The 144,179-nt window shown below is 43.6% G+C and overlaps 1 protein-coding gene and 1 long non-coding RNA gene across 3 annotated transcripts; both read left to right on the top strand.

Moving 5' to 3' along the window:
• Positions 1-4,149: 4,149 nt before the first annotated feature.
• Positions 4,150-17,466, top strand: LOC144231690 (uncharacterized). 2 transcript variants are annotated; one of them, XR_013335145.1, is made up of 6 exons: positions 4,150-4,256; positions 5,180-5,308; positions 7,906-8,008; positions 11,444-11,557; positions 13,914-14,097; positions 15,924-17,466. It is a non-coding gene; the product is annotated as an uncharacterized LOC144231690 (long non-coding RNA). The 2 variants fall into 2 exon arrangements; XR_013335146.1 differs by lacking the exon at positions 7,906-8,008.
• A 21,366-nt stretch (positions 17,467-38,832) lies between these two features.
• VIT (vitrin) lies at positions 38,833-139,164 on the top strand. The gene is made up of 15 exons (XM_077764287.1): positions 38,833-38,999; positions 62,018-62,087; positions 68,942-69,007; positions 82,198-82,354; positions 87,243-87,376; positions 92,414-92,491; positions 98,498-98,686; positions 103,434-103,490; positions 109,657-109,701; positions 111,149-111,211; positions 115,442-115,589; positions 128,645-128,748; positions 131,007-131,233; positions 133,728-134,241; positions 137,830-139,164. The coding sequence occupies exons 2-15, from the start codon at positions 62,036-62,038 to the stop codon at positions 138,006-138,008; spliced, it is 2,013 nt and encodes a 670-aa protein (XP_077620413.1). The 5' UTR covers positions 38,833-38,999; positions 62,018-62,035; the 3' UTR covers positions 138,009-139,164.
• Positions 139,165-144,179: the final 5,015 nt, after the last annotated feature.

Genomic DNA, 144,179 nt, shown 5'->3' with positions numbered 1-144,179 from the left:
CTCAGAGCCTGGAGCCTGCTTCAGATTCTGTATCCCTCTCTCTCAGCTCCTCATCTGCTCGTGCTCTGTCTCTCTCTCTTTCTTGAAAATAAACATTACAAAAAGACTTTTTAGGCTAACACAATAAAGCATTTAGAACACAGCCTAAGAAAACATCCCAGTAACTTCGGGTAGACAAAAGCTTCTTAGGTTGCTGAAAGCAATTAACTATAACATTTTTGAAATGAAAAATTACATGTATCAAACCAGAAGATGGGTCCTTATCAAAAGACACTGTTATGAACATGAATAAGCCACAGACTAGCAGAAAATATTCACAAAATATATATCTGACAGATAACTGGTATCTAGCATATGGCACAAATAAGCCTACAACTCAATAACAAAGAGACAAACAACCCCACTGTAAGATGGACAGAATATTTTAATACACACTTGATACATATGTAAGTGGCCTGTAAGCAAATGAAGAGTGCTCGATGTCATTAGTCATCAGGGAAATGCAAATTAAAACCATAATAAGATACCAGTACACATCCGCCAGAACGGCTAAAATTTAAAAAGATTAACAACAGCAAATGTTGGCAAGGAGGCGGGGCAAACAGTCCTCCTATACTCTGTTGGTGTGAATACAAACTGGCTGGGAAATAGTCCCAAAGTTTCTCATGATCTAAACCTACACCTATGTCATACCATTGACCCAGTAATTCTACCTGTAGGTGTTAGCCAAAGAGAAATTTGAAAGCTGGTGAAAACCACTTGTACAAAAATGTTCATACAAGAGTTACTCATAGTCACCTCAAATGGAAACAAAGCATGCATTAATAAGAGAATATACAATAAAACACCATATGTTCTTACAATAAAACACCACTGAGCCACAAATAGGACTAAATCACCTCAACACACCTCAAAGGCATGATGCCGAGTGAAGGAAACCTTACCCAAAAGAGTACATACTGTCTGATTCTATTTCTGTGAAGTTCTAAAACAGGTAAAATGAATTTATGGTGGCAAAAAATCAGAAGTTTACCTCTAGTTGTTGTGTGGGGATTAACATGAAATGAACACAGGGAATGTTCTGGGGACAACGGTGATGTTCTATGTCTTGAGGGGGGGGTCAAGTTACACAGATGTGTGCAATTTTCAAAACTAGCAAAGATGTACATAAGATTGGGGTGCTTTACAACATGTACATTTTACACCAAAAGGAAAATACCTTTAAAAATATTCAAACTCTAGTTAGTGATATGTACACTCAGGTATTTAAGGGTAAATGTACTAATGTCTGCAATTTATTTTGAAGTGCGTAAAAGAATGACATGAATTGACAGATGGACAGAGGATGGATGGATGGACACATACTGATAAAACAAATATAGTAAAATGTTAATGATAGCATCTAACCAGTGGGGGTATGGGTGCCCAATGGGAAAATCTTTCAGCTTTGCTGTCGGTTTGGAAATTTTCATAATAAAATATTGGAGGAAAAAAGAGGGGAGAGAATGCGGTAACTAGAATATTAATTGCATCATGAGCAGTTGGAGGAAGTCATAGGAGATCATTTAATGCTGACAAGCTGAATTGTAGAAGCCTAAGTCTATAAAGGTAAACACTAAGAAAGATAATATTATTGACTAAAATTGGAAAGCGGATGAGAGATGAGTGAAGAAAGAGATGGATGCCAGCTAATTTTAGTTTGCTCACAGCATGAAGCCAGGACACATTAACTAAAAAGAGATGGCATTACTAGCATTTACAATATGTACAAAAAATGAAAGACATGAGATCAAACATAGAGGTTATATCAATACATGCAAACGGCCTTACCCTAAGATAAAAAGCAAGATTCAACTCTGTGCTCTGTACAAGAGACTTGCCTAAAACCAAGTAACCCAGAAAGGTTAAAAATAAAATGTTAGCCAAATTGTGCCAGTTAAAAGCAAACACAAGGAAAACAGGGGTCAAGGCTTTGATAACAGGCAAGATAGAATTCCACCTAATAAGAAGTAAGCAAGACAAAGAAGACACTGTATAACCAGGCTGTCCAATTCTGCAGCAGCTAGCAATAACAGCGACTAAGCATTTGAAATGTGGGTAATGTGACTGAAGACCTGATTTTTTAAAATTTTATTTAATGAATCAATTTAAACAGTGCAGACACCATGTCCATTGTCACAAAAGTTCTATCGGATGCCACAGAAAGTGAGTGGACATCACAGAATATTCTGGGTACTGCTGCTTTATTGTGTAAAAGACTCCAGGTCACAATGAAGATGTGATCATCATGAATATTTACACACCAAATAATATAGCATCTACCTTCCCAAGGCAGAAATGGTGGAAAGATGCAAACCTCCTATAACAGACTTTAGAATCAAATTTCTCCATACAAGATAAAACAAGTGAAAATAGCCAGTGCTCAAACATTGAAATTGAAAAAAAGAAGCTGTAGGAAGACTTGATGGGCTGATTATTCCTCAGACCCTCCAAATATCTCCAAACTCCTCTCCCAGCATACGGTTTGAATTTGCAGTCCTTGATGATATTTGGTGACGGTACTCAATAAATTTTCAGTTTTTCTAATGAGTATACAATCCCATACAAGGAGGTGTGCCTTGAGCATCCAACTTCGGCTCAGGGCATGATTTTGTGGTTTGTGAGTTTGAGCCCCACATTGGGCTGTCTGCTGTCAACACAGATCTCACTTCATAAGCTCTGTTATTCTCTCTCTCTGCTTCTCCCCTGCTCTCTCTCTCTCTCTCTCTCTCTCTCAAAAACAAACATTAAAAAAAGGAAAAAAAAACAAACCCACAATGCCATGTAAGGAGTTACGGGCATATATGTAACTTCCCAGAAAACCTATTTGATCATCAGTCTACTAACCTTCAGAGTTGAGCTGAGAATACAATTAATGGGCATTTCTGAAGTGTTCCAAATTTTTAGGAAGAAAGTCATTGTGTAAGCATTTCTATTTTGGCCCTTTTATAGAGTACACAGGTCCCCAAGGAAAAACCATCTTTGTCTTGCTCAACCATTCACCCCAATTAAATCCCTCAACACCCAGGTCCGTTGGAAGAATAATGCTCCTGGCTCAGCTGACATTTCCTCTGATAATAAGCTATTTGCAAAAACAATTCATGAGACTTCCTGTCTTAAGCTTACAGCCTGATGACCTGTAGAATAATCTGAACTCTTGCCACATTCGGGGAGGCCAGGCAGAAGAAGGGACAGTCGTACTGGTCTTCTCTTTAGAGACTCACTGGAGAGCCACACACTTTGGCTTCCCAACAAGTGTAGGAACCAGTGTACAGTGGAATGGGTCACCAGGGACACAGCTATAGAATGAAATGGAACCTCACCAAAGCCACAAAAGCCACTTCTACTTCCTTTCTTTTTTAACTTTCTTTTTTGATAATGGCCATATCCCTCACAAATATTGTCCCCATACTCTAAGGCCACAAAACGGTTTTCTTCAGTCAATAGGTATTATTATAATTCAGTGCTATCCACACATATTCCAGCTGTCTTTAGAGCTGCATAGGGTCCAGGATTGCTTACAAGAGAAGGTTCCTCCCAACCTTATGATTATCTTGTGTTGGGTCATAAATTAAGGCCTTTTCCCCCCAAGGATCCGACAAGGTATTTTGATGGGTCTGCTGGTTAGGTATTACCAGTGGCCTGTGCAGCAACAGAGTCTGTCAGGAGACCTGGTCACGTATGTGCATGGAGTCATTGTATTGTAGATGCTCTTTTTTGTTTTTTTCTCTTTTCAGCCTACTTAACAGCATCTTTCCTTCGAACCCTTGTGTATTATTGTTGATCACATGACAGCATAAAAATTGGAGCCAAGAAGGCTGAAGCAGAGGACACTGAAAACACCCCCAAGGCTTAGAAGTGCTTGTCCATCTTGAAGATCCATTGGATGGCTCATCTATCCTTTTCTCCAAAACAGACCCTGTTGGGAAATCTTATAAGATCCTGTAGACAACATCTGGTGGTCAGGAGAAGTGCAAAAAGGCAGTGCATGTGGAGAGTTCTCTGTTTACACTGGAGGTCATTGATAGAGGACTGTTTCACCACAGAAAGTGAAACTGTTTTGCTTAAAGAAACAAAGCAAAAGCCTAAAGCTGTTTTGCTGCCCGGCTCTCTGACAGCTGTGACTGAGCAGTCTGCTTATGCTGGTGAGGCATGCTTCAGATGAAAATCAAGTACAATTCTAAGCTAAAGGAAACCTTGTACACCCAGTCTGAAAGGTGAGTTAACCTTGATAATGGTAGTTGACTGATTCCACCGGAGGGAGGCCCTGTTTGGCTTCACTGGGTTTATGTACATGGTGTTTGGTTTTATTCCTTTTCCCAGAGGGGTGGCTTCACTGACTTCACTGACGAAGTGTCAGCAAAGCTCTCACCATGCACAAGGTTTGGAGGATTCTCTTTTATACCTCTTAAGTCCAGTCTTCTAGAATATACCTGTTCTAATCTTCTTTCCTGTCAGTCTTGAATGGAACACAGAAAGTGCTGTGTTGTGTCCCGTAATCCAGGGTATGATCCAAGCGTAGGCGCCTTTGACCCATGGTTGCAGAACACGGGATTGGACAGTAGATAGGAGAGGTCTAAAAATAAGAGCCGACACATATGGCCCAAAATTCATCTGTCAATTCAAGTGTCTTGGCTTCTATCAAATTTTTGTTCATTCATTCAAGCAATGGCATGGCTTCCATTGATAATTAAATATATGCTGGGCACTGTTCAGGAAGTTGGAGATTTATCTATGAACAACAGAAAAAATAGTCCTTTGGCAATCTTACATTTGGCAGAAAGGAGACAATGACAAAGGACTATAAACACAGGCAGTAGAAAGCAAGGTGTAAGATGTCTCAGCATCAGGGGCAGGTACCTCTAGCAGGTTAACATGCTAGCATTTGTGGGCATGATGGGTATACTTATGGTACCTGAGGCAGGGCTACAAAGCCAGTCAACCAAGAGCCTATCTCTGTTTCTATTTTTCCATTTAGAACACAGGTATAATAAGATCACTTCAGAATGCTTTGAATTCCATGTGCAAAAAATGATCCCTGATGTCAAGGCAAAGTTGTTCTCACTCCAGCATGAATGTTGTTTGGGTTTGTTTCTTCTTTTTAATCTTGTCACCATTCTAAAGCTGTGTGCTCCGGTAGGATATGCCCCTGGACTCCAATCAGGGGACTGACCCATGTTCTGGCCTGGCTCTGCCATGAGGAGATGTGCAACCTCTGACAACCCCAGTCTCTTCCCCTATGAAATCACCGAGTTGGACCAGAAGACCTGTAAGCTCAATGTTATTTTCATCTCCAATATAATTCAAAGAAATATCATCCTCTAAACCAGTATTAACAATATAAATGCTGATTATTTTAAGAAAATTCTCAGGGTGCCTAGGTGGCTCAGGCAGTTAAGAGCCCAACTTCGCCTCAGGTCATGATCTCAAACCGCTTGGGAGTTCAAGCCCCATGTGGGGCTCTGTTCTGACAGCTCAGAGCCTGGAGCCTGCTTCAGATTCTGTGTCTCCCTCTCTGTCTTTCCCCCAGTGCATGCTGTCTCTCCCCCTCTCTCAAAAATAAGTAAACATTTAAAAAAAGAAAGAAAGAAAATTTTCTTGGTTAGCTTATGGCCTGAACTAATTTTTGTGCATTTAATGCAACAATTTTATTGTTATTTCATTGACTAAAAGCATATGTTTTCCTAATTTTCTCTTATTTCTGTGTATCTAATTTGCAGAGTTTCAAGATCTCTATCAACAGTTTGGCCATCAATTTAGCTTTTTGACTGCTCTTATGAGATTTCTATTTTTGTTTTCTTACTCCAGATCAGTGTTCCTGATGTTGTATATACTCTATGGTCAGATTGATATTATTTGTAGTTACATAGTATGTATACTATTTGGTATATATTAATAATATATAGTGGCTACCATTTACCAAGCAAGGCACAAAATGTCTCATGCGATCATTACAGTAACCCTAAAGGATCTACTATTATCATCTTTATCTTATAAGAGGAGAAACAGATGGCTAGAGGGGTAAGATTCACACTGCTAGGGAAATCCCTGTTGGGATTCTGGAGCTCACATTCTATTCCACACTGACTCAATTGGTCTCTAAAAAATATGGGAGGGAAAGACAGAGATAGAGACAGAGACAGAGAGGAAGGAAGGGGAAAGGAAAAAGATAAATTCATGGGAAAAAATGTAAAATGCTTATGATATTTTAAAAATTCTAATAATTTTATTTAGTTCCCTGGAAAAATGTACAATATTGCAGTTCTACAGTTTAGGTTATCTGCCTTATAGAAAATTACAGGACCAGTGAGAGAAATAATGCTGCCTATTTTAGCCATTACAATGTTATTCTCTGGATCTATTTAGGAAGTAGTAAAATGGAGGCAGCATTCCAATCTCTCAGTCTGAAATTAGATCTGGGCCCTACGGCCAGGGTAAGGCAGGCAGCAAGCGGCCCAAGGCCAAAGCGTGCACCAGGACTAACCCAAAGGCTCATGCTCCGATAGAGAGAAGAACAAATCCACAAATTCCATGATAATAAATGGTTACTTCTTCTGAGCGTCCGAACAGTCTATTCGATTTTCAAGTAAGGTCAAGTCAGAAAGCTGAATTTAGGACAATAATATTCTGATTGGAAAGCATGCAACTTGTCAAAAAGCGCATGCCTAGCATATTCTCTGGCTTATCTAAATTCATGACCCTTTTTGGAAAGCTATGATGTCTTGCTGAAGCCTCAGCTTTGCTGTAAAGCTCTGGTGCCCACCAGGAGGCAGCGTCTGTCTGTCCTTCCCCGGGTGGGCCTTGAGCACCTTTACACTTCATCACTGACAACCTGCAACTGGCTGAGTCAAGGACTGAGTGCTTCACTAAGGTTATTAATGAGTCGCTGTAACTTCAGAGTTTTTTGTTTCCTGCAAAGATCACAAGTACAAAAACAGATTCATTTAATCAGAGAGAACTAGAAAATAACTATCTTGTACTCGTAAATTATTAATCTCTATAAATCAGCAATAACTCCTCACTGCCTTCTAAAAAATTACTTTTATAATTTTATTCAATATCAAGGACCTTATTTCCTCCTGAACTATCCACGTAGCAGCAGGGGAGCAGAGAAGCCTATGTGAGCAAATACATTTATGTTCTACAACAGCTTATGAACATCTCATTTCTTGATGACATGTTTGTCTGAAAGCAGAGAGGGATATTTTTCGACCAAAGCTATAAGGTTGTTATAACATCTATCTTTTTTGTTCACCATGAGAAATGTTTTGAAATGTCCAGTGCAGTTATGTGAACTGTATGCACAATGTTCAACAGGTCTCTAGAAGTTTTTCACCTTGTAAAACTGAAACCCTATATGCCCTGAGAAACAGCTCATTTGCTCTCTTCTCCTCAGCCCCCAGCAACTACTGTTCTACTTTCTCTGTCTGTGATTTTGACTATTCACAGCTACCTCATAGCAGCAGAATTGTGCTTTATTTGTGTTTCTGTAACTGTCTTATTTCACTTAATATCCACAAGACTTATCCATGTTGTAGGATTCTTTCTTTTTAAAGGCTGAGTAATATTCCATTGTGTGTATATGTGTGTGCATGCCACATTTTTTTAATGTTTATTATTTATTTTTGAGAGAGACAGGGTGTGTATTATTTGTAAAAAGTTCAAAAAAAGGCAAAACTATGGAGCCAGAGGTCAGAATATGATTTCCATTGGTGGAGTATTAACTGGTAGGAAATGCAAGGGTTATCTGGAATGCTATAAATATGTTACAGGTAGATCTGGGTAGTAGTTACATGAATGTATACATATATATGAAAATCAATTAAGCTGTATAGTATATTTCAATCTGTACACTTTCCTTTATAGAAGCTGCAACTACCCAAAAAGTAAAAGAAAGATCAGTCAAGGACCCATTTGCATTATAAGATACTCTGTCTTTGAAGAAAAGCTACCACCCCAAAATCAACTAGTAAGTGAGTCTGGGAAATGCTGGACAGAAAAAAAAAAATCCAAACTCAGCACTGAAGTGGTCTTCAAAAAATGGCAGAGAATGAAAGGCTTCATTTACTCTGCACCTACTTCCTGGCAGTAAATAAGAAAAATATGTTGACTTAGAAGGTATTTATAGTCCTCTCATTTATTATAATGTCCTCAGCACATCATAGTGTGCTAATTTTTAAATGCTACAATGCATCACTCAGTTGTCATTCACAACAATTAACTGGGGATCCACTGTGAGCTTAGCTTTGTTTATATGAACTTGTTGCCTTGCATTGTTAGGCATAGAGTTACATTTGTTTGTGTTCATTCCTTATTGCAGCAAAGCAATGCAGTGATGTAAATAGAGGACTGAAAATCAAGCCATCGCTGAAAGATTAGTGTTCTACATAACTCAGCTCTAAATAGAGCTGAGTTCCATCATCTCTTTCGATATGAAAGGAAGCACTACCTCATGAAATCATCCTAATTTATAGCCAGGACTCTTTATTAGTAATCATAATATAGCACTGTCTAGATTTTGAGATATAAGTAAACCATAATAAATCCTCATTTAATTAGCCTGTTTTCCACTGAAAGAGACTTTGACTACCAACGTCTATCCCGGGATAGACAATTAGGTGGTACTGGATTCCTCCAGGATTAGAAATACAATTAAAGTGAGACCTACTTCGTGTGTGCTGAGCCACATGAAAACAAATGCATTTCTTACCTTCAGCCAGTTCAATCACTGTCATCTCTCACCTGTACAGTTATAATAACCTTGCACCTGGTGTCCCTGCTTCTACTCTTGCCCTTTGTTCTCTACACAGCAGCTGGAGTGGTCCTTTTAAAACCTCAGTCTGATCAAAAGCCGCCTTTGCTCAAAACCCTCCAAAGTCTTCCCATCTCACTCAGAATAAAATCCATATTACAGGGTCCTATGCTATCTGGCTTCAATAACTCTCTGACCTTCTTTGTAACACCCTCCCTTCCACTCTTTCCAGACAGCTGGCCCCTTCCTGGTCCTGAGCAGTCCTGAGTACTTTTGTACTTGGTCCCTCAGAACCTGTATAACTTGCTCCCCGACTGCGTTCTTGAATCAGTTCAACTCTCACCTCATTTTAGTGATTCCTGACCACTCTAAGATAGATCCTTCCAACAGTATCTATATCCGTACCTCCATACTTTCTTTCTCTTCATAGTCCTTGTCAGTATCCTACATGTTTAAGAAGTGTGCGTTTGTTGTCTGTCTCTAGAACGTGAGCTCCCCCTACTGGAGATAGGGACTTCATTTGTTCACTGTTGCACTCCCAGAGTCTAGTACAGCGCCTGCTACATGACAGCTGTTTGATAAATACTTGTTGATTAATTATATAGTGAATGGTTTAATGTATATTCAGAGAGAATGTAATCTGTAATTATCTTAAGTTAGGAATTAGAAAATCATTTCTAAGCTATATATTGTCAGCTGTTAGGGTATCATCAGCATCTTTCTATCAAAGATATTTTTAAATGGGTTGACATTTCTAACATTTATAAAGGCACTGAGATATGTATGACGAACTGTAACTTTCATTCTTGTGATATGACATAAATAGAGCATAAAGCTTTATGATACTGACAATATCATAATTTCTGGCCAGTGTTTATTTAGCAGTGTTTATTTAGCAGAAGACCTACCTACATCAGAGTTATAGTCATTGCTCAGACACAGCAAGGTGTTCCTTGTAGTTTTTTGATATATATCATCTAGTACAGAACACTAACTGCCTTTCCCTCACTGTTCAAGAGAGACATACAGACACCCATTGCCATTCATTACTCTACAAGTGGGGTCAGCAAACTACAGCATGTGCACCAAAAGCAGCCCAACCACCTGTTTTTGTGCAGTCTGAAAGCTAACAATAATTGTACATTTTGAACAGTTACAAAACAAATAATTATGCACCAGAGACTATATGTCACCCACACAGCCTAAAACATTTGTTATCTGGTCCTTTACAGGAATGTTTGCTGACTCTTGCCCCTCAAAATCAGGGTAATGGCCATGACCTGGGGAGAGGGGAAAGGATCTTGAAAACAAAGAGCTGAACATAAATGTGCTGAAACATCTGGTGTGGCTTGCTGAATCAGTCCATATTTCAAGGGCAATGGGTTTCTTAACAGAAGATGGAGAGGAAAACTTTGGCAATGACTGGAGGAGATGATAACGGCCGGAAGAGCATAACCCTCTCTGTAAACTTCAAATCTGCAGTTTCAGAAAGGGGAAAGCCAGATAAAACTAATTATAAAAATGAATATAAGGCAAAACACGAGAAGGAAAAAATAAGCTTCATGGTATTGTAGGTCAAGTGCCTCCTTGTGGCAAGAACTCTTAGATATCCATCAATGATCATTCTCCCTGTCTTTTAGTAATAAACTTCTTAATCCAAGATTGGAAGAGGGCCGTCCAACTAAAGACTGCATTTTCCAGCCTCCATTGAGGCTACCCATGGCTAGGTTCTAAGTGGGATATGAACCCAAAAGATACACTTCATGTCCATGTAACTAACTTCTAGGTTGACCACAGAACAAAATAACCTGCGCTTCCCTTTACCCTTTCTTCTTCCCATTGGCTGGGAGATGAAGATGCAGGTCAAGGCTATACAGTCACACCCCCGTCCCCCAATCTTGAACTGCTTATCTCGATAACTTCTTTAAAGGCCAAAATAAGCTCCTATCTTGATTAAGCCATTGCCTTTGGGGTGGTCTCTGTTACAACAACTTAAACTAAAAGACAAGGGACAGTGATGTTGCTTCTAGGTGTATATACATGAATGCAAAATATATGTTAACATAAGATAGAGTAATGTTAAAATTTTAATGTAAGATAAAAGCTTGTCATTTTAAAAAAATTTAATGTTCATTTTTTTATTTTTGAGAGAGAGAAAGAGAGACATAGTGTGAGTAAGGGAGCAGCAGAGAGAGAGGGAGAGAGAATCTGAAACAGGCTCCAGGCTCCAAGCTGTCAGCACAGAGCCTGATACAGGGCTTGACCTCACAAACGTGAGATCACGACCTGAGCCAAAGTCCAGCGCTTAACCAACTTAGCCACCCAGGCCCCCCAAAAGCAATTTCTTAAACATCATCAGGATATCTCCCACTCATGTATTCACCAAGAATCATACTTATGTATTAGCACACAAAATACAGGAAAACACGCAGTGATGGTTTCCTTACAACATGTTATGGTTTTGCAATTTAAATTTTAAACTTTGATTAACCTTAAATTGATTTTCGTGTAAGAAAATAAAGAATGCGTGCTATTTTTTTGTTTTGTTTTGAAGGGCTATTTTGTTGCCCCAACTTCGTTTCTTCAATAATCCATCGATTTGGAGATCTACTTTTATTACTCATTTCTGCATGCATTCCTTTTCTCACTCAGCAAATACCAGTTGAAAGCCTACTGTGCTAGATGCTGGAACCACAGTCCAGGCCACGCACTGTCACATCGTGCAGCGCAGGATGGTGGAGGACACCATAACAAGCAGGCCAATGAGTAAGTACAACCTGCAAGGTGCTGAGAAGGAAGCAAATCCAGTGCAGAGAGAGAATGATGGGGTGGAGATGCAGGACACCTTCCTCTTACAGACTGCTGGAAGGAAGTTCCGTTGAATTTAAGCCAGAGCTCAAAGCATGAGCCCCGCAAAGAGCCAGGGAATAAGCACCTCCCCACCCCCCACCCCCATGGAAGGAGCAGCACGTGCATGGGCTCTAAGGAAAAAGATCCTGTTCTTTAAAGGCAAGAAACAGCTGGTGTGGCTGAGACATGCTGAGCATGGAGATGTGTGCTACAAGATTAGGTTAGCAGGCCTATTGGATTGAGAGAGTCAGGGTAGGAATATGGATTCCAACTGCATGGAAACCCACTGAAAGCTTTTAAGTCAAGGCCTACCTAACTCTATTATGTTCTTAGGTAATGACTCTGGATGTTTTGAGGAGAAAGGATAGGAGGAAGCTAATAAAAGAAGTAGGAGAACCACAATAAAGAAAATTGGGAAATGACTGCAATACATTCAGGGAAACAAAACTCCCATATACCATGGACTCTATTTCAGATCTCCATTCCACTGCATTGATCTGACTTTTTATTCCCTCATCAGGAGCATGATTAAAACATTTCTGACCACTCCATGATACATTTTAATTTGAGGTGGAGCATGTTTTCTCATCTCTCCCAACTCAGAATTTCTCAGATATTCCTGCATGTTTGTTCTTCCATTTGATCTTTGGGATCATGTTGTCAAATAACATGATCCACAAATAACCCTAGCCGGATTTTGATGGGGAATCCATGAACTTTATAAATTAATTTTGGGAGAATTAACGTTCTTGTAATCTTAAGTGTCTTTACCCAAAACAAAATGTCCCTATATTTACTCCTGTCTTCTTTCCTGACCCTCAGTAATTAATTTTTTTTAATGTTTTTGTTTTTGTTTTTGTTTTTAATTTCTAGGAGAGAGAGAGACAGCGTGAGCAGGGGAGGGTCAGAGAGAGAGAGGGAGTCACAGACTGAAACAGGCTCCAGGCTCTGAGCTGGCAGTCAGCACAGAGCCCGACGCGGGGCTCGAACCCACGAACCGCCAGATCATGACCTAAGCGAAAGTCGGCGCTTAACCGACTAAGCCACCCAGGCGCCCCTCAGTAATTATTTTTTAATTTTAGAAAGAGAGAGAAAGAGAGAGTGCACTTGAGTAGGGGAGGGGCGGAAAGAGAGGGAGAGAGAGAATCCCAAACAGATTCCACACTCAGCACAGAGCCCGATATGGGGCTCGATCCAATGACCCTAGGATCATGACCTGAGTTAAAACCAATTGGACACTCAACCAACTGAGCCACCAAGGCACCTCTCAGTAGTTATTTTTATAATAATTTTCTCTATGTTAGTCCTGTACATTTCTTTTCAAGTTAATTTTTTTACAATTTTTGTTACTTTTACAGTTGTGTTAATACCTTTCCTTTGTTATACTTCCTGACATAACTTTTATCTTATTCCTTATATTTGTAGTAGAGAGGAAAATGTATCCAGGAGAGTTGAGTTGATCACATATTTTTTTTTCCTGATCCATTGGTCTCACACCTGGATTATGGTTCTTGAAATTAAAAATCAAGAATTATTGCCTTTGTTATCTGGTTCCACCATGACAGCTTCCCTTAAAGAGGCTTCCTGTCGCCTGACCCACCTGAGGAAAAGTGATAGGGGAAGCAGGAAGTATGGGGAGAAAAAAATAAATCCACTATTGTTTCAAATTATCATTCCATTATATTAAGTATAGATTATAACATATGTATATGAAAACAGAACATTAAGTGGGACTTTTTATGTTGTCTCACATTCTGTGACCCCCTCCCCTCGAAGAAAGACAAAGGTTCACACATCCAAGAAGAGGTGCAAGGCATATTCTCAGGATTTACACACACACACACACACACACACACACACTTCTACACAAGTGTATATACACATACATGCAAAATGGAATCCCCTGAGGGATACGAATACAGATTGTTTCATTTTGTTCTCCGTACTCTTCTATGTTTTACAAACATTTGCCAATGAACCAACTTTACTTTACGATCAGGAAAAAAAATTACATAGCAAACATAAGATTTCTGACTCTCTTTCTACCCACTAAATTAGCTTTAGTTGGTATACAGACGTGGTAGTCTTTAAGGACAGGTTCCATTATGCTCAGGCAAGAAGAGTAATAACACAATGGTGGAGTGGCTGGAGTCACGAGCCATTCCAGTCCCCAGAAACAGTAATGCAGCAATCAACATTTCTTCAATGGCTATAATTTGCAGGCATTGTGATAAGGGCCTGACAATGACTATGGTGCTGTCTTCTTTTACAGGAGGTCACATAACACAAAAGAGATCGATGGTATGGGCTCTTGCAACTATGAGAGCCCTCAGAGGCCAGCAAATCTGAAATAACAAAAATACAACTTTTCAAAGCCACAGGAACAAGACCTTTACAAATTCATCATTTGAAGAGATTGCCCTGGCAGGCAGAGTGCTGTCTTTCCCTGGATGTGGGTAAGTAAGCAAAAGCCGAATGTCTTTCTTTCTGGGATACTTAAGATCCCATTGGATGCAAATATGGATTGAATGGCCTCTGAAACTTCTCCCGTCTTTAAATACCATCCCTCTGTAAGATCTGCAATGCCTGGGAGGGTCAGAAGAGGTATATGAGAGGAAGTGAGACATATTATCTCTCCGTACAGGTTTCCATTCATTCTCTCCTCCTCCTCAATGTACCATGTATTTCTCCAGTGAGTTCATCCCTGGATAAATGATTTTAGCAATAGGTTTAGGTAAGTAGAGCAAGACGCCACCAGAGTTCATGTCTCCTCTCTCTAAGTAATATGTAGGTATGAAAACTTGATTTACATACAGATTCATTTTCCCCTTTCTTTTCAAAATTGTTATTTTATACAAGAGCTATTTTATCCAAAAGGAAACAAAAACATGAGCTAGAAAAATACGTACCTACCTATATTCATTCATGATGGCAAAAGAAACATTTTTAAAGAACAATAGAACCAATAAATTAATCATTTGGTCTATGTATACAATGTCAAATAACCAGTTTGCTATTTCACTGAAATACCCACAGTGTAAATGAACTCACAGGTTATTTATATATTATACCACCTCAACCTAATATTGATACACAGCATTATTTTTGAAATGACCAAAAGTTAATGGGACTTTAGGGCCTTTGGAATACCTAAAAATAGCCTAATGACTGAAATAATTTTTCCATATTCACAAATGCAAAGCCTAGAAGAAAAAGTTTAGTCTAGCACATCACTTGTAAATTTAAAAATATCTGTATACTTGTTCACATCTCCAAAGAATTCAGACCCAACTGATACTACTCAACAGGAGATGGTGGCACTTTTGAAGGGAAATTATACAAATATATACTCAGTTCTCTGGTGAGGACTTGTCATCCTCACTTAAGTAAAATACGCATTACACAACTCATTATAGGAAACCAAAGCATTACCTAGTAAGTGATCATTTGTAACACGGTTCCCTTCCTGTCTATTAAAAGGTCAACTTGCAAACCTCAAGAGTGCCCCATTGTGGAACAGTGGAACAACTGACTTCTACTCAGGGTTTTCCTAGTTTTCTTTCTGCTTTATTTTGTTTTCTTGTAAGGATTTCTCTTTATAAGAGAACCTTTCGCTAGTTTAGAACTTATAACTAAATTTCCTTAGGAGCTGAAAAAAGTAAAGAGCCAATTATATCCACGAGTACATTCATCCATGTAGTTTAGGTGACTTTATATTTCTTAGGAACAAAAGATCCTTCATATTTCTTAACTTGTATACTTTAATGACTATTCCAAAAAGAAAATAAAAGCTACCTGTCCAAAGTGCTGTCTTATTTTAATACATGATGCCCCAAGGGGAAGGACATTTAAATCATAAAAAGAATATTAGAGACATCACAAAATTCTCTTCCCCTAAAGGTAAGAGACAAAAAGGGGTATAAAATATAATGACACCCTATTTCCAAGCTTCATCTCATAATTAAATCAATTAAATTTTAAGAGAATTGTGTATATAATTCACACAATTATTTTTTCTTCCTACTATGGAATGTGTATTGTGTAAATCTAAAAGGGAGTGAAGCCCTGGGTCTGGGCTTGAGGCTTATGTCTGATCCTTCAAACCCCACTAACAAAAAACACTCATCTGCAATGTCATCTATCTAGTTGTTGCACAGTTTTGGTTAACAGTTTCCTCAGCGCAGTGAAGCTCCAATGCCCTCCTGAATTATTCTTCCCTCTACCCCATTACCCCAATATCTGGGGACAGCCCTTATGACTTTCCTGGGTGTTCTATTTTCAGGTGAATTAGCTCTGTAACCTCAAGCGGCTCCTCACAAGATGCCATTTCCCTGCTTCTCCCAGTCCTCATTATAATCTACAGGGCCACTTGTGTGGAGGACACCGCCTCCAAGCTTAAACTAAAACTTGAAATCCTCGGAAAGAACAAAAACAAGGATATCCAGCCAGATGTGTCTCTAAAGCAATGAACAAGGCTTCAAAAAATTGAGTTTCCATTCAAATATGTTATACCATCACTGAAGAAGTACAAGTCAGCAGAAACCTAGAGTGGAATGTTCCAAAGTGGTGGTGGTATTGTAACAATAATAATAATATCTTGCACAAGTTATGAAGTAAACAGCATCAACTCCTGTAAAAGAATACTGATGGTTGAAGCACAATGTTCACTGATACCTGAAGAATGTGAACCAGTTGTGAATAGCAAGGAGAAACTGAAAGCAGAGAGAAAGCCAGGACAAAGTTGAGTGGATGTTGCAAAGCAAAGCATTGCAGATACACTGGTGGGCATTTATGATACAAAACCGAACTGCAGTGCAATGAATCAAATGGATGACAACAGTTCAAAGAAGCAGAAACAAAATACGCGTACCTACAACTGCAAACAATGGCATAATCACAAAATGCCAACCACAAAGAAAGCATAAGCAAGGACATTTAAAAAGCCAAACAGAAAACTGTTTCCTGCTCTGATGGATAGTTTTGGCAGGCTATGATTCAGCAAATTAAAAGAGCCCATTCAGTTCCACTCAGAAATCATCCTCACTGACACTGGCTTGTCATGATTTTATGTTTTAACCAAGGCAGGATGACCAGGCTGCCAGAAAGAAACGAGAAGGAATATTTAAAGATGATAGTGATAAGAATGAGTGTGGACCTTCTTTTCAGACTTTTGAAAAATGAAGAATCTTGTAGGGGAAAAAAAACATCTATGAAGTAGAAGAAACTGACTTTGAATTGTGGATTATGTGCTTTTTCTTCCTTGAACTTGATCTGCTGGTGACCTGTGCAGTCTACATTGCTGACATGTGTCCTCAGATATGTGTCCTCAGACATGTGTCCAGACGTGTATTTCTCTTGTCTTCTGACAGGCCCCCTGGGGCCTCTGCGCAGAAGGCATTTTTTTTTTTTTTTAATTTCCTACGTTGGGATCCTCTTGAAGTTAGGCAGTAAAATTTGGGTTCCAATCCCACATGAGTTACAGTTCATGATTACAAAATTTCAAAATATATTCATTTTTTCTACCGAGACACTAGGCAAGCCAGACAGAATTCCATGTGACCTCTACTGCAGAGGAGAATTTTCCTAAATCCACGCCTTCTCTGGTGGTAGTCCTTCAAGGAGTCTGGCCGTATGCTGTATAGCCAAGTACCCTAGCTCTTGCCTCCTGTCCCCATGTGAATGTCAAGATCCAAATCCTAGGAAATGGAATCTAATAGCCCTTCCCCAACCTCTTCTCTCCAAGCCAGTTGGAGCACTAGCTTTCCCATTTATTGCTCTGGTTTTCATTTCTGCCTTTTTTTCCTGACGCTGGAAATTTCCCATATATTCTACATGGTATATAACAAATATATTTGTAAATCATTTTAAATAAATGAGTAATCAGTGTGTGGATATGTCATAATCTATTTACCTACCTATCAAACTGTTGGATTTTGTACCATGAAAAATAACACTCAAGCAAACATCACTATACCTAAACATTTGTGGAAATAAGCAATCATTTCCCTAGGATAGATTTCTAGTAATGAATGGTTGAGTCAAAGGGTAAGTATATTTTGAAGGTTTTCATATCAGTCATAGATAGCACACTTTGGCAGTTTTCTTATGATATTTACTTAATTCTTCCTTATTTTATACTTATTGATGGACTTATATTTCTAGTAACTTTCAAGCCTATGGTCAATAAATGCATGATATTCCAGTACTTTGAACATAAATACCACCAAAGCATTTAATAAAAGTCTACTGGCTTGAATTAAACCAAATTTGGTGATTTCAATTGTCCAGAATCAATAGTAATGAACTTGTCCTTGAGTTTCCTTGGAAGATAGCTTCAGCACAGAAAATACAGGTCCTGTGTATCCAGGTTTTTTGCCATATCTCCAGGGAAAGGAGATGATGGAAGATTGAGGAATAATGAATGAACATGTAGTAGCAAGAAAGACAGGAAAAATGGCTTAAGACTGCATTAATAAGTGCACAGTTTCGTTAGTCATTACAGAAAGGCCAGTCATAAGCACAATAAGGAACCATTTCATACTCACTGAGATGGCTAACATCAAAAGACAGACAATAACAAGTGATAAGAAAGATGTGGAAGAATTGAAACTTTCATCCATCGCTGGTGGAAATGTAAACAGAGCATCACTTTGGAAAATAGTTTGGCAATTCACCAAAATGTTAAACATAGAGTTACCAATGACCCAGCAATTTCATTCCTGGGTATCTACCCAGGAGGAATGAAGAAATATGTACACACAAAAACTTGTACATGATTGTTCATAGCAGCATTATTCATAAGAGGCAAAAAGTGGAAATAACCCAAATGTCCATCAAATGATGATATTATAAACAAGATGTGGTATGTCTGCCCATACAATGGAATATTATTTGTCCATGAAAGAAATGAAGAACTTACATATGTTACAATATGAATGAACCTTGGAAATGTGATGCCTAGAGAAAGAAGCCAGTCACAAAAGACCATATATTGTATGATTCCATTCATATGAAATTCCAGAACAGGCAAATCCATGGAGACAGGGACTGGGAGGAAGAGAAAACACAAATGACTGCTAATGGGTACTGGGGTTTCTTTGGAGGATGATAAAAATCTTCGCAAGTTAGATTATGGTATTGATTGCACATTAACCATTAAATTCTACATGTTAAACAAGTGAACTTTCTGATATGTAAATCATATCTCAATAAAGCTGTTCAAAAAAAAAAAAGAAAGAAAGAAAAAAGAGATCTTAACTTCAACTTACATGCTTCATCCTTCTTACCAGATTCCACCTTCCAGTCATTACCATCCTTAGGCATGGCCAAATTTCTCTCTGGCTCGATAATAGTTTGACACTTTCCCCCCAAATTCCCACAGCTTATAAAGAATTCAGTGCCTGCTAACTTTCCCCCAACCACTTTTTTCCTTCCTGCTGTTGATTTCAGCACTGGTTTGCCCAGTTTCAATCTTATTCATTACCCTATTTTCTGATCGTGCACTATTTGCTCTGCAGAAAAATTTACAACGTGCCCCTTAGACTTTCACTGTTTAACAACATCTTTCTTTGTGCTGCCTGCCTCTTTGCAGAAGCCTTTGAAAGCAGGGAGAGGGAGGTTTGTATCTTTCCATAATGTGTTCTTGTGCCTTTGCATATAGCTCAAAGGTTATAACCTCACAGATTATGGCTGTAAAATACAAAACTTGAACAATAAACTTATAGGACCAGTGGTTTCAGAGACAATGAAATGCATATTGTATGATCTTACTTAAGAAGCACACTTTCTTTCACTTCTTCACCCCCAAACTCCCCTCTGCAACTGAGAACAAGGCATAATGGAGACATTTTCCAAAAGACAGCATAAAAACAGCCCTCTGTCTCCAATATTAATTTCCACAGCAATATTCTTCCTTACTTCTCCTTTCTAAGCCTACTAGTAACCCCACGTTGATTCATAATTACAGTTCTTCTAAAGTTTATAGTTTCTATGTATGGTCACTTCTGTAGGAATTACCAGAATATTGACTAGGCATTTGGATAGATGGGGGGTCAGGGGTATGGAGAGAGGATCTCCTTTGCTTCAGGGCATGTGGGGAGGGGGGTGGTGCTGAATGGCGATCATACAGTGGTGAATAAACAGAAATTTTGTTGAAGGAATAAGTTCCCTAGAGAGGAGGACTGAATTAGGGGCTAAACCAATTGTCCAAAAAGGTGGAGAGTAAATAGCAACCTGAATTCAGCAGAGACTGGGAAACTTGATGAAGAAAGCCCATTTTTTTATTCATACCAACCTATTCTTAGAGATGTTAAAAATTCAGCTGGCATGAGCGTTAAATAGATCAGTTTTTTTTTTTAAGTAAGCTCTCACACAGCCATCTCTTCTATTTTTATGATTTTATGCATGTGCTTTGCTACTTTTCTATTTCTTTTCCCCATTTTCTCTCAAGAGCCTACTCCTGACCAAGAAGTGTAATGATGGGAAATATACATTTCTTCAAGATAGTGTAAGATGCGGTTTACATTTTTGCTTCACTTTGCCCAAAGGGGAGTTATTTTCCCTTTTAAGGTGTTTCCAACTACAAAATTAGGGGAAGAGGGAAGGCAGGCCACACATGGAAAATGTGCACCCTAGCTGACTTTAGTTCACTTTTATATTTAGAGCCAGGAAGCCTAAAACTGAAACAAAACACAATGTGTTTGGCTATTGTGGTAAGAAATAAGCTTTCTTATGCTGAAATAATAAGATAATTTACCATAAGAAATCTTCTATAATGATAAGTAATAGTCTTTCCAAATCATAAATTTTATTTTATTTTATTTTTTTGTCTCCAGACATATCTTAATTTGCTAACCAGGCAGGATAGCCATTGCTGTGGTCAAAGAGATGAGACGCTCCATGCCTACCACCTGTCTCATGTTGCTATCAGACGTGTAGAGCTTGGAGTCAGAGACCCTCACATGCAGAAAAGAGGTTATTGGCATATGGGAGAAGAGAAAAACATGGGAATCAATGGTTCACCTAGGAGGGGAGTAAAATAGAGAAAAGGGCCCAGGACTGAGCGCTGAGGACATCAACAAATATGGGGAAAGCTAAGAAGGAAATGCCAGTGAAGGAGATGGAGACGGTGTAGTCAGGTGGGACAGTGGTGAGGTGTAACAGTGAAGTGGGACAAAACCAGAAAGGATGCCATGATGCAATCAGGGAAGAGGAATATTTTCTGAAGGAAGTCATGTCAAATACAGAAGTAAGAGGTGGACAAGAAAGTGGTCATTGCAGTTGACCTTGTGGAGGTAATAGTTGACCTTGGGAGGAGCAGTTTCAGAAGATAGTGAGGACCAAAGCCCCCATTAGAAAGGGTGGGGGAGAGAATAAGAAAGTGGGTGTCACAGGGGCCACCTGGGTGGCTCAGTCGGTTAAGCATCTGACTCTTGGTTTCAGATCAGGTCATGATCTCAGTTTTGTGAATTCAAGCCCTGCATCAGGCTCTGCGCTGGCAGCACCAAGCCTGCTTGGGATTCTCGTTCTCTTCCTCTCTCTTTGCCTCTCCCTCATTCACACTCAGTCTCTCTCAAAATAATAACCTTTAAAAAAATAAAGTGGATACTGTAAATATGGACAACTTTCAAGAAGTTTGCCTGTGAAGGGGAGCAAAGCTTTGAGGCAGCAGTTGGTGGGAACATTGAGTCATGGGAGAAAGATTTCTTTTTTGGTTGTTTTTCCAGATGGAAGATTTTAGAGCATTTAGTATGCTGATGAGAATGTCTCAGGAAAAGAGAAATTGATGTAGTGAGACAAAGAGTATCATACAGAATAGTTTCACTGTTCTCCAAGTCTTCTGTACTCCACCTGTCCCTCTTTCTTCCCTAATTCCTGACAACACTGATCATTTTACTGTCTCCATAACTTTGTCTTTTCCAGAATGTCAGATGTCAGATTGTTGGAATTATACAGTATGTGGACTTTCTCATTTCTTTTTAGCGCTGAATAATATTCCATTGTCTGGATGTACCACAGTTTATTTATCCATTTACCTACTATAGGACATCTTGGTTGCTTTCAAGTTTTGGCATTTATAAATAAATCTTCCATAAGTCTCTATGTGCAGATTTTTGTGTGGAGGTAACTTTTCAACCCAGCTGAGCAAATATCAAAGAATACAACTGCTGAATCATTTGTAAGAGTATTTTTGATTTTGTGAGAAACTATCAAACTGTTTACTGACTATACCAATTTTCATTCCTACTGTCAATGTGTAAGAGGCCCTGTCACTCCACATCCTCACCAGCATTCGTTGTTGTCAGTGTATTGGATTTTAGCCACTCTAATAGGTATGCAATAGTATCTCATTGTTGCTGTAATGTGCTCTTATGACATATGATGGGGAGCATCTTTTCATATGCCAATACGATATCCATATATCTTATTTGGTGAAATGTCTGTTCAAGCCTTTGCCCATTTTTTAAATCAGGTTGTCCATTTTCTTGTTGTTAAGTTTTAAGTGTTCTTTGTATATTTAGCATAATAGTCCTTTATCAAGTACGTCTTCTGCAAATATACTCTCTCAGTATGTGGCTAATCTCATGTTCCTGACGGTGTCTTTTGAGAGTAGATGTTTTTAGTTTTAATGAAGTTCAGCTTATCGAGTCTTTCTTCCATGAGTCATGTCTTGGGTTCCATTTCAAGGTCACTGCCTTACCCAAGGACATTCAGATTTTTTCCTGTGTTATCTCCTAGTTTTACAGTTTTTCATTTTACATTTAGATCTATGATTCCCTTTGAGTTATTTTTGTGAAAAGTGTAAAGTCTGTGCTTAGATTCATTTTTTTTTTTGCATGTGGATGTCTAATTGTAGCACCATCTGTTGAAAAGCCTTTTCTCCATTGTATTGCCCTTACTCTTTCATCTAAGATCAAAGTTAGATCTCTATGTGGGTCTATTTCTGGGCTTTTTATTCTGTTCCATTGATCTATTTGTCTATTCTTTTGCTATTGGCACACTGACTTGATTACTATAGCTTTATACTAAATCTTGAAGTCAGGTAGTTGATCCTCCAACTTTGTTCTTCTCTTTCAATATTGTGTTGACTATTCTGGGTCTTCTCCATATAAGCTTTGAACCACTTTGTCAATACCCACAAAAATAGTTTGCTGGGATTTTGACTGAGACAAAGATTAGTTTTTGACAATATTTGAGTGTATAATTTTTTAATCAGTAGGAATTAACATTCAAAACAAGTATCATTCTTGCCCAGTACTTCTGAATTTGCCAGACTACTGGAAAATGAAAAAATTAAATCCCAGATTGCTTTCAGTATTCCTTTTTTTAAAATTAAATATACTCTTTTTGTAATGTTTTTAATTTATTTTATTTATTTATTTATTTTGAGAGAGAGAGAGAGCATGCATGCACAAGCAGGGGAGGGGCAGAGAGAGAGGGTGACACAGAATCCAAAGCCAGCTCCATGCTCTGAGCTGTCAGCACAGAGCCCGACACAGGGTTCAAACTCATGAGCTGTGAGATCATGACCTGAGCCAAAGTCGGATGCTTAACCAAAACTGAGCCACCCAGGTACCCCTAAGTAGTCTTAAAATCCAATTGGAAAGAAAAGATTCACTTTTTTTTTTTTCTGAGACAGAGAGAGAGAGAGAGTGTGTGAGCAGGGAAGGGTCAGAGAGAGAGAGAGGGAGTCACAGAATCCGAAGCAAGCTCCAGGCTCTGAGCTGTCAGCACAGAGCCCGACACAGGGTTCAAACTCATGAGCTGTGAGATCATGACCTGAGCTGAGGTCAGACGCTTAACTGACTGAGCCACCCAAGTGCCCCAAAGATTCACTCTTGAAACAACTATAAAACAAAAAGGCAATGTATGACTTAATTACATCTGGGTAATAAAATCAACCCATGCTTTAACAGTTCAGAGAAGAAAAAAATTTAATAAAATGTATTTTTATACGTGAACATTAAGGTTGTGTGCCATACCAAACCCTTTCCTTGAAAATTCTGGTTAGTGTAGAGTATGTACAAGGTCAGGTTTTTCAGAAGCTGAGTGCCATTGTTATTACCCAGGTGCCAGAGGACTAGGATTTTGAGATGGACTAAATCAAAGTACGTCGTCAGGCCATAATCATCCCAAAAATGTATGTGAAGTTTTGCTGATGGCTAGGACACTAAAACCAAAGTCCTTTGTAGAAATTCATTATCCTACTTGCTGCCTCTAAGCCTTCAAACTTCACCAATTTACCCAGGAAAGCATTTAGGAGAATTGAGGATTGCCCTAGGGAGTGGAGGTGAGGGAAATCTGTAGTGTTTTACTAATTACTGTATTTTCTAAGACTACAACTGGCTAATTCAAGTCTTTTTCCACTAAGAGAAGGAGAAAAACACAGGGGAAAGGAGACAAACTATTCGGGTCGCTTACCTATCTTAATTTTTACGTATTTGATGTTTGAGAACACTGCTTCACTTAGACTTCTTGTGTTCTGGCACACAAAGGCTATAATCTGCCTTTGAATGTTACATACCTGTGACTCTGTTTGCCAAGTCAATTAACTTTTTACAATTTCATCATCAACCGAGAATTCCAAAAGTATGTTCTCATACTGCTGCTATGAATTAAAGAGAGCAAGAACTCTACAAAACTGAAATCTTTTTCAACCCTCAAAAATACCAAACACAAATCATGGGATTAACTTCAGTAGCAGAACAACATGTAGACTGCTGGTCAATTCAGTGAGTCTATCACTCGCTTCACAAAATAGAAGTAATTCTAGTTTGGCTTCTTAGATTTCGCGTGTAGAAACAAATACCTACACTTAGGGATCACACCTTCAGTTACTACAAGAATTTCACAGTTGAAATCCATGTCTTATGGGTGAAAGGCCCTTTGCAGATTCAAATTCAAAAACCATTTCTTTCTACAGACTGGTTATTTACTGAGATCCTCGAACTATTTGTGTCAGAGTAGAAGAGGGGGGTCAGCAGTTGTCTAGTGAATCTTTGATAAAGTAAGCCAATCTCAGATAATAAAATTTCTATTCTGTTTAATGGTATCTTTGCTGGTTTGTGTTTTTTTGGCAGAACAATCTGGTGTTTAGTAACCCCCAGTTATTATACATGTACTCAGACAAAAATATTCACGTTGTTTATTATTTGGTAAGCTACAAACAGGAATATTAAAATAGTATATCTCTATCTCCAAGCATTTCTTTATTTCACAAACATTTATCAGTTTCTGTCTGTATTTCATGCTCTGTACCAGGCCCTGAGCATAGAGAAAAGAGCCAAATGTAGCCCCCAGATTCAGGTTTATGATATGCACAAATAATTATAGCAAGCGACACATACCCTAATAGAATTGCCATCTAGAACCTATGGAAACTCCAACAGGAAATGATGTAGAAACAGAGTAGGATGAGCAGGAGTGTGCTGGGCAGAGTCTGGGAGGAAGGACATTCCTGACAGAAGAGCTACTCCTACAAACACAGGAAGGGGTCAGCTCACCCAGAACAAATGAAGCAGGTAGTCCTTTGTAGCTGCACCCAGGGCACAGGAGGAGAGGGTGCGAAAGAAGCTAGGTAGGTCAGTGGAAGCATCCTAGAACTCGTGTGCCCTTCCCAGCAGTTCGGGCCTCCTCAAAGAGTGGGGAGCCACCAAAAGATTTTAAGCAGGACATAGTCAAATTTATGCTTACAGATTCCTCTGCAAGCAATGCAGGGGATAGTCGGAGGAGATGAATAAGACTGGAAGCAAAGGAACAAGTTAGGAATTTATACAATGGTCCAGACAAGAAATAATGAGCACAATGGAATAGTCTTTAGTCCATAAAAAGAAACAGAGTACTGGGATTTGCCGCAACGTGGATGAACTGCAAAAACATTATGGTAAATGACAGGAGCCAATCACAACAGACCACGTACTCCATAACTCCATTTGTGGGAAATGTCCAGAATTGGGAAATATATAGAAGTAGAAAGTAGGTTAGGTGTTGGGAGGTGGAGGGACGGGGAGAATGGCTAAGGGGGTGCTCTTTGTGAGGTGGGATGACAAAAATGTTCTAGAATTGATTCTGGTAAGGGATGAACAACTTTGCGAATCTATTAAAAGCCATTGGATTGTACACTTTAAAGGGCAAATTTATGATATGTGAATTACACCTCAATAAAAAATATATATTTCTTTATGGAAAAGAATGAGGCTGAAATGAGAGTGGTAACAATTCCCCGATTCTGTCCTGTGGAGCCGGGTAGATGGGGCCGCCACACATCAGGACCAGGGATTCAGAAGGATGACAAGCCTCTGTCTTGTCACGTTTTCGTTTGTGATTCCTGTGAAGTATCAAGATGGTGATGAACCATAACCAGCACAAGTCATGAGAGAGTCTAGAGATAAGGATTTGAAAGAATTCAGCATATATTTTGTACTTATTTTATTAAAAAATTTTAAATGTTTTATTTATTTCTGAGAGAGAGAGAGACAGCATGAGCAGGGGAGGGTCAGAGAGAGAGGGAGACACAGAATCTGAAACAGGCTCCAGGCTCTGAGCTGGCTGTCAGCACAGAGCCCAACGCGGGACTCAAACCCACGAACTGTGAGATCATGACCTAAGCCGAAGTTGGACACTTAACTGACTGAGTCACCCAGGCGCCCCATATTTTGTACTTTGATCTATGGAAGTGGACACAACAAACTATTATGGGCACATGGGCCAAGAGAGCAGAGGTTGAGGGTGGGCCTTTGAAGGAAAGTTGTGTTGAAGGAACCAACAGAAGAGGTGCCCTCCAAGGAGGGTGAGAAGGTGGCAGAAAGAAAAAGGTAAATAAATACCCTAACGCCCACCCAGTCCAGTCACAGCACCAGCTCCAGTGTTTCAAAATACCTGGAAGCATCTCAAAATACTCGACTTTGCTAAATCAGGGAATGTGGTGGTCAGGTGCATCCACCCTGGACTCTGGAAGACTGCAGTGGCCCCGGGGCTCAGCCCCTGAGCTGGACATGCCCCTCCCCCACTTCTGCGGGTTGCTCCCCCTTCACCTGGTTGGGAACATCATCATCTCTTCACCTCTGTCTGCATTTTCCCTGTTCTGCTAATGAAGTGGTAATGTTCAGCTTTCATCATAATTAGAATCCATTTAGTTCAAGTGCTTTGTAATTAATCTTTTATGCGAATTAATTTTTTCCTACATTGGTATCTCACAAAACATGGGAAAACAAAACATTTCTCTTACAAGTCCATTGAATTACGCTTCTTTAACCTAAAAGGAGGGGGGAAATAGAGCCAGACAAATCAGGCCACAGAAAACCTCCCTTTGCTGAAAAACAGACTCTCAAGGCTGCATTAAATTTTGCATTCAGAAAACTGGAAAAGAAAGTTCCTCCAAACCATCCCTCCCCCCTCAGTTAGCAAGGGATTCCTTCTCAAATAGCTTATGGTCTAAGAAAACAAAAAGATTTTTCAATACTCATTTTTATATCTAGTCGGAATTTCTTCATTTGAATTTTAAATGTGGACTTATCAGCAAATGCTGCCAAGGAAAGTGCTCCAGATTATATCCTTTATTATTACCTTTCAGGCAATAAATAGGCTTTACATGTAAGTCCTGCTTTATGATTTTGAACAATCTCTTTTACATATTTTTCTGTCCTGATCCTCGCAGCAATGTAGGTAGAAACAGCACAGTCAGGGAAGAGGCTACTGACCCTATTTTCTTATATACATGGCCTTGGGCATGTCACTCTCTCTACCTGGGTTTTCTCATTTCTAGAATGATTGCTACTCACTGGGTGGCTTGAAGATTAACCGAATTTGTATATGCAAAGTGCTTAGAAGTCTACCTGGTATAGAGTAAATGTTCACTAAATACTATTAATATTGTAGTTACCATCGTTATCAATGTTTTCCAAGACCAGAGGCACAGAAAGGTAAAGCTTCTCAAATAATGCATAATACTAGGATGGAGTTTGGATGCTTTCCACTGGGCAGCTGAGCCAACACCAAACAAGGTTTTGGGACACAACCCAGGACCTTAGTGAACATTGGGGAGATTGCTGGGTGGTACCCAACCAAGAATGTGCCCTTTGCCAATAGTGCTGGCAAAGCCCTGCCCATCCCCCAGTTCCAATGAGAGCCAAGTTCTTTGCAGGGTAACCTTCAGCTCAGGGAAGCAGCATAAATTATGCTGTTTATTTGCCTTGCTCTTAGATACAACCAACACATCTCTAGTTCTCCTTTAGCATATACTCGTAGTTGGGGAATTCTTGAGTCAAAGATTACAAAGTTTTTCATCTCATGAAACAGACTGCCAAATTGCTTTCTGAAATTAGTACAACAAATTTGGTTGTACCGATTTCTTTCTACTGCTTGCTCTGAGTAGTCGTGAGAATACTGGTCTTCACCCATACTAATGTTGAACAAATCGTGCCAAGTTGACAGGCTGAAAATGACATTTCGGTATCAGTGTAATTTGTATTTATTGAATGTCCAGATAGGTTAAATGGGGTTTTTGCATGTGTTTATTGTCCATTTACAGTGTGTGTGTGAGTGTGTGTGTGTGTGTGATTGGCATCTCTTTCCATTTGGTGTTTCTTTTGAGGTTTATTTATTGATTTTAAGTATTAAAAACAATTTTTAAACATCTATTTAGTCTTGAGAGACAGAGACAGACAGAGCATGGGCATGGGAGAGGCAGAGAAAGGGGAAGACACAGAATCTGAAGCAGGCTCCAGGCTCTGAGCTGTCAGCACAGAGCCCAATGCAGGGCTCAAACTCACAAACTGTGATATCATGATCTGAGCTGAAGTCAGATGCTTAACCCACTGAGCCACCCAGCACCCTTGATTTTAAGTATTTTTATAGTTTATAAATATTAGCCATTTGTCATATTTCTTACAAATATGTTCTCCCACCCATTTGGTCATTGGTCTTTTAATTCCTTCTTAGTGTATGTGTGGATTTTTAAAAACAATACCATAGTCTTATCAGTAATGCTGTTAAATTTATCAATCTTTTCTTTTGCAAAATCTTCCATGGCTTTCATGCCATTTCAGTCCCATCCTGTCACATCTCAGACTTGGCTCTTTCAAATAGAAGCTCTATTCATTGTACTGCTGATGGAAATTTCCAGGGCCACCTTCCTACAGCCTAACTACCACCACTTGAGCCACTTCCATTCACATGCAGATCACCAGTAGACGCTTTCCAAGTGATAATCTGCCATTTTTTGCTTTTCTTTTCTTTTTTTCTTTTTCTTTTTTCTTTTTTAAAAATAGTTTACTGTCAAGTTGGTTTCCATATAACACCCAGTGCTCATCTCCACAAGTGCCCTCCTCTATGCATATCACCTCCCTTCCCCTCTCCCCAACCCCCATCAGCCCTCAGTTTGTTCTCCACATTCAGGAGTCTCTCATGGTTTGCCTCCCTCCCTCTCCCCCACTATTTTTCCCCTTCTTCTCCCCCATGGTCCTCCGTTAAGTTCTCCTATACATGGAAACATATGGTATCTGTCCTTCTCTGCCTGACTTATTTCACTAAGCGTAACACCCTCAAGTTCCATTCATGATGCTACACATGGCCAGATTTCATTGTTTCTCATTGCCATTAGTATTCCATTGCATAGATAAACCACATCTTCTTGATCCATTCGTCAGTTGATGGACACTTAGGCTCTTTCCATGTTTTGGCTATTGTGGAGAGTGCTGCTATGAGCATTGGGGTCCATGTGCCCCTATGCATCAGCACTCCTATATCCCTTGGGTAAATTCCTAGCAGTGCTATTGCTGGGTCATAGGGGAGTTCTATTGTTAATTTTTTGAGGAACCCCCATGCTGTTTTCCAGAGGGGTTGCACCAGTTTACATTCCCACCAACAGTGTAGGAGGGTGCCCATTTCTCCACATCCTCCAGCATCCCCTGATTTGTTCATTTTAGCCACTCTGGCCAGCGTGAGGTGGTATCTCAGTGTGGTTTTGTTTTGTATTTCCCTGATGGGGAGGGATGCTGAGCATCGTTTCATGTGTCTGTTGGCCATCTGGATGTCCTCTTTGAAGAAGTGTCTGTTCATGTCTTCTGCCCATTTCTTTACTGGATTGTTTGTTTTTCGGGTGTGGAGCTTGGTGAGCTCCTTATAGATTTTGGATACTAGCCCTTTATCTGATATGTCATTTGCAACTATCTTTTCCCATTTCATCAGTTGCTTATGAGTTTTATCTGCCATCTTTTTCTACATTAAGACCCAAACACTGTAATAAATATGTTTTTAAATATTTATTTATTTGTTAGAGAGAGAGCACAAGCAGGGGAGGGACAGAAAGAGAGGAAGACACAGAATCTGCAGCAGGCTCCAGGCTCCAAGCTGTCAGCACAGAGCCTAACACAGGGATTGAACACACAAACCATGAGATCATGACCTAGGCTGAAGTCAGTGCTTTACCAACCGAGCCACCCAAATGCCCCATGACAAACATATTGATCTGTGGGACCTGGGCTTTGTGCAGGCGTTCTTGGAATTCCTTCCACAAAGAGACCCAGGCCCTTTTGCTGTTCTGTTATAAGCCACTCTGAGCCTTTTCTTGATGTACGTAGCAGGAGTTTTGTTCATCTCCAGGTACAGCCCCTTGTGTGGCTCCCCATCGAGGCCTGGCTTCCATCTGCTTCGCGTTCACATTGATTTACAAGCTGGCACAATTGGGTGTCATTGGAAAACCTTAATGTTTGCTACACATTTTTTCTCCAGAGCAGTTATAAATATTACTGAAAGGATCTGATTCCCAAATACTGTCTCTGATCTTATCCAGAACAAGGCCATATCATTATTATTAATAACAACAATTTGTGTAGCAATTTACAGATTACAGGGTGTTTTCTCAATCAATCAACTTTACCCCATTGATACTCACAGTGATCAAGCAAATTATCTTCCTCATTTTACAAAATGAAGAATCTAACTGTCCAAGTAACTCATTTGAGGATAAGGAGTCAAAAGATATGAATACGGGTCTCCTGGCACAAATCTGATGTTATTTCTACTAAAACTTGTTATCTCTTTCTAATCCAATTTTCCGTTCATACAGTACCTTTTTTCCTTTTAAAAAACTTATCTCTTCATATTAATTCCAGATTTATAAAAATGTTATAAAAATAGTACAAAGAATTTCTGTATAGTCTTTACCCAGCTTCCCCAAATACTAATATTTCACATACCTACAATTAACCAAATCAGAAAATTAACATGAGTACAATATCATTAGCTAATCTTTGGACTTTGTTTAAATTCCACCAATTTTCCAATTAACATCCTTTCTCTGGTCCAAGAGCAAATCTACATTCGCCTGTTGCGTTCATTGTCCCATCTTTTTCTCCTTTAATGACATTTCATGACCTTGACACTTGAGAAGTACTAGCCAGTTGGTTCGTACACTGTTCCTCTGTTTGGGTTTGCCTGATGCACCCTCACGATTAACGTCAGTTACACATTTTTGGCAAGGGTCCCACAGAAGTAAACGTTGTGTTCTCAGTACATCCTGTTAGAAGGCACGTAGCATCATTTGTCTAAACGTTGATGATGTCAATTGGGATCACTAGGTTAAGTGGCATCTTCCAGGTTTCTCCACTTCAAAGATATTATTCCCCCCACTTAATTAATAAATTTCTTCTAGAGAGATACTTTGAGGCTCTGTAAATATCCTGTTCCTCATCATCTTTTCACCCACTACTGTGCTATTTGCTGATTATCTATTTCCATCGTTCTTCCTTTATTTATTAGCTGGAATTCTTTTGTAAAGAGAAGCTCTTCCTCTCCTGCGTTTATTTATTTTTCAATTATTTATTTATATTAGTACAAACCCCCAAATTGTGATTTTATTGTATGTGTTAATTCATTAATACCATTATTTGGTCTGTTGTCCACACTGTCCTGGATTTGGCTATCGAGGATACCTCCAGTCAGTTCCTGCATCTTTCTGGCATGTTGCCATCATTTTTCCCACTTGCTGGCTCCAAAATGTTCCAGGCACATCTGTACCTTCCCGTTTTCAGCCCCAGAATCAAGTTATTTTCTAATGATATTTGATTCTGTTTATTGAAGAAGGATATTTAGAGACCAAGCTTTTGTTCCACATATGCTCATTGATAATGAGGTTTTACTGCTTCTAGGCATTTTCGGGAAGCAGAGCAAAGAGATCTATGTGCACGCACACACACGCGCACACGCTCACACACGCACACCTATGTAAATGTCTATATCGGCTAAATAGAGACAGTGCTACTCTTTCATTGCTAGTTTTTCTTTCTTTTAATAGACTTCTCTGGTTGAATTGCATTAACTAACATCTCTAATACAGTTGAACAGTAATAGAGATAGTAGGCATCCTTGCTGATCTTAGTGGGAATGCCTCTACAGTTTTCCCATTAAATTAGCAAATGGATTCTAGGGCTAAGGCAGATATATGTGAGGAATCTTAAGGCCTGGTCTCTCATGGGCTTGCACATGAAACTTGTTCCACCAATGAATGGGCCAGCCATGACCGTGTGCCAGTTCCAAGACCAGGCTGTAAGACTCCTCGCGTATTTCCTCTTGCCCTCTTATGGCTTTGCCATTGCCATGAGAGGCTCTTCCCCTGTATAGCTGTTGCCCTGCAGCATAGGCATCAAAATAAATACACGTAGAATGGAGGTCCACCAGCCAACCCACAGACCTATAGTAGGATAGCTGCACAGCACAGCACAACATAGCTTAGATCAGCAGAGCCCTAGCTGACCAGTGTTCAATGAACCAATTCTTTATTTGAGACTCCATTTGCTTATTTGGCATAAAAAGGAGATATAAGGCCTATGATCTCCTGCCAAACATTTTGAGCCCTTGTTTTGAGTAAGGTACTTTTGTATTTTGCTAATCTGCCAGACCAGCAGCCTTTTTTAATGCTAGGATCTACATTATAGCCTCCAGTTCCAAATATCATCATGTAGGTCTTTGAATCTCTTCTACGCTGTTGCAAACACAGTGATTTATCTGCATTTGTTTTTTGTCGATTTGGCCTAGAATATTGTGGGTATTGTCCAATAATTGTTACAGTGATTTCAGCTCATTCCTTTCAGGGAAGCATTTGGGAGTGGTAATCTTTCTAACAGCCTTTTTAAAAAATAGGCTGAGGAAGATGAGTTCCCTGGGTCCACTAGCTCCTTTGTACCACTAAGTTTATCTTTTGTATCAGAATCAATAACTCCTATCTAATCTCTAATCAATTTTCCCCTCCTATTTATTCTAAAGAACCCTTCCTTCTAGTTTTGGAGTCTCTTTTACATTCTGTGGCAAAATCTCCTTTAGCTACCCACAGTCTACCTGTTTATCAGTTTGGCTCTGTCCATTTTTTGAAAGATATGTTTTTCTTGTAATGATCACCCTTTGCTTCTGAAAGACAGCAGTAACATAAACTTAACAAAAGTTAATTACGGTAGCAAATTTTCCATCTCACATTGACGGTACACAAAACAGGTGTGCTTAGCAGCAAGGTCCAAAAGTGTCCAGGAAACAGAAGTAACACCTGATCGTTGCAGGAAGCCTCTACCAAAGTGCAGGGGAAGAAAGTCCCAAAACTACTGCAGAGGAGTTCAAAGCAAATCATATTTCTATGAAAAATTGATGTAACATCAAGCACGGTGCAGCCTTAGACATTTCAGGGAGCTTGTGTTATAAAAGGCGTAACTCTTGTGTTCTATACCTGCTCACAGTAAAAGTACGAGGAGTGTCTGAAAAGGCTACCTCATTACTTACTCTTGAATTGCCATCCTGCATTTTTTAAAGTCACATAAAATAATGGATTTGTGATATGAAGAGGGCATTGATTTCCCTGAGTTCTACCTCTGGAATGGGAAAAAAAAAAACGAGGTAGTATTTTAAAGAGCCATCAAATTCAATGTTTATGACAATAGTAAAAAACTTTTAATAGAAAATGTTCTAAAAGAGATTTGAGTTTTTGTACTGGGTACAGTAAAGACCGGGACACTAAGTTTATGTAGTGACAAACAGTTATTTAGGAAAGAACCGATGCTTTCAAGCAACCATGGGTGATTTATAAGCCAAACAGAATATCAAGAAGTAATGCAGGAAAAGACTGGACATTGTAAATTCTGTTCTCAACTAGAAACAATCTAGAAGTTCAGTTTATGCCAAGTAGCAAGCTCAAGGCCACTTACCAGGAAGTTATGACCTTGTTTTCATTGAAGAAGTTAAAAGATTTCCCTGAGGCTACTAGCTTGATGGTTGAGTAGGTACTACTGCTGGCGGCCTTGGGCATGGGGGGGGTCCAGTTAACTCCCAGCACCCTCCTCACTGGTCCACACAAGACCCTGGGAACTTCTGCTGCCCTGTGTTTTATTCCATTTATCCTAGTTTTCCCCTAACATTCCCTTTCCCTGCAGGCATTCTAATGTGTTTATAATTATGTAGTTAAGACTTACTGTATATCTGGGTGCCTGGGTGGGTGGCTCAGTTGATTGAGCGTCTGACTTTGGCTCATATCACAATCTCCCAGATCATGAGTTCGAGTGCCACGTTGGCTCACTGCTGTCAGCAGAGCCTGCTTGAGTCCCCCTCTCTGTCCCCCTCTCTCTGCCCCTCCCTCAAGACAGTGTGCTCTCAGACTCCAAAATAAATAAACATTAAAAATTTTTAAAAGAAAGACGGGGTACCTGGGTAGCTTAGTCAGTTGAGTGTCTGACTTCATCTCAGGTCATGATCTCATGGTTAGTGAGTTCGAGCCCATGTGGGGATCTGTGCTGACAGCTTAGAACCTGCAGCCTGCTTCGGATTCTGTGTCTCCCTTTCTCTCTGTCCCTTTCCTGCTCTCTCTCTCTCTCGAAAATAAATAAATACTTAAAAATTAAAAAAATAAAAATAAAAAGACTTACTATATATCTATCATGTGTCAGTTCAAAGAGCTAGAAATATTTCAGTGACCAAAACAGAGAAAAACCTCTGCCTTCCCAGAGCCTACATTCTAGTAGAGGATGCACAATGAAAAAATAAATCGTAAATATTGTTAAAATGCAATAAGCACTATGAAGAAAATAGAGGAAGTGCTGGGGGTGGGGCGTACCATTTCAAAACAGGGTGTCCAAGCAGGGCCTCACTCAGGTCTTGATATTTGAGCAAAGAGGCAAAGAAGATAAACATGTGACCCACGTAGAGATCCAAGAGAAGCCATCAGCAACAGCAAGTACAAGGCTCAGAAGCACCACGGGTCTGCTGAGTATATATTCATCGATAAGTGTTCTTGCAAAATGAATATTGTGGTTTTATGTTTAATGGTTTATCATTTTAATTTTCATAATTGCATTTGTAGTCAGGTAGCCTCTCCAAAGAAGCAGAACCAAGAGGAGAGACAGAGAGAGAGATTTACTATGAGGAATTATGTTGTGTGGAGGCTGAGGAACCCAGGATCTGCAGTCAGCAAGCCAGACACATAGAACTGACACATACCGTGAACTATTCCAGTACCGTATTATGTTTCTCATTCTGCTTCTTTCTTTCCCTCAAAGTAACGTTTTTAAGATTGATAGCTGCCAGCAGGCAGATTTCTAAGATGGTCTTTGCCCCTGGGGCATGATTATGGTACAGGTAAGTGGCAAAGCAACATTGTAGATGTAATTATAGTTACTAATCAGTTGACATGAAGCTATCCCAGGGAGCGGAAACTCCTCACAGGAATCCTTTACAGGCAGTTTTCTCTGGTTTGCTGCAGAAGAGAAAGTCAGAATCCAAGCATGAAAAGGATGCAACATGCCATAGCTGCCTTAATGATGGGGGTGGGGGGGCATGTGGTGAGAAGTGGGGCACCTCTAGAGTTCAGAGCAGCCTGTGGCTGACAGCCAACAAGAAAATGGGCACCTGAGTGCCTCAGTCTGTTAAGCATCTGACTCTTAATTTCCACTTAGGTCATGAACTCACAGTTCGTAAGTTCAAGCCCTGCATTAGGATCCACACTGACAGGGATTCTCTCTCTCCCTCTCTCTGCCCCCGCCCTGCTCACACACACACACTCTCTCTCAAAATGAATAAACTTAGGGGGAAAAAAGAAAATGAGGGGGTTCCTAGGTGGCTCAGTCGGTTAAGCATCCGACTTCAGATCAGGTCATGGTCTCATGGTTCGTGAGTTTGAGCCCCATGTTGGGCTCTGTGCTGACGGCTCAGAGCCTGAAGCCTCCTTTGGATTCTGTTTCCCTCTCTCTACCCTTGTTCTGCTCACGCTCTCTCTCTTTCTCAAAAATAAATAAACATTAAAAAAAGAAAGAAAGAACATGAGGACCTCTATCCCACTACTACAAATGACTGAATTCAGCCAACAACCCTAATGAGCTTAAGGCAGATTCTTTCTCAGAGCATCTAGATGAGAGCTCGGTCCAGCTGACACTTTGATTTCAGCCTTGTGAGACCCTGAGCAGAGCACCCCGTCATGCCCCAGCCGGACTTCCGACCCCCAGAACTGTGAAACGGGCATTGTTTTAAGACACTAACTGTGTGGTCATTTGTGACCCAGCAATAGAAAATGATTACAGAAGTGCTGATGTACATTTCACTCATTTTTAAAACACTAATATCGTATTTGCCTCACATAGGTAAGATTCCAAGAACTTTACAAATACTAATTTCCTAATGGTCCTTAATATGTTGTGATACAGGGCTTATTATTTTTCCCAAAAGGGAATCTCTGTCTCTCTCATTATGAAACATATATAACAAAACACTTGCTAGTCTAACCATTTTAAGTTCATTAATGCATTAGCATTAATTACATTCAAAATGTACACCCATCAGTATCTAGAGTAGTGTCCCTCATCTGTGGTTGCTCTTCCCCATGGTCAACCTGATCTAGAAACTGATGATTCTTCTGACAAATTGCCATAGGGTCAATAGTAGCTTAATGCTGTGTCACAATGCCTGCCTTTCACCTCACTGTTACATTGTCCTGTGCTATCACAAGGAGAGTACAGTACAATTAGATATTTCGAGAGAGAGTTATCACATTACATAATTTTTATTACAGCGCATTGTTACAATTGTTCTATTTTATTATTAGTTATTGTTGTTAGTCTCTTACTATGCCTGATTTCTAAATTGAACTTTATCATAGGTAGATATGTATGCAGAGGAAGAAACATAGCATAGATAAGGGTCTATACTATAGTCAGTTTCTTTTTTTTTTTAAATTTTTTAAATGTTTTTTATTTATTTCTGAGAGAGAGAGAGAGAGAGACAGCGTGAGCAGGGGAGGGTCAGAGAGAGAGGGAGACACAGAATCTGAAACAGGCTCCAGGCACTGAGCTGTCAGCACAGAGACCGAAGCAGGGCTCGAACCCACGAACTGTGAGATCATGACCTGAGCCGACTTTGGATGCTTAACCGACTGAGCCACCAAGGTGCCCTACTATAGTCAGTTTCAACCATCCACTAAGGGTCGTGGAATTTATCCCCCACGGACATGGGGTGACTAAAGTATTTTTCATCACCACAAATATCATTGCTTCTAATTTGCATTTCCTTTTGAGCATCTTTTCATATGCATTTCAGTACCTTTACATTTGATTCTGCCTTATTCACCAAAATAAAAAAAAAATAGGGAAAGAGAAGAAGCTTCAGACTAATACAGCAGCTAACACAGCACGCTTGTCTCTGACTAAGATGGCCTTGAATTTGAATCCCAGTTCTTGCCTCTCTGTTGGGGTTGCTTAATCTCCTTGAGCCTTTGTTCTCTTACCTGAGGAATGAGAATAGTAGTACGGGCCTCTCTAGATTCTTTTAAGTCTTAAATGAGATGGTCTGTGATCTATAATCTATCTAATGGCTATCCCCGTTCCTAGCAAAAGTATTTGATAAACAGCAATTATTATTAATTCAGTTTCAGATGCCATTTATTTCTTTTTATAAGCTTATTTATTTTGAGAGAGAGTGCGCATGCGCAAGTGTGGGAGGGGCAGAGAGAGGGAGAGAGAATCCTAAGCAGGCTCTGTATCATCAGCATAAAGCCTGATGCAGGGCTTGAACTCACAAACCGTGAGAGAGATCATGACTTGAGCCAGGATCAAGACTCGGATGCTTAGCCGACTGAGCCACCCGGGCAACCATTTTGTCTGAACCTTTCCTCACCCCGATGGTGGAACAAGCCATCCTTATGATGAGGGCAGCACCATCCTTCCTGCCAATGGTTTTGGCTCAGGGGCAATTTAAATGCAGAACCAAATGGAGGGGGGGGAATGTTAAATAGCATTCCAACCATAACCTTAAATAAAGGGCAATGTCAGAGCAACAGATGGGATGGAAAGGCTGCTGTTGGCTGTGGGAGCGCACACCCCCCAGCAGGAGGAGGAATGAATGCCTCTACTGCCGGCCTTGCCGAGAGAAGATGCTCATCATGCTGATACACACACGAATCTCAAGGAGTGCGGATGTACTCATGGTGTGCTTTTAAAAACGCTGTGATATGCGAATGCCTGCGCATGTGTTGGGTCTGAATTCCTTTCAGGTAACTGATGGCACCAATAATAACTAAAATCGGCAGATTGCACGGATGACGTAAGCTTGCCACCATCAGTTTCTCAAAACACAAGTCAGGTTTTGCTTCCCACTATTATTATCTTGTGTCCTGTTACGAGCAACGTAGACTACAGGCATTTCCTTAAACTTGCCAAAATGCAGAAAGGACCACAGCGAGCTAAAAAAAGAAAAAAGCATGACCATGTAGGAAAAGTGTTTTTGACTCCAAGAGTGAGAGTCCAGTCGAATCAGGCTGATCATATTGGCTCAGTGGTCTTTCCTTGTGCAGTTTAACCAGCTGGTCCCCAGCATTTGAAAAAGAAAGAGAAAATCGAATGGCCCCGTGTACGTCCTTTTTAAGGGATACTTTTTGTTTCCCATTTTATCGACGCTCCTCTCTTCTACATTTTAGAATTTCTAATTATAGAATTTGGTTACTGAAAATGTGTGCTTTAGGCTAGAGAAGAATATTTAGAAATCCTTAGTCCAAAGAAAAGCAAGTGGGAGTGGAAATTTGAAAGAGGACCGCCTAATTCAGCACTAAAACCAGTGTGAGAAGCAGTGTGTGTGAGTGTGTGTGTGTGTGAGCACGTACGTGTGTGTGTGTGTGTGTGTGTGTGTGTGTGGCTAAAATGTGCTTTTCAAAGTGCTGAGAGGTTGATGGGAATGTTTGATTAGCTCCTCTGAGAAAAGAGAAAAGTTGCTTGGACCTCTCCTTGTTTCTTCTTTAGAATAATTTGGATGGGATTTGTGATGCAGAAAAGCTTAAAGAAAAAAGGATATCCCTTCTGTGTGGTGGAAATTTTTTGAAAAAAAGTTGCTTTCTTCAAACAAGGTATGTCTGATGAATTACTAAGCTATGTAGATAGTTTGCTTTCCATACCTTATTATAAAAATGTTAAAGTGTATTTCTCATTATGAAACTACAGTACATACCTTGGCCAAGTAATGAGTCTGGACAGATTTCAGTCCCAGGAGAATTGAAGGGAGCGGGGGTAGTTAACATTCTTGTAAACAACTAATATTATGTATATCAACTATAAATAAACTGTGCTGAGATAAGATTAGAACAAGATTTTCATTGTATTTTTAAACCAATTTAATTATAGTCAAAAAGAAAGTGGAAAAGTAGGACATTTGTGTAGAACTTTAAAGTACCTTTAAGTCTCTTTATTATCCTGCCCTTTTTTAAACCTTGCTTCCTACATGGAATATAATAGAATTGTAACAAGTTGTTTCCAAGCATGTATGAAAAGCAGAATAAGAAATGGACACATCGATGCTAAATGAAGAGAACTTATTTAGTGTGAATCTATACTTCTCTCCACTCAGACAAATCTCGGTGGAATGTGGGTAGATGTGAAATTGTGTATCTTGTTTCCACTGGAGGTGTTTTCTTAGGCTGAATGCTTCTTTAACTGATAAGCCCGAGAAAGGGCTGGCATTGTTAAGTCTACTATTGTAGCCCAACTTTGCACAGGGAGATGGTACGAAATCTCTTTTAAGCATGATTTGTGTCAAACTAGTATAAACATGAAATAAATGCCTCAAGCACAGGTTAAACAGAGAGGATAAGATCGAATAACTAGACTCAATGGTTTGCTCTGAAAACCCCAGGCATCTCTGCCGTTCCCCAAATCGAGAGTGGAATTCCAGATTTTCTTTGGGTTTATTGTAAAAATAAAACCAGGCAGTCTTGGCCATGGTGGTTATTCAAAAATCTGAGCGCTAAGAAAATAGCATTTTGCCATTACGTTGTGTTGCAATAAATTTGGAAGCTTTGGTGGTAAAGTTCTGAGGTTGTTTTTCCCTCCGCCTTTTGAAAGATGAAAACGCCCTGCAGCAAAGCAAGATCAAATGCTATTTGTTTGTGTGTTTTCTCTGTAATGTGTGTTAGTTCCAAGTGGTAGCTAAGCCTCCTCTTCCTCCAGTAGGAAAGCTGGAAGTGCCTGTCTTTTTTTATTGAATTAAAATACCCTCTTTTGTACAAGAGCTTTAGACAAAGAATTGCAAGACTAAAGGGCTGCATTTTTAATTGCAATGTGCTGGTTTCCCAGACTAAGCTTCATTTAAATCTATCTTATACCTCGCCACTGAAAGGAAACACCTAAGGAACAGTGGAAATGTTCAGTCTCTATCCTGACATAGCATCTACTGTATGAATATCATTTAGAAGATCTAGCTATCTTTTTTGCCAGGTTACTGATCCTGTGAGGAATAGTTTCTTTCAGAAAAAAAAATACCCTGGGTTTAAAAAGGTTTATGAATAGCATCAGGAAAACAAAAGTGCTCGTGCTCTCTCCTCTGTAATTCCTGAAGGACGAATTGTACCCCGAAAAGCAGTGGGGTGCAGCACAAAGTTCTAAGCCAAGAGTCCTAAATTACAGTAACAGTTCTGCTGCTACCTGGCTGTGTTAGCTTGGGAAAGGGGTGCAACATTTCTTGACTTTTGTTTACCCATCTAAAAAAGTAGCAACGCCTGCATGCACACCCGCCCAGGGTGGTCATGAGGTTCACTATTGATTCTCAGCTCCAAAAGGGTTTTGAAATGTGCAGAGTCCAGTGGAAATGAAATCTTTTCCCCCACATATTCAAAAACGGATTACACTGGAGGGAGTCATTGGTCTTGAAATAAATGTGTCACGGCTTCCAGAACGTTACACATGCCCATATGTGTAACTTCTCTCCTTGCTTATTTGGAAGCAGCAGCAGTGAGGACAGGACACGGCACACTGGTCTGTCAGTAGAAGGGCACTCTAGCTGTGTAATCTTGGGGAGGTTACTCGACATCTCTGTGTCTCCATTTTCTCACGTATGAAGTGAAGAAGTTGGACAAGATAGTCTCTAGGTTTCCCTCCTAATGCTATGGTCTATGCACTGGGACCTCTCCAATGTCAAGACTTCCATGGCCAGGCCTCTGCATGTTACAAAGTGAAGGATTATCAAAATGGGGGTTGGAACCTATCATTTATTTAAAATATTTATGTTTACCTAAGACTTTAACATACACAAAAATGAAATGTACCAAAATTGCATACTGCATAAATGTAACACAACTGTGTGTACATGTGTATATGTTACTATATATTATATAAGTATATATATGTGTGTTTGTGTGTATATGACAGTTTTTTTAAATTTTTTTAATGTTTTATTTATTTGAGAGAGAGAGAGACAGTGTGAGCAGGGGAGGGTCAGAGAAAGGGAAACAAAGAATCAGAAGCAGGCTCCAGACACTGAGCTAGCTGTCAGCACAGAGCCTGACGTGGGGCTTGAACCCATGAACCGTGAGATGGTGACCTGAGCCGAAGTCGGACGCTTAACCGGCTGAGCCACCCAGGTGCCCCTATATATAGGACAGTTTTATCATGAGGACAGTGTGGCCCAAGTTGAATGCCAGACTTATTTCAGTTTTCCAGTACATTTCTACGACAATCTGTGTGACCACATGTGGAGATAATGTCAAGTATCTCAATTTAAGGCCTTCCATGCAAGGCCAAGGCCAAGTGGTCCTCTTGTGCTGTATGGATCCTGTGGGGGTTTGTCTGGCAGGAAGGTCTGCCGCTTCTTAAATGTGTTAACCTTGGCAAGGTATATAATGTTTTGGGCCTCAGTTTTCTCATCTGTAAAAGGAGTCTATCATTAGTGCCTATTACTCTCAGGATTGTGACAAAAAGCTTGCATCGGTGCTTGATATACCATCAGCACCCAAATGTCAGCAAAATTTTCTGTATTATATGTGACTAGAATGAAGAAATCAGATCAGCTGTGAAACACATCGATTGTGATACCCTTCAGACTTTCAGACGTTAACTTTGTGGATGTCCTAAGTGAGTAGAGCTAGGAAATTATGTGATGTAAGTATAATTATGAGAAATGTGTTGCCATTTCTTCATCCAGAGGATATGAGGCTAATTAATCAATTAGTAAATGATAAGCAAGAGAGGGGACTTCTGTGAGGTCTGTAATTTGAGAAACCTTGAAGGTCCTCTAAGAATGTGTCCCTCTGGTTTGCAGAAGGGGATGGAATTCCTGGCGTCCAAACATCCACGGTGTGAGCTAGAGAGCCACCAAGGGCATCTGCCACATTTTACCTGCATGAAAGGTCCTTGGGCACTTGGCAGTGGGCAGCTTGTGTACTTAGTGCACAGAACAGGGAAAGAAAGGAGCGGCAGACCAGGGTGAATTTAGCTGAGGCGTCAGAAATGGCTGTTTGATATAGTGCTGGCTCTTAATTTTTAAATGTGTATTTATTTTGAGAGAGTGAGAGAATGGGATGGAGCAGAGAGAGGGAGAGAGAATTCTAAGCGGGCTCTGCTTCAACAACAGGGGCTCCATCCCACCAGCCGTGAGATCATGACCTGAGCTGAAATCAGGAGTCGGACGCTTCACCGACTGAGCCACCCAGGCACCCCTGGTTGTTAATTTTTAATTAAGTGGCAGGAGCGCCTGCCAGTAGCCAAGGCCTGCAGAGCTGCTTGTCGGCCCAGATCCAGCCCTAACTCCTATTACTTGCCAGCACCCCTGGGCTCACCTGCAGCTAAGTTGTGCACCTGTACCCCCCCAGCTCAACTCCCATCAGCGGGTCCACTGCTGTGCACAGCCCATCATGAGAGCCCGCGGCCACAAGAGAGCACAGTGACCATCAGGGGCCCTGTACCTGCTAGTGCACCAGCAGGTGGGCCTGGCCCCCACCACTACATGTATGCCTGCCACTGGCCCCTCCACTGCACAGGCGCCTGCATCTGACCATGGCAGCCCCTGATGCCCACTGCCAGCCCCAGCCATCACCGCTGCCTGCCCTGGTCTCTAGCCTCTGACCCTGAGGCATCACTCAGGACCCAAACAGCCCTTGCAGATGCACCAAAGTTCTCACCAAGGACGACACGGTTGTCGATGTTGTAGACCCCAGAAGCCCAAGCTGTCAAGGTATCACAACTTCTTGGACCCGGAGCCACCACAAGCCCCTACACTTGGTGTCCTGCACCACTAGACCCAGGGTTGCGGTCTGCCCCGGCACGCCCCAGCCTGCAGGTGAGGTCACCTTACCAAAGTCACCTTTCCTTACTGAAGACAGGCTATGAAGTCTAGAAGAGGTAACTGGACACTGGGCAAGATCGTGAAGAAACGGAAACAACATCACCAAAGAAGCACAGGAAATCTCCAAAAACCAACCCTCAAGAAATGGAGATACATGAACTACCTGACAAAGAATTCAAAATAATTGTTCTAGAGCTACAAGAGAATACAGCTAACTAATTCAATGACACCAAGAAAATAATACGAGAACAAAGTAAGTTCAACAAAGACCTAGATGACATAAAAGAGAACCAAAAAGAAATTTTACAATAAGGGGAAAAAATTTTAACTAAAACACACACACACTTAAGTGTGTGGAGACGAAGGATCAAAATCCAATGAGATTCCCAGAGGCCCATGCTCACAATGGAACAAAGGCTATTTCAGTTTTGTTTATTGCATTTTTCTACAGTTACCTCATCCGTTAAACAAACAGTTGTGGGTACTAGATTTAGAATTTGTTTTTAATCAACTAGAAAACTTTCCACTTCGACAGACTGCAAATCTTGAAGAGATCCTGAGCGGCTGCCTATCTGAAATGCTCAGGGCGGCCTGGAAGTGTACGAAGCAGGCAGCAGGTGATGCTCCGAGTTGAGAGCCATAAAAGCTGCACATCGTGTGGCAACCTGCAAAAGGCAAATCCCCCTTGCAGATGTTGTGACTCGGCTGAAATCCTCTGCCACATTCCAGCGCGAATATCCTGAGGGAGAAAGGTGGACTGAGATCATGGATGCCAAAATCCTTCCCTCAAATCGACAAGCCATGCTCTTGGAACAAAAGAAATACTAGTTTCTTTTAGATCCAGTTTGGAGAATAGTTGGGTGTTGGTGTTTTATTTTGGTGTTATCATTTTAAAAAAATGTTTAGGGCTGCCTGGGTGGCTCAGTCGGTTAAGCATCCAACTTCAGCTCAGGTCTTGATCTCACGGGTTCGTGGGTTTGTGCGTTCGGGCCCCGCATCGGGCTCTGTGCTGACAGCTCGGAACCTGGAGCCTGCTTCAGATTCTGTGTCTCCCTCTCTCTCTGACCCTCCCCTGCTCATGCTGTCTCTCTCTCTCTCTCAGAAGTAAATTTAAAAAACATTTTTAAAAAGTTAAAAAAAATATTTAGCCTCACTTCTACTTCCCGTTCCTCAACTAGAAGCTTTTTTTTCAGTTCTATTTAAAAATTCTGGAGAGCATCCCTCAGCCATTTGATTGGTTCAGTTGTCCTACAATCATCTAGGAGATTTTCATGAGAACGGGCTGAGAATCCTTATGGATCTGAGAGATTAGGAAGGAACACAAGTGTAGAATCACTCCCTTTCAGGGGCCCTAGAAGAACAGGACTCAATGGGGGTTCCTTCACCAACTAGTCCAAAAAACTCAAGTCATGGTTAACTGAGTAACATCTTGTTGAGAGAGATTCAATTGGCTGCTTTTCCTGACTTAAGTCCTCAAGTCTAAATGGGCCACATTTGCAAGAGAGATGGAGATTAAAAACAATGAGGGTAATGGTGGTAATCATGATCGACCACCACCGAACAACAAAAATAATATTTGCTGACACCTATACAGCTATTCTTATTGGCCCTGACACTGCTTTAAGCCCTCTTCACGTAGTCACTCATTTAATCCTAACAACAACCATATATATAGTAGGTTGTTGCTATTCCTATTCTTCAGATGAGAAAACTGAGGCACTGAGAAATTAAGTAAGTTGTCCCAGGTCACACAGCTAGTAAGTGGGGGAGCTCAAACTTAAGCCCAAGCAGTCTATTTCCAAAGCTCACATTCTTATTTTTTTAATTTTTTAAATGTTTTTATTTATCTCTGAGAGAGAGAGAGAGAGAGAGACAGCGTGAACAGGGGAGGGTCAGAGAGAGAGGGAGATACAGAATCTTAAACAGACTCCAGGCTCTGAGCTGGCTGTCAGCACAGAGCCTGACACAGGGCTCATGAGATCATGACCTGAGCCGAAGTCGGACGCTTAACCGATAAGCCACCCAGGCGCCCCTCCAAAGCTCACATTATTAATCTACCAGGCAGCAGGTACACAGGATCCTGGTTTCCCTGTCACTGCACCAAATTAATCTTTGCCATCCCTGAAAAACATCATTTTCAAGCCAACTAAATTTCAGGGAAATTGCAGAGAAAATTCCTTCCTGCAAGTGTAGACACAGGGGTAATAATGATGGAGGGGAGCAGAGGTAAGGATCACACAGGAGCAGCTCTGTCAGGAAGGGAGGTTGTTATTTCTGTCCTTCTTAGATGAGCTCCTGATTTAAGAACACTTTTCAGGTGTGCTGGGAAGACCTGATTCTCGGGGGGAAGGCCACGGAGCACACCTCATTATCAAGCTCTGTGAGTAGCCAGTCCCCAAAAGGAGTCCTTTATCTTCACTCAAGGGCTAAGTTAGCCACAAGTTGCAGAAAGAAACCTATTTCCTAATGACTCCGGCTACTTCAGAAAATCACTTTCCCTGATAAGAGTCTCCACACGGACAAGACTCTAGTAAAAATTTCTCAGATTCTTTCTGTCAGTGAGAGAAAGGCTAAAGTTTTGTGTGGACATGTGGTAAAAATTCATAAAAACCACCCTTCGGGCTATAGTAAGAAGGGACCCTTTCTGCATTCTTTCTTCTCAGATTTAAAAAGAAAAAAGAGAGAGAGAGAGAAACTATTCCTTCAGGGGAACCCAATGTATAGTTTCCAAGAGATCAAGTCACTGGCATCTCGATGCTAAGTGAATTCCCTCCTCTGGGTTCCTTTGTGTCCCAGACAGAGAAAACAGGCTTTGGAAGTAAAGGTGCCAGTCAGCTTGCCCAGACTGGCTCTGCTTGTATAATAGACTGAACGAATCTATAGTCCGAAAGGTAAAAGGAATTTGGAGAAGTGGAGAAACACTGAATAGGAGAAACAACAAATATGTATTGGGCCACCATCATGTGCTATCCACAATTCTATGCGTTTGGGAAGAAGAGTGACAAAATAGTCTCCATTCTCCTAGAGCTTGCTCTGGGGAGCACACAATAAACAGACCCACAGGAGAGGTCTGGCAGTATTATGGACTATGGAAAACCTAAGAATGTGGAATAAGGGGGGCTGGACAGAGCAGTGAGATGCGGGTGATGATTTGCATTGCATGGTTAGATAAAATGTCTGATAAAAGGGACATTTAAACAGAGAGACAGGTGGGACGACTGGGTGGCTCAGTTGGTTAAGTGTCTGACTTTGGTTCAGGTCATGATCTCACAGTTCGTGGGTTTGAGCCCCACGTCGGGCTCTGTGCTGACATCTAGCTCAGAGCCTGGACCCTGTCTTCAGATTCTGTGTCTCCCTCTCTCTCTCTGACCCTCCCCTGCTCATGCTGTCTCTTTCTCTCAAAATAAATAAATAAATAAATAAAACATTTTTTTAAAAATTTAAGGAAAAAAGCTGAGTGACAGGTGAAGAAAACCAGGGAGCAATCTATGCAGATACTTGGAGGAAGAACATTCCGGACGGAGAATAGAGCAAATGCGAAGGCCCTGGGGTAGCACCATGCCCAGGAGGACCACAGGGTCTGGAGCAGGCAGAGCGAGGGGGAAAAGTAATGGCATGGTATTTGGACCAGCAGAATGGAGGGCACTACCCTAATGCTTCTCAAGTTCCCTCAGACAACCCTGTCTCCCACCCGCCCATTCACATACTCTGTCACGGTTCTTGCCTTTGCCCTTGATGAAATCCAGAGTAGGTCCCTTAATATCTCAGGCCATATTCAGAATTTTTAAAAAGACCTTGCCCACGCTACACCTCCAGACAGTCAGTTTAGGCATTAGCCTGGATGTAATACTTAAGTAATGCTTAAGTTTAAAGTTTCACTCCCCACCCCAGGCCGAACCGCTGCAATGGAGAAGGAGGCAGGACTAGATTCTCTCTTTCTCTGCCCTGTGCCTCTACTCACCCTCCCCTTAGCTGCTACGGCAGTATCTTCAGATTCAGAGTTGAAGAGGGTACAGAGAGGAAAGGTAAGGGGACAGAAGGGCCTTATAGTGGATTATCTCGTAAGCTGGCATCCAGGCTCCTGGGTTGGGCAGGAAGGTACTGGTGTTTCTTGTGTGCATGGGGCACTTCTGTGGGTTCTTGGGAGATGCTACCAGTCTGTTGGGAACCCCTCACGCATGGTTCCCCAGAAGCCACTGCGTACGGACCTGCCCTGGCTGGGGGTTTACGGTTCCTCACTCAGCCTCTGAACAACCGGCAATCTATCTCCTATGATTTCCGCTGCGGCCTCCTCAGCCCTCCATGCACCTGGCTGGGGCAGGACCTGAAGTGACCCCGGCCTGACTCTCACACAGGACCTGGTTTGCCACAAGCTACCCTCTCCCCTGTAGATGTCTTAATCACAAGCCAGACACCAATCCACCACACCCCCAAGCCCGGGAGACACAACCAGTCATTGGGGCTATTGAGGACCAGTAGAATGGGGCTACGGGACATCCAAGGTGGACTTCCAAAGGAGGTGACCAGGAACCGGGATGTGTGGCTGACTGCCTCCTTCCAGAATACACCAGAGTTATAGGAGCCAAGTGGGAAGCTGGAGACTGGAAAGCGAAAATCGCTTTAGAAAAAGTTATTGAGTTATTGGCATTTTCCCTCCTCCTCCCCTTCCTCACAGGCAGGAGGGGGGCAGGGCGCGTCCCCACCCCCAGCCCTTCAGACAGCAGGGAGAGGACCGTCAGGGAGACCACTTGGGAACATGCAAGTAGTTCTCATGTAGTCTCCAGTCTCCGCTGAAGCTAAGACAAAGGGTCATCCGATTTTAACATCTCATTACACAGTCAATTACAATACACTCCAATGTTTATTTAGATGGGTGTGTTATGCCTGGTTAAACTTAAAAATATGCCTGGTGCATCACTTTGCCCTAAATAGCATTTGAGAGCGAGAGAAAGCTCTGTGTGAGTTCAGGCCCAAATAGGACTCAAAGAAAAAAAAAATCCCTTGACCTCATGACCAAGACCATTTTATTACACAACGTATGTATCTTACGGCGTGCATCTTAACTACTGTCAACAGAGTGTTTCAAAACACCTCGGACATACGTGTCAAGGTGAAGAGGAAGGTGAAACCCTCCTGTAGGGGTAGAATGAGGCAGTGAGCAGAGTTAAATGTGAGGCCCCGGGGTGGAATTCTGGCGCTGCCATACATTCATTCCAACCTTGGACAGCTCCCTAAACCTCAATTTCCTACTCTGAAAAGTGGGCACAATAGGACTTAGCTGGTAGGACCAGCACAATAATTTAAGAAGATGGTGGTGTGTGGTGTGGAGCATATGGTAGGCACTCAACAAATGAAGTTGTTATTGTCACAACTTGGGCTCTAAGCTTCGAAAACTTCCCGTGAAGAAGAACACAGAAATCAATGCCATCTCAAGTAACGGGCCACTAGACAGCTGGGCCAAAATTGTCAGGACGGACGTGAAGAACAGTTGGACGTCTGTGTCAGAGCCAAGAATGGTCTGGAGGGGACCCCTGGAGCGTGAGGCCACACGGCTCCCTTTGGAGACCTGGGTCTCCTGCTTCAGAATGCGGCCTTCTGCTGGCCCCGCCCATTTCTGGGACTTAATTCTCCATCGTCTCAACTGCCCAGCCACAGTGACCGCCTTCCTCCACACCCTGCCTTCCCCCCACTCCACCCTCCTAGAGCCTCTGGTTGCTGGGATTCAAGAATGCGCTTTAACCCATAGCCCCGTGCTTGCCTCTCTGCAGCATGAGGAAGAACTAGGACGCTGTTCATCTGAGATGAACCCGTGTGTCACCAGGAGGCCAACAGGAAGATGCTATGGATCTTATAGACTCACCCTCATCTTCTTTCCTACCTCAGCCGGAAGGCTATGCAAGACCTGAAAATGTTTTTCCGTGCCTCAGAATTGAAGGCAGACCAAAAAGCACAGAGTGTTCAGGCCAGTCGAGGCTCCGGGGATCACAGCTGGACGGATCCAAGTACACAGCTCCACATTCACAGTGGACAGCCCCTTGGCAACCACAAACCTCAGAGCCCAAAGGAGAAAACCCACTGCGAGGAGGCAGCGCTAATCCACAGTGTCAAACACATTAGGTAAAGAAGCTTCTGATGAGAGAAGCTCATCTTCCAAAGCTCCCTGAGAATCTTTTAACCACACACGGTTTCCAGAGTAACTGAAAGGAGCGGTCAAGGTCCGCCTCATCCTTTACTGAGGTCCTCAGCCCTTCCCTCAGATTTACTGCCCTTCCATTATGGAGGATAAATAACTCTTGGAAGGAGTTCTTTAGAGCTCATTTGGGGGCATGCCGGCAAACTAGTGTTTTTTCCCTACTGGCAATATAAGATCTAAACTACCACTTCAGAAACATAATTACTGTTTGCAACCTTACTAGAAATCACTATTGGTCGAAGCCTTTGTGGATGTGGTAAGCATTACCGTATGTCAGGTTCTTAACGAGGTACAAGATGATGGTCTGAAACAAGCACACCAAAAAAGGCTTTCCCTTTTTGCTTTTCTGACAGGCCACATGGATCAATGAACCTAACGGTGGAAGCTATCTCTGCCATCCAGCACAGGGATGACCTCCCTAATCCCTGCCCCTCCCCCACCCCCACCCCCGCAGCCCACGAGTAAATCTCTCTGCCTGAGGATTTGACCTGACTGTACATGGTGATGAAAAGTGGTCCTGGAGAAAGTGATCCTGACTTGTCCACACATTAGTTATAAAAAATATTTACCTATAATATTTATGGAAAATCCCTAGACTGGAACATCAGTAAATGTAACACTCATATAAAAACATCGGGGAAAAGATTCTCAGAAATCAGAGTTTCTCAACCCTGGCACCACTGGCATGTCATGATGGAAAATTCTCGGTTGTGGGGCTGTCCTGTGTGCTGTAGGATGCTTAACAGCACCCCTGGCCTCTACCCCTCTACCCACTCAAGGCAGCCCCACCCCAAGTTGTGACAACCAAAAATGTCTTCAAACACTATGACGTCTTTTGGGGAGGGGACAAAATAACTCTTGGCTGTGAACCACAGTCTTTTTTTTTTATTTTTTTTTTATTTTTTTTTTAAATGTTTTATTTATTTCTAGGAGAGAGAGACAGCGTGAGCAGGGGAGGGTCAGAGAGAGAGGGAGTCACAGACTGAAACAGGCTCCAGGCTCCGAGCTGGCAGTCAGCACAGAGCCCGACGCGGGGCTCGAACCCACAAACCGCGAGATCATGACCTAAGCGAAAGTTGGAAAGTCGGACGCTTAACCGACTAAGCCACCCAGGCGCCCCAGACAGTCTTTTTTTTTTTAAATATTTACTTTTGAAGGAGAGAGAGACGGAATGTGAGCAGGGGAGGGGCAGAGAGAAAGAGGGAGACACAGACTCTGAAGCAGGTTCCAGGCTCTGAGCTGTTAGCACAGAGCCTGATGTGGGGCTCGAGCTCATGAGCCTTGAGATCATGACCTGAGCCAACGCTTAACTGACTAAGCTACCCAGGCACTCTGTGAAACGTGGTCTTAAATATATCGGGGACTCCACAGTGACATTCCGACAGCATCGGTTCAAGGTCACTCACTCCCAGTACATCCCAGGTGAGCAGGCTGTGTTCTTCCTCCTGGGGTGCTGCCACAGCTTGTGAGATTTTTTGCCACACTTCTTCCCAGAGCCTCGCTCCAGAGTGGGATACGGCCTCTCAAACCCCTGCTCGAGGCTACCACAAGACTGGCACTGGGGCCCTTTTCATTTTAAGTGGTTTCATTTTTTACTACTAATACTGTCAGGGAAACAGATAACAAAAGCAGAGACAAAAAGGTTTGGGGGCACCTGGATGGCTCAGTCGGTTAAGCATCTGACTCCAGATTTCAGCTCAGGTCATGATCTCACAGTTTGTGAGATCGAGCCCCGCACTGGGCTCTGCGCTGACAGTGCAGATCCTGCCTGGGGTCTTTCTCTCTCTCTCTGCCCCTCCCCACCTCTCTCTCTCTTTCTTTCTTTCTTTCAAAGTAAATAAACTAAAAAGGGGGGTGGGGGATTGAATCAAAGCTTCAGGAAATAGAAGCCAACTCCAACTGGCTGGAGTAAAAGGGTCCAGAAACATCTATGTCACGTGCAGGAGACCATGTCCAGCTGGACCGCCTTCACACTGGAAATGGGACCCAAGAAGTAGCCAGAAACCAAGGTGTCTTCTCCGGTTGCTTCTCTCAGGGCCATAGGCTTTCTCTTCTCCTCTCTTTGGCCTTCATCTCTACATCTTAGTCAGGGTCCCAATTCCAAAATCCCCAGGGGGATCTTGATTTGTGTAAGTTATCTTTTCCCACCAGACCAGCCGAGTCACTTCATTTCAGCATGTGTTATTTCTGCATCTACCTATAATATCTGAGATGTTTATTTCAGGTGTCTTTTGAGATTAAAGTCCTAGATGTAACCAGGCATTTAAACATGCAAAGAACTAGGGGCGCTTGGGTGGCTCAGTCGGTTAAGTGTCTGACTTCCGCTCAGGTCATGATCCCGCAGTGCCTGATGTCAGGCCCCACGTTGGGCTCTGTGCTGACAGCCTGGAGGCTGCTTCAGATTCTCTGAAAGAGAATCCCTCTCTCTCTGCCCCTCCCCAACTCCTGCATGCACCCACACTTGCACACGCTCTCTCGTAAAAATAAACATTTAAAAAAATGTTTTTAGATGTGCAAAGAACTATACAAATGAGGAGTGGGGTTTTTACTTTATAATAATATATAATAAACCATGGGATTGTTTGGAATTTATAGTACCAGTCATGTGAGAGGTTTGACATAGTCAAGAGAGCATGGAACTAAAATAGAGACTGGGCCTTAGACAAGTCACTTCACTGCTCTGAATTATAGGGATAATAATGGCTATTCTACATCCTCAAGAGGTTCTTAGGTGATTCAGAGGAGAGAATTGTTGAGAAAGCTTCTTACAGACTCTGGCATTGTTACAGTCTTCTGTAGTTACAAAGACAGGTACTGTGAGTTAGGAATCACCTCTCAGCTACAAGCCCAACTGAAAGGGAAACACATTAGCTCACCTGTCAGGTGGTCCAGAGGTGGGCCCCACCTCCAGGCACAAGACAGAGTTCTAGCTCCATTTCTCCATGATTCTCTTGGGTCCTCTTCCTTTTTGTGTTGACTTTTTCCTCACACTGACTTGTCTCATGGTCAGAAGATGGCTGCCGGCAGACCAACAAGGGAGGCAGCCTCTTTCCCTGAAACACACAGGATTAAGTCCTTCCATTCTGCATGCCTGATGCAACTCAGGACACAGCCCATCCATGAACTAGGCGCTGTTGCTCGGAGAGGACCCCGTGCTGATAGGGTCAAAGCTGGGGTTTTGAAGCAATCACCAGCAAGGGATAGAAAGTACATATAATGATCCTTAGCTTAGACTTGGAATCAGGGTCCACCCCGGGGGCGGGGGGTGGAGCAGCTTCCTCTCAGTCATCTGTATTTATTCTTTTTACCAAATTGGGGGTATGTTAGGAAAGAGGAAGTGGCGAAGCAGTTGCTCTGTTTAGGCAACCATCAGCATCCTGTCCACAAAGCCTAACTCAGAGCACTTCTTCAAGTAGCCTGGTACACTCTTAGAAGCCAACACGGAGAAAAGGCAAACCCTCCCCTGCCCTCCTTGCCTATTTGGCTTGCACTTTTCTGTTGGTATTTCTGTAAGATACAAGAAGGAATTGGAAAGGGAAGGAAAATAAGGAAAGGAAGAAAAACTATCATGCTTTCTNACTTCTTCAAGTAGCCTGGTACACTCTTAGAAGCCAACACGGAGAAAAGGCAAACCCTCCCCTGCCCTCCTTGCCTATTTGGCTTGCACTTTTCTGTTGGTATTTCTGTAAGATACAAGAAGGAATTGGAAAGGGAAGGAAAATAAGGAAAGGAAGAAAAACTATCATGCTTTCTGGCTCTCTCCTGGGTTCTCTCCTTCCCCCCCCCCCCCCCCGTACCCCTCCCTCTCCTTCACAGAATCCTGGGGGATTGTAATAGTGACTGCTGGTGTCATGGCAACAGGAAATGCAGTGCTTCAGGCCCAGCCCAGAGGAATATGATCTATGCAAAGGTTTATATGCAGATCGAGGCCACCTCCACATTGAAAAGGCCCCTCCTAGGACCATTCTTCTTCCAGCCTCACTAGATCAACCCACATCCACTGACAAGCAGCTGAGGCTTTACATCAGGCAGAGATGGAAAAGCAAAAGGCTGCACATGTAGCCTCTCCCCATTCAGAGATGTCTGTCCTTGGGGGATTTCTGGCATTTTGGAAACATAGCACAAGCCTCTCATAACTATTAAATGTTTCCAGATGGACACTGGCTCTTTCTGCCTTGTGGACAAAGAGTACTGTTAGGTGCTCCCTCTTGTAGCACCATACATCAGACAAACACCAGCTTTGCATAAATCTTACACGCCCACTAGGGCAGATTTTATGCAATTGAGGGGCTCCAGTAAGCCTCTAGGGGGCTTATTAAAAATGATGAATGCAAACATAATTTTGAAGTCTTCCATGTCTCCCTATTGCCTAAAGGATCAATTGCACATTCTTTAGGCATGACATTCAAGGCCACTATGGCCCCTTCTTTCCTCTCTAACAGTCTGATCCCGCGCCTAGCCTCTCAGAGCAGCTCCCAGTTCCTGAAGCTACTCTATCCCCTGTGTCCTGTTCTCCCCTCATCACTCATTGTGTTCCAACCTGCCAGTTAAACTAATTCAAGCACCTTCCAACCCCCACGCCCCAGGTCTATTTGGCCATCCACACTTTTGCCATCACTGTATGCTTAACAGCAGAGTTCTCAATTCTGGCTGCATAGGGAGGGTCACCTGGAGAGCTTTAAAACAATATTGATACCAACTCAGAGCAATTACATCAGAACAGATGAAGGAAGCCTACTTATTATAAAACAGCTGTGGCAAGTGGTGAAACAGAAATAGGGCTCTGAGCTCAGAATGCTTGCTGTGGATTCCAGCTCTTCTTCCCAGCCTTGTGACCTTGGGCAGAGTACCTACCCTCTGCAGGTCTCCACTTTTCTACCTCTAAAATTAAGGCAAGAAGTAGCCCCCACCTCATGGGGTTGTTGTAAAGATTAAACGAGTTAATATATTATTGACACTTAGTATGTGCTCAGTCAGTCTTAGTTATGATGCGGACACATCAGTCTCCTTCTAGAAGTCCCCAGGCAACTTGATGATTGGACCTGCATCTTGCTTTTCTTTACTAGCAGGGAGCACACACACAATTTTTTGAATGATTAAATGGAGTTACGAATGAGGATGAATTTTAACTTCAGGAGGTCAGAAAGATTTACAAGAAAGAGGTGGCCCATGAGCTGAACCTTGAGAGATGGAGAGGCTTGTGAGAGGCAGACGAGGAGCCAATCCAGACAGAGCAATAGTAAGAGCACGGGACAAGACACTGAGGTGCCACATGTAGAGAAAGACCCTCCTCTGACCCCCCAGGTGTGTGGGGGTCAGAGGAGAGGATTACAGATAAGAACTGCAGTGTGATGGCTTGAAATGCCTCACTGAGGGAGTCGGGCTTTATTCCACAGAGGACGAGTGGACGGTGAAGCAGGAGTCTGATAGAGTGAATGTACACTCAGACCCATGATTCTGGAAGCTGATCCTCCCCAGGTGGGGGAAAGGATGACCCGGAGCAGAAAGCAGAGAGCAAGGAATGAGTTAGGAGATGATGGCAACTTCTTATTTGATATTGACGTGATCTATGTTCAGTCTTCCAAAGGATCTATTTTGTTAATTTCTGATTTATTAACATATGTGCACAGAGTGAGAATTTAAACAGAAAAAAACTGTCATACTCACTTCTGTCTCTGATCACCACTTGCCCAATTATTGAAATAAAAAAAATTATAGGAAAGTTCTATGGACAGTTGTGTGCCAACAAATTTGATAATCTAGCTGAAGTGGACAAATTCTAGAAACGCAAAGCCTCCAAGACTACGAAGAAATAGAAAATCTGAATAGACCCGTAACTAGTACAGAGATTTAATCAGTAATCAAAAATCTCCTGACAACAAAAAGCCATGGGTCTGATGCTTCTCTGGTGAAGTCCACCAAATATTTAGAGAACTAACACCAAAACTTCTCAAACCTTTCCCAGAAAACTAAACATAAGGGAACACTTCTTAAGTCATCCTGTAAGGCCAGCATTACCTAGAGTCCAAATCAGACAAGGGCACTACAGGAAAAGAAAACTACAGTGTCACCTAACAATACAATATCCCTTATAAACATTGATGCAAAAACCTTCCACAGGATATTAGGAAATTGAATTCAGCAGCAGATTAAAAATAATTATACAACATGACCAAGTGGGATTTATTCCTGGAATGCAAAAATGTTGACCATACAAAAATCGATTAATGTAATATACCATGTTAATAGAATAAAGGGAGAAAAAAATACATGGTCATCTCAGCTGATGCAGAAAAAGCATTTGGCAAAATTTAACACCATTTCATGATAAAAACACTCAACAAACGAGGAGTAGAAGGAAACCACCCAAACATAATAAAAACCATATCTGAAATCTGACAGCAAAACTCATGCTCAATGGTGAAAGACAAAATTTCTCCTCTAGGGTCAGGAACAAGGCAAGGATACCCATCTGTTTTTACCACTTCTATTCAACATAGCATTGAAAGTTATAGCCAGAGGAATTAGGCAAGAAAGATAAATAAAATGCATCTAAAATGGAAGGAAGAGGTAAAATTTATCTCTGTTTGCAGATGATATGATCTTACATATAGAAAATCCTAAAGATTACACAACAAAATTGTTAGAATAGATTAATTTAGCCAAATGGCATACAAAGTCAACATGCAAAAATCAGTTGCATCTTTATACATGAACAACATACAATCTAAAAAGGAAATTAAGAAAACAATTCCATTTACAATAGCATCAAAAAGAATAAAATACTTAGGAGTTAATCAACGAGGCTAAAAACTTGTACAATGAAAACTACAAAACTGAAGGAGGCATAAATAAATAGAAATGTATTCTGTATTGGTGAATTTGAAGACTTGATATTGGGTTTTTCTTCATTTTATTTATTTTAGAGAGTATGTGTGTCTGAGTGGGGGAAAGGAAAGAGGGAGGGAGGGGTGAGAGAGAGAATCCCAAGGAGGCTGTATGTTTAGCACAGAGGCCGATGCAGAGCTGGATCTGATCACCCTGGGTCATTACCCGAGCTGAAGTCAAAAGTCAGATGCTCAACCAACTGAGCCACCCAGGTGCCCCTGGAAGGCTTAATACTTTTAAGATGTCAATACTACCAGGGCACCTAGGTGACTCAGTCAGTCAAAAGTCAGACACTTGATTTCAGCTCAGGTCATTATCTCACGGTCATGATTTCTCAGGGGAGCCTGCTTAAGATTCTCCCATTCCCTCTCTCTGCCTCTCCCAGTTGCATGCATCCATGCTCTCTCTCTCAAAAAATAAATAAGTAAAATAAAGTCTATTTTAAAAAGATCTCAATTCTACCTAAAGCAATCTATAGATTCAATACAATAGCTATCAAAATTCCAATGATGTTTTTTGCAGAAACTGAAACTGATCTAAAAGTAAAAAACATACTACAAAGCTATAGTAATCAAAATAGTGTGGAACTGGCAGAGAAACATACATATACACCAATGGAATAGAGAGCCCAGAAATTAACCTTCACATATATGGTCAAATCATTTTTGACAAGAGTGCCAAGACCATTCAATAGAGAAAAGATAGTCTCTTCAACAAATGGTGCTGAGAGAAGAGGATATCCACATGCAAAAGAACAAAGCTGTACCCTTACCTAACACCATAAACAAAAATTAACTCAAATGGATCAAAGATCTAAATGTAATACCTACAGGGAAAAACATAGGATAAGAGCTGCATGACACTGGATTTGATGATGATTTCTTGGATATGACACCCAAAGGCACAGACAACAAAAAAATAGAGAAATTAGTCTTCATGGATGTTTAAAAATCTTGTGCATCAAAGGCACTGCAAACAAAATACAAAAAAATGGGATGAAATATTTGCAAATCATAGCTGATAAGAGATTAATATCCAGAAAGCACAGGTAACTCCAAAAATTCAACAAGAAAACAACCTGATCAAAAGCTAGACAAAGGACTTGATAAGACATTTCTCCAAAGATGATCTCTAAGAGGCCAACATGTACACAAACAGATGGTCAACATTACTAACCATGAAGGAAATGCAAATCAAAACTACGAGATGCCACTTCCCACCCATTAGAATGAGTACTATCTAAAGAAACCAAAAATAACAAGGGTTAGTGAGAACGTGGCACTGTTAATGGCCACGTAAAATGGTGCAGCCATTCTGAAAACAGTATGGTGGTTCCTCAAAACACAAACACATAATAGTACTATATAATCCAGTGATTTCCCTTTGAGGCATATACAGGGTGACTAAGAGATATTTGTACATCCACCTCATGGCAGCATTTTTCATGATAACGAAAATGTAGAAGCACCGCAAGAGTTCATGAACAGATGAAACAGTAAGTAAAATGTAGTTTGTACATACAATGCAATATCGTTCAGCACTGAAAAGAAAGAAATTCTGACTTAGGCTACAATGTGAATGAACCCTGAAAACATTATACTATTTGAAACGGAACAATCACAAAAAGACAAATACTGTATGATTCACTTAAATAAAGGACTTAGTCAAAATCCTAGAGGCAAAATGCAGAATTCTGGTTGCCAGGGACTGGGGAGAAGGGGGAGATGGGGAGAGATTTTGTTTAATGGGCATAGAATTTTAGTTTTACAAGACAAAAAGAGTTCTGGAAATCGATGTCGATGATGATTGTACATTATGAATGTGTTTAAAATTGAACTGTACTCTTACAAAATGGTTAAGATAGTGAATTTTACATTTATGCATTTTATCACAATTCTTAAATAGGAGAAAAAACTAAACAAGCCTATAAATATAAGGTGATGTTATTATTTATTACCAACTTGCTCTTTTCTAAAATCCAAGAAACAAGAGATCTAATTAAATTGGCTGGCTCCTCTACTTACATTAGTGTGTATTTTTACTTCATAATCAGGCTTCATTTGCCTGGCCAGAACTTCATATTCAGGACTCTGTATTATGTTTCATGGCACAACCCATAAATTCATGAATCAGCCACACATTCTTTTGGAAACCTCAATTGTTTTGGTTTTGTTCAAACCTTTGTGGGCACATGAGGGTTTAGGGCTCCAACATTACTGTGCACTCCCCGGGTTTCACAGTTTTGTGGCACTGGACAGCCTACTTCTACAGCTTAACACTGGTGGTGGCCATCCTCACTCCTGGCCTCTGGAATGGCTAAGAGAGGGTTAGAAGTTTTTAACACACGTTTCAAAAGGCACATTTATATTTTAAATGGATGCGCAAATGGACCAAACAAGGAGAGAAATTGAAATGGTAAGAAAGAGGCCTCAAAACATTCTGATTCCAAGAGACCAAGTGATTCTAGTTGAGGTCCATCATGAAGAAGTCATCATTTGGGTGATATGTCCTATAGGATTAGAGTATTTCCTGGAATCCTGTTTGCTTTTTTCCACCCATCTCAACATGTAAAGGTCAGGTCCATCCTGTCTCCTCAAGTTGTAAGACACAGGTCTGAGAGCATTTCTCTCTGCAATCCATCTTCTCTCTGTTTGTTGACTATCAATAATGCTCATTGAGCTATAAATCACATGCCATAAAATAACCTTTGAAAGCATACAATTCACTAGTTTTTAGTGTATTCACAAGATTGTCTGTTTTGTTTCCTTTTTTTATTTCCTAGGAAAAGGAGAAAACCCTGGCTACCCATTCATTGATTCAACATGTATTTATTGGGCATGTAAAAAATCCTTCCCTCGTGGAGCTTGCATTCTAGTGGAGAACACAAACAATAAATAAGTAAAATAAATAAAGTATGTCGGTGGCAATAGTAATATGGAAAAAAATAGTGGGAAAAAGGATAGGCCGTACCAGTTGGTGGCAGGTGGCAGAGGTCGCGTTGGGTGGTAAGGGAATGACTCAAGAGAAGGTAACATGAAAGCAAAGACATGAAAGAAATGGAGGAGTAAATCATGTTCTCATCTTGGGGAAGGGCATCCAGGTAGGGGAAATCAACCATGAGATGAGAAGTATGTTCTAGAAATAGCCAGGAAGCCATTGTATCCAGAGCTTACTAAGAAAGGGAGGAAAGGGGGGGAAATGAGGTCAGGGGGCCAATGGTGGAAAATCATACAGCATTGTAAGCCACTTGTCAAGACTTGGGCTTTGATTCTGAGTAATGTGGGGAGCCTCTTTAGAGTTTTGATCTGAGGAATGCTGTGAGCTGGAGTACTTTAAACAGGGTCATGCTGACTGCTGTGAGGGTTGTGGCATCAGAGGAAGAAGGAGATAGCCCACTTAGGAGGCTGATTGCAATTACCAGGTGACAGGAGGCATGGCCCAGAGCAGATGGCAATAGCAAAGATGTTAAGACATGATCAGATTCAAGACACATTATGAATATAGAGCCAACAGCCTTGGCTGATAGGTAAGATGTAGAGAGAGAGAAGGAGAAATCAAGGGTGACTTGATAAAGTCTGCAGTGCTGTAGGGTGGCTTGATATCCTGCATTTATCCCATAAAAAGTTAACTGGTTAGTCCTGAAAACATGTAAGTAACTCTGGCTGGAGCTCAGAGTCAAAATAGTAAAAGACAAAAACAAAATTTAATTGTTACCACCCTATTTCCAAAAACATAACCCAGCTATTTAAGCATCAAATTGTCAAATAGACTGTATATATAATTTTATTTCTATTTTGAAGCTAAAATCTCTTATTTGCCTATTATGTAACCAGTAGTCAACTACTTTTATTGGGAAATTTAACACATTGCAATTGCTCCTGGAAATTAGCAAAATAATCAGTTCTGTTTGAGGTTACTCCCGCCGCCTAATTTAATTGTCTGTAATAAAATCTCTCATATATGAAACAGTTTTATTTAAGTTAATTGCACCAGGTACTTGTATTACTTCCTCAACCATAATTAGATAATTGCTTTTTGTTAATAAAATCTGCTTAGTACTGAATCTAAATATTGGCTATAAGCTTGCACTGGACCTAGCTAGTACCAGATTATTTTCCAATTCTCTACTTTGGTGGCTTCATCATCAGTCATGGAATATTTACACACAGACATCAACAAACGCTGCAAGTCAGAGGCTTTCCCCACCTCCCCGCCCCAGAGACTAGGTTTAGCAACACACTACTGGGCATAGCAGAGGGCAGGGTATGAATGCCAGATTTAGGCCACACAGCAATGGCGCTGAGCAGAGAGCCATGCACCCCAGAAGATAGGGGTGCTTTATCATTGACATTGTTTAGAATTGATAGCTTATAACTAACTTAAGCCTTTAAATGCTTTCAGACAATGTTCTTCCTTACTGCCTGTGCCCCGGGCAGATCCTTCCCACCTCCTCCACTACCATTCTGGTCCTACGGACCACCCTGGTCACCAGGGATGTGACATTTAACCTTTATAAGCCTTGCTTTCCTGAAGGGATCATAAAATCTGCCACACTGGCTTATTGTGAAGATTTGAGGCAATAGAGAGTACACAGTATATGCTCTATGTAATGAGTAATGGTAGTATGAACAAGCCTTTTAGAGTTTCCTGATAGCCTCAAGAGAAGGAGGAAACCCCATATAGATCAATAGCATCTTCATATCCACTATGCTTTCTAGCCTCTGAGCTCCTGTCAGGTCTGTTTCTCCCCCAGGGAGGAAACTTGGGGTAGCTTCTCCCTATTTCTGCATGTCCAAACTGTTTCTTTCAAAGTTGATCCAAATGCCATCACCTCTAGGAAGCCTTCTCTTATTCTCATGGCTGACATTATATCTCCTTTCTCTAAAATTCCCTGGCCTCTTGGGGAATCTCTGGCAGCATGCAGACTTACTGGATTCAAATCTGCATTTTAACAAGATCCCAAGTAATTCTTATGCATGTAATATTTAGCAAGTCTTGCTCTAAACCTCTGGTCCTCAAATTTGTCAGCACACTGGAATTACCTGGGGAGTTTTTAAAAACACAATGCCTAGATCCCACCTTAAGAGATTCTGATTCAGCTGGTCTGAGGTACGGCCTGGGCATCAGGGTCTTTAAAAACTCCCAGACAATACTAATATGCAGCAAAGTTTGAGAACCACTGTTCTACAAATTCCTCTTATATTCCCTTATGGAGCCTGGCACATTTACTAATGTTACGGTTATTTGGGTCTACACTATGGTTATTTGGGTCCCACTTCTTGTTTGTTTAAGAATAAGAACTCTTTCTTAGTTCAATTTCTATCACTTCCTCCCTAATACCTAGCCATATAATGGGTTTAATAAATATTTATTGAATGAGGAATGCATTGTTTCCTTGTAAGCTAAAAATGTTCTCTCAATATCCTAAGTGTGGCTTTTGTCCTAATTTAAAGGCTGGTTGGACATATTCCTGAAATTATGGAGTTACTTCGTCTTCAGTTCTCAGACCAAATCTCTGAAGAACAGGGAGGCGCTAGTGGCGAGCATGAGTTCTGGGTACCAGTGAGGCTGGCTGCTGCCAGCTCTGTGGGCTCCTTAGAGCAAGCTGCCACTTAGAATCCTGAGACTCCAGGGAGCGATGCATAATGAGGTGGCCTCGCCCCATACTCCATGCGTCCAATTTCAGAACTCTTGGCTGAAATGTAATGGTGTTTTTGTTTCTTTCTCTCCAGGGTGCCATTTTGATATTTATGGAGATTGTTGTCCTCACTATGAAGGCATCTGTTATTGAAATGTTCCTTGGTAAGTACTTTTATATGTGTATCTGGATACACTTTTAACATTTTCCTAAGGCCCAAAGAATCTTGCCAAGAAAAGGTTTAAACCAAGACAGAGCATATAAACAGTACAGTGGATCTTTTTATAATAAACAATTTGGAGGAAAGTTTAAGTGAGAATGTTAAGTGCAGATCAAATTCAGGATGTATGTATGTATATATCTTCGTGTAAAGCAAATGTATGTATGTTTGTACATATTACATACATTTCTACCCACATATCTGCATTCTTCAGCAACTAGCCAACATTTCAGATAGAGCACATTTATGGATTCTGAATTTAAGGACATTCTTATTTCTTATTCCTCAAAAAAAAATTATCATCATTGACGTGACCTTACTTGTAACCATTGGTGACTCATACTTTTAGAAATGAAACCCTTACTCATTTTCAGCAGGGAACACAATTTTGGGTAGGCTCTGGGAGGAGCAGCAGCTCAACCAGGAGAGAGAAGAGGGTTGATGGGTTTAGCATGAAGCCCAAGGGTAATCTTCTGCTATTAATCTCAACCCCACTGTGCCCCGACCATGTTGGTAGAGTTACCCCATGGATCACTGTGGTACTATTGCCCAGGAAGTGTGCAAAGACCTTTCAGACAGTCTATTTGTCCACTAGGGCTGGCACAAAAAAATACCACAAATGAGGGTCTTCGAATGGCAGGATTTTATTCGCTCACCATCCTGAAAGCTGGAAGTCCAAATTCAAAGTTTCAGCAGGCTTGGTTTCTTCAGAGGGCTGTGGCAGAAACTTTGTTCTGTGCCTCTCTCCCAGCTTCTGGTGGTTTGCAGGCCATCTTAGGCCCTTCTCAGCATCACCCCAATCTTAGCCTTCATATTCACATGACATTCTTCCTCTGTGTGTGTGTGTGTGTACATCTGTGTGTGCGTCCATTTCTCCCCCTTCTTACAACACTAGCCATATTGGATGAGAGGCCCAACCTAGTCCAGTAGGACCGCATCAGAACTTAAATCATTACATCTGTAAGCAGCCTATTTCAACATGAGGTCACGTTCGGTATTGGGGGCTGGGACTGCAACACATGAATCTAGGAGGGACAAAACTAAACCCATAACATAGTCCAAATGTTCAAGGCCTTCACAGAGGGTGTCTATACTGCAGAGCTGGTGAATGGAAGGGAAGGAGGTAACACATCTGGGAAGGCAAGGGGGCTTTCACCTGGTGGAAGGAGACTAGACTGGGAGTCAGAGGGATCATATGGGTTCCAGTGCAGGCTCCCCCATCAACCTGCTGAGGAATATTCTCCCGGGAAGTTCAGGCTCCTTCACTTGCACCTTGTCCTTTGAGAGGCTGCCCCCTCCCACACTCTCCTGCCTGTTAGCAGGTTTCTTACATAGGGCAGGTGGAGAGTCAGCAATAGGAAGGCTTTAGTGAATGTAAAACAAACCAAGCAAACCCTGAGGTCATTTCATACTATGCACGTCCCCTGCATCACAGAACCAAGAAGGGAGACTTGACTGTCCTTCCTGGCCCTGGCCTCGCTCAGCTTGCCTTTCTGCAAAACTCTCTCCCCTCAGGGCTGCTCATTCAGAAAGTGAGAAAGCAAAGTAGACAAAGGAGACTCCTGTCACAAAATCCCCTCCCCGTGTCCTCACATGGCTGCCTCCCTGGCATCTCTCTTACTCGTCTGCTGGTCTCCATCCCAGGACCATTTCCCTGTCATGCTCCTCAGTACTGTGACAGTCTCCCTGCTCCAAATCCTGACCCCTCTAACTCCTTCTCCACCATACCCCCAATTAATCTCCCTAAGCCCGCATCTGATCACCACTCTTGATTTAAACTCCTCGGTGTTTCCCCTTTGTCTTGGAGATGGGGCCCATATCTCTTAAGGTGCTTTGCTTACGGGGGAGGCCTCCCTGATATGGCCCTCATTGCCTCCTGCTCTCCTTGCTCACCATGGAGTCCATTCTGGCTTCCAGGGACCTGAGAAGTACTGACTTTCTCATTTCTCTGAGACTCACATCATTTCTCCCCTCCAGGCCTTTGACTATGCTCTTGCCTTTCCTGGAATGTTCTTCCTCTTGCCTCCATGCCCTGCCCCCAAGCCCTAATGGTCCTCGGAGAGCTTCCCTCAGCTCCCCATTTGATCAGGCCAACTTTCTAAGGGGCCCGCAGCCTCCTGTATTGATTCTCATCATAGCTGCCTGGCATCTGCCTTGTCCTAGTCCAGGGTCCCCAAAGCTGTGAACTCACTGAGGGCAAGAGCTGGTGCATTTCCAGTGCTTGGCACACCCCATAGGCACTCAAGAATAATTGTGAAATAAGTAATTCTCCTCAGGGGCGCTGGATTTTTAAGCTATCAGAGGCCAACTCTGTACCCAATTCCCATGTGTGGGTTTTTTCTCTGCACCAAGTGGGAACACCAACACCAGCTGAATGCCCTATACTTTAACTCAATTCTGACACTATCTACCTGGAGATAGCATCAAATTCAACAACTGCGCTTATGAGGAACAAGTGGTATACATGGGCTAAGCAGTAGTCGGCAAACTTGCATTCTGATTCCAACTTCTGCCCCCAAAGAACTGCAGCTTTAGCCAAGGTGTTAACTTGAACTTTGTTTCTTTTTTATAAAATAAAGGGATAACCTGCAAAGATCCTCCCAGCTTTAATATTCTGTGATTTGAAGCATAAGTGTATGATTCATATGATTGTAGAGAATAAGTTGTCCTGTCTTTGCTATGAAGCTCTGATTTATTTAATGCCAGATGTTTCATTGAGAACATAATCCCAAATTAAAGCATGGGGGAAATTTGAACTGCTTTAAAATGACCTGCCTCATAAATCAGTTTTCAGGAAGACATTGTGGACACTTAAAGAGAACCAGAGCTGGAGAGTATTTAAAGGGGTAAAAAACAGATTTTAATCAGGAACTATTGCCGTAGAGGAGATCGCTCTATAGAACTGGGCTTAATTCCAAATACAACAAGGAACATGGAGATTTCTATNATAAAACATCAGGCCTGCAGCTGACAATAAAGCAGACACAAAAACGGAGGTGACCGATAGTGGGGGATTCTTGCTAAAGATAGACCAGAGTGATCAGATAACAAGAGTGGAAGATTCTCTCTAAACAGGATTCTTGCTAAAACCGGGTGGTGCAAAATCAACAAGAGACACTAAAGCCCAAGGTCAAAGGCCAGTTGGGAAGAGGGTTTAGAGGAGCTCAATTAAAGTTTGGTCAAGGAGAGAGTTTTTGTCAACACCACATAATAAGGCACATAATAAGCTTTCAGTAAGTACTTCCTGATTTGGTCATTGATTAGGTGTTCTGGCACTTCATGTCTTTCCTTGAAAGTAAGTGAATTCTGATTACAATTCATTATTGATACAAGAACTAGGACACAAATGCCTATTAGTCATACCAATGATTTTGGAATCGACTTTGTATTATCATGAGCCTATAAGATGGAATCGACTTTGTATTATCATAAGCCTATAAGATATCAACATGACCTAATTATAAAACATCCCTTATGTTGCCTTTTTCTAATTGTAAAAGAAACACATTCTATATAAAATATGGAATATATATATGGAATACACTACAAAATGGAGAAATATAGAAAATATAAAATGGAAATAATCCTATCATTATTAACATTTTGGTATGTTATTTCTCTCTGCATATATTCTAACATTGTCAGAATCATTCTCAAGTTTAGAGCTGAGCACTTGACAGTTCATTTAATATCCTTTAACACATCATTTGTAATAAATGCTCAGGACACCTCCAATATTGGGACATTCCCAATATTTCATTATTTCCAGATTGCCCTTATAAATAATGCCGTAATGGACATCTTTTACATCATTTTTTAGCTATGTCTCTAATTATAACTTGGGTCGTATTCTTTGGGGCACATTTTCTAGGACAAAGGACATAAATATTTTTAAGGCTATTGACAAATGGCTTTCCAGAATGACTGTACCTGCGTAGACTTTACCAGCAGTGTACCTAAATGCTGTCATCTCAAATCCATGCCAGGATTAAGTACAATCTTGTGTTCAATATTTACTGAGATAATAGGGGAAACTATCATGTTTGGCTTTAGCTTGCATTTTTTTATTGTTAATGAGGCTGAACATTGTTTTAAGCGAATTCATTTGTATTTATCTATAAGCTATCTGGATGATAATTTATTTAAATTGAATTTTAAAACAATTATACCTCAGCCACCTCAACTGTACTGATGGCTACTCTAGAGAGGAAGAGAGTGAGAAGAGGGGGGAAATCTTTTATTTGAAAAAGTAATATCGACAGTTCATTTGTTTGGCAATTTCAAGCACTACTCTCAAAAGGTGAGAACTATATTCCCTTTATTCAACGCTATTCAAACCTAGAACATTGAATTTCCAACAACTGAGAAGTATTGCTGCAAATTTCATAAACCATGATTGCCTTGGAACTTTGGACTCTGGAATTAATTTCCTCGGGCCTTCTAGACACTAATGGCCTCTGTAAGCTGGTGACTAGCTACCTGCACAGAAAGGACTGGCTTTCAGATCTGTGGGCCACTTTGTACTTGGAAGTATCAGCCATCCATTCCCATGCTCTCCCTGACTTCTTAAGAAAGGGAATACAAGACTGATTTTTCTCTTTCCCAAATTCCACAGTCACTTCACCATTTCCAGTGTAGGGAGGGAAGCCTTACAGACGAGGCATGAAGACTTGCCCCAGGGCACAAGCACATTTACAGCCTTATTGACCAGCCCTCCCCTTGAGGAGTGGTGTCTGGAAGAGTTTTAATTAACAAGCATCTAAGCCGAGGAGAGGGCCTCTGTGTACCATTGAAAACAATGACTTTATTAACCACTGTGGTAAAACTGAACCCAGCTATACATGTTTTCAGCCTGAAGGGTCGTGGGGGAGCAAATGCGAGTGATAGGATGGTTTTACTGAAGTATTTATAGTCCTAATGATATGGAGATGTATAAACCACTTGCCACAGGCACACAGATCTAGGACAGTGTTTGGTTTTCTGCAAATACTGATACCCAAATGTATTACTTACTATTTCACTTACTCCTACTTGCTTAATTTTCTTCTATATACTTATTTAGTACTTTAAAAAAATATTCTAGGGTTTGTTATTTTTGTGGATAAAATGAAGATGTGTCTTTGCACAGAGTTAAATGACACAGGGACTATTATAAAAATTAGACCTCCAGGACACTCACACCCACCCAAACCCCAGAAGTAAATAACACGTAAAAAATGTCTGCCTTCATTCCACTTGGCTTGACTTCTGGTTCTCACTCACTTCTCTTTCATGCGTCTGTTCTTGAAGGACATGGTATGTCAACTGTCGAGGCCTCAACTAATGCTAATGGTCAAAACTGGGGATAATTCAGGGGCTGTATCATTCGTGCAGACTAGCTAATCATGAGATAAATAACAAAGTTTTCTTAACCAATGCTGGTGCCATTTTCCTTCAAAGGTAGTTGCCAATTCAAGAATTCGTAACTCCATTTATGCCTAAATTGAGCATCTGTGTTGTGTTAAACACACACACACACACACACACACACACAGCAGGAAGTAGAATGCCTATTTTGATTACTCTATCTCTCCATGTTTACCTCTGGAGTCTCAACCCCATTTGAAAGTGAGCTTCTCAAACAATGTGGCTAAAATAGACATGTGAAACAGTACCAGCTTTGGGTGGGTAAGGTAGAAGGGAGACCTGGAGAGGAAGGAAGAAGAATGGAGAACTGACTAGCTTCTTGAAGGGAAAACACTGCTTTTCCATCTGCAGGTAGAATTCACATTGACAGAGACAGTGTTTTCAGACATTGCTAATAAAAAAGAATGCTATGAGAAATGTTCACAATACATATTGAAATTTTAAGTGTGCAATCCCTCAGACAAGAAATCCTATTTGGAAATTTATTTAAAGGAAATAACAAAAGATCGGTGTAAAGATGAAGCTATTTATATTAAATCAGAAGTTGGCTAAATTATGATCCATCCACACAGTACAATATCTTGCCCGCATTAAAATTATTGTGAGACGAACACTTAATGACAAGAAAAAAATGTTTGTATATATCCTCAAGTAGAAATAAGTTATAAAACTTTGTAAATAATGTGAACATGATCAAAGGTTTGTTTAAGCACCTGCATGAATATGTACACATATGGAAAAAAAGCAAAAATAATATAAGTTTGTGTGCATCTATATTTACATTTTCCATACTGTGGTGCTGCGCCAACAGGGGACACTCAGGTCACACCTAAGACCTTGTGACCAGTCTCCCTCTTCTCCCCAGGCCCCTTTCTCCCACTCTTCCTTTCCCGACAGCCCTCCCTTTCTCACTTGCACGCATACGCACAAACATGCACACAAACCACACAGGCCCGCGCATGCGCATGCAGTTCTCAGACCAGCTGGAAATTAGCCGTTTGGAAACAGTGTGGAACGGAGAGCGCAAGAAGGGCTTGGTGCGCATCATTCCCTCATCATTTATTTCTGGCACCAAGCAAATGGGTGGACTTCTCCAGGCTCACATTTCCTCCTTTGGAACACGGAGAGAGCAGAGCTGATGTGGTGAAGTGTAAACAAGCAAAACAAAGGACAGGTATCCCAGAGATGTTTTGGAAAGACCCCTTTCCGCGGAGGCTAAGACAAGCACACAAACTAATCATCTTATTTCCCCGACCTTCATTCAAGGGAAAATTAGTTCCACCAATGAGAATATTTTCACATGGGATCGAAGCAAAGATAAGGGCCCAAGGAGAGAAAGTGTTTAGGTAAAATGATATTGATTAGATTTTCTTCCATTCTTTTCCCCTGTAGTTTTGCTGGTGACTGGAATACACTCAAATAAAGACATGACAAAGAAGATTAAAAGGCCCAAGTTCAGTAAGTAAAACTGTAGTTCTTCACTAGCATGAGGCTTGTGTCTGCCGTGTATTGGGCTGTTATATTTGTTTCAGATAATTTGGAAGGTTTGGAGTTTTGTTGGTCTTTCTTCAATTGCTTTGCATTCAGACTAATTAATAATAATTATTATTTATCACCTATGTCGTTCCACAAAAGCATCTGAAATAGGAGCGCTGATTTTAGAGTGAAAGATGTGGTCCCATTATATTAGAAAATTTCAAAACGCACATACAAAGACTGGGCAAAAGCAGCAGGTCTCTATAGCTAAGCTGGAGTAGGTATTTTCTTGCCACTGAAATGCTGTCTCAATTCCCCAAACCAGAAAATTCAGTCTGGCTAATGCAAACATGCTTACCTTCCAGCATGCTCTGGGAGAAAATGGTAAATCTCACAGAAAAGCACTTAAGTTTTCACACCTAATCAGTGGAAATAGGAAAAAATAAATTTCATTTTTGGATGGTAGATCAGTTAAAATTAGATGATAGAAAATTCAGAATAACAATTGCTTAAGTAAGAGTAAAGCTTCTTTCTCCTGTAAACATAGTCAGTCTGGGCTTCTGTGGAAGTTTTACTATCTTCAGGGACCTAGACCCCTTCTGTCTTGTCATTCTGCTCTCCTCAACATGGCTCTCAACTCATTGACCAAAATGGGTGCCTTAGCTCCATCCATAACATCCACATTCCTGTCAGCAGAAAGAGATAAAGAAGGACACATACCCATCCCCTTTAAAGATAAGTCCAGCAAGTCAAATACACCCCTTCTACTTCAATGTCATTGGCCAGCATTAAGGGACAATGGGAAATGTCTTGATTTCAAGCATCCACATGCCTAGCTAAAAGTAAGGAGTTGTATATAAGGAAAGAAGGAAGCACGGATATGGGGAAATCACTAGCAGGACATAGGTGGAAAATCTCACACTCCAATACTATAAACACATTGAGATTTTTGGATCTAAATTTGTAGACTTGAAGGAGGCCTACGTTAAGGTATATTTATAAAGGACCATGAAAGAAATGCTGTAGATGTAGTTAATGTTCTGTGCTCTCCGCAATTGAAACTTCTTCACAGGCATTAGATTTTAGATGCTGGAAATCAGCAACATTAATAATTCGAAACAAAAGAAAGATATTTGCTTCACACCCCATTCTTTTTTCCTTCTGCTCCTTTAAACCCTCCATGTGGGATTTCCTGTTGAAATGAGACCAAAAGGGCAGCCATCCACAGCCTCCAAGCCTAAAATACCAAAAAGGAATCAGTTGCTTATTTATTCCTGTCAGTACCAAGAGCCAAGAGAATCAGCCCAGGGGCAGATGTGTGTTCAAAACAGTGATTGGGTTAATATGGAGACAAATGCACACCCAAGTATGAATTCCTTTGGGCTGTTTCCAGTATCTTCATTAACTCATACACAAAAATCATGAAAGGTTCCATGATTACCATGACAACAGTTTTCAGTGACTATGAAAGTCTGTGCTGAATGACCCAAGGGCAAACCTCTTTGAGAGATCTCAAACAGATTGGATTTCTGATACGCTAAATTCTAACCTTATACTCTACATCTCCCTGGTGATGCAGCACATTTGAATCAATACATGCAAGAGGCCTTTTCTCTAATTAGAAACCCTGGCACAGTCATTAAATAAGGGAGGGAGGGGATACAATGAAGGTAATAGGATAGTCCCAAACCATGGCAATATCTGATCCTTTACCTCAGGTGTGTTTCCAAATGACAGTCTATAGCTTGAAGCCAAAGTCATTTTCATTTTTTCTTTTCAATGTTGTCAGTCTGCCGCTGGAGTAAGTGACTGATGGTAAGGAGGCACTCCATTTATTCATATACAAGTATTTATTGAGTGCCCACTAAGTACCAGGTTCTATGTTAGACACCCAGATACAATAGCGATTGAGACTCAGTCTTTGGCCTCACAGAGCCCAAAATCTACGGAGAAAGAAAGACAAGTCACCAGGCAGCTAAAGGTACTCCAAGAATATGGAGAAGAGCTGTATATCTGGGAGGGCTTCCTGCACTGATAGGTGAAGACCAACCAGGCAAAGATGAGGAGAAAAGAGTGATATAAGCAGAGAGAAAACAGCACGCTTAAAAGGCCTGAAGAGTGGAAAGAGCTAAAAAGGAGTTCAATGTGACTAAAATATAGAATAGGAAGTGAATGTGTTGAGATCGGAGATGGAGGACTGAACAGGCGTGGGATCGTGGGGAGCTTTGTTACCACGTCCGGGAATCTGGACTTCCTCATGAGGGCTATGGGAATATCTCAGCACTGGTTATTTCGGTTGCAATTAGCATAAATCCAAAAGGGATTTTTGCAGGACGTGGGTGGCTTCTGGGTTGGTAGCTGGAACTCACTGGAACCGTACCCCAGATGAAAAGGCCCCAAGAATCAGTACCTCTGCTTCTCTCTGCACGTCTGACTCGCTGTCTCCTTCTCTCTCTCCCTGCCTCTCCCTTCCTTTCCTCCCTTTACCCGCTCTGTGCACACTGTGTCTGTCAGTACTGAGTCCACATTCCTGGGAGGGAGAATCTAATTGCATCATCCCAGTGGGCAGGGTGGTTCTCAGAGAAGAAGAAAGTAATTAGGGTTGTGCTAGGGAAATAAGACCATCCTGCCAAGAAAAATAAAAAATAAAAAATAAACCCTTTCTGGCAACAAATGAAGAGAGAAGAGAAAGGACGCAGTTTGTTAGTGAGAGTACAGATTTACATGCATGTACGGGTACATCTCTCCTTGAGAGATGAATGCATGCATTCCATGGTTGTGTCCTGTATACCTGGACACCCCTTAGCTCCTTCTGGAAGTAAGTATTTATGGATCCATGGGTCAGAAGGCTGAAGACCTTGCATCATAAAATCAAAAGGTGGGCCTTTGGGGGGCCCCTATTTCCAGGAGACACTCTAAAAGGAGAAAGTAAGGAGATGGTGGCCTCCTTCCTCTTCCCCAAGGAAAATGTCATTTCATTTATAACTGACACCCCAAAATATATCTTGGAGGGGGCTACTAGAAGATTTTAGGTAGAAAAGGGAAATCATAAAAGCAAGACTTTAAACAAATCACTTTGGCCTGGGTGTGAGAACGAACTGGGTCAGTGATGCTCACACTGTGTTCCTGGACCAGCTGCACCAGCAACACCTGGGACCTTCTACCCCTCACTGCCCAGGCTGCTGACATCCAGACACGCTAGCGCCAGGGCCCAGCCATCCAGGTTTCAGCAAGACCTCCAGTAATTCCAATGCCTGGTGAAATTTGAAAATCCATAGAGTAGAGAGAGACCCCAGATCAGGGGTACTCCCAGATATGATTGCAAAACCACGGACACTCGTCAGTACCCTTTCCCTCTCTTGTGGCCAGGCCCCCTGCTGGCAGCAGTGTTCATTCAAGGCTATCAAGAAGAAAGTAATCTGAGGGTTTTGGTGAGTGGACACTGACCCGTACGACTCTCTTGAGTCTTGAGGCTCTAGTGCCCAAGACATGGTGCCCACGAGCTGGCAGAGCAGACTGAAAATGCGGGTCTGTATGAGGTTCAAACCCAGATGGCTTCACTATGCCTCCTGCCAAGCCAGCCAGGGCTTGGGAATGAAGTAGCTGTTGCCTGGAGACAGATGAGGGTTGTGGGATGATGACGGGCTGACCAAATGGGAAATAAAGTAGAAGAGATGTGGAGATAACAGGAAAGGGAGGAACCAGCATGGGTATCTTCCTTTGGTCTGGCCGGAAGCCATGTGCTATACAAGTGCATCTATTCTGTCTACACATAGGGTTACTTTGCTTTCTCTCCTTTCTCTTCTTTTTCATTTCTTTTTCTTCTCATCTCCTTTTCCTTTTTTCATTTCTTTGGTCTTCCTATGGCTCCCCAGAAGCCCTCATGGACATTGCTTAGCTCCACTGGGGCCTTTCAGACCAAGAAGGTATTACGTGTTGAAAATACTCTGGCATGGGAGTTTTACAAAAGGGAAAGTGAAAGTTTAAAAAAAAAAAAAAAAGGGAGATCTTGCAAATCTATGCATGACCATTCATTTCAAGCTAATATTTTGCTTCCGCATACACAATTGTATTGGGCACAATGTAATTCCACCATGCTTGGCTTATTACATCACTTCATTTTCTAATCAGATCAAGTCTGACTTGAAACTGCCAATTTCCAGGGGCTGAGAAATTAAAATGTCATCATTACAGGGGCGTCCTCCATCCCCACTCCAATCCCTGGAAGCCTTATACAATCTACGATATTCAGAGACCTCCCCTGCACTACTCAATGTCCAAGCCCATGTTACCTGTAGAAGCTGAGCACTCCATTGTTTCCTGAAATGTGGGATCTTGGGGAAGATGGGGGAAGTTCCATGCCTATGGACTCACCCTAAGGGGCACCGCACCAGATATTGCTCCAAGAGGATTTTCCTCCAAGGCAGCTATTAGGGAACAGAGACATGTCCCCTACTGGGACCTACCTGCCCGCTCCCACCTTGCCAGTCTTGGAAGATCATTTCCTCTCCATCACTCTTTGGGCTGACCTAACTCAGTGGTCTCAAACAAGGGGGATTTAAAGAAACTAATTCCCAACGCCTGAGGGAGAGTTGTCTTTGGATAACTCTGCCCTCTCTCTTGCAACCTTGAGTTCCAGAGGTGAGAGAAGACAAATGCCTGACTACCTTCTTAGAATAGTAATGGGGGGGAGGGGGAAGATACAATCAGAATAAACATAAGTTAATGTCTGAATGAATCAACCCACTGTATAGTACATGGTAAAGCTTACCACACTATATGAAATTAAGAGTTTTACCAAGTTTGTTTTTAGAGGTGATTTTTCAAGGTTCTCATTTTCCTGATATGTTTTGAAGCCATGGATCTGACCTTAGAGGTACCTCAGTGGCAGATATCATCAGTACAAACCTATTCAAGCAGCTTCCAGCAAATGGCCAAAACGTGGGTGCATTTTTTTTTTTTTATTGCTGAAGGCTACAAGTAATTATTGAAGGGTTTGGGGGTGTTCATAAGACTCTTCTCCTAAGGCAGTCACTATACCTTATGAATTTTAATTGTTAATTTCATCTATGTATAGATTTCACATTCAAAAAGAGCCGAGTCTTCAACTCATGAAGATTTCAAGCCATACTGTAATAAACACATATGTTTCCCTTTAAATTATGCCCACCAACACCAACAGGAAAAATCCCTGCCTGGCAGTGTCTGTAAAGGGGGGGAAAAAAGCTTTTAAGTTATAAAATCTTCTCAATAGCTTTCCTACATGTGAGGAAGCCCCAGAGGAGCCTCAGAAGCAATGGCTTCAGTTAAAAGTGGGTTCAGGTGAGGTAGCATCACACAGGTGAGAGCCATGATGATCAGCTCCATGCAACATGTTACCAGCTGTCCATCCTGCAGTCTGACTTCAGTGAGCACCCAATCTTGTATAAGATAAAATTAAATTATGCAAAAGTGAGACCTCCTGGATCCAATTCCCACTGCCAACATGCACATGAAATGAGTTTATATGGCTCCTGTGTGAACTACACTTCCTCTCCTCTGTACTTATCACACATTCTTATAAGAGCTTTTTTCTACAGTCTTGCCAACTAGATCAAAAGCAACATGAAGGTGTAATTAGTGCTCATGAATATTTGTTGAATGGGGGGACAAATCAACAACAAAAACAACAAAAACCCACTATAAAGTAGAGCAAAATGTGGTAAATGATTACGTAAGAATAACAAGGGATGTATGAATATGCTTCATACTGATTTCACGAAGAAGCATTCAAGGTAGGATATGAACTATAAGTAGAATTTTACAGGCAGAGGTAGGTGGGAGGGTTTCTAGGTAGACTAAGCCCAGACATCTGGGGGAAAAGTGAAAGATGATGTCAGGAAACAGTGAGTGATATGGTCGGTTTAAGTGTGGGGGGAGTCATGGGAGATGCTGCTGGGGTGAGTAAGGACTAGACAAGGCCAGTTGGAGAAGCTTAGTTCTTTGCCATTCATTTGATGGTAGGCACCTTCAGAGTTTCCTGAGCCATCTTCATGATGAAGACAACAATCAGCAAGATAAACGACAGTGAGATATTCTCCAGGACAGTAAAGCTACATTCTGAAATATTTCCACTACATTGAGTCTGTTAAAATAGTCTTAACTTGCAGTGAAACGTACAACCTTTAATCCACATGGTTCTCTCCAGTAAGTTAACCTTAATACCTTGTAAGGCATGGAAAGACTTTTGCAATCAACCTTGAAAGGTTGATGATTCCCAGAGGTACTGCCTTGGGCACAAAGAGGTAATTGTTCTGGGACTTGGTTATTTAATGCATTGGACACTGATGAGATAGACGGCTCTGGGTGGTTGTTGGATTGGGGTAAAACATGCACACAGCTTCCCGAATAGGCTCACGTGTTGTTAGCTGTAGCAACTTGTGAGTAACCCCCAGTGCGTGCTTGCTTCTTAGACACCTGGTACCAACTCCAGTGTGTTCTCCACACAGAATGGTGTGTGTGCCCTTTCTCAGACCACGAAACAGGAAGAGGATTCACTTTCTGGCCCTCCTTCTGCGGTGGAAGTAAGAAGGGAGGTGCACTCTCTGTGTTTCAGTTGAACAAACTCTTCCATGGCACTTGTCAGAAATAACAGGAAAACAATGGGATAAATGCGCACAAGCACGCACACACATGCACACACACACACACAGAGTTTCCAAGAAATATTCACCCACTGGTGGTTGTCAATGACCTTTGACTTCAGAAAATCCCTTAGGATTAGATTAGGGAAGAGTAATTCTCTCTCTTTGGTTATGGAAGAAGTAAACAGGTGGAAATGGGCAAAGCTCTGGCTTTAGAGTCTGAGGACCTGAGTTCAGTTCCTACTTCTGCCACTTACTTGGTACTTGGGCTTGAGCAAGTCAACTTCCTTCTCTGAAATATAGAAATAATATGCCTCTCACGGTTTTGTAAGGTTCAAATGAAAAATAATGTGTATTAGAGTCCTTTGAAAACTAAAAATAGGTTGTTTCTAGAGACACAAACTTTTGCAGCTGCCTAAAAGCTGTGTTGCCACAGATAGATTAACCTCTGTTACCCAATCACCCCTTCACTGCTGTCCTTCCATGGACTATGGAAGCCTGGTTAGAAGGACCAACTTTTATAGAATTCTTAAGAAGTGCTTCAAGCTTGAGCTTGGAGTTACCTGTTGAGGCACATACTCTCTACTGGGCTTGCCTTTATAAACAATTTCCATCACATGTCTTATGTTTCCCTCAAATGCTGCTTGATATAGTCTTCTTGAGAAATCTGTTATGACCAAAGGAAAATATTTTTTAACCCCCAAGGTTTCACATCTCGGAAAAAGCTGGTCTCAGGTGAGAATGTGGTATAGTGTTAGAATCAAACATATTAGAGTTCAAATCCAGCCCCACCACTAACGCTGTAATTCCATCATCTAGAGTGATGTCATCCCAGTGTTAGCCTGGCCAAGATAGATCCTCAGCTGACAGATTAAACACACGTATATACCAATTCTACAATCTTTTTAAAAGTCTGGAGCATTCCCCATGATTTCTGGAGAATCTGCAATGAACTTCCTCATGCTTTCTCTACTTAGTCACTCCTGTGTTGTGATGGCCTTCCTGTTCCACCTTACCATGTGACTCAGCTACTTTACTAACTCATATAAGAAACTTCCCTGCATCTGATATTTTATCATATTTTGGAGCTTTTAGTATGGACTTTCAAGGATCAACAGAAGAGGTCACCTCATAGAGCATAAAATCTTCTTCCACCAGCACCTCATTCCACCCTTGCTCTCTCTCCATTACCATCTCATGCCCCTACCTCCCTCTCAAGCCCCTTTTACAGATAGATGCTTCTCCTTGCCTCTCTGAAGAGTCCAGCCCAGACGCAGGCCCTTGGAAGCTCAGCCTCTATTCTGAGTAGGCTTATCAAGAAATTTCTTCTGAATAAAAACTATTGCACAGTCCTGGAAAGAGGGTTAGCAAAAACAATTTCTGACATCTTGGTTATGGCAGGATTATTAATTCATCTAGTCCCCATGTGATTTGACCCCTGCTCACCTCCCAGACTGCATCATAGACCTCTCTCTCCCTCCTCCACTGTTCTCTACACACACTGGCCTCCTTCCTATTGTTCAAACCACCAAACCCATTCCCACATCAGGGTTTTTGCACTTTTACTGGCTCTTTTACTGTCTGGAGGGTCCTTCTTCTAGGCTTTTGTTGGCTAACACCTCTTCATTACCAAGTAACGGTGGTAGAAGATTAAGTAGACAGGAGTACCGGGATCAAGTCCTTTGGGCCTTGTAGACCATCTCAGGGAGCTTGGACATTATCCTAAGGGCAATAGGAAGCCAGTGAGGTTGTTAATCAGGAGACTGATGAAATGTGATTACATTTTTTTAATAATCACCCTGGCTATCCAATGAAGAAAGGCTTGGGGCAAAGGGTGGGCAACATGGAAGGAAGACGACAAGATAGGTGGCTATTATGTTAATAGTCCAGACAGGAAATGTGACTTGGACCAAGATGGAGGTAGAGAGAAATAGCATATTTGGAAATAAAACTAATAATATTTGCTAATGACCAGTTTCATTCATTCATTCTTTCAGCAGACATTCTCGATCAGCAGTAAACAAAGCAGACAGCAATCCCTGCTTTTGTGAAATATATATTCTAGGAGGTAGATGAAGATCCAACTGAAACTGGGGCCTTGAAAAGTAGTAGCATTTACACAGATAGAAGGAAGAGGGTTCCAGGTGTGAGAAATGATAACAGGCCAAGTTTGCAAGATGACGTGCATTTGAAAAGTGCCAGGAGCAGTATTAGCAAGCCCAAAAGTCCCATGAAGGGGAGTGGGAAAGGCCTTAAGGATTCTGGAATTTTTCCACAGGCAGCAAAATAGTATTGATGGTTTTGCCCAAAGATTCAAGGTGGTCAAGGACCGGTTAAGAAAAATGGGCAAGAATGCTTTGCAAAAGAAGTCACTACCAAGGAAAGATTCACATGATCTGGTCACGGGGCATCAGGATCAAGGAGAAGGTTCATCTTCAAATTGTATTTAATGGTCATTTTTATTTCATTAAATTAATGTTTTTGCATCATTATCTTAAAAATAGGATTTTACTTGAGTTCAAGAGCACAGTCTAACAAATTTCATATTCAGTTTCAAATTTCTAACAAATCAAATTTCATATCAAAACTGTTTATACATAAGTGCTTATATGTTATAATAATTCCTCCTCATAAGCAGCCAGGAGGCAAGTTTACAAAGGGCTTCTCTTAATTGACTCAGAAATCTATCTGTTTTCCAGAAGGAGTGTAGCTCACCTGAGGTCAGCGAAAAGATGAATGGAAAACAAGTATTCTACTTGCTTTGGTCTGCTATGTGATTGGCGTACTGTATGTGACATTACTCAGTCTGATAACCCATCACCTGATCTGTTATTAGATGAGGCAGGAGACCTGCCTCTAAGATCCTGTGTTGCATAAAGCAGTGACTCAGACAGTAGCAGTTTTTTCCACAGACCCTCTGAGACCCATACAGCAAATATAGGACTTCAGCGAGCAGCAACTAAAGGTCACCTCTCAGTTCTAATCATCTGGGTTGTAAGCAGCTCCCTGTTGCCTATGGCTGGTGCCAAGGGCCTCCAGGAAGGAATCTTGGCGGATTCTGCAATGTTCTCACGTGAGCTGGTGTGAAAATGTTCACGTCTTCAAACATTCCTGGCAGTAAAACCTTTTGATGACTTATAGGTTATCCCCTGAGGTTGACAGTGGGGATCCACCATGCCCCTCCCCCCCACCTCTGGGCAATTGCCCAATGTCTTCTTCCTCTCTTCAGACCTGAAGATGATGCTTCTTGAGCTGCCTTAATTTTGTCTCGTTCTCTTAAGGAAGTCTTAGCTCTGCACGGTTGAGATAAAACCCAGAGAAGACTGAAGGGAGATCCAAAAATGAATCTGAACAACGAAGAGAAAGAAAAAGGAAAGGAAAACCTAAGCTGTGAGATTGGAGTCGTTCAAAAGTATTCAAAGGAAATGCAAAGGGAAATCACTTCCTTTAGGCTACAAGTGGATGGGTGAAAGATTCTTAGAGGTTACAACAGACTACTTCACAGAAAACTGAGGGACTGCTTTAAAGAACTAAACTGTGGTTTCTATACTCAAAGAAAAGTGGCTCCCAAAATGTAAATGGCTGCTTCTTCCTGAGGCTGGATTCAGACATTACACTTTCCAGTGATTTTGGCAATTACTTTTAATTAGCTCACTCTCTCCAGCTTAATTTTCTGTACAAATCTAACAATATTTGACCTTTAGCCATACTTTGCCATTGCACTCTGTTTTTCCAAAGTACATGAGCGTATGTGCTTGATTTCATTTTTCTCTGCTATGGGTTGAGTTAATGCACTGATTTTGCTAATCCAGTTGGATGCAGTTAAAACTGAGCTTATTTAGGGTACTTCCTGGCCTTTGTAAAAAATGAGACAAAACAAACAAACAAACACCCCTTGTGGGAAAGGGGAACCTGATTAGCAGGAAGCAAAATATTCCCATGTAACATTTTCCTCCCTTGTCTTTTTTTAATTTTTTAATGTTTATTTTTGAAAGAGAGAGACAGAGAGACAGAGTGTGAGCAGGGGAGGAGCAGAGAGAGAGGGAGACACAGAATCTGAAGGAGGCTGCAGGTTCTGAGCTGTCAGCACAGAGCCTGATGCGGGGCTCGAACTCACAGACTGCGAGATCATGACTTGAGCTGAAGTTGGACACTTAAGCGACCGAGCCACCCAGATGCGCCCCCCGCCACCGCCCTTGTCTTTTTAAAACAACCACTTCATGGAAAATCCATTGCATGTGCTGTGTATACCCTAAAGTCTTTCAGTAGCGGTGTTCACTGTAGAATCCTCATGCAGTAAGCTTCCAGATATATCCCCGTTGATTCTACTCCAGAAGATTTGGGTTGGCTTTCCAGGAGAGCCAAAGTCACACCCACGTTTAATCCCAGTTCTCAGAGCTGGTCACCTCCTCATTCAAATCCCTACGAACCAAAAACACACGCGTCCATCTTGTGTCCATGTAAAGGAATGGATGCTTTTGGGAGTGGGGACGTGGAGTGGGGAAGGGAGGAGAGGTGAATACGTCCAGTCACGCCCAGGGACCAATTCACTAATTTAAGGAGAGACTACACTAGCATCTTCAGCCCCCAAACCGCTTTCAAAAGAAAAAAATAAGATATTCTGAGACTCAAAATAGTGAATGCAGACTTGAGTGAGTATCAGGATTTAAGAGAATGAAAGATAAAAGGAAAATAGCTTTGGAGAGGAGGCAACCTGTGGTAGGGAGAAGAAAACCACAGGATCTTCTGAGCACTGCACTCCGCTTCTTAACCTAGACCACAAATTGTTTTAGCCTGTGATCAGACTCAGCCCCTGGCCCCCGGGGGCAGAAGAGCTTCCGTGCTGGCCTGGCCCTCAGGGGCAGATAGCGTCTGGGAGGAGTTGTTTAGGAAAAGAGCAGAAGTTCTAACATCAGTTCTCTCTGCAGTCCCAGTGAAATGCGACTCTGCTCCATTCAGATACATAAGGGTTAAGAGAGAGAGAGAGAGAGAGAGAGCGAGAGAGGGAGAGAGTGTGTGTATGTTTTGGATACAGCTGGAAGCCATCAACAACTCTGAGAGCATCTCAGTAACCCAGGCAGAGGGTGGGTGGCCTGCCAGACCTCCCGGCTCCAAGCATGTCGTCACTGACTCTTAGCCCTGGGCGGGGCTTCCACCTCCCACCCAGTGGAGAAGTCCCGTCTTCAACTGTTCAGCATTCACCGCTTCACAGGGCAGCCCATTCCTTCCAGGACAATCTCAATTACTGGAAAGTTCTTCTTGGCAAAATCTGCCTCTATGGAGAGTCGCTCTTTCAGTTCTAACTTGGTCCCCTGGTGTCCTAGCACACACCAGCCCTGCATGTGAAGACAGTGGTCACCTGCCCCCTCCGAATTCAGCCTCCTTGTGGCCAGACGACCCGTTCTGCCAGCCAGCTCGCCCACCTGATGGTTTGCAGACACCTCCTGAGCCTCTGCTTACTCTTTGCACTGTGTCCATGTTTCAGAACCCCTTCTGGAGAACAGGGCCCAGAACGGAATACATTTCGAAGCAACAAGGGCGCCAGTATAGTATCGTCTAGGAGACCTTGTCCTTCAGGAGTTTGTAAGGGAACTTTTTCCAAGGAAGTGATGCAGCTCCGTCCCCTTTTAGTTGCTACCATGAGAGAAACTACCCCACCTCAATCCCAGACAAGCTTTCAGCTCTAGAACACTGGCCTGATGGACGGTGCTAGTCTGGCAATGGCTGTCACAACGCCGAAGAAGGACAAAGGCGAAAGAAAGACTGAGCGTCCCCTGGCTGCTCCCAGGGGGGAGTTGAGGCGGCGGGGGGGAGGGGAGGGGGTCAGTTCCTAGCCTTCCATCATGTGTTAAGGCAGATGAGTAAAAATAACTGTCATCTTGAACCTGGATCTAGGACCCCTGTCTAGGACCGCGATCGAAGATCTCTTCTATTATCTGTCTCCCCTGCCCAGAAACCTTCCATTGTGCCCCCACCTCCCGCACGGAACACAAGACCCTCAAGCCTCCCTGACCCGGTCCAGCCCTCCCAATCCCCACCTTCCCACGGGGCTCCCGCACGGAGCCTCTGATGCATCAGGCCAGCCTCGTCCTGGCTGCCGGGCCCCAGGCTCATGCTCCCTCATCTACCCTCCCTGAAATACCTTCCCTTTGGCCTGAAAGGTCATCTGAGAGTTCCCTCTTTTCCTGAACTAGCTCCAGAGCACCTGAAAAACCAGTGTTCTCCAGCCATGGACCCAAGGTGACATTCCTGACCCCCGGAGGTGGGTCTTTTTTTTCCCCCCAGAGTTCTCCTCTTCAGTTGTCTGAATAAGCACAAGAATCTGCCTGGTTTTGCTCTCAGCAGGTTAAATGCAGTGGATGGTCACTGTTATTCTTTTGGTCTGAGGAATGTCCTAATTATATCCTTGCTTTCATTATATGGAGAGGACCCAGGGTCTGCGCAGGCCCTGGCCTTTAGACATTAAATGAACACGTATGACCTGACAGAGCCACCAGTATATAAGCTGATACCCCTAGGTGTAATTTTGGCCTCATTTTGCTTTCCCAGCTGTGCCTCAGATCAACTGTGATGTCAAAGCCGGAAAGATCATCAATCCTGAGTTCGTCGTGAAATGTCCAGCAGGATGCCAAGACCCCAAATACCACGTTTACGGCACGGATATCTACGCGTCTTACTCCAGCGTGTGCGGCGCTGCGATTCACAGGTGGGTAGCTCCGCGCTACATAACAACCAGCAACCAGGCTGCGGGCAGGGGTGCCCCCGTAACTGTGCAGCCTGCAGTTCGTGTGGCAGCCCTATCCCATGGGGCCAGGCAGGAGCTGAGTGTGGCCCCAGGTCTCCTTTCACAGCTCTCCAGGGAAAGGACCGACTTCATGGGATGGGGAGGAGAATTCTACGCTCTCATGTTCATGACAAGGGAGCCACGGTTCTCGGTGACGTGAAGCGTGTGTTTTTCTACCTGTATGTGCTGAACAAGGCAATAATAGGGATGTGACTAAGCAACGCACAGACGTTTGGAGAAGAAATGTGTCACAGCCGTAGTGATGGCCTGGAGACAGGTAGAACAGGACAAGTGAGAAGGAGGGTGGCAGGTGGTACTGCTCTGTCACCTGTTGGTCTGGGATCCAGGAAGAAGGACGGGAAGTATGACATGTTTTGAACTAAGTCACTGCCTAAATGAGGAGAGGCAAAAGTGACCTTCACAGAATCCTCATACTTCTTTCTTTTTTTAAGTTTATTTATTTTGAGTGAGAGAGAGTGTGCGCAAGCAGGGGAAGAGCAGAGAGAGTGCTGGTGGGGGCGGGGGGGGAGAGAGACTCCCAAGCAGACTCCACACTGTCAGCCCAGAGCCCCATGGGGGCCTCGAACTCACAAGCTGGGAGATCATGACCTGAGCTGAAATGGAGAGTCAGCCACTAACTGACTGAGCCACCCAGGTGCCCCCAAATGCTCATACCTCTTCTGCTTAGGCTGGGAGACCAAACCCAGGGGAATGCATATTTACATAGTACCTTTGATAATAAGGCCACTGTGTCTGAGTCAAGTGCCTCACCTGTGTCACCTTATTTAATCCTCACAGCTCCCAATGTGGTGGCTACTACGGTTATCCACATCTTGAGAGTCGAGAGGCAGAATAGCTTTTCTAAAGCCGCACTACGGCAAAGTATCCGAGTGGGGACTGGAATCTAAGTCCAGCCCCGATCCACCACTCTGAGACTGCTTTGAGATGTGGCCCCTGAGTCAGTCCTCGGCCACCCGATACTGGATGAAGTTTCTGAATTAGTCAGCTACTGTATCTTTTTCCTTCTTGCACACCGGTCAGCTGATGGTTGCTGTGGAACTCTGCCAGACAGAGGAGCAAAGATGTACATTTCCCTCCCTTTCACGGTGTGCCGTCAGCAGCTTTTCAGAAATTTGGGGAAACAACAAAAGCAAAGTCTATGCATAAAATCAGATTTAAGAATTACTGGCAGTCTGTTGGCTGCCCACTTTCCACCACCACTGAGGAGGGATGCCGAGCTCACTGAGTTTCCAGTGGGGAAGGACTACGAATGCTCCATTATGGAGAACTAGTGAAACATTCAAGAGAAAAAGCACCAGGGGTGCTAGGGGGGCTCAGTCGGTTGAGCAGTTCGTGAGATCAAGCCCCATGTGGGGCTCCTTCTGCTGACAGCATGGAGCCTGCTTGGGATTCTATCTCCCCCTCTCTTCCTGTCCCTCCCCAGCTCATGCTGCTCTCTGTCTCTCAAAATGGGTAAACTTAAGGGGAAAAAAAAAAAAAGGAGAGAAACTACACCAAACGCTGTTTCTTAACCCCAGACTATGAAAAAAAATATTTTGCTTTCACTCTGAAATAAATCTCATGCACACACGTACATATGCGTGAATGCACATGTGCATGCTCCCACATGTGTGCTTGCACATATGTGCGTGCTCGCCTACATCCTTACACACGTGTGTGCCCAATTAGCTCAGCGCCATCGGCCCCCTCCAGTCTGTGTCTGCGTAGACACTGTGTCTGCTGCAGAGGCTGAGCCTGTCTTCAGGTTGCCTGTATTTTTCCAGCTGTGATCCAAATGGTTGGCATTTGCTCCCTCTGACATTTGCTGGCTCTCTCTTGCCTTTCCATGCTTCCGGTGCAGGACAGAGTCCCATGGGTTCATTCAACCCCACGAACATGTCATCATACTCACAGTTATCCCTTGCACTGTGATTCTCTCCTTCTAGCATCATCTCGACCCTATCAGGCTGCGGTTAACATCCCCATTTGTTAGAAGAGGAGCTGAGAACTAGCGAAGCTAATTAAATTGCTAGTTAGTTGCAAATTCAAATTAGACCTCTTGTCCCCTGACTTCCAACCCAGAGCCCAGGTGACATATTTACCTAAGAACAGGGGCGAGGGTCCCAGCACTGTTTAACATACAAAGTGAGGATGTGAGGTAGATGTAGACTTTGGACCAGTAAGAGTTGGGAATGGCTTTATGATGGATGGAGACACCACTGGGGAGAAAATAAGAAGGGCTTTGACAAGAACCAGGACTTAGCAATTTCAGTGCTGGGGGTTGGAGAGTAAGAACTTGGGGAGAGAATAGAGAAGAGGGTAGAGGGGCAAAGGAGAAGAGCTTGAATGCTTCAGAACACAAGATCTGCTACTTGAGCAACTGAGTGCCATTGTAGTTTTCTGGACCAGTGTCTGATTTAGTGGGAAACTGTTCAGAAGGAAGTGTCCCTGTCCATGGGGCGGATGAATAGAGACCTTAAGGGAGAACAGATAGGAATTCCTTGATACTCTGAGTTTTGTTTTTCACAACAGAACAAGTCTGTCTTCCGAAGGCAGGATTTAAGACCACCTAGCATCCACTCTTCTCCAGAATATCTGAGAAGATCCACATCCTCCAGTTAAGTCCACCCCCAAGATCAGGCATTAAGTCTGGTCTGCAACAGGGATATCTCAGGATATCACCATAGTTCAGTGTCGCATCTTCCCCACAGTCTTGGTGTTCATCTTATCCCCCCTTACAAGGGATATCATCAGACCTGAGCAGCTTGAGACCCCACCCCCACCCTCCCACTTCCTTGAACAGCCTGAGGGAAGCTCAACACAGCCCCTCCCCCTTCCCTCTCTGGGAAGGGCAGCTACTGTTCTTCTGACTCTTAAACAGGAGCGAACCCACACACACACATTTCCTCAATACACTGGAGTAAAAAACCAAGGGCAGAATAATTTCTTGGGAAGGAAATAAAAAGGTAAGTGTTATTGTGATTTCTAATTCCCCCATTAATTGTAAGTGAAGGGAGCATGGGATAATTTTTTAATAACTAGAATTTTCATCCTCCACCGGACCTGTGCTTGTCAATGTTTAACAACCAGCTCCTCAAACGCACAGGTAATTCTGATTTTACCAATTTCTGTGGCATAAATACTCCCACCATGGCTGACTCAAGCTACAATGTGAGGGGAACCAACTCTCACAATCCTGAAAAGATAACAATTGGCTTTCCTAAGCCAGCGTGGGCAGCACCCACACACCACTGACAGGCCTTCCAATGTAGAAGCATAAAACGCTGCCTTTTCCATAAGAACATTTCTAATCTGGTTGAGAGACAAAAGCGACTCAAGACATTTTCTAGGAGATAAGACAAGACCAGATAAAATCAGAGTCTTGGTTGTGAGACAAGATTGTAAGGCATCGTTAGGAAGGGATGCCGTGAAATCTTTCCAGAATCTCTCTAGAGAAGGAAGGATGGGGCCCTGTGTGGCACAGGTCTTGTCAGGCAGAAGTGGGAGCTGGTTTTCTGGGGCAAAAGAGCAGCAGGAGCAGACGCGTACTGAGTGGGAACCATGTGCTCTGTCAAGGGAGCCGAGAGCCTAGCCGCAGCTGGGACTTGTGAGGTAACAGATTCCGAGCTCCCAGCAGAAGGGAGGGCAGGGTCGCAATGATTTGGAAAGATGAGGAGTTGGCACCTTTGCCTTTGAACCCTGAGAGGCAACTGTGACCAAGCGGGACAAACCCAGGATTCCAGGTCAGCTAGACCTGGGTTCAAATCCCTGCCTTGCCAATTTACTAGTCACAAAGTCTGGCCAGAGTCACTCCACTGGTCTAAGCCCAATTCCATGAAATGGGAACAACAGCATTGCCTCTGCTCCACAAGTCACAGGTTTGCTGGGAGGGCCCCGTGAGATACCATACATGGGAATGATTTTAAATCAATTAAGTGCTCCACATGTCAAGTACGATTATCACTATCTTTCCTTCCGGGTCATTGAGCAGTTGAGTGTTGAAACTTGTTGACTCATGAAGGTGGGAGGGCAGGAAATGGCAACTCTCATTCCTGGAGGGAAGGGAGGGTGTTGATGAGAACAAATCTAAGTGGATTTTTAGCTCCGTCTGTGCCATAAATCACTGATACCCACAGGAGCCATTTTTGGCTCTGGGGCAAGGGAATGACAATGTGAAGTGACTCTGAAGAAGCTGAAAAAGGCCCCTGTTTCACATACAAGCAAAGAGGTATATATGTCAGTCACTGTTACATCAGGATCCAAAACCCTCAAAATCCTAGAAATTAAAGAAACAATTTCCAGTCCTTCAGGACTCTTATTAATGAGTTCAGTTGAGCCACGCACCTTCCTTCCCTTGCCCAAAATAAAAGGAATAATTTGCTTGGTAAAAGGTCATGGCCACCCTTCGAAATAAGTGGAACCATCCTGTGATGTCACAAAACCAAACTGGAAATTGTCAGAAGTTTTACTCAAAAGACCTAGTGAGAACGAACAAACCAAGGAAGAGAAATTTGAGGCATGGTAGCAAACAGAAATTGCTGCCCAATGGAACAAACAACCATCTTTCTTATTCTTCTGTAATAAGAAAGAGAAGGCTATCTGGCCTGGGAGGTCAGATGCTGGGCCATGGGATGAAGGCACCATTCTTGGGGCATGGGGTGCAGGTCAGGATAAACCTTTTCTTAATCTCACCCTTTCATATCTTCAAATAAAGATGGAGGCTAGTGTGATATCAGTCTGTTGATTGTGTCAAACAATATTTTTCTGCTCTTCGTTTTTTGGTTTTTGTTTTTTTTTTTTCTCTTCGTAGTGGCGTGCTTGATAATTCAGGAGGGAAAATACTTGTTCGGAAAGTTGCTGGGCAATCTGGCTATAAGGGGAGTTATTCCAATGGCATTCAGTCACTGTCCCTGCCACGTTGGAGAGAGTCCTTCATTATCTCAGGTATGCCCACACACTGGAGAAACACAGCCCTACCTGGGCGCTTGGCTTAAGTGACCTCATGGGAGGAAATGTGCTCTTTTCAATGTTCTATTGGTTTTAGTTTATGGCCCAACTCATTTCATAAAAATCTGAAGCATTAGCTCTTCTGATAATTAGGATCATGAAACAATAAATTATAATTACAGTGGTAAATCACTACAAAGTCTGGAAACATTAAAAGGCTCCAATTGCTCATTTTAAACACACTGCAGCTATCCATAAATCCAATCAAACTTTTAATGAAGTGGATTGCATTTAATAACTTGGGTTTTTGAACTACTCCTTTAGTTAGGCCAAATATGTCTTGTTATCTAGAACCTCATTCCTTGATATTTCTGGTAAATGAAAAGGGATATAGGCTCTTAGAGAACTGAGCTGCAATTTTGAGATTTCTTTTTATTTAACTGATTGTTTCACTAGTCAGTCCTAGCAGTCTAGCTCCTTAGGAATTTTGTAGATAATCTTTTTCACTCTTTTTCTCCCTCTTCCAATGGGGTAATGTCAGTGAGCTACTGACGATTGTGATTCCACATTAAAAATGACCTAGTATCTCTATTATCACGACCCGTCCTTTCCTACTTTTGTGAATTCCCCAAACTTTTATTTTGAAACATTTCTAGTTGAAAGAATAGTACAATGAATCTCCACATTCCCTTCACCTAGCAACAATTGCTTTTTTAATCTACCTATCATTACCTATATTTTGCTCTAAACCCTGTGAAAATAAGCTGCAGGCATCATGACACTTTATTCCTCAATAGTGCCACACACATCTAGTAAAAATAAGATTTTCCTAAATAACCACAATACCAATATCACACCTAAAACATTAACATTGTTACAATTATACTATCTAACAAATAGTTCCTCCTCAATAATATCCAGTTATCTCAGTCTTCATAGTAATTTCTTCTCCTCCTACTTCTCTCTCCTTCCCTCTTCTCTCTCTTCCTTCTTTCCTTCCTTCCTGATCCACAATCTAATAAATAATAAAAATCATCTGTTGCCTCTAGTTGTCATGTCTATTAACTCTCCTTTAATCTAAAACTGTCTAGCCCCACACTACGCTTTTTGTCATGGATGACAGTGACATTTTTGAAGTCCCAGCCAGTTGTCTAGGACTGTGTCTCACAGTCTGGACCACAAATATGTCCAACCATTTCCTCATGATTGGATCCAGGTTAAATATTTTCCCAAGGTTACTACATAGGTAGTATCATAGCATATCCATTGTGCTGTATCACAGTGGCCATATCAGAAGGCACAATAATGTCAGTTTATCCAGCTGTTGGTAATGCTAAACTTGACTGGTCAGATACTTTACAGTATCTCTCCATGGTAAAGATACTTTATAATTAATAAGCAATCTGTAGGGTTATACTTCAAATCAGCATGAATGGCTCATTCTCCAACAAAATCATCCAGTGGTTTAACATCCAGTGATGGTCCTTGCACTAGCAAGAATTACATTAGAATTTGCAAAATTATATTGTTCTAATTCTGTCATTCCTTCCACATTTATTAGCAAGTTTTCTTACATAAAGAAGAGGATTTTTCTCCCTCTCTCCACACCTATCTTTTCAAGTGTCACTAGGGAGTCATGGATTGTTTTTGAAAATATGTTATAATCCATTATCACCATTATTCTTTTTTTTATATATATAAATTCAAGTTAGTTAACATACAGTGTTGTCATGGCTTCAGGAGTAAAACCTAGTGTTTAATCTCTTATGTATGACACCCAGGACTCATCACAAAAGTGCCCTCCCTAATGCCTGTCACCCATTTAATCCATTCTCCCACCCAACCCTTAGTTTGTTCTCTGTATTTAAGAGTCTCTTATGCTTTGCCTCCCTCTGAGTTTTTATCTTATTTTTCCTTCCTTCATCTGTTCCTTCCTTCATCTGTTGCGTTTCTCAGATTCCACATGTAAGTGAAATTGTCTGATATCTGTCTTTCTCTGGCTTAATTTGCTTAGCATAATACCCTCTAGTTCCATCCACATTGTTGCAAATGGCAAGATTTCATCCTTTTTCATTGCCAAGTAGTATTCCGTGTGTGTGTGTGTATACACACACACCACATCTTTATCCATTCATCAGTCAATGGACATTTGGGCTCTTTCCATAATTTGGCTATCATTATTCTTTTTGGCACTCAAATTTTCCAAATTTGGCCAGTGGGTGCCCTTTGGGATTTTTTGGCATGTCCTTATTGGTGTCTGAACACAACACAGTGTTCTATCCTTGTGCTATACTTGCCTTACACTGGGCCTTGCATCTCCCAGTTTTCTTCAAAGAGGCTTCACATGATTTTAAACTATATTCTAGCAAAGCTTCTGGCATCCCAACAAGATTAGGAGCCACACACCTCTCCTGAGGAGCCACCTGCGGAAGATCAACCGAAGCAAGGAAAAGAGAAATGTTTCATAATATAGTAGGTCTTCCCGTCTGGATGGCTTTCTGGTACCTTTATGCATCCCATGCCCCAACTCCTACTATCCTCCATTGATCAGAGTTGTTGGGTTTTTTCAGAGTTTTAATAGAACTACAAACAGACCTTTCAGGATTCTTCACAACTTGAGCAATCTCTGTTTCCTCTTGCCTGCAGAATTCTGCAACCTAGGGTTCAAATTAAACTGGTTTCTATGTCAGAGAGTGGAAAGTCATCAACCACAGTGTCATGAGAATTCAGAATAGCGGCCATATGACAATGCTAATATCTAGACTACAAATGTGTCAAGTATATAGAGAAATGTAATCCCCACATAGGTGTTTACCAAGTAGTTCCTGGCTAAATAAGAGTGTTCCCACCTTAAATGCATATCCTGCAATTCAAGAATCCCCAACAGAGGTTTAAAGGAGAAATTAACTCCAAGAGAGTAGAGACGTTTTGGGTTTTTTAAATGAAAATCAGTCTGCTGAGATTATTCCCGATAAACTCAACTTCCATGTCCCCTCATTTCACCTAGTGACATTTAACCAAAGCACTTTTTGCCAATTATAATAAACATTGGTCCTTCTGCAATGGGTAGGAATCTCTTTTGAATGGGTGACTTGGGGGAGCGATGCTGGCCAGCAGCCAAGGCATGCTCCCCAGTATCCAGAAGCTAAAGGCCACAGCTGGATGGTGTCAGAATCCTCCTCTGAAGGCTCCGGTGCCTTCATGACCTTTTTATTTTTAATTTTTACACATCACTGTGCTCCTTTAGTTAATTCACTTTGGCGGGCTGGGATGGGAGCAGAAGATGGGATGTGCCTTTTTGGTCAGCACAATCTTTTGACAGTCCAGGGATAGGAATGGTCAGAGAGGGACTTCCTAATACTGCCTATTTGTTCTTTGATCCACATTTCAGAAAACTGAGCTCATGTTCTTTTTCCTTCTGAATAGAAGCAGAAATAAACATAGGATTTTAGATGTGAGAAGAATAGTGAACAGAGGGAGACCATCTCCCCACAGTCCCCTCAGTTGATCAAGTGAGGCCCTCCTTGGGTCCAAAATGACCTCAATCACGATTTGGAAGAGGCCCAGACAAGGGCGGGGGATCTGGAAATGCCAAGCTCTGCTCCCAGGTGACTTTAATGAGGTGAAATAACTCAGTAAGCCCAAACATTTTGCCTCATCTCCACTTTGAGTGATATTTATAGACAATACCAGAAGAGAATCTTTACATCTCTCTGGTAATACATAGTTCCAAAACATTTTAACTCTTTTTCCATTAGATCCCTACAACTTAAAACAGTAAGTTGTTCCATATCACTGTCCATATTTTCTGAATGAGAGAAATGAGAGTCTCAGAGATTGAGGCAGAGAATTCATGGCAAATAGACACAGAAACCTAGATGTTCTCATTCCCAATTCCAGCCTCTTTCTGAGACTCCATCATTCTGTCTGCTTCGTGGCTCTACAGCCTTTTGTGTAGTAGGGTTTTTGGCAAAAATTGTGCACTAGATTCTGTCCCACCACTTGGACTCTCCATTCGACACTCCTCACCATCTCGTCCCCAAGCCCATCCTATAAAACTATTTCCTTAGGTTGAGAATTAAAGTTCTTTCCCTATCAGATGCAAATATCAGATACCAGGTGGGACTCCTCTCATGGGTATTTGAAATTGTAACAGAGATCTAAGCATGAAGACATTCCTTCTCCGAATCAATACTAACTGATCATCTCCTACATGCCAGAGGCACGGATTCGCCGGTTCCCAAGAGAGACAAATCCCCAATCTCCAGGTAGCTGCTACATTCCAAGTGACACTGTCCATCTCATTGTGGAGCAAAACTGTGGCGGAATTCCAGGCATCATTTCCTGGCGGAAGACGTCTTTAGAGGCAACAGGCTTCCCCGGGACGTTTTCAGTCCGATCAGGCTTGGTACTTGCTTCCCCAGCCCCGGTCACCTGATAGTTTTTCTTTTTTATGCCTCCTTTGTTGTCCCTGATACATATTAACATTCCTTCTCCTCACCTGGCCTCTAAACTTTCTTTCCCTAGGTGGGCAACAAATGCTTCTTTTGAAAAGTACTTTCTAGGTTTCTTTAGTGCCATGGAATTCAAATGGATCCCACAGGGTCCGTGAAAGGGAGAGAGAGCGGTTCATGCACGGCGAGCCAGCCTGTGACCAGAGCTCTGGATCATCCGGAAGGAGAGCACGGGGAGTGCTTTACATTCATCTACTGACCTAATTAAACATTCAACACCACGTACACAAAAACCTTAAGCTTACATGTCACATCTTCATGGGCAGAGTGAGGGTTGCTAATGTTAAGTCTGAACCACACAGATGGTATTGCTTCCTTTCTAATATTAATAAGACACAGGCTATACAGAAAAACAAAATCTCACTTGACTTTCTTCTTGTAATCAACACTCCAGCTTAGGGGGCAGGAAGACTGTGGATTTATTGAACTCAAGACAGATAAATAGGAAGGAGGGAATCAGCTTACCAGAACCATCTCAAACGTCTAGCTCTACAAATAATTTTTTTTTTCTTTTTTGCAGAAGGTAAACCCCAAAAGGGTGTAACCTACCCATCGGCTCTTACATATTCATCATCTAAAAGCCCTGCTGCCAAAACAGGCAAGTGTTCATATGTGATTTCATCTAAAGTTCTGAGTTTGTAAACACATGTTTCAGGAGGTAGCGTAGAAATTAACATCTGGTCAAGCTCCACTGATGCCAGCAATAGAAATCAAGGGGATCAGATGTCTAGGGCTGAAAGATAAGGCTTTAGGTTTTGGATTTGCAGTTCCAAGATTATCTCTGTGTTTTGTCATTTTCATTCACAATGGTTGTTGCCTTGAATTGTGTTGTTACTTTAGAAGATGACAGGATATTCTGTCTAGAAATGTTCCCTGGCAGCTGAAAGGGGAAAAGCTCTCTCTGCCTACATATGAAATGAAGGGAAGCGAAAAGGATGATGTGAGGTATGTGTTAACATAGAACAATAGAAATAACAATTTCTAAACAATAGAAATAACCCAAGCCAAAGATATAGTGTTTATGAGGTTGTGTGGACCCAGCTTCATGAGAACCACAGAGGGTTCAGGCCAGGAAAGTGCCTTTTTCTAGGTTTCTGTGTCAAGGGAGAACTATGCTATGTGTTATTGTGTCTTTGGGGATTCTTTGATTTCCCGTACAAAGATAAGGGACAAACATCCCTTTCCAGCATAAACACTAAAGGGACACTTGGGGTCTCGCCCAGCTTCTAGAGGAGTCTTTCTTTAAATGTATAGTCTCTGGGTGCCTGGGTGGCTCAGCCGGTTGAGTGTCTGACTCTTGGATTCAGCTCAGGTCATGATCTCCCAGTTCGTTGATTTGAGCCCCACATCAGGCTTTGCACTGATGGCATAGAGCTTCTTGGGATTCTTTGTCTCCCTCTCTGTGCCCCTCCTCCACTGGATCTCTCTTTTTCTCTCTCAAAATAAATTTTAAAAATAATAAAAATCATTAAAAAATAAAGGTATAGTCTCATTAAAGAGTAAGTTTTTGCCAATTCAAATAAAAAGTTCCAGTGAGGGGCACCTGGGTGGCTCAGTCAGTAAGCATCTGATTTCGGGTCAGGTCATGATCTCATGGTTTGTGAGTTTGGGCCCCATGTTGGGCTCTGTGCTGACAGTGCAGAGCCTGCTTTGGATCCTCTGTTCCCCACTCTCTTTCTCTCTCTTCTCCTCCCCTGCTCACAGGAGCATTCATACTTTCTCTCAAAAACAAATATTTAAAAAGTTTTTTTTTTAATCCAGTGAGAACTATAAAAGGGTGGTCCCCTTTTTTCCTATCCTGATGACAAAATTCCTATCGAAATTGAGGGAAGCAGATAAGATGAACATGTGAGGGCCAGCAGTTACTTGCCCTGGTCTTGGCATGTCCCAATAACATGCTTCCTAATCCCTCCAAGACGGTGGGTTAACAGGTGAATCAGGTTAGGATGACCCCCCTCAAAACAAAGCAGCTCACTCAACAATTAGAAATCATCTTTAAATAAAAAAAATAAAAAGCATCGAGATTTGCCTGGGGCAGCCCCTGCTGGGGGTGGACATTCCTGATTTAAATGCTGTCTCCCCAGGCAGGGAGCAACCATCAGGCAGGCAGCTGGTATTTGGCTTGAGTCTCAAGCTACTCTGAGTACAAACAGGGAAGTGTTGGTTTGGAGAAGCTCACCAAACCCAAGAAGGCGCATCGCTGGCACTACAGTGAGAGAAAAGAAAGGAAATCTTTCTTGGAGACTGCTGAGCAAGAGCGGCAGGCGAATACCCTGCTGCGTCCCCTTGGCAATGTGCCCAGTCCCTCCCCCCAGAGGAGACTCAAGCTGAAGTTTATGGTAGTACAGCTGACTTCCTAAGAACCTTCTGCCCTTACTCCCCTCACTGTACTCACCAAGGCCACCCCTGCCCCTGGATAAGACAGGTTCCACCACAACTCTAAAGAGACCTTGGGCCACCCTCTGATGGGAACCACATTCAGGAATCTTGCGGCTATTCATGACTTGCCTTCCACTGTGTTCCCCTTTTGAGGGGAAACATATGGGATTTGGAATCAAACAAATATGGGTCCAAATCCTGGCTCTGCTACCTATTGTCTGTGAGACCTTTACTTGGCTTGGCTTCCAGCACTGTGATTGATATCAAATATGAATGCTAATGTCCCTTCACAGTGTCTGGCACATAGTACATGCTTAATGAATAGATTTCCTGCCCTTGTGTATAATTCTGAGGCCCATAGTGAGTCAATGGGGGGAAGAGCAAATCCTCCCTCATAGCTCTGACCTGCAGGCATTGCTGTTAAGTGGACTTCAATGTTCTTTTCATGCACCTCACATTTGACATCTACTGAAAGCACTGTTTTCCACTGGGGAAAGGGGAGGGATGACACAACACGGTGATAAGTGTCAGCTACTGCCATTTACCGAATGCTGCCATGTGCCAAGTACTGTGCAGGCCCCTCACAGACACAATCTCTAGTTATGACAACAGCCTCATCAGGTAGGTCTGACCATCCCCAAATCACAGCAAAGGAAACCAGGCTCAAAGAACGTTAGTGGCCAAGCTGGTGAGGGCTGAAGTGAGGAGTCCAGCCTGATGCTGGCTGACAGCTCTCAAATCAGATGTTCAAGGTCCATCCCAGACCCAGTGAATCAGAATCTATGTGATTAGGGCTCAGGAGTCTGCATTTTAACTTGTCACTCTGATTCAATGATGACTCAGCTGTAGGGAGCTTTGAGGGCCTCATACTGGTGTTGAGCAGGTTGTTTAGAACTGCTCATTACCTGGGGGACAGGGTGGCTCAGTTGGTTGAGCATCCAAGTCTTGATTTCAGCTCTTCTCATGATCTCACAGTTTATAGGTTTGGGCCCCGCATTAGGCTTTGTGCTGATGATGTGAAGCCAGCTTGGGAATCTCTCTCTCTCTCTCTCTCTCTCCCTGCCATTCCCCTTGTCATGCGTGCTCGCTCGCTCTCAAAATAAATTAAACTTTAAAAAAATTTTTTTAAAAAAAGACCACCACATGACCTTGTCCATAGAATAATATGTTAAGAGCCTAAAGGAAATTTTGATGTTTTCCCATGAAAACCTTTGAAAAGATTTCTGTGAAACTTCTATGTATCTGAGATTGTATGAAGAAACTATTTTATTGGTTTCATTTCTAACTGTTCAAAAGGAGCCTGGTGCAATGAAGAATTCACTCTGGGTCACATCAGGCATTATGTTCCATAAGGAATTGGGAGCCGTTGGAGGAGGGTTCTTTCTCTGTCTTCATCTTAAAGATGGTGCTGTTCTGGGCAGAAACAACAGCCCATGGAAGACCATGGAAAACCAGACAGATGGATCTCTTGGTTGAATTTATGCCTCGCTTGAAAGTATTGGTGTTCAAAGCAAGTAACACAAGTGGCTGTCATCAGGATATTGAATCTACTCTCTGGCAACTAATATTAGCAAATGAAGACTGGGGCATTTAGAAACCTCAGAATTAGCCAATGGGGTGAGAAAAAGATATTTCATATTTTCAATATCTCATAAGCGTAAGGTAACAAAAATGTTCATTATTGCTAGAAGTTTTATTTTTAATTGTAGTTTAATTAACAATTTGCAAGTAAAATGTACCATAGGTTTTATATATTTCTTTCCAAATTAATAGTTTTATCCTATTTCATAAAATATATGTTATTCTATCAAATTTTTCCCTATATGAAGTGGGTCCAACCTGAGCCCACATCCCCTAGCAAGATACTAATGCTTCAGAGCATTTACCAGAGAGCGAGACAGAAGGCTACTTTGGAGAAATTAGAAACTTCCCTGGGACTTGTTATGAAGGCTCAATTCCTTTAAAGTCATGGAAATGTCATAAACCACGCCGGTTTGGTTTGCCCAAGGATGAAGACTGACCCCCCAAGGCTGTTGCCAGCTCTTTAGCCATTTCTCTGGCACAGTCTCAAGGGAGATCTGAAGGTGACCAGCCCTTAGCAACAACACGGCAAAGGAGAGATCGGTCTCCTGCCCGGTTGGCCTATGAGATCAGACTGAGCAGCCAAACTCCAACCTGTGTCTGGGGCACTGTTTGCTGACATGCTCTCCCAAGTCAATGCTCACAGAAGGTGACAGCGTCAGGGTGAGAAATGAGCAGATGCCAGTGCTGGGTAGTGGCTCTAAATGCTCCAGTACACAGGCATCTGCATGGCTGGTCCAAGGTCATGGTGCTGACACTGTTCTCCCAAAATGCTGTACAATGTCAAAGAGGAAGTTGGATGGTTCACAGGAAGAGTGCAGCACCTAATCTTAGTTGCTGTCCCTTTGGCCTACTGTTTTATATACCAAAGAGGCATATCCCTAAGCAGAGTTAAAAGCTAGAGCTAAGGGGACACCTGGGTGGCTCAGTTGGTTAAGCATCCAATTCTTAATTTCAGCTCAGGTCATGATCTCACAATTCGTAAGATCAAGCCCCATGTAGGGCTCCGTGCTGTGAACATGGAGTCTGCTTGGGATTCTTTCTCTCCCTCTCTCTCATTTCTCTCTCAAAATAAATAAATAAACTTAAAAAAAAAAAAAAAGCTAGAGCTAGGATGCTGTGTAAGCTGAAATATGCACCCCCCCCCCAAAGATACCCATGTCCTAGTCCCTGTATCTGTGAATTTTTCCATATATGCCAAAACATAAAAGTGGAGGGGTGAGGGGGGCTTTGCCAATGGGATTGGGTTAAGGGTCTTTAGATAGGGAGACTATCCTGAATTATCTGGGGTTGGGGAGGCAGAAAGAGATTTGATACACATGGAGGAGAAGGTCATGTGAAGACAGAGCAGAGAGAAACTGAGGATGCTGGCCTTGAGGATTGGCGGTGTGGCCACAAGCCAAGCAATGCCAGCAGCCACCAGACAATGGAAGAGGCAGAAAGCAGATTCTGCTCAGCCCTGCTCACACCTGGAGTTTAGCCCAGTGACACTGAGTTCCAGTTTTGGCCTTCAAAACTGTGACAGATTCGATTTTTGTTGTTTTAAGCCACTCAGTGTGTGACAGTTTATTACAGCAGCATTAGGACAATTTATTAGCAGCACCAGGACACTAACACAGAGGTGCAGGCAAAGGAGGTAATGTCCCTGCTGTGGGGCTCAAGAGACTACATAGCTGTAACTGGTGGCTATTGTCCCCTCCCAGTACTGGGGTGCTGTTCAGTTTGGGGGCCGTTTTGTGTCCCATTCTGACACAGCCCATGGCTGTCAATACAATATCCAATGCCCAGAGGATAGCCACTGGTCCCCTTGTCTTAAACTTTCAGAGAAACTGTCAGGGACCCCAGAGACCTAATGAATTGGGACTTGTTTAAACTTGTGGAGGGGCGCCTGGGTGGTTCAGTCAGTTAAGAGTCCGACTCTTGATTTCGGCTCAGGTCATGATCCTGTGGTTTGTTGAGTTCAAGCCCCACATCAGGTGGAGCCTGCCTGGGGTTCTCTCTCTCCCTCCCTCTCTGCCCCTTCCCCTCTCATGCTGTCTCTGTCTCCCTCAAACCAAATAAATACAACTAAAAAAAAATTTTTTTTTTAGTCGTGGAAACAATTTAAATCATTATACACGAATGGAGAGTGCTATTTAGAAGTAGAATGCTGGTCCTTAAATTATTTCCATTACCCCATTTTACAGATGAGAAAACTGGGGCCCAGAGGAGTGAGTTGACTAGTCATGAGCCAGTGTGAGCTAGAACATCTAGAATGTATCCTCTAAGAGTAAGTCACAGTGAAAGCCCAAAGTTCCTCATATCCCTAGGTCAATGCTAACTTACACAACAAAAAAAGGTTCATAAACCACTGTTTCTGGTGTCTGGCAAATTAATTTGGCGGTAAATCATGTTCTGCCTTCTCTATGTTGCCGTAGGATTTGACTGGTTAAATATTTTATTGTTTATAGTCTTTGGTTTGTTTTTTGGATCATGGCTCCATCCAGATTGTACATTCCCTTCGGGCAGGTAGATTTTATCCTCTACAGCAGCTAGCAGAGATATTTGCCCACAGCTAGTGTTCAATGAGCGTTTGTTTTATTTCTGTCCCGAAGAGCCCACCAGCTATTCTGTAGGCCCCAGTATAATTTCGTCTTTTTTACAGGTGAGGCCACACAAGCCTATCAGAAGCCACCAGTTCCAGGAGCAACCGCACAGCCAGTCACCCTGACGCAGGTCACGGGAGCCACTGCCTTAGGAGCCCACACCAGCCTCCCAAAGCCATCCCTGTCCACAGGCTCCACCACCAGCAGCCTCAGACCCCAGCCCGCGGGCCACAGGAGCTGGGAGCTGGGTCAGTAGGTAGACTGTTGTGCACTAGAAAAGTAGGAGACGGGGCTTCCGGAGTAATACTCTGTAAGAATGTTTGTGTGGGGCGCCCAGCTCCTGCCTTTTGAGCTGGCTGAGGGGTAGCGCCAAGATCTGGGCCAGAAGTATGTGGTTGTGTCCTTCCAGACACAAGGGGTAAATCTGAGCCTAATACTAAGTAAGGACCAAGCTGAGAGCTAAGCCAACCATGGAGAAGGGGCTTAACGCAGATTCAAAAATGGGACTGCTGTTATCATACTTTGGAAGGTAGGACGTTATGTGAAACTTTCTCACTACAAAATCTTCATTTCTCCAAAAGCCAAGTTGAAGGGATAGTAGGTTTCAATGTAAATACTGTTGGGTTTTGTTTTAAGGGACAAACTATAGACTCCTGGAAGTCTACAAATATTAGAAGCAAACAAAAGCAAAAAACAAAACTATAGGAAAAGCCAGACAGCTAAATTTTTATTCCCTGATTGCTTTTCATGTATCCGTTTCTTAAATAGTGTTTTAGGTTTTACAATCTTGGTAATACATCAGACACGACCTGAAGAGCTCATCTGATAACCCAATCTCTAGTTTCTAATGCAGGTTTTATGCAAGCCACCCTAGGCTGATAAGACCATCTCATTTCTAAAGGTCTTCTGGACAGAGTCTGGAAAATTCCACAGCAGGAGTGACAGCAAGTTTTTCTAAATATTCCGCCCCCCAGCCCTGGGGCCATTTTTCCCCTCTAGGAGGACATGCCCAGCACTTGTTCCCTTCAGCCTCACCTCCCGCCTGCAGACATTCCCACCACACAGCATGGCCCTTGCCTCTTCCATCTCAGAGTCCAGCTGTCCATTCATCTTTTTATCTAACAAATAATATCAACACCTGCAACCTGCTAGACACACTTTGAAGCACCTTACAATTAGCTTATGAGATCCTTATTAACAGATCTACATAATTAGATCTACGACTTCCAATTTGACTAATTCCTTGTATTGATGAGGAAACCAGAGAGAAAGGCAGTGAGGAAACTGGCCCGGGTCACACAGTTGGGGAGCAGCAGAGCCGCGATGGCGCCCCAGTAGCCGGGCTCCCCCCTGACTGTCCTGTGGGAGGCTTCCCTGCCATAAATGAACACCCCAGGCACGAATGAAGCCACCCCAGAAGCAGGGGCCTGCCCTGCCCTTGCCACAGATGGGGCGGCGAGACCAAAGGATGTTGGGCATCACCGACTCCCACCGTGATTAAGAATAACAACAATGGAGCGCACAGTCGTGTTTCCCTGCGCTGGGCACCCTGCGTGCCCTATTTTATTCAGCTTTCCTAATTATGAAACCAGGAGTATTATCATTTCATGTGATGAACGACCCATGGAAGAATCTATGATATAAAATACCCAAATAAAAATACCATAAAAATAATTTACGGATGCATAGGACATGACCCCGCCTCCCCACCCCACCCCATCCTGTTCCTGTGGAACCCCGGCTAACATGGGCACAGGCAGCCAGAGAAATAGTCCAGAAGCAAGGACGCTGGGTGGGCGAGTCCCTCAAGCCATAAGCTTTCCTTCTGCTTAACTTCAGCCTCTTGAGTTTTTAGAGCCCTTGATTCTTTTAGAGGCTTTCGAGTAGTTGAGTAAGTTGTTTGCTCCTGGTGTCTCCTTAGAGGAGGTCAGTTTTTACATAACACATATAATTAAACATGTGGCATATTTATTTGGCTACCCCAGGAGCTTGGAGATCCTGTGACAGGCTGGGCCTGTGCTTGTCGAAACCTCAAGGAACTTGAAGTAGTGACTCCCGACCTGGCAGAGCCTCATTATTCCTGGCTGGGGGACAGGGGCCGTTGGACGGCCGCCTCCCAGCCCCGGCAGCCTCCCTCTTCAAGCTCGGCCAGGACCCGCGCCCTTGCCCCCCGTGGCCTGCCAGGCAAACACTCAGAACAAGCGCCCCATGCCGCCTCCACGGTAACCGCCAAGAAATGGGCCAAACTGGAAAGGGAGAAAGGGAGAGAGGGCATGAAAAAACTCTATTGCCTACTCAAAGGACTTGCTGTAGGAATGAAGAGAAGTGAAAATAGATGTTTGAANACCAATCAACCAAGTCACCCATTGAAAGTGTACAATTCAAAAAAAAAAAAAAAGAAAGTGTACAATTCAGTTGTTCTCAGTATATTTGCAGAGTTGGGCAACCATCACCATGATCGATTCTAGAACATTTTCATCACCCGGAAACTGATCTGTCCCTCCAGCCCCCCCCCACCCCACCCCAGGTAACTGTCAGTCCACTTTTACGAATGCCTACGTTCACGTATGGCTATATATATCTGCTGTGATCTTTTAGCCCAACTATATAAAATACTATTTAGTACACAGATGATTCCTTTTCTTCTTCAGATGAATTGAGAATGTACTGACAGCTCTAACAGAGCAACTCTTCTCTTGCTGATAGACAAGTGAGGTGTTGTCACTGCGTTTATTAAGGGGTTTCTCCTCTCTTGTATGTGACAGCAGTCAAAAGATTCTAGAAGTGTGTTGCAGATGGGGCATCCAAGTAAAACCTAATTTATTTGTTCATTCAGCAATTGTTGAGAGCCTACTATGGGTCAGGCACTGCTCTGGGATCTTGGGCTACACCTGTGAACGCATCTACCAAGATCCCTACAATGGGTCCCTTCAGCTTAGGACACGTAGAAGTGTGTAGCCAGAAGAGGAGCAGTCTGCATCTGGGATCAATGAGTGCCTTTGCTCCACAGTAAGACAAAATGCTGCCTCTCAGACAGAACATAGGCGCTTGGAGGGAGCCTCCCGGAAGGAGGAAAGCAGGAAAAGACAGGGGCTGTTCCAGCCCAAGAAGAAGAGCTGAAACAGAAGAGGATGGGGCTGGACACCCCTTAACTGACCCATGAATGGGCAAACCTAACAAGACAAAGAGGAACACATCAAGGCGGGGGGTAAGGGAGCCAGAGCCAGAGCAATAGAGACTTCTCAGAGGGACAGGAGTGAGGCTGTCCGTCATGGGAGAAGCCAGGGATGACAGAGGCAGCCACAGGAGCCAGGCGGCCACAGAGCCACATCCCAGGGCCAGAGAGGACAGCCTAGAGAACCATAGATATGCTGGGGAAAGAGTTCTGGAAATGATGGGAAATCCCTCCAGGCCGGCTCTGCAGGGTCAGCTGACTCCACCGCAGGCTTACAAGGGGGGGGGGTGGCTCTGTTCGCATTATTTTCCTAGTCAGGTTCCTCTCAGGCAGTGCCACAGTGGACTCAGGAGACAGAATGGATTACTTGTGCCCACAGAGGGTAAACCAAGGAAGGGAGCAGAGCGCCGCCTAGTGGCAAGGCCTGCAGGAAGCTGTGGGTCATTCACCTTTCCAGGGAGGAGGAAGCGGGGACACAGGGGCAGGAAGGAGACCAGCATCTTTGACTGCCCATCCCCTCTGCGTACAATATCCCTTCTCGCCATTTATCTCCTTTCCGAAAGCGTATCTTTCTTTACGGTATCTGGAGAACGTTTGTCTTCAAATCCAGTCTTACGACTCGTAAGAAAAAGATGAACGTTCTCATGGAAAAATGGGTGAAGGCCATGACCAGGCAACCATAGTGCAAGAACTGTAAATGACCAATAAACATAACAAAAACGTGTTCAACCTCCCCGGGGATCAAATAAATGCAAATTGAACAATACCATCGCATTTGTCACCAATTCACATGAGAAACTGAGGGTACACGGTGTGGGCAAGAGTGTAGAGAAATGACCCAGAATTTGCACTTACAGGAATATATCCTGAGGTAATTATCGTCTGAGAGGAACAAGGGGCCTGGACCCAGATGCCATTCCTAATAGTAAAAGAAGTACAAGTGATTTAATCGTCCACCATCAGAATGGTTAGAGCAATTACCACACGGCTATTACCATTTTGGTGAATCTGTGCCCTTATTGACAGGAGATTGGCCTGGGATAGGTTGTTAGCTCAAAGGAGGAAGAAACAAAACAGCATGGTGCTGGGGCATTGTAGTGAGAATGTGTGCACGGAGGAAGGGATGTGACACTTTGTACCACAGTTGTGTACCAGCAACCGCAGGATAGAGGAATCGCAGGTGCAATCTTGCATACATGGTATGTATTTTCACTGGGAGCACATGCTATGGTTACAATGAGAAAACAAAGCTATTTTGCGTTTGTATTCAAGTAACTGCAACAGAGCCGAAGGAAGGGAATCATTGACTTGTGGATAGATCGGGGTTAAGAGAAACTGCTATTGTTCTGTGACCATTTATCTCTTCCCCTCCATGAAACTTGGTTCTTTCTCTCAGCTCATTTTTCCAGTTTGCGTCAGTACCATGTTAACACCATTTAAGCAAATTGCTAAATGTTAAGTGACATTGCTATTGAAGGATTTCTTTAACCTCCTCAGGAGTGGCGCCATTGAGAATTATTATAAGAATAACAAAGTGTAAAAGAAATATGGCACCTTAGTAAAAGATATTTACGTTGACAATTGTGAAATACAAGGGTGATTATTATGTGGGATTTTCAGTCAGTATTTTGAGTTAAACACTCCTCCTCCCCCTTTTTTTTCCATTTCAATGCCTCCTTGGTCGGGGTAGGTTCAGAATGCCCAAGGACAAAGCTTTACCTTAGCTCTGACCTTGGTAATGTCTTGCTAGGTTGGATCATGGAAAGAATGAGAACAGTTCGATGAAAATTCATGCTCTGACCGGTCAAATGTTATTACAGATCTCGGGGCCACCAGCACTTACATGAGCAGCCAGAACAGCCCCCGCGCCGATCCAGGTAAGAACCTGAACTCACCTTTCTAGCAACTGATGGAAGTTAAGCGTGTTTACATGGGCTTTGTTGTTCCAGATCCTTGCCGTCTGATTTAGATTTGGACAGAGAGCATTAAACCAGTTACGCCAACAGGAGATACTGCTGAGGGGCCCAGCCTGTGAGGAAACTTGAAAGGAAAGCAAAGCTTTCACCCCCAGCCATTCCCTCGAGGCAGTTCTGTGGAGGGTATGATGAAAATTCCTAAGGATTCAGTAACTAGGCTCTTATAAACCTGAAAAGGGATACTCTCTGGGGTTTATGCTTGAGGAACTAGGGCAAAAGAAAGAGAAAAAAAACTGTGTCTTTGTCTAGCAAAGGGCAGAGCCAGTCTTGCTGGGGTAATTCTATGATATGGGGAATAGAGCAATTCTCTCTCCTCCAGGAATTCTATGAATTGTGACACTTCTGGCAACCCTTTCTTCACGCCCGTGTGCATCCCTTAAAGGTTTGGTCCAAGCCCTGGGCTTGCAGAGGGATGAGGCCAGTTCTCTTCTCTGCAATGTCCTTGAGGCCTGCAGAGATTAGAAAGGAAAATCGAGCAGGGCCAGGTGCTTTCTACAAACTGTGCTCAGGGGAAGCTGATCTACTTGATATCGGTACACAAAACCTTTTGCAGCCACAGGGCACTGCCATGTGGGGCCTAGGTCTCCCAAGGAAAAGAGTTTAGGTTTTACTCTTGCTGGGGGATACCAGTCTGTCCTCCACATGTTAAAAGATTCCTAGAGGCTGTAGGTTCTGTTTTGCTTTGATACCGGATCGGAGCAGGGGCCCCATGTGACCCCCCACCTAGCTGTTGCACGCCTGTACCTTTGCCAAAGCGCATGCTGTTGTCCTGGACAAAGGGTTTTAAGAATCAGATCTCTGGGCAAAGCAAGGATTCCAAGACCACCCTAGCCTTCAACAGGCCCATGGGCCCCTCCAGGCAGCCCAGCGCTGGGCACTCCCCACTCCTGTCCCCTTAGCTAGCATCTCTGCCTCCTCCCCAAGCCCCAGAAGAAGAGCCAAGTTCACATGGCTTGGCTGACTTCCAAGGAAGGTCTGAACCAGGGTCACTTATATCAAGGGGCAGATTAAGAGGGGAGGGCAGACTGCTGGTTGCACCTGAATCAGCCAATGCTGTGTGATCCCTTCAGGTATCCAAAGTCGGATTCTCCCAGAGCTGCTTTCCAGAAGGCTGCTGGAGCACAGGTCAGCCCAGGAAAGCTGCCCAGGGCTCCCCAGCCATGCTCCACCACCCCTGCAAATACCTCACTGCCCCTGCCCTGGCCGCTGGACCCACGCAGCTCACCGCGCCACATCGGCAGAGTCTGGGGGCTTGCCAAGGCGTTGTACCCTCTAGAAAACGTCTACTTGCTTTGTCTGTTCTCCGTGCATCAAAGAGAAACATCTCTGGCCATGCAGACACCCAGTAGGGCTCCTCGGTTGGGTCTGTTTGAAAGGCCCCCCCCGGCTGGGCAGCCTGTGCCTGCACCTTGCACACCCCGGGACCTGCCTCTGGGGTGGAGCTCAGATACACCGCAAGTCAGACGTGGCTCAGGGGGTGGTTGGCAATGAGGCACGTTATCTGATCTCCAGCCCCTACTTTTGACTCCCAAGAACCCCAGGTTACTTTCAGAGATTGACCCCATTCCCTTTTTCTAACCCTACCTCCCTAGTTCTCTCGCTCTGAGTCCTCATTCCTTTCCCTCTCTCTTCCATGCTCCCAGCCATTATGCTCCATCTCTCCGTCTCCCTGAGCCTCCCAGGTGCTCCAGATGCCTTTGTATCCTCAAATCCTACCCATTTCTGCCATTTCTCTCCCTCTCCGTCATCCCTGGAGCTTTGCTCTGAGCTTCCCACCCACTCCCAGGGTGGGCACCCACACCTCACTGGCCCTGCAGCCTCGTTAGGGCCCCTGCAGGCAGGCAGAAGTCATCAGACACCGGGAGCGAAGGCAGATCAGAACATCTGGGGCTCTGAGAGGCCCTCTGTCAGCTCTCACCTCGGAGGTAATGTGAGTCACCCAGTTCTTCAGCTAGAAAATCACTGAAACGTGGAATGGGGAAGAATTGCATCAAGTGCACCCAGTCTGATTCCCCACCAAACATGCCAGAGAGAGGCTTTTGCCCCAGGTCGGATAACTTTGTATGAGCGGTCAGGGGGTTCCCAGCCCCCTCACTGTCAGACATAACGATCTAGAACTTAGGCCCATTGATCCTAATTTGACTAAACTAGTGCATCTCAAAGTGAGGCCCGAGGACCCTGTGTACGGGGATCCTGGGATGCCCTCCCTCTTCCCACCGCACAACTGAGTGAGGCCAGACTTTCTTCTTGTCCTTCAACCAAAACATGTCCCAGCAGACTGAGGAACAGATACCAGACTCAGACAGTCTTTTGTTACGCCAGACATTGAAGAAATTTGTCACCCTTATCACTGAATTATTTTGGAAAATAGCTATTTCTCATTATTTAAAAAAAGTGTATTAAATGGTGAAATAGTTAATATTCTGTTTCAAATGACCAAACATTTTGATTTTTAGTAGGATAAAAACAATAGCCACACAAACAAGAACCCTTTGGGGTCTTCAATCATTTTTTAACGTTTTATTTATTTCTGAGAGAGACAGCATGAGCAGGGGAGGGTCAGAGAGAGGGAGAGACAGAACGTGAAACAGGCTCTGGGCTAGGTGTCAGCACAGAACCCAACGCGGGGCTTGAACCCCATGAACCATGAGATCAAATCTCACCAGTCCCACTAAATACCTGTGTTTAAGGCAACCCATTAACAGGACACAGGCAGCTATATATGGACCTACAGAGGTTATCTTGACCTCAGCACTTCATCTTCTCCTCCACAGGACACCAGACTTAAAACTCACCTCCTGCTGTGCCTTCTGCCCACTGATGTAACTTCACACACCCCCGATTTAAGCCACCACCCCCACTGCAGAGGACCTGTTCTTCAGTTAAAGGAAATTCTATTTCCTGAGTGTGCCAGATGTCACTGTGCTTTGCATTAGAACTATAAAGACAAATAAGATCTTTTCAGAGTCTAGAATTCTGCCTCTGGGACTTCTGCCTTTCCAGGTAGATCCCATACTGTGGTCCTTCAGAGCAATCAGTAAGGCCACCGCCCCCTCTGACCTCTGCTGCCAGGCCCTGCCCCTCCTTCTAGCACCCTCTGAGTGGGGACAGGAGCCACCTTGCTAGCGTGGCCACTCCAGCTGTCTTTCCAGGGGGAAGGAAGGGTGCCTCTGAGGATTTATATCCGTTAGAACTCGCTGACTTTTCCTCAAAACCATTCTACTTCTGCTGTCTGGCTCCACACTACAGTGTTTGATCCAATAAGCTTCACTGGCCTGGAAACCCAACCATGGAATTAATGTTGTTTGCATGAGAAAAGGCTGCCAGGTCCCAAACCAATATCCCACACAGAGCTTGGAGGGTAACCTGTCTGTAAATCCAGCACTGCTGATGCGTCAGTGACGGATCAAGGGCCGAGAACCTTGGACTGTCCTCAGCCTTCTCTGATAGCCCTCATGCAGTGGGCCGCTGGCACAGTGACGTCTCTCACAGCCAGCAGCTCTCTGAGTGCCTGCCATGTCACAACAGCAAGAGGGACTGTCCACGGGAATTGTGCGGCTCAAGGCAGGGAGCCAGGCCAACGGGTGGGAGGTATGGAGGCGCCCAGCTCCGGAGGCCAGCTGCCTCTCAGACGGCCACCTCCTAATACTCACACTCCAGGGGACTCTCTGGACAGAAACCAGGGGAGTGAAGGGTCACCTGTGCTTCTGCCCCATAAAACTTTACAGCCGTAAGGACCCCATTGTAGCTCCCGCTTGGGTCCTGTGCGGGTGACATCCAGATGTGCAGGGAATGGAAGCTGTCACCAGTGCAGAGATCATGACCAGGGTCTCAGAGCAGCGATCTGGGGGACCCACGCTTTTAGCATGAGTCACAGAGTGTGCCAGATAGTGTGCCCTTCAGTGGCCTAACCAAGGATCCTGAGATGCTGAGTGACAATGACCACTAATGTGTGATAGACAGGTAGTGACTAAGTGTAGGCTCTGGAGCCTGGGCTCCAAGTTCTGCTCTACCTCTCCCTGGGCCTCAGCTTCCTCACCTGTAACATGGGGTCGCAGCTGTAACCTAACTCACGGGGCTGCTGTGACTTAAACTTGCAAAGTGCTTGGCCAGTGCCTGACACCAAACATGCTCTCAGTAAATGTTAACAGTTCTACATTTTTACCATGGAAATCCTTGAGAGCCTTAGACACTGGCTGGATCTATGAGATGACCAAGCAAGTATCATCACAAAAATAAGTCCTTTTTTTTTTTTTAAGACTGCCTTACTTCTAGGGGTGATTTTGTACACATTTACCTCCATGGGAGGCAGGTCAGGACAGGTGTTCATGACCTCAGCTTTATACAGGAGAAAACTTAAGGCCAGAGAAGGCAGGCGAGTCCCCCGGCCTCCCAGCTAAGGCTGGGTAGACATAGGATCGATCTTCCAATGCTCTTTAGCCTCACATTACCTGGTTACACTTCAACACCAGAACGTAAATGTCCTCACAGACTTGCTTCCCATGACTACCAAGTCCAAAAACCACCTAGTCTCAGCCGTCCAAATATTTTTCAGCCCTCGGCTTTCAGATAAGTGATTTGGTTCATACTTGTCCCGAGCAAATATAAGTAGCACCAATAGAAAGACAGGCTCCCTGGAGACAAGGAAGGGCTTAGAAAGCTCTGCTGTCAGGGAACTGTCTCTCTTCTGCTGAAGAGAGAGAATTCCCATTCCTTGCCCAGAATTCTAATTCTCTGTAGCATACAAGGGTGCTGATAGCCTTGGGCAAAAACTGAGATGCTACCAGACTCGTTCTTCAGGGAAAGGGCGAAGTGCATGTTTTCACCAGTAGGTGGTGATAGAGAAACGAGGCTAGCCGACCGTTTAAACCTATAAATCACAAGTATTTGAACTGGGAGATCATCTCACCCAACCTGATAATGTGATTCGCAAAGAAATGAAGGTTCAAGGAGGGTAGGGGACATGTTTAAGGTGTATGCCTGGTTAATGGCAGAGCCAGATTAAACTCAGTTCTCACCACTAAATCAGAATGTGCACGAACGCAGACTGCCTTTCAAAATAGCCTGGTACATTAATCCTATGAAGGAAAACATCACTTCTTTTGGGTGTGTTAATCATTTCAGCATGCAGCAAAGCTGATGGGCTGATTACGCCCTCAGCTTTCAGCTTTCTGAGCTGGGGAGGTGGGGACAGAAGGAACGGACAGAGGAAGAGAAACAGCTATTTTGGTTTCCTTATGAGGCTTCGTAACACGTTTGTGCTGCTTCTGAGCCCCTCCTGGCCATGAGTCCCCTAAAGACGTCAGGGACTATTGGGTAGGAATCCCCCACTTTCTGACCACCCCTTCCACTTTATCAACACCAGTTTATAGTGGGGGCATTAACCATTTTACTGCAGATAGAAATGGCCAGTGCCACTCTGCTTTATTCTGCATGAGGCACACAGTGAGAAGCAGAGCCTCAGGAAATGAGTGTACTGCTCCCCGAAAGGGCCAAATTTGTTCTAAGGAAGAGAACATAAAGTCGATGGGTGGGTCAAATGTACCTAAAATGATACTGGGTAAATACTAGGTGCTTAATAAGTGTGGGTGGAGGGATGGATTAAGATTTCAGATCAACTCAATGAAAAATGTTCTACAGTCTCAATGGCCCAAAAAGAAATGCACTGTCTTGGTTGGGTATGTAATGAGTTCCCTGTCTTTGGAGGTATCCAAGCACCAGCCATCCGCTCACTTGGTAACGATGTTGTAGAAACATGCTGAAGAGATTGGTTTGGATTGGATGAGTTCTTAGGTCCCCTTGAATCCCGAGATTTTTATATTCCATGATTCTTGGTGCTCAGTGAAAGAAAGAAAGGGCAAAGATGTTCTCGTCTTTGGTTTTCAGAGCTTCCCATGAGAAAAATCCTATAGGTTTTAGGCGGTCTCATCCTAAAGTCTGGTCTCGTGTTCCATTATTGAACTTTATGCCACAAGTAGAAAATGTTATCATCTGGGCAGTTCACTTGAAAGTTTCCGCTGGTTTCACCTAAATAACAAGTTTGCTTCTTTTTAATTTCGAAAATCAGGGGAAATGGACCCGTGGAAGCCTGGATCGGTCCTTTTAGATGCAGGTAACTATACAGCCCAACCTCCTGGCCATGACTAGATGGAGACAGAGGACTACAGAATTAGGAGAGTCTGAGAATCCAGCTGGTGGGGCAGAGGTCACTGCTGTCCACTGGATGACAAAAGGGATGAGAATCATGAAGACAAAGATGTCCAAGGGAGGGAGTTCCTCACCCCAAAAGTAGGTTTAAAGGCTCACTCCGTCTCGAAGCACACTCTGACTTCCTTCGGTTTCCCCGTCCTTCTTTGCAAGGTGGTATTCAGCTTGGCTCTTCACATGAAAAAGTGTTGCTCGCTGTTTACTGAATTAAGTGTCTGAAACTCCAGCAGCAAACACAGCCTTCTGGCTCTCGGTCTGGGGGCACATTTTACTGGCAGGGGAAGACGGGGTGGAGGAGAGGCCTCTGGCCTCACGTTTCTTCCCCCCCCTCCCTCCACGTGGAGCCTTGGACAGTTTTCCTGAGAGGCTCCTGGCTTAGAAATGTCGTTAGACACCCAAAGCAAATTTTTTAAATGATGTGAGGAAGTGGGATGAGCAGACTGACCTTTCATGGAAAGATGAAATCATGCGCTTGGCAAATTGGAAAAACTAACAAGCCTGGAGAAAGCTCGTGGCAGCCAAGAGCAGAGCAGAGCCCCCCGCACTTCCCTCCTCTGACAGAGCTTCTGGGAGGGCACCCCGCACTCCGGGCACACTGAAAACAGGGAGACCAACTTCCGGTGCTGCCTGAGAAGCTCACTGGCCTTCCCAACATCTCACTGATGGTCTTTATTCCCTTCGATGATACGTTTGTGAACTTGGCTTCCATATACATGGCTCTAAAGCAAACTCTGGACAGACACACAGACACACACACACACACACTCTAAAAGCACAAAACCCTCTAATCTTGGGCTGTGGAGGGGTTGCATTCTAGACCCTCTTATTTGAGTTACTGGTAGCTTATCTCCTGCTCTGCAGCCTATATCTGCCCCCCATTAGACTGGCCATGTGTCTCATCCATCTTTGTTTAGTGACTCAGTCATCAAATGTAGACTGAGGACCTATGGTGATAGGCACCGTGAAGGTTTATGTGATGAGCGAGACACATGCCCTGACCTTGACATTTTCAGCATTTCACAGAGGGACAGTTCACACTGGCAAAGTGCTTACTGCTTGCAGGTAAGGAAACTCGGGCTCAGATAGACTCCATTAACAGGCAGTAGGGAACAGAACTCAAGTCTTCTGACTTCAACCCCTCTGAGCACCCATGAGAGTACCGTGCCTTTTGTAGGCTGCCAGTAATTCAGTCTTCTCTCTCAAGGTGGGGGGTGGTGTGGAGAACAGTCAGCCTGTAGCCAAGCCCCTCGCCCTGCAGCTGGGTGTGAATATCCATTATGTCCCCATCCCTGGGGTAAGGCCAGATGCTTCCTGTTCGTGTAAGTCACCAAAAGTTTTACTGCTCTTTCCAGGATTTGTTCCAAAAGAAGAATTAAGCACACAAGCTTTGGAGCCGCTATCCCAGGGAGATCCAAGTAAGTTAACGAACAACTAGAAGCCCATAATGGCTGTGACATCCGATCTGCTCTCCTCTCTCCCCGCTCACTCCCACCCAAACCCACCTCTTTCCCACCCTGGATCTATTGATCTCCTCTCTTCTGTCACTTTGTTTTAAGGGGAAAGGGAAGCTTACGGAGGATTTAAACTGTGTGCACAAGACGAAGAGGATCAGATTTTTTAAACATCACTATGGAAACAGGGTGGGATGGAAAAGGGAGATAAAAGGGGGGGGTGGGTAGAGGGGACTGGCCTGCCAGCAGGGCCAGGGGCTTACTGGACATGAGGGGCAGACAGAGCTCCGAGCTGGAGTTGGAAATGGGGAGAAACAGGCAGATTCAGGAAATGGAGAGGAACAGACTAGAGGGCTGGAGGTGGAGGTATGAGAGAGGAAGCAGATGAAGAGGATTTGAGCAGCTGGGGCCTCCACCCCGGGAATTCAGAGTTGGAAGATGATAAGCTAGGGTTTAAAACCAAGGTCATGAGGACAGGAAAGGTGACCTAGGGAAACCAGAGGGCTTAAATGTGAAGAAATTCGGGGGCACCTGGGAGCCTCAATCAGTTGAGCGTCTGACTCTTGATTTCAGCTCCAGGCATGATCTCACAGTTTGCAAGATTGAGCCCTGTGTTGGTCTCTGTGCTGACAGTGTGGAGCCTGCTTGGGATATTCTCTATCTCTACCTCTTCCCTACTCTCTCTCAAAATAAATAAATTTTTAAAAAGTGAAAAAACTTGAAGAACTTCAGCACTAAGACAGGTGTAGAAGCCACCTGAGGATACCACAACGGAAGGATCAGGGAAAAAGAGGAAAACCAAGAGGTAGTTGAGCTTTACAGGCCAACGAGAGCACTCAAAGATTCCCCTAGAAAGTGGCTGCCAGTCAGCCACCAGTGAGCTATGAGTCCCAACCCCACTGTATATGAGAATCACCTGAAGACATTTTTAAAAACTCAAGATGCCCAACTCCCGGCTCCTACCTACTGAATCACACTCACCCTAGATCTTGCTACTCGGTGTGTGGTCTGACCACATCAGCATCACCTGGAGGCCTGTTGGAAGTGCAAAATCCCATGCTCTACCTCAGACCTTCTGAATCAAGTGATTTCTTTGCACATCAAACCTTAAGAAGAACAGCCTGAATGATTCCCAGGCATTTTTATTTGTTGAAGCTGCATAAACAACTCTGATATATACCCAGGGTTAAGAAACACTGGCCTAATGTATTAGACAACACAAAGCATTAATCTATAAAATTGTATCATGTTGGAGAAAACCAAAGCAATTAAGAAAATTGGTGGATTGATTCCTGTAGATACTAAGTCTTACCTTTTCTTGCTTGTCTTCCAACCTCTGTCCTCTGTGACCGTAATAAATTGCTCATGCTGAACACTTAGTAACTCAATTCTGTTCTCTAGTATTGATGCCATCTTTGTAGCCACATGTTTTCATCTCAGTACGAGAAAGCCACTGTGTCTCAGTGAGCACATGCGCAGAGCTGAAAGCAGGCGTCATTAACGCATTCTGGGAAATGGAGAGCACAGGTGAATCCATCGTCAGCCATCAGGTAGTAGTAAAGAGAGCTAAGCAAATAGAGAGCATCTCAACTTCATAAAAGCCTAGCCAGGAAATGGAATGCTTCAATCCTGAAAGCAGTTCAAGTTGTAAGAAATGAGAAAAAATTGTCCATGAAGAAGCAAAAGAGAGGCTCAAAATCTATTGCTTTATTTAAGTAGGCTCCACACCCAACATGGGGCTTGAAATCACAACCCTGAGATCAAGAGTCAAAGTTCTACCAAGTGAGCTTGTCACGCCCCCCTCCCCCCATGTGCTTTATTTATTTAAAAAGAAAGTCACCTTCGGAGTACCTGGGTGCCTCAGTCGGTTAAGCATCCAGTTTCAGCTCAGGTCATGATCTCCCAGTTCCTGAGTTCAAGTCCTTCATCGGGCTCTTTGCTGTCTGCGTGCTGCCCGCCTAGGATCCTGTGTCCTTCTCTCACTGCCCCTCCCCCGCTCAGAAGTAAGTAAACATTTTTTTAAAAAAGAAAGAAAATCACCTTTGGGCCTTATTCTAATTAACAGTTATTATTTTTTTTAAGGTTTTCATTTTAAAAGGCATATTGAACTAATCTACTGACATCTAGAAGAAAAAGCCCTGGTCAGGAGTGCTTCCCAAACTTTAATGTGCATACAGATCACCTGGAAATCTTGTTGACCTGGGGATCTGATTCTGTAGATCTGGGTGGAGCCCAGGAGTCCTCATTTCTAAGCAAACCACAGGTGTCTGGTGAGTCGCAAGCCCTGAAGAACACCACTGCCACCTGCTGGCAACAATTCTCATTGCAAGCTCGGACATAGGAAGGACTGGGTTGGCCCTTGCGTGGGGTACATCACTAGTCCTAGAACTACTCTGCTTCTCTTCTGCTTTTTCCCAGGCTTCTGTGGCATCTTTGAGCTTCACTTCTTGATTTTCTTTGATGCCTCCAATCTTCATCTCAAGGATCGTACTTGGGGTATAGGCAGTTTGGGGGCAGCAGCAAAGCACAGGGGAAGTCAGCAGACAAGGAAGAGTTGGCAGGCACTGAATGTCCAGGCAGGCAGGAGGTAAAAGTTTGCAAGATGCACTAATGAGCCAAGGCACTAATTCCAGGTGGAGCTGAATCAGGCAGGCCCAGAGAGGTCCCTGTCATTGCCTACGTCTCCCATGGCTTTCATTGCCGTGCACCAGAGCAAGATACTGACACACGTTCTCAGATATAACTTTTGTCCCTTAATCTGCCAATTCCGTAGTATCACTCTTTGATAAATATTTCTCATCAAATCTGCTGAAAACTGGGTCAACCCATGTCCTTTTTTATATATTTTATATATATATAATTGAGTGGCCGCATGGGTGATCACANGATCATGTGGCACCTTAAAGAGATCTGGGCTTGTTCAGGCAAGCTCCGCACTACCGAGCACAAAGGGCAACCCTGGTCCCCATGTCCCCCTAGATGCTCCAGCCCAGAGGTTCCCAATTTTACTGTCCCTTCCTCTTCCCTGCCCCACCATGCAACTCTGCTTTGAAATATTTTTGTCTTCTGAATTGCAGTTGTGAAACAATTCGTTCCCCATTTTTTAAAATGTGTATTTATTTTTGAGAGAGAGAGAAAGAGAGCACAAGCAGGGGAGGGGCAGAGAGACACACACACACAGAATCCAAAGCAGGCTCCAGGCTCTGAGCTGTCAGTGCAGAGCCTTATGTGGGGCTCAAACCCACGATCCGTGAGATCATGACCTGAACCAAAGTCAGACACTTAACCAACTAAGCCACCCAGGCGCCCCCTCCCCATTTGTTAATTAATCAAATGGATATATACCTCCCAATAAGAACTTCTGATCAGCTTTGAATAATCCGTTTTACCATACTAAGATGATGCAATTTCAGCCAAGAGCAAAGAAGACACTACTATTAGCCTCTGTAGCTTTCCACCAATTCCTGCAGCATTTGAAAGACTGAGAATAGCTCTTCGCTCCCACCTCCAACTTAACCTGCATATATTCATGGAAGTCCAGGGATCCAAGCCAGAAAAATGTCCTAGTTTTTATCACAACTAAAAGAAAGGGAAGAGTTCAAAGACTGCTACAAACAAGTCCTGATAGGTATAGATAATTCTATGGTTAATTCTATGGTTGCCTTACCTGAGGACATGAAGGAGGAGATTGGTATCAATTTTGCATTCTACCATTCCTTCCCTCCCCTCAGCACTGGCCTTGCTGATTTTTTCATGCCTTTATAAAGACCCAACACATAATGCTACAAACTTAAGCTGGGAGTTAGAGAGCACCGGCTCCTGAGACTCAGTCTTGGTGAATTCTACATCTAGGGGTCTGCACTCACGTGGTCTGAGCCAAGGAAACCATCCTCCTGAATTCCCAAGTTTGAATGGGAGGTCATTGCTTCTGAAGTCTATCAATGTGGCCGGTGCAGAGAATTCTAAAGCAGTTAGAGAAATAAGTACTAGCCCAAGTGTCCCGGACCTTGGTGCCCAATGAAAATCTGTTAGGAATATAAATAAGTGAATATATCCTGTATCTGGCCACTGCTTTTTATTTTCTTTTCAGTGGATTCTGAGGGGGCCTCTGGTGGAGAAAGAGGGAGGGAGAGAATAGCCAGGTTAATGCAGTGAGAGACCATCAGAATAACAGAGCCCTTTTCCATTTCTCAGACTGCAAAGTTGACTTGTCATTTGTAATTGATGGGAGCTCAAGCATTGGCAAACGTCGATTCCGAATCCAAAAGCAGTTCCTGGCTGATGTTGCCCAAGCTCTGGACATTGGCCCTGCTGGTCCGCTGATGGGTATTGTTCAGTATGGGTAAGTGCTGTGAAACCAAGTGATAATTGTGTGCCACAAATACTACCAGCGCATCCTAGAGCATAAATTCATGGTCTTCCCTAATACAAATGTAAGTAAAGGAAACTAAAGCAATTCAGGTACCATTTAAGAAATTTGATTCTTCCAGAAGGGAAGGACAGGTTAATGAACATTTGGAAGTAAATGGCATTTGCACTTATGATTGGTAGGCAAATGATGGCATTTATTTGGGAATGAGGAGAGCTGGAATCAAGTCTTAGCTCTGCCAATAATGAGCACGTGGCTTCAGGCTAGGCCTTCGCCTCTCTCGTCCTCAATTTCATCATCTGTAGATGAAGAAGGTGTTCTGTACCCTGTGCTCCCCCCTCTACACCAATAGGTAAGATGCCCAGAAGATACAGTGCTGTAGGTTGACCTTTCTCTTTTCTCCATGTGACCTTCGGCTTCTGCAGTGGTATTGGAATAGCTCACCAGGCAATGGGGAAGAATGGGTGGGGAGGGGAGTGGCCTCTATCAGTCAGCAGAGCACCAGGTGACTGTCCCCAGTCCATTCTATTATTTTAGTTAGGGTAGAAATCGAGCATTCATACTGACATCCAATCTCAACCTCTTCTCTTATCTGGGAGAATAAGTCCATCTTACTTCATAATAATAGGAGAAACCTATCTCTCCCTAAAGCAGATATACAAATATTGACAGATAATAAGCAAACAATCAGAAAAGCAAAGAAGCACAAATCTCAATAAATGGAATTTTGACCAGGAGCCATAAAGGCAAGATAATTATCTCACTCTCCACCAACCTCAGACGCGAGATGACCCCTCCTTCCCCGCAGACCCACAGCTTAACCCTAGCAACGGAAACTAGCACAGACCTCCGCGCCTCCTACTGAGAAACTGCGACACAACTTAATTGCTCCCCATCTAAAAAGTAAAAACACATATCCCTGACAACAACCAGAGAGCCACCAGATCCTTCGAAATTCCCCAAGGATCTCCGGGAGCAGTATTTTAACCAAGACTATTATATCAAAGACCCTAAATATTTATTTTTCAACTGTCGAAAAAAATAAGCACACATCATTTATTTTCATAAAAACTTATAACATTTGTACTTTTAGCATTAAATTCCAATGACACATTTAGGACCATCTTCTATTCCTCTGAAGAAAAATTAGATGAGTTACCTGGCCCTTGTATGTAGCCAGAGTCAAATATATGAAAACAAACGATTGCGTCAAATGTCAACTCTCAATGTCAAAGAATCTATCTTGAGGACTGTAACTTGAAATGGAAAAATAAGATTTTTTTGGTCACTGTTTTCTTGTTTTCAAAATGTCAACCTATTTCCATTCCTATGCTACTTTTTAAAGATAGCAAACAGAGAGAGCTGGCTTCTCTAGGGAGGAAGTGTAAGCATTTTAGTGCCAAATGTCCCCGGTCAATTTTATTGGGGGGTTCAAAGCTTGGCGTGTCATCCTGCATTAAAAATAGCTGCTTTAAAGGCTGTGTATACCAAAGTTTATAGTATAATATGAAAATAAGGTAATAAATATGTCAAGGAAGAGAAGAATGGCAGGAGAACAGTGCTGTGTGCCGGTGGGAAGGCGGATGAACGAGCAAATGTAGCAGGGAAGGAAAACCAATTCAATAAAGGCTCCTTCTCCCCAGAAAACCATTTACCCCCACATTTTCCTAATGTGATCACCATTTGCAGGAAAGAGTTGCCTCCACACTTTCCAATTTCACTTTCCAAAAATGCCTTTGCTGTTTGTCTTTTTTTGTATCCTGGGCCCCTAGTAATTTGGAGCACTTAAGAGAAATTGCATGTTTTCCTTCACTTTACGTGCTCATAGAAGCTAATCAATCATCCGCATCTTCCCTCAGCCATAGGGTGGGCGGAAAGCACAGCAAACTGGTGACAGGACGTCTTGAATTCTGGCCTTAGCTCTGCTGTGTGACCTTAAGCAGGTGCTTTAACCTGTCCATGTGAGTGCTGCCATCTGTGAAGTCCTGGGGGGCGGACGGGATGATTTATTAGGGCTCCAGCAGCCCCGATGTCCTGTGATTCAGTGACCAGCTCTGTACTGGGAAGACGCCCAATAAACAAAGGTTGGGCTAACAGACTCAACAAGCCGCCTCTCTCTTCCTTCCAGCCTCTGTTCCAGTTAGGTGGCGTGATCAGTAATGACATGACATGTTGCACGGAGGGGATGCATCCTTCAGTGGAATGTGGGGAACACAATAGATTGGAGGGTGGTCTGAGAAGGGTGTGTGAGGCGGAAGGGGAAATCGGTGTGCCCAACTGAAATTGCTTCTGATTTTAGCCCCCTGGCTTCCTTCCTGAAGGGGAGCTCCCTTCAATCTTTTCTTTACCAAATGGACTTAGTGCATCGGGAGGGAGGGAGTAGGGCAGGAAAGGAGAGGAGGCAGAAGTAGAGGTAGATGTGGGGCTTGTGTTTATAAAAAAGGAAAAGCAGGAAGGACCAGTGCTTGGCGGACTGAGTATCTGATCCCTCTCCTGGTGTCTTGGGTTCTCACTAGATTCCAATGCCCACCTTAGGATCACTGGGATCGGCTTGCTTTCTCAGGATCACAGAGCCTTGGGGCTATAGAAAGGCCTCACTTCCACCTCCTCATATTATAGAGAGGAAATGAGCCTCTACAGGAAGTGACCAGCCCACCAACAATGAGCACTCCAAGGCGAGGCATGAGCTGGGAAGAAGCTGGTCAGGCAGGAGCCCCTGAAACCTGGAAACTCTGCTCACACGTGCCAGGCTCAGAAGAATCCTTTCCCCGTTTCCTTAGGAGGGCTGCATCAGAATTTAGACTGTCACATCTAAATTTAGACTTTTAAATTTAGATTTTTAAGAGACTCATCGTATTAACAGGAAACAAAGGTGAATACGAAATAAAAACACCGGAAGTATTAAAAACAGTCTGATTCACAGAATGCTGTGCTCATCCCGAATCCTGACTCCGAAGGATCCTACACAAAGATCTCTCGGATGCACAAAACAGAAAATCAGTCCAGGCAGCCCAGGTGAAGGCGGGGTTGAGGTCACAAGACTGACAAGTGATTGGTCCTTCCCTCTTTGCCTCTTTGCATCTCTCTGTCCCCTGGGTTCTCCATTCGGCTGATCAGCCAGCTCATGTTTCTGCTCCTGATCCAGGCCAGGGGAAGCCTCACCCATGCTCCCACGTCCCCCCTTCCCTGCACACGAAGAAGCCTGTAACCCACAACCACACCAGCCTTTCAGCAACCCCAGAGTTCATTCCACAGTCATCACACACCTGCTGTAAGAGAGGCGCTGCCCTCAGAGAGGTTGAGTGACTTTCCCAAGAGCACACAGCTAAATGCATGACCACTGGGGAGAGGGCAGATACTAAATCTTGGGTTAATCCCCATAGTGTCAAACAAAATTGACTTCAGTGCAAAGATTTTGCTCATCTACCCGGAAAGCCTCTAATAATTGAAGCTTTCCATCATGCTGAAGACTGAGAGGCTGTGCTTGAGCAAAAAGCCTAGGACCAAGCCCTCGTCTTCCACGTGAGCTCTAATTTAGAAGTACACAGCCAACAGGCCCGTGACTGCACTTAATACCAATAGGCACCCAAGAAGGCTAAGTGAAAGGACAGCCAGAGCAAGTAGCTATTAGGTGAACTGTGGCCAGCAGCATGAATGAAGCCAAGACACTGGCGTTTTCACTGCAGCCTGGATCCGCGTTGCTTAAATGCCCCCTGACCTTCACCATGATTTTGTGTCAGTCCCCAGTTTCGGAATAAATGGAACAGAATTGCACATGTTCCTCTGAACTCTGTAATCAACCCTAGGGTATCAGCATTGGAAAACAGTTATAGAACAAAGCCAAACGCTGGCTTTTCTTCGTTTCAAAATGAAATAGACTTTTCTTTGTTCAATGTTCTGTAACCGGCGTCCAGTGTTGTAGAAAGTGCGCTGCGCTTTCTTACCCTTCTTACCGATATCAGCCCTGGGCTGAAGACCCTCAGTCATACACGCAGCTGCTCCTCTTCCTCCTTCCCTGCACCTGCTGCAAAGAAAGGATGCCCAGAGAGTCATGTGGATCAGCTGAGCCCCCATGCACGGGACAGTCAGAGCGGAGGGAAGGGCCAGTGTCAGGACCGGTGTGGCAGTTTGTGGTCCCCAAACATGTCCTCATCCAAATCCCTGGGACCTATAGTTATGTTACCTCACAGGACAAAAGGGACTTTGCAGACGTGATTGAAGTTAAGGACCCTGAGATGGAGAGATTATCCTGGATTAGCCAGTGTCCCAATCTAATCACATGAGGCCTTAAAGGCAGAGAATCTCTCCTGGCTATTACCAGTCAGTGGGACATATGCCTATGGGAAGATGATCAGAGGTCTGAGTGTTGACTTTGAAGATGGAGGAAAGGGATCACGACCAAGGAATGCAAGTGGCTTCTAGATAATGGAAAAGACAAGGAGATGGTGCCACCCCACCCCTGCTCCCAAGCCTCCAGAAGGGAACGCAGCCCCTCCAGGGTAGACACGGATCTGACTTCTGACCTGCAGAACTGTAAGCTAATGAGTGTTTAAGCCACTAGGTTTATGGCCATGTGTTACAGTGGAAATAGCAAACGAATACAGCCTGGCAAGGAGGACATTCTGTTCACATTCTCCTGAGTCTGCAGCAAACTAGGAGTGGGAAGGGCTGGAGCCTGAGACTCGGCTCCACGGGACTGAGACCAGGATGGTGCTGGCCAGGCTCCGACTGCACACTGGTGTCACCGAGGCAGCTTCATGGATGCCGCTGCCCCAGTCCCACTCCGGCCATAATAGGTCAGAAGCTGGTAAAAACCCAGAGGTTGATAGTGTAGGCTGGAATTCCAATCTATTGAGAGAGTCACAGCTTGGCTTCCCAGGAGCAGAGTGGCCACACCATCCAGAACCCAGATCTTTCCAATGCTCACCCCATTCTCCTCATGCCCTAGTCTACACCGCCATTACAGAAACTAAGTGGGCCCCCCAAGCAGCTGCCTATCTTTAGCCTTCGAGGGCCCTGCAGGGGCCTAATGGCACTTGTAGAGAAGGCCTCTATCTTCCTCGTAGGATCCTTCTCATAGGATCGCAGGCGAGCCCTTGTACCACACTCCTCAGGGACACGGTCTCAAGGCTGAGTGAGCTATGAATGAAATCTACACAAAAAAAACCCTACGCTTTTTCTAGTCACCATTCAGTTCTCCCGGAGGTACAAACAAAACACAGGCTGCACTTGACTTCCACCACTTCCCCTCAACGGTCCCATTTAAGCCCCCATCGCACGTTGGCTGGGCTTATCCCAGGGCCCCCCTGAGATCCTTCTCCCTACGTCCCTAGATCCCTAGATCATTCTGCTAGAAAAGTAGATGGCCACCCCGATGCACATTAGAACCACTCAGGGAGTTTTTGAAAATCCCAATTCCCAGACCAAACCTCAGATCGATTAAATCAGAATTTCTGAGTGTGGGGTCCAGGCACCACTGATTTTTAGAGCTCCCCAGGTGATTCTGTTCTGCAACCAGAGAGTGCAGGCACAGATATCCCCGCAGGCTTGTGCTGTTGTCTGGTGAATCCTCTCCCGGCTCTGTGCCTACAGAGCTGCCTCCACTCCAGCCTCCTCCTCCTCCTCCTTTTCTCAGCCTTTCCCATGCTTCCTCTCCACTCCTCCACTGCTGGCGCCCACTGCTGACTTTCTTGATGGCTACAGCATCTTCTAAGGCATTGCTTCTCAAAGTGGGATCCATAGGATCATCTGGGAGGTTGTTAGAAAGGCTGAACCCCAGACCTCACTCTGGACCTGCAGAATCAGGCAAGATCCCCAGGATCAGGTGCATGTCTGAGCCCAGGGGGTGCCACGACGGTGTCTGTTGCCAAGACATTCTACGTCGCAGCGCTTCCGAGCCCTGTGACGTGGTCACAGACCAGCCAGCCTGAGAGTCCGTTGGTTCCAGAGCGTCTCTCAGATCAGCAGATGGCGTGTCCGCATTCCCCCCACAAGGAAGAGGTACGCAGGTTAACTTTCCACTTTTTGGTGGATGGGTTGAATTTGTTGTTATTAATTATAAAAAAAACAAACACTCATCTAAAGACAATTTGAGACCCTGCTTCCCATCGCTGAACCCAGGAAATGTAAGGCCAGTGTCCTTTCAGAAGGGGCTCGTTGTACCAAGTCCCTCAGCAGATCGGCCCGGGCCACCAGGTGGACCACAGCTGCTCAGTCCTTTGAGAGGATGGGGGCAAAATCACTTCTGTTCTGAGCCAGGTAACGCACTAAAGAAACGAGTTTACCACCCAACCTGCAGCCACCAGCATGTCCTCGGGCAGCCAGGGTCGCCCCGATTTCACCTTCTCCTGATTTCACATGGTTCATCGCAGTAACTAAGCCCATGAGCCATCACACTGTAGCATGAGTAGCCTCAAGGTGATGCTTTGTTGGGGGAACCAGTTTTGAAAGGCTCTTGCTATATGATCAGTCAATATGTCTCTACTGGCATAAAAATTCATCTGAGAGGCTCGCTCAGGGTGACTAAAGGATTATGGGGCTAACGCAGTAGCCTCTGGGACTAGAACTGAAGAGGCCTTAGGACTGAAAGGGCCTCATAAGTCCTCCAGAGTCCAGGGTTTCCCAAACTTTCCTAAGGATAGGATTCGCCTGGATCCCTAGTTTAAGCCAGCAAACAAATAAAAATCCCCACTTCTAGCCCAGATCTAGCGAACTGAGTTTGTGCCAGGAGGAGATCCGGTATCTAGGTAGTTGAACAAGCGCCTCAGGTGAGTTTCACCAGCAGGAAAGCCTGGCAACACTCATGTCCACCCCAGTTCCCTACCTCCTGGTTCCAAACCTTCTTATGGGTTGATCACCTGGGGCCATTTCTGACAGGTCTTCTTTTTTCTTCAGCACTCACAGGGTCATCATTTCCTGTCACATAAATTATTCCTTTCCATGCACAAATTCTGGCTCCCTGTAATTTCTCGTCATCAGCTTCTTTTCCAAACAGAACAATTTGTTATTTTCTCCTTGAGCTATAAACCTTTTTTATTTTCTTCTCTTAGTTTCAAAGGAAAGCTTTGAAATCTCTGAGGGGAAAAAAATTGTTTTCCTTTAATGAGATCTGGTAATAAAATTACTGAGATGGAAATATAGTGGCATACCTCTTTGAACTTTTTAACTAGTCTCTGTCTTGAAAAGTAACCTGGCTTGGGTGTCAGGCCGCCAGCCCATATATCCTGAGAAAGGATACATACACCCATGTGTTCTTGTACCAAGAGCTGCTATAGTCTGCAGATTTAAGACTTATCGTTCATCCTTATGATTTAATTACATTTCAATTTAACAAAGATTTATTGAGTGTTTACCATGCACTAAGCTCTATGCCATTTGTAGGAGATGCTAATGTAAAATTCTTCTAAGTGGTTTGATTACATTTTCCTATAAGTCCCTTGATGGATGGCTCTGTCGCTTTGCCCCTAATCATAATTTTAGCAATTGGTGAGTTTCAGAGGTCCTCTGATCCAAACTTTCAATCTGTTAAAAATAAATCAATAAATGTGATAGAGATTGTGTTCTTCAGGACTTCACCATCTAGTAAGGGTGGCAATATTTTTAAAAGAAATAACATTAAACAAAATTAAAAGCATCCATTAATTGAGTCTGTGAATAGTTCATCTGTCTGCCTCTGTAGACGGATTCATCTACCTCCATGACGTAATAAAGGAAGAGAAGGATCAGTGTGGAGCCCAGAAGCAGAGTGTGCAACTCCACCAGGGACGATCTGAGAGAGGAGAAGACATTTAAGCTTTCTTTCTTTCACTTATTTATTCCACAATCACCTCTTTATCACTTGTATACTAAGCACTAAGGATAGGAAATACTAGGACATAGCACCCGTTCTCAAATAGGTAACAGTCGATCTTCCCAACTTGTGGCTTCCATATTTGCAAGCAAACTCTCACGGTATTTTACAGCCATCTGCAGACTAGTACAGCATAGGGGTGGGATTTGAGTTGCTTGACACACGGTCCCAGCCCAGGTCAAATGAGGCAATGCTCTGCCTTGTTTCAGCTGCCATGCTATAAACAAGTCTCCTTGTCACAATCTATCTAGTGCCACAGTTTTCATATTTTTGTGCTTTTCATTTGTCATTTTCTCTATTATAAATGCCCCCCCTACATGTAGTGCTGAAAATGGTATCTAGGGTTCAAAGCACAAGAAGGCTATGATGCACTTACCGAGACACTACAACTGTTTGATAAGTTTCCTTCAGGCACATGTGACAGTGCTGTTGGTCATGGTACAGTGTTAATGAACCAGTGATTCAGTCCTTTCAGAAAAAGGAAGAGGAAAATTGCTGATATGTGTCTGCTTCTGCTCTGGAAAGTGCTAAAGTAATATCTATAATGTACGACGAAGCTATGGAAAAGATGGAAAAGTAACTGAACTTATGAATTCATGAACTGAAGACTGATTTGAAAAAAAAATGGTGGACAGCATTGTGAGGCTAAAAGCCAAGGAAATTTATGGTAACATTACTCAGGGTCAGGGCACTGTTAATCCCTTCTCAGCTGGTGTTGTATTAGACAGAAATATTGCATGTAATTCATTATTTGTAAGAAACATATATTAAATCAAGGGTCTTCCAACAGAAACGTACATAAAACAAGTTTATATATCGATCTGCTGATGAAAATGTTGTGACCAGAGGCCCACAGGAACCTAAGCCAGTATTTCCCCTAGGAGCAATGGCTCAATATTTGCTAATTTGATGTTCGCAGCAATTTTATAGAACGTAACTACTGCAAATAAGGAGACTTGGCTGTATATGTAGAATGGGAAAGAGACAGGTCATCGATTGCTCTGCAAAGTGATTAATGTCAAGACAGCCTCTTGAGCAGCATTCCAGCGAATGCTGTAGATGTGATGAAGTGACTAGGTTCTACATTTAAATACATTTTTTTCTGGAAAAACTTTTGAAAGAAAATTTTATATCTTTGCTTTTTTTAAGTGATGTGTGTATGAGCAACACTTTATGATTAGCTATGATTTCTGCACAGTCATCAGACAGACGCAGGAAATCCTGCAGAGGGAGAAAACCTAGCCTACAAATCATTTTCAAATGTAATAATTACTATTTTGTGAGTTTAAAACAGTACAACTACGCAAGTGTATATTGTGTTATGTTTGGTAGATAACCACATACTTACCATTGTCGATATCCATTTTGCAATTTTTAATTTTATAGCCCATAATATTTTGTTTTGGTTCGACTCGTATTTTATTTTTTAGGCCCTCAGAAAGTTCCTAGTCCTTGGTCACCAAGTGAAGATCAAGACTTTGGGAACTCTGAAGTTGATGCAGCTCAAGTGTCCTGTTGAGAAAAAGAACACAAAATGACAAATAAAAAATTAGCCCGCTTGGAAAAAGTATTATTAGCTCCCAGGTTAATTTGCCTTTGATCAGTATTTATAGCCTATTGAATAAAAGGTCCTCTGCAGCGGGGTGCCTGGGTGGCTCAGTCGGTTAAACATCCGGCTCTTGATCTCAGCTCAGGTCTTGATCTTGGAGTCATGAGTTCAAGCCCCACACTGGGCTCTGTACTGGGTGTGAAGCCTACTTAAAAAAAAAAAAAAAGGTCCTACTCAGAGGCCCCTCTGACAGGCAGACCAGGTGGGAAGCTCTAGCAGTAGTTGAAGAAAGGAAAGCTCCAAGTCCAAACTTGGGGATGAAAAGGATTGGAGAGATACAAAAGATATTTAAGGGGTCAGTCTGATAGTAAATGTCATTTGATGAAGAAGGTGTCAGAACATGTCCAGCGTGCTTTCTGCTGAGATGACAATGAGTCAGAACAGGGAACCGAGAAGGGGATGTGGGTCGTTGGATGGAGCAGATTTAGAAGATAAATGACCTCAGTTTTGGGAATATCCAACCTGCGGTAGCTGTGGACCACCCCCAGGCACCACACAGTGCGTTCTGGATGGAAAAGGATGGAATTCATTTCATGTCTATTGGGGGCTCGGGAGAGAGGACTGACTGGTGTGCACCAGACAGCGATGGCATGGGGATGGTCTCTGAACCCCTGGTGACTGAAGTTCATGAGTTCTCCCAGGGAAGGGCATAAATCGAGGAGGAGAGACACGAGGGAGATACACTCTGGGCAACACCAGCACTTAGACGCAGAGAAGCACAGAAAAAGAGGAACTGTTCATTTCTTTAATACTGTTCATTGAGAACCTTCAGGCACTACATACCGTGTACAGTGTTGTGGGTTAGAGGAAGCAGAGTCAGGTGTGGAGGTTGTCAGCTGAGCAGGGGGCAGGGCGACAGGGACCCCGAGGTGGAGGGTGGGCACAAGTTGGGTTTTCCAGATAAGGGAATTGACGAGCAAGGTGACAAAACTCTAAAACCAGGAAATAGTGAGCAGCTCTTTCTCCTAGGATATAGGCTACCCTGAGACAGAGACAGCATGATATGATTGTTGTATGCTGGGATTAAATTATGGGCTTTTGAAAGATAAAATATGAAGTTTAGCAATGGGAGCCTCCGGTGATTTTTGAGCAGAGGAATTTTACGCTCAGAGCGGAACCTGAGGAAGAGGTTTTTAGCAGATGTGCATATAGTTGGCTTTGCAGAGACCAAATAGAGACTCTTATAATAGAAACATCAAGAAGTAAGGTGGCTGAACTCATGAGGGTCGCTGCAGACTAACAGAGGAGGGATAAAAGAAAGCGATGGTGTACAGAGGAACTTGCAAGATTTTACTAACAACACTCATGGGCCCTACGATGAGCAAATAAAGATGGAGTCCAGGGTTTGAGCCTTGACAGTCAGGGGGCAAGTTCAGCATTCACTGACATTGATCTGTAAAGGACATAAGCCCCCAAACCCTGGAGCCAGGAGGGAGAGAAAAACCTAACCGTGAAAGGCACAAAGTTCCTCCTCCGTGTGATCCCTCCTCCCTGGGGCCCACCCAGGGCTTGTGTTACTGCAGCCCATTCACTAGGATCCACACTGCACTTAGGTTGAGGGCAAGGTGGGGCTTGGCTCAAACGCCCACGTTTCCCCATTCTGCAGTTTGCTTTGTCGTCGTTTGTTTTTGTTTAATCCCGAACTAGAATTTGGTTTTCATCTGGTGGCATGGCTCTGGTTGGGTTTGGCCCCAATGCTCACCTTGCTGAGCTGCTTTTAAACCTCCCTTGTCTTCCCTGAAGGGAGCCCGTCCTGCCTCTCCCAGAGACAAGCATGCCTTCTGGGCACTTCGTTTGGTTTTGTCTAAGAACCTGCGGTGTCCCTCACATTTAGTAATAAAATGGAGGACAGAGGGTCACACTTCCTGTCTCCGCGAGTTCTCCTCTGACATAGATCACCTTGAGATACCCAGAAAAGTCAGGATTAGGGGTGAAGTGGAGGGGGGAAGCAGGGAGAGATGCAGACAATGGATGTCTCCTCTCAGCCCTAGTGAACTGGCTTCCTGGTGACCATACTGCCAGGTCCCCAAGAGGACTTGCTAATAATCCACTGTAAGTCCCCTTGGAATTCCCACCCAAACCGCCTAAAGCTGCTTTTCCAGGGACCTACTCCAGGTGTTTGTGGAAAAGCTGCTTTTTATAGTCTTCTCCTGGGACGTCTGGGTGGCTCCGTTGGTTATGCATCTGACTCTTGGTTTTGGCTCAGGTCATGATCTCATGGTTTCACGAGTTTGAGCCCTGCATAGGGCTCCACACTGTTAGTGCTTGGGATTCTCTGTCTCCCTCTCTCTCTGCCCCATTCCCACTTGCACTTGCCCTGCCTCTCTCAAAGTAAATAAATAAATTATTAAAAAAACAAAAAAAGTCTTCTCCCTCCCCTTGAAGGCTTAGTAACCAACCCACAGGCGTGACCTGTTACATAATTTGCTGGGCCCCATTTTCAAGACTAACGATTTCAAGATGGCAGCATCAGAGCACTGAACTAAGCACCAGCTCTTCTGGAGTGGAGGGACCTTGTGACCTTAGAGGTCACACTCACATGAAGCCGTGCCGATGGCTGAGTGTCAGTGCATCATGAGATGTGCTCGTACTGTGCTTCCCCACTTCATTGTGGGTGTGGGTGCACACACACCCACTGGACAGAGCCCCCTCCCCCACCTGGTCATAAAAGGTATCCACATCCTCTGCTCAGCTGCTCCCATGCTTGTACTCCCAGCTTACCCACAGAGACTCATCTCTACAGAAGGATTCTCGTTCTGTTTTTCTGCTTAATTCTCTCCACCTCCTTTCCAGCTGACATTTCAGTTACTAGATGAACCTTTCAGGTAAGATTTGAATATTCTCACCCAGTCACAGGAAACACAAAATGAAAAAATAAAGGGACGTGCTCTCTTAGGCAACACTGTTAAGACGCATTTCCAGTGTAGGGGTAACCCAGGCAGTGGCTATCAGTGGGGTTATCTCCCTGGAGAGGAGGATCTGGGGCAGCCTGGGGACACCCTTACGTTTGCAGAATCCCACTTGACAATATCCTGTTTTTTAGCAGTATGAATGTCACAATCTTTGCTTTTACCTAGATGAGGAAGCTGAAACCCAGAGAAGTTTAACAGCTCCCCAAGGTCACACAGCTGGGAAACAGGCACACTCAAAACTATAACCCTGAAACAGACCACTTTTCTGTACACACACTGAAGAGGACCACAGTCCCCCCATCGCATCGTTCCTTCTGTTCCCACTGTCCACAGTGGGGCAGTTCATGAAACCCAGCTCAAGGCTTTGAAGTGGCTTCCATTCTATTCATGTATAAAAGAATCGACTCTGATTTCTGTTTTCCTCCAAAGGATTTTAGAGTTAGATTTTATAGTTGATTTCTGATTTGTTTTCAGTTGAATACTTAGATCCGCCACATTGCAGTCATGTATCATGGAGTAAAACTGTACAACTTCAGAAGACACCCTATATCCTTGATGGGATTAGAGTAGAGTCTTAATAAAATCATATACCTTTTTCAGCAGATACCATGTTCTCTCTCTTTCCAGCTCATTTTTATTTCTTGTTCTCACTCTTCAGAGACAACCCTTCTGCCCAGTTTAACCTCAGAACTCACATGAATTCCCGGGATCTGAAAACTGCCATAGAGAAAATTACCCAGAGAGGAGGGCTTTCCAATGCAGGTATGTGACCCAAATTCAGATCATTCTAGCTTGCCTCCACGGTTCTCCTCCTGTGTGATTATCTCCTAACATTCTATATAGGAGGAGGAAAAAATAATAATAATCCAAGAAATGACACACATATACAAATGAGCTATATCTTTTCTGAAGTATCATCACGGATTCAGGGGTAAGAATCATCATCACACATAGGCTGCAGAGTTCCAGCATGCCTGGTTCCTCAGGTTGGCAACTGTCTTCAGGACAAGCAAGACTGCTCTTAGAACTGTTTCCTGATTGGCCGACAAGTCATCAACTATTTATATTAAATGTTATAACCAGTTCCACTCAGAAAGCTCCACAGTGACCCTTGGGAATCTTCTTCCAATGAGCTCCTGTTCTAGTGATGAAACAGAGACAGGTTCTTTGTTTCAAGCTGAGTCTCCTGAGATGTCTGCACCTTGGTGGTTAGGGGTGGGGTGGGGGGTTTATCGGAATTCCAAGTCTAGCCCTCAGTGGGTCAGGTCCAGTTCACCAAGACGTATCACGGCACTGGGGAACTGTTTCACACTAACCAAGCTCAAAGGCTGCCAGGAAGCCTATGCCAGTGTATCAATTCATAAATGGTCATCTGGCTTTGGGGGCCCTGGGAGGGCTGTCTACTTCTCAGGGAACCTCTTTGTATCATCAAAACCCAAAGAAATGAAGAAGTGAGCCACCGTTGCTTGGCATGGAGCACACACAGATTAGAACTGACTCTGAAGGAACATCTTTGAGGTTACTATAAATCTGATTATTTTGCTCCCCACTTCTGATTATTATTTCTCTGTAGACTGGTATGTTAGTAACTAGCAAATGAAGAGCCTTTGATCTTTAAAAAAAAAATGCTAAAGAAACATTAGCCAAGTCCCTACTCTCTGGGATCCCAAATCAGTATTGCCCCATTGCAAAATAATAGAGTTGATTTCTTTTTTAAAAAAAAAGTTTATTTGTTTATTTTGAGAGAGAGACAGAGCATGTGAGCAGGGGAAGAGCAGAGAGAGAGAGGGAGAGAGAGAGAGAGAGAAAATCCCCAGCAGGCTCCGCACTGCCAGTGCAGAGCCCAACGTGGGGCTCAAACCCATGAACTATGAGATCATGACCTGAGCTGAAGTGAGTCAGATGTTTAACTGACTGAGCCACCCAGGCACCCCGATAGAGTTGATTTCTGATTTGTTTTCGACTGAATACTTAGATCAGTCACACTACAATCATGTATCATGGAGTAAAACTTTAAAACTTAGAAGACACCCTAAATCCTTGATGGGATTAGAGTGGTGTCTTAATGAAATCAATACCTTTTTCAGCAGGTAACCACGTTCTCTCTCTGCCCTGTACTGATCAGAGTTTGGGTTCAGAGAACAGGGTCCATTTCAGTTGATTTAAGCAGAAAGAAGTTTACTCCTAGGTATTAAATGATTTTGAGGACAATAGAAAGGACTGAAGAAATGAACTCTAGGCTGAACTTGGAAAGATAGCTCCTAAAAGCTTCCTGCAGAATCTGGACCTCCAAGGAGCCACTGCCTCTGCCAAGACCAGGGAGTCACATTCTCAATTCTGCCAGCATAGCCTCTTCAGGTACCAGGTGCCGCCGGGAAGGAGTGACCTACCTGGGCCCACACGGCCAGTAGGCTGTACAGCCAGAGCTAGAACGCAGTCCCTCAGCTCGTAGCAGGTGCAGTGCTTCCCTCGCCAGCCAGACCTGGGCGCCAAGGGTGGAACTGGACAAAAGGCACCACTGGACCTTGAACATAGCCTCCGACACCCAGCGGCTCCTAGAGCACCAGGCTGGCTGGCCCCCAGTGATGGGGTGGAGAAGAGGCTCCTGTCGCTCCAGGTCAACCCTCCCACCCCATGCTCCCAGGTAGCCCTTAGTGTGGGTCCAGCACTCAGGCAATAAGGGGACCTTTTTATTCCCATGAAAGTCTTTCTCATCTGTTTGCTGGTCCCTAACCCTTTTTTCTTTTTAAATAAAAGACAGTTAGAAGTTAAAGGCTCAAAGTGACATGGGGAATGAATAGTGGTAGTGGTTTTACAACATTGAATGTACTTAATACCACTGAACTGTACACCTCAAAATAGTCAATGTGGTTTTAAAAAAGGGAGGGGAGAAGCAAAACCAACAAACAAAGGAAGAGCATGAATGGGTTTTTCTGGCTCTTTTTATAACGCTGAGATCTTGCCTGTATTTCTAAGCGTGATGACGGTCACCCCAAGCATGATGTTTCTTTTTCTTCCAGGCCGGGCCATCTCCTTTGTGACCAAGAACTTCTTTTCTAAAGCTAATGGGAACAGAGGCAGTGCTCCCAATGTGGCCGTGGTGATTGTGGATGGCTGGCCCACGGACAAGGTGGAGGAGGCTTCGAGGTTTGCAAGAGAGTCAGGAATCAACATTTTCTTCATCACCGTCGAAGGTGCCACTGAAAATGAGAAGCAGTATGTGGTGGAGCCCAACTTCTCACATAAGGTATGTAACTGCCCAAGGAACCCACCCAATGTCAGGATCTGCTGCGCTTTACAAAGCTGTGACCGCCATCGAGGCTGTTCTCCTACTTTCAAAGAGGTGTTGAGCTCTCTTCTAGGCAGGGAAGCCTAGTGATGGGCTAATAAGTCTGGAACCCAGAATTACCCTCTCAGAGGAAGACCCCACACCCACCTGGTGAACTGAGGCCAGCAACTGAGGCCAGTGCTCGGGAGGAGCACTGTCCCCAGGATCTCCAATAGAGGCTTCTCTAGGCTCTTCCCACAGCCCCAGGGGACCTCCACCAGGCCACCTGGTGAGGCCTTACATGAGCACCCACACAGCCACACATACACTTGCTCACACATGTGCATGCACACATACACACACACTGCAAATTAACCAACCTGATAAACAAGAAAAGAAAGGCATTGGATCAGGTCTGGCAGAGCCGGTTTCCAAACTCTGCTCATGGGTTCTGTGGAGATGGTTGGCAGCAGATAGGAGCGAGATAGATGGGGAGCCAGGCCCCCACACCCACTCCACCAGAGAAGCTCACCTTTTGTATGTTTTACACAGTGGGACTCCATGTAAACCTGCCTCCAAGGAAAAGGCCCCTGCTTGAAACAGAAAAGAAAGGAGGAAGGAAGAGAAGGAATACGTTGTACTGGCTTGTCTTTGGTGCCCTTCTAACTTTACTGGTCTGTGTCTCCAGATCTGATAGGACTCGACCTCCTGCTGACCAACCTGCTGACCACCTCATCGTCCTTGAAATTCTCATCACCCTTGACTTCCAGGACACAGTGTGACTCTTAGTTCATTTGCTCTCTCTACTCTTCCCTGTCTTGCACCCCACTTCTCTGGACTTGGTGGTTGGCCCTCTCCTCCCCTCTCACTGGGCTTTCTCCCCACAGAGTTCCCTCAGGCCACAGCCTCCACCATCACTCACAAGTCACAAACAACAACACACTCATCCGTCCCCAACCCAGGTCTCTCCTGAGCTCTGAGCCATGTGTTTCCAGCCGTTTGACTTTCCTCCACCTGATGTCATGAAGAGCCTTGAATCTTACATGTAAAAAGCTTGAGTGCCATCTTTCCCACCAAATTTATTCCTCCTCTGAACGTCACATGCATGGCCCCACAGCTGTCCCAGAGCCTGTAGTAACTCCCAGTGCCACCCCCTGGGTGCTCTGCATCTGGTCTGTCTCCCCCTGGGGGCTCCCCAGTCCAGTTTAGACTTCACATGGAGCCCAACTCCTGTTTATGAAGAGTTCTTCCAGTCCTAAGGGGTCCTTGCTCCAAACCCTTCATTGTCCCCCATACTCTTGAGGCCTTCTGCAGTGTGGTCCCGACCCATCTCCCTGGCCCACCTGCTGTCCACGCCAAGTACCACTGCCTACTCCCTCCATGACCTCAGCCAGTGCCTGGTGGGGCTCCCTCCTTGCCCTCCACTGGCTAGAACTCAGCTCAGCCTGGACACTCAGCTCAAATACCACTCAGTCCATGGAAAGTTTTACAAACCCCTTTTAGGTTTTTGCAAACCAATTAAAAGTATTTCCTAGGACATTTTAAAGTTATTTCTTGTTTTAAAATAAGTTAATTTCACTGCTTCGTCTGTAGTCACCAGGTCTGATTCTCTCTGTGACCCCCGGAGAGACAGCGGCAAGGAGGAAACACTTCACTTTAGCAACACAAGCCCGTTCCCTTCCAGGAGCATACCAGTGAGGTTGCTCAATGTTTATTTGCAGCTGCCTTCAATTTTTTCTGGAACAAGCTCGGGCACAAGTCAATAAATACTCATTTGTCTGGAAGCAGGGTCTTCTGGAGGACAGAATTTGGGTTTTGCAGGCAGAGAGATTTGTGTTCCCATCTTAGGGACTCAGGGATGTCCCTTCACAGCTGGCCCCGGTTTGTTCCTTCACGAAGAGGGGTTATATCCACCTTTTAGGGTGAGGGCAGGGGTTTATGAGAGAATCTCTCAAAGAACATCTAGTGTGACTCCTTACATATGTATGGGACCCCTAGTTGCTGGGTGCAAGGCTGCTCTGGAAACATTTCTTCAGCTATTTCTCATGTATCTTATCTTATTTTCCCTGTCAGAACAAAAGCTTTCTTTAATCCTCTCATATGTTGGCGCCCACCAGTGCCAATCTGATGGCCGGCTGCCAGTACAAATGCACTGAGGGGCCCAGAGAGGCAGATATGAAGCTGAAATGAGGGATTCACCTCTCTCTAAGGATTTGCTTGATTGATGGTTCTCCCCCAAAGCAGAGACCCAGCTGAGGGAGTAAGAGTGAGTCCAGAGATAACTTGAGGGATCGTTGCCCCAGTGAGCACCTGACAAGGTGAACTGAGGTGCAGAAAGAGCTTTAGGAAGAAGAGTGCAGAAAACAAGAGCCTTTTGCTTCTTTCTTCACCTGCCTTGCTGGTCGGGGTAGTGACGACAGCCTGGAGAATGTGACACCTGACCTGGCGAGTGTCCCTTTCCTCTGTCTTCCAGGCTGTGTGCAGAACAAATGGCTTCTACTCACTCAATGTACAGAGCTGGTTCAGCCTCCACAAGACTGTGCAAGCTCTGGTGAAGCGGGTCTGCGACACCGACAGACTGGCCTGCAGCAAGACCTGCCTGAACTCGGCTGACATTGGCTTCGTCATTGACGGCTCCAGCAGCGTGGGGACGGGCAACTTCCGCACGGTTCTCCAGTTTGTGGCCAACCTCAGCAAAGAGTTTGAGATTTCGGACATAGACACACGGGTCGGGGCTGTGCAGTACACCTACGAGCAGCGCCTGGAATTTGGATTTGACGATTACCACACCAAGTCTGACATCCTCAATGCCATCAAGAGGGTGGGATACTGGAGTGGTGGGACCAGCACAGGGGCTGCCATCAACTATGCCCTGGAACAGCTCTTCAAGAAGTCCAAGCCCAACAAGAGGAAGTTAATGATCCTCATCACTGATGGGCGATCCTATGATGATGTCCGAATACCAGCCATGGTTGCCCATCACAAGGGTAAGCTGGTCTTACTGACCAGTCCAGTGCTGAGTATGTCTGGGACATAGTGGGCCAGAGGGACAAGGATGGGGCTGTCTATTTATTTGTTGGATGGTTGGTTGGTTGGTTGGTTTTAATTTATTTATGTATTGAGAGCACAAGCAGGGAAGGAGCAGCGGAGGGGGGGACAGAGAATCCAAAGTGGGCTCTGTGCTGACAGGAGAGAGCCCAATGCTTGGCTCAAACTCACAAACTGTGAAATCATAACCTGAGCAATCAAGAGTTAGAACCTTAACCAACTGAGCCACCAGGCACCCCTGGTTTTGTCTACTGCTTAATCAAATGCCCAAAACCATAGAGAATGTATTTCGGGTGTTGTTAAACATTACAGACCTCTCTGAGCAGCAAAGAAGGAACAAGGTGGAGATTACTGCAGTGGCTTACAAAGTGTCATGGCAAACCCAAGGCCTACAGATGACTGGGGACATTAGCCCTCTCCTTTGCATCCGACACTGAGGCATTATACCCTAAGTTATAATGCATTAAAAAGGATTTTGACTCATTATTTTAATCTCTGTTGAAGACCACCAAATTGTGTTAGAAATTTGAAGACAACTAGTGTTTTAAAAGAAAAGTACTGTTTTTTGTAAGTAACTGCTAGCCAGATGTTGGGAGTTTTGAGGAGGCCTCCAAGAAATTTTCATCCAAAATACGTAGAGAGATATTTCTAAATAAAAATTTGTAAGAGGGCAACAGAAAGTTTACAACTCTGAAAAAAGAGGAGCGCCTGAGTGGCTCAGTCGGTTAAGCATCTGACTCTTGATTTCAGCTCAGGTCACGATCTGACAGTTTGTGAAGTTGAGCCCCGCATCGGGGTCTGCACTGACAGCGCAGAACCTGCTGGCGATTCTCTCTCTCTCCCACCCTCTAAGCCCCTCCCCTGCTCACTTTTTTCCTCTCTCTCTCTCAAAACATAAACTAAAAAAAAATTAAAACTATGAAAAATGAGCTGTTCAGAAAATCTGTCCCATTAAATGCCTTTTTCACAGAATCAATGTTTAATCACCATTTTGAAATGTACCATAAAATATCACAAAAATGCAAACAACTAGGAAAAAAATGTAGGTGATAGTAATAATAGTAAGGATAACCAAAGTAAACCATGTTGTCAGTTAACACCAAAGACCAACAGATGAGTACTAGTGTATAAGACTCACTCGGGGCCAGGGTTGTCCCCTTCTTCTGTGCCTGCATTTAATTTCCGCTAGTTTGCAGGATTTTCAGTATTCTTGAAAGCTGCTTTAATCCTTCCCTAAACAAGGAGGGGGGAAAAATAAACAAGCCTTAATGAACTAGCAGTTCTGCCTTCTGGAAACCAAAGTAACCAGACACCATGTTCAGGCAGAATCTATCCAGTGATTTACCCTTGTAGAGCCTATGGGGCATACTCGACAGCAAAATGGTAGATGACCTGTATGTCAGCCAGCAGTCACAGCCTCCCTCGGGCTCATGTCAGCAGAGTGAAGATAAACAGCTGAGAAGCAGCCTTCTCAAAGTTCCAAAGTGAGCCGGCAGAGCCAGATGGGCCAGCTCTTGTCTGAAAGCCCAGGGCTTTCCTGCTATCTCCAAACATCTGTCTCCAGCTCATGCTCAGCTCTACTCTTACTTATTTTTCTTAATGGACATCCTTTGGGCCTCGCCCAGAGGATAGCCTTGGCCTCCTTATCAGAAGAAGCGAAGACTGAGAGAGAGATTCTGGGAAACTTTAAAGAACTAGGACCAATAGAAACAAAACACATGGAGGCAATGAGCGTTGTGTCCCTAGGAGTGTCCAAGCCAAGGCTGGCTGACCATCGGTCAGAATTGCCGTAGAAGGTTCTCTACAAGGGTAGACTCGAGGATCTGAAAAGCTAAATTTCTAATACTGTTTGTGTTGCCTTTATTGGGGGGAGGCCTTTCAATCTTTGCTCAAAACAAGGGCTTAGCCAATCTAAGCTATGTTGTGCAGCAAATCTGTTCCCACTGACACTTGGCAGCATTTTAAAGCCTAATGCTAGTGAGTGTAGACAATAACATAGACAGCATTCAGAGAAAAGACACTGGAGAGGTAAGGGACTGGCAGCTTAGATGCAGTTTAATGAGCCACAGTTAAAAAGCAGCGTAGGCCACGGCTATGTGAGGTGTAGATGGCTCTCCAATCAGCACAACAGGGCCCTTGGAAGATGTTGCAGATGGTGATGTGGGCCGCCATGGGTGGCTGGGTACGAAAGCCACACCCAGACTCTTCCCTCTGTTTCATGGCCAAGTAGCTGACCCCACTCTGCCAGCCTGAAGGTGGCATGGGAACAACTTTTGTAGAGTAACGTCAAGCTCCTGCTGACCAGCCACTCCCAACCCCAATCAAGAACCACCCAGCAGGCAGATTCCAGTTTTCCCACTGAGGAAAGATGCCTAGTCTCTGAGTCTGTCCTCTCCTCCCCCAGGACTCATTTTCCTCACTGCAGTACAGAACCTTTAACCCCTCTGCACTCGTTCCATTTGCATCTAGGCATACTGGGATCCCTCCCTAAAAAATAAAACCAAACTCTCTGACACCATGTTCTGCTCCACTTCCCACCTACCTCCCTCTCTTAGCAGCCAAACCTTTGAAAAGAATCAGCTCTATGTGCTGTGGCCACATCTTCTGTTCTTTTTCATTCTCATCTCGCAGCAATTCATTTGGGGTTTTTGGCATCTATACCCCAGAAACTGCTCTCACCACGCTACCTGTGTGTTGTAGTTTTCTAAGTCCAATGTGCAAGTCTTTTGTTTTAATCCCACATGACCTCCCTTCAGCATCCAATACTGTTGGGCACTCCCTTGTCTTGAAAGCCTTTCTTCATGTCGGTGACGGAGCAGATGCTGGATCACCGTCTCTCCCGGTCCTTGTGCGAGGGCTTCTGTGCCGGGAATGACATCGCATTGTAAGGCTTGTAAAGTCCCGTTCAAGCTTAAAGTAATTCAGTTCCACTGTTTTCATTAAGAAGATCTCAAACTGACTTTTGATCCATTTAAAACCGAGGGGAGCCTGGCTGTTTCAGTCAGTGGAGCATGCGACTCTTGATCACAGGGTTGTAAGTTCAAGCCCCACGTTGGGTGTGGAGATGATTTAAAAGCAAGTGGAATCTTTCAAGATAGATAGATAGATAGATAGATAGATAGATAGATAGACAGACAGATAGACAGATAGATAAAACAGACTTTGTTTGGCTCTACACACAGGTAAAGCAGGCATATGCCATGTGATGTCATCTACGTGGCACCAAGTTTCACTTGTCCCCAAATACCCTCTACCCTCTACTGCCCCTGGACATAAACATCTTACTCATTTACTGAACTTCACCTGGGTTTTTTTCCTTCCCAAAGATTACAAGCTCCTATGAGATGGCAACTCCATCCATTTTGTTACTGTTGTGGTAGAGCAGGAGGTTATGCTTGGGGAAGACTTCCGATTTTGAATTTGTTTGCATTGAAACACAATAGCCAACAGAGCAACAGCAAAGCAAGAATTCATCAGCAGTACCTCTTCTTGGGCACATTTGTTTCATCTAAATTCTGTCCCCACAGGAGTGATCACCTACGCAATAGGTGTGGCGTGGGCTGCGCAGGACGAGCTGGAAGTCATTGCCACTCACCCCGCCAAGGATCATTCCTTCTTTGTCGACGAGTTTGACAACCTGTACAAATTTGTCCCCAAGGTCATCCAGAACATTTGTACAGAGTTCAACTCGCAGCCTCGGAACTGAATTCAGAGCAGGTAAAGCGCCCACAGATGCTGCTTTCCCAACCGGCTCTGGGACAACCCCCAATGCTTTATGGGGCAGTAGAGCATGCAGGGCTTGGACAATGGATGTGCTGTGATTATTTTCTGCCTGTGTGGTTTTTCATGCTTTGAAACTTGGAGAAAGATGATCAGAAACTTATAGAATGAGGCAAAACGATCCATCATTTTGAGAGTGCTGGGGATTTACCTCTGATGATTGTTTTCAAAATAAGTGTTCAGAATAGAGTGCAGAACTTAAGACAGGCTTCACTAGAGCTTTGGAGAGGTTTCTTTCTATTTTTATTTCTAATTACGATTCTGTAACCCTCAACAAATTCCATTTTTATCCTAACAATATAGGGGTTGCTTAATTAAATGTTTTAAAGGATTACACACAGTCATTCTGACTGTATCCTGAATAGTGTTCACAGGGTTTATGGAGAACCACCCTCCGCTCCTCTCGTTCCCCAGGGCACCTGCTATGCACCCACCCCTGGCCTATGGTAACAACACAATCATGGCGTGCAGAGCAAATGTGGCAGCAGCACAGCCACCCCTGCTTTACCTCCCTCCTCTCTGTTATCTGAATCACCATGTACCTGCATCCTATAGCTTTCAGAGTTGAGGAACGGGCCTGGAGGAACATGGTGATCTGGCCTAACAGCAGTGCTCATGAGGCTGCTGCTCCTCTTAGCCTGAGCTGCACATTAGACTCTCATAAGAAGTCAAATGTTGGTTCCCAGGCTCCATTTCAAGAGCTATGGAATCTGAGTCTCTTGGGATGAAACCTGGACACTGGCATTGTTCAAAGAGCTCTCTGGTGACACTGATATGCTGCCGTTGATTGAGAACCACTGAGCTGCCTCTGAGGGGTCAGTGTTATAGGTGTTTCCTGGGAGAGCCCCTATTTATGCCTGTTGTCCTGTGTCCCAGTCAGTTTTAGCATTTGCGCTGCTTCGGTCTTTTGTTAACCAGATATGATCATTAATAGTTGCATTCAAATAAGCCAGGATGGAGTTTGGTTGAGCTCCACTTTTTACTTCCAGCTTCTGCCAAGGGCTCATCTGTTAGGATATGAATCTGTGTGTAATGGAGGAGTGTTCCAAAGAATCATTAATAAAGATGACTTATCTGACAAACTGTGTCTCGTGAAAATGTGTGTTGAAGGCTGCTACTATGAATGGAGGCAAAAAGATAATACGTGTGTCAATACTTGGGACAAAATATTTAACATAAACAGTTTGAAGATATCATCTATTTAGCAGAATTTGCATCAAGCTTACCAAATTTCTCAGTACCTGGAGAGAGAATATATTGTTAACTAAAAATATCAAAGTCTACAGGGGAGAATCAATTAATTGCTGACAAGCAATTTCAAATTTATTAACCCTAAATTTTACTTTAAAAGTGATTACAAACAGATTTGTTCAAAAACCTCCAAATACAAAAACTATTTTCAAAAAGGAAATTATTTATAAAGATACCAGTGACACACACTATTAGTGAGAGATTCAGCTAAGAAACTAATTAAAGAACTAAAATAAGTACAGGAAGTCTTATTCTGCCTGTTTTTGAATATGCAGATTATCAATACAAAAGAGTTTTGCTCAATGTCTCTTCAATGTACACATAGAAGTTTTTAAAATGTCTTGTCTTTTTAAAAAAAAATGTTTATTTTTGAGAGAGAGAGAGGCAGCATGAGTGGGGGAAGGGCAGAGAGGAAGGGAGACAGAGCATCCGAAGTGGGCTCTGTGCTGAGAGTAAAGAGCCCAATGCAGGGCTTGAACTCATGAACCGTGAGATCATGACCCAAGCCAAAGTCAGACACTGAACCACCCAAGCATCCAGTTTTTTTTAATGTTTGAAGAAAATTTTCTTTTGGGAAAATAGTTTTTGAATATAATTATTTCATAGGGGCCTTGATATAAAAGCCATTTGTCATCAATACATAAATATTTTCAAAAATAATATAATGTAAATCACTTTGTTGTCCTCTTTCATTCACAAAACTGCCCCAGTTTGGAAAATAAATTAGATGGTCATTCTAGTTTAGGTATCATAGTTTTCAAGATAAGTGAAATCTCTCCAAGTAGGCCTATTGTATACGTGTGGTCAACAAATATTTGAGCATATGTGTGTGGAGGAAGGGAGCATCAGAGGTGAGGTAGTTGAGGAACCTGGAGTTGTCAGAGTCGTCTGAGTGGATGTTCTAGTCGCCAATAATGGTGACATGAGTCGGGATGGAGAGGGCAGTAGTGAGCCAAGCTTCACCAGCTTCGGTGAATGAGAGGTGATCGAGCTGGGAGAAGACAGCCTTGACGAGGATGGAGGGCTGAGGTCAGAACCTCAAGGGAACTGGAGACATTGTCGAAGGAAAGAGGGAGACTGTAAGGGCAAAGGGGGTGAGTAGCAGGCCTCTCTCCATCCCAGACCTGAAGATCAAATGGCGAGAAAGCACAAACAGCCTCCTCTTGGAGCGTGCAGATGAGCTGGGGCAAGAAAGGCCTGAGGCTTCTGGGAGCTCACTGGCAACAGAGAGGAGCAGCCCCATGATGCAGTGGGAAGGCTGGCGTGGGAGTGGGCTGGGGCAGGTCAGGGTTGCACAGAGCAGTTTGGAGAGAAGGGTCTTGGTGGTGATGGCTGGCATGGGAAGCTTGGATATAAATGCCACCTTCCTCTACCCAGACTGTACCCAACACTGCTGGGGCCAAGCGAGAATCTGAACACTAGGGACAGAACCTTACGAACAATCCATGTCAAATCCTCCAATGTCAAAAAGGAAAAACCAGGCTGGAGGAAGGTCATGCAGATACAAAGGGATAGAACTACAATTCAGATCTTTGTCTTTCTTTTTTTTTTTTTTTAATTTTTTAAATGTTTTATTTATTTCTAGGAGAGAGAGAGAGAGAGACAGCGTGAGCAGAGGAGGGTCAGAGAGAGAGGGAGTCACAGACTCCAGGATCTGTGCTGGCAGTCAGCACAGAGCCCAATGCAGGGCTCGAACCCACGAACCACAAGATCATGACCTAAGCGAAAGTCGGACGCTTAACCGACTAAGCCACCAAGGCGCCCCAGATCTTTGTCTTTCAGCTGACTCATTTGACTGCCTTCCTTTGGCGGGAGTGGGGGTTAGTAGAGAGGGGAGGTGTTTAGAAGTTAGAACCCCCATCCTGACCCCTACCTCCATCCCTATCTCACACACACACCTGGGTCTGCCCCTTCTGGGCTATGGTCCAGCCTTCCCAGAGCTCCTGGGTCCTGCAGACTCAGAGCCAGTCTGCTAAGGCTACTTTAACTTTCATTCCATGGTCTCCGCAGAAAAGCTTCTCTGTGCCCTTTCTCCTCCGAGGCAATCAAAACAAGCCGAGAAGAAGCATCAGGCCAGCTTCTCTGGGTGCATATGATGTCTAAACTCCACTCAACTTAATTTTCCCACCTTTCAGGAGTTAGAGCCTTTTACGGGGCGCCTGGGTGGCTTAGTCGGTTAAGTGTCCAACTTTTGCTTAGGTCATGATCTCGCGGTTCATGGGTTCGAGCCCCGCGTCAGGCTCTGTGCTGACTGCCGGCTCAGAGACTGGAGCCTGTTTCAGTCTGTGACTCCCTCTCTCTCTGACCCTCCCCTGCTCATGCTGTCTCTCTCTCTCTCTCTCTCTCCTGGAAATAAATAAAACAAAATAAATAATTTTTAAAAAAAAATTAAAAAAAAGGAGTTAGAGCCTTTTAAAAGTTTCTTTGCTAAAAGATTTATAATAAGACTCTGCTAAAAATGTCCAGCCAAACAGACAAGTTTCAAGGTTCAGATAGTTCTCTTTTCTCTGGGTTCCTTAAAGCCTTTTGAATAGGACAAAACCTCCGTGAAGTAAGTTTTCCAGCAAGTCACAAGGGGCTGGCCTGGGTTTATAAAGAAGATAATGCTTCTGTGTGCAAAGATTTTCCAGCCTCGGAAAGGAGTTTCCAACTAAGAATGTTATTTTCCCCTCACAGTCCTAAGAAAAGTTCTCCCCTTAGATTACCAACACATAAATGTAGTAAGTAGGAAATATGCTTGAAAGCATGCATTCAATTACTTTGGAAAGAGATATTTGTTCAATTAATGCCTTTGAGGAATTCACAGCCCAGTGGGAAACAACACCAAACGAACGACTAAAATCATGTAATTACTATCATGGGACCGTGCACTAAGTGCACGGTTGGTGATTGCAAACAACCTTATGAGAAATGAAATGATACTAGTGCCCAACAGTGAGTGTTTGCTGCACACTGGGCACTATTCTGAGGGCTTCTCGTGTATTAACCCACCCATTTTATCCCTATGACTTGCTGAGAGAGGTAATATTATTCTCATTTTACAGACCATGCAACCAAGGCATGGAGGTGTCGAGTAACTTGCCCAAGGTCACAGAGCTGATAGAGGCAGATCTGGGAATTAAACCCAGACAATCTGACTCCAGGGTGTATATACTTAACCACTTGCTTCTTGTTAATGGTGGCTGCATAGAAGGTTCTCTAGTAAGCTTGACAGTTTAAAGTATATGTATAATTGTGCAAAGTGTGCTCCCAGGGTCTATTAAATGAACAAAGTGAAGAGTCTGTTGAACGTCCAAGGCACACTGCACCTCACCCCATTCCTCCCCCTGCTTCTCTGGACAGCCCTTGCCCTCACATAAGATGAGTAATTTTGGTGGGGTTTTTTGGGGGTTTTTTGTTTTTGTTTTTGAGACAGAGACAGACAGAGAGAGAGAGAACAAGTGGGGGAGAGGCAGAGAGAGAGAGGGAGAATCTTAAGCAGGCCCCACGCTCAGCAAGAGACAAGGACTCTATCCCACAACCCTGGGATTATGACCTGAAGAAAAAATCAAGAGTTGGACGTTCAACCAACTGAGCCACCCAGGAACCCCGAGATGAGTGATTTTAATCTGTTGTCCACAGTCCCTGTAGCTCCCGGAACACACTGGGCTCCCCATTCTCTTATTAAACTCCTAATTATGCTTCACCTCTCAGGCCAAATGCCACCCCTTCTTTGGAGCCCCCCTCTGACTTGCTCAGATAGACTTAGGCCCTCTGGATACAAAATCCTGATCCACCCATTTTCCAGCAACCTCCTGAGTCCCATCTCTTCATCATGTGTGATGACAATTCACACATGTCATCAGGCATAGGGAACACAGGAAACGAGAACTTTGAATCTAAGTCATCCACACAGTGTCAACCCCTAGTAGAATGGCGCTGGTGAATAGGAGGCAGAGGTATTTCGGGAGGAGAGAAACATGATGCGGTAGCAAGAGAAAAAGAGGGTCTTATTCCATCCAGCCTGCACCACTGTTTAGAGTGCCCTTCCAACGTCCACCACTGTAGGGTACAATCACTCTCTCTCTAGGGCCAGGGCCAGAATCTTCTTCAGGGAGCTACCCACAGGGTAACTCTGTTCCTTGCCTTCTGCAGAAATGGAAACCCTTTTTTTCAGTTTACCTTCCTGAGTCTCCTTCAGCAAACACCTGTCATGTGCCAGGCATGGTGATAGGCACTGGGGTACAGAGCTGAGGAATAAGATGTGGCCCCTGCCCAAGGAGCTGAGAGGCTAGTGTGGGAGGCACAGAGATAAACAGCTAACATCTGACTGGTAGGCGAGGTGACAGGCACACCCGGGGAGGCGTCCTGAGTGAGCTGGGTTTGTCTGTTCTTAGCCGGGCAAAGGAAGATGGAAGGCATATCCCAGCAGAGGGAACGGCAGGAGCGAAGGCAAGGAGGCAGGAAGCAGTGACGCATGGAGAGAGTGATGGCATGGAACGTGAGGTGTCCAGAAACAGACACCAGGGAGCCAGGCAGGGGCCAGGCCATGGGAGGCTACGTTGGTTAAAGCCCTCTCGGTTGCAAGTAACAAGACCTCAGTTCACAGTAGTTCAGGCAAAAGGGGAGTTTGGGGAAGGAAGCTGGAGTAACTCATGAAGTCCAGGGAGAGGGAGGCAGCAGAGTCTCAGAAAGGGGAGGAAGGTCAGGGACAGGAGAGGAGAACCAAGCAGCCCTCTCATTCTGCTCTTCTCCAGAGAGCCTCCTCTGGAAAGTGCCAAGCAACCCCATAGACAAGGAACAGAGTGAAGCTTCCTGCCCATTAAGGACGTACCCCCTGCAACAGCCTTCTTCAGCAAGGCCACCC

The sequence above is a fragment of the Crocuta crocuta genome, unplaced genomic scaffold (assembly GCF_008692635.1).
Source record: "Crocuta crocuta isolate KB4526 unplaced genomic scaffold, BGI_CrCroc_1.0 scaffold164, whole genome shotgun sequence".
NCBI lineage: Eukaryota > Metazoa > Chordata > Mammalia > Carnivora > Hyaenidae > Crocuta > Crocuta crocuta.
Note: the sequence above shows the minus strand (reverse complement) of the source record. Positions and strands in the feature narration are given on the sequence as shown.

Coding starts and splice junctions, on each gene's coding strand:
- VIT (XM_077764287.1), top strand. CDS start 62,036: ATGGAGATTGTTGTCCTCACTATGAAGGCATCTGTTATTGAAATGTTC. Junction 82,355..87,242: donor TGCGGCGCTGCGATTCACAG/GTGGGTAGCTCC, acceptor TTCTCTTCGTAG/TGGCGTGCTTGATAATTCAG. Junction 92,492..98,497: donor AAGCCCTGCTGCCAAAACAG/GCAAGTGTTCAT, acceptor TCTTTTTTACAG/GTGAGGCCACACAAGCCTAT.